Source organism: Caretta caretta, chromosome 5 (assembly GCF_965140235.1).
Source record: "Caretta caretta isolate rCarCar2 chromosome 5, rCarCar1.hap1, whole genome shotgun sequence".
NCBI lineage: Eukaryota > Metazoa > Chordata > Testudines > Cheloniidae > Caretta > Caretta caretta.
Window position 1 is genome coordinate 79,225,147 of NC_134210.1, and position 121,896 is coordinate 79,347,042.

General features: G+C 40.6%; 1 protein-coding gene across 5 annotated transcripts; it reads right to left on the reverse strand.

Moving 5' to 3' along the window:
* Nucleotides 1–43,358: 43,358 nt before the first annotated feature.
* On the reverse strand, nt 43,359–121,503 carry CEP120 (centrosomal protein 120). Of its 5 annotated transcripts, none has more exons than XM_048849380.2 (20): nt 121,089–121,503; nt 117,543–117,699; nt 115,395–115,509; nt 111,767–111,908; nt 108,256–108,380; nt 103,896–104,093; nt 101,962–102,189; nt 101,489–101,705; nt 95,957–96,134; nt 94,533–94,682; nt 93,412–93,594; nt 84,614–84,710; nt 84,376–84,525; nt 82,230–82,319; nt 81,731–81,823; nt 76,955–77,116; nt 63,602–63,724; nt 59,974–60,072; nt 46,513–46,658; nt 43,359–45,851 (listed from the first exon to the last, which is right to left on the reverse strand). In XM_048849380.2, the coding sequence occupies exons 1-20, from the start codon at nt 121,135–121,137 to the stop codon at nt 45,614–45,616; spliced, it is 2,940 nt and encodes a 979-aa protein (XP_048705337.1). In that variant the 5' UTR covers nt 121,138–121,503; the 3' UTR covers nt 43,359–45,613. The 5 variants fall into 5 exon arrangements, with proteins under 5 accessions (XP_048705337.1, XP_048705336.1, XP_048705339.1 ...); XM_048849379.2 differs by having other exon boundaries at nt 108,256–108,404; XM_048849383.2 differs by lacking the exon at nt 43,359–45,851 and adding an exon at nt 59,352–59,434 and having other exon boundaries at nt 46,534–46,658; nt 108,256–108,404.
* Nucleotides 121,504–121,896: the final 393 nt, after the last annotated feature.

Sequence of the window (121,896 nt, forward strand, 5' to 3'; positions counted from 1 at the left end):
TTTGGCCAGCATGTCAAGCTGCAGGTGAGTGCAGAGCTCATCAGCAGAGGTGACCATGATGGAGGCCCAGAATCACAAAAGAGCTCCAGCATGGACCGAATGGGAGCTTTGGGATCTGATCGCTGTTTGGGGAGAGGAATCCATGCTATCAGAACTCCGTTCCACTTTTTGAAAAGTCAAAACATTTGTCAAAATCTCCCAGAGCATGAAGGACAGAGGCCATAACAGGGACCCGAAGCAGTGCCACGTGAAACTTACGGCACTGAGGCAAGCCTACCAGAAAACCAGAGAGGCAAACGGCCGCTCCCGGTCAGAGCCCCAAACATGCCGCTTCTATGATGAGCTGCATGCCATTTTAGGGGGTTCAGCCACCACTACCCGAGCCGTGTTGTTTGACTCCTTCAATGGAGATGGAGGCAACATGGAAGCAGGTTTTGGGGACGAAGAAGATGATGATGAAGTTGTAGATAGCTCAGAGCAAGCAAGTGGAGAAACCGGTTTTCCCGACAGCCAGGAACTGTTTCTCACCCTGGACCTGGAGCCAGTACCCCCCGAACCCACCCAAGGCTGCCTCCCGGACCCGCCAGGCAGAGAAGGGACCTCTGGTGAGTGTACCTTTTAAAATAGTATACATGGTTTAAAAGCAAGCGTGTTTAATGATTAATTTGCCCTGGCATTCGCAGCTCTCCTGGATGTACTCCCAAAGCCTTTGCAAAAGGTTTCTGGGGAGGGCAGCCTTATTCCATCCACCATGGTAAGACACTCTACCACTCCAGGCCAGTAGCACACAGTCAGGAATCATTGCAGAACAAAGCACTGCAGTGTATGTTTGCTGGCATTCAAACAACATCTGTTCTTTATCTATCTGTATTATCCTCAGGAGAGTGATATCATTCATAGTCACCTGGTTGAAATAGGGTGCTTTTCTTAAGGGGACATTCAGAGGTGCCCGTTTCTGCTGGGCTGTTTGCCTGTGGCTGAACAGAAATGTTTCCCGCTGTTAGCCATGGGGAGGGGGGAGGAGAAAGGAGGGGTTAGCCACGCGGTGGGGGGAGGCAAAATGCGACCTTGTAACGAATGCACATGTGCTATGTATGTAATGTTAACAGCAAGGTTTACCGTGAAAAAGTGTACCCATTGTTCTATAAAATCTGTCTTTTTAAATACCACTGTCCCTTTTTTTTTCTCTCCACCAGCTGCATGTGTTTCAAGGATCGCAGGATCTTCTCCTTCCCAGAGGCTAGTGAAGATTAGAAGGAGAAAAAAATGCACTCGCGATGAAATGTTCTGAGCTCATGCTGTCCTCCCACACTGACAGAGCACAGATGAATGCGTGGAGGCAGACAATGTCAGAGTGCAGGAAAGCACAAAATAACCAGGAGGAGAGGTGGTGGGCTGAAGAGGGGGCTGAAGCTGAAAGGTGGCAGCAGCGTGATGAGAGGAGGCAGGATTCAATGCTGAGGCTGCTGGAGGATCAAACTAATATGCTGCAGCATATGGTTGAGCTGCAGGAAAGGCATCAGGAGCACAGACCGCCGCTACAGCCCCTGTGTAACCAACCGCCGTCCTCCCCAAATTCCATAGCCTCCTCACCCAGACACCCAAGAACGCGGTGGGGGGGCCTCCGGCCACCCAGCCACTCCACTCCAGAGGATTGCCCAAGCAACAGAAGGCTGACAATAAGTTTTAAACTTTTAAAGTGCTGTGTGGCATTTTCCTTCCCTCCTCCACCACCCCTCCTGGGTACCTTAGCAGTTATCCCCCTATTTGTGTGATGAATTAATAAAGAATGCATGAATGTGAAGCAACAATGACTTTATTGCCTCTGCAAGTGGTGACTGAAGGGAGGACGGAGAGGGTGGTTAGCTTACAGGGAAGTAGAGTGAACCAAGGCGGGGGTGTTCATCAAGAAGAAAGAAACAGAACTTTCGCACCGTAGCCTGTCCAGTCATGAAACTAGTTTTCAGAGCTTCTCTGATGCACACCACGCCCTCCTGTGCTATTCTAACTGCCCTGGTGTCTGGCTGCGCATAACCAGCGGCCAGGTGATTTGCCTCAACCTCCCACCCTGCCATAAATGTCTTCCCCTTACTCTCACAGATATTGTGGAGCGCACAGCAAGCAGTAATAACAGTGGGAATATTGGTTTCGCTGAGGTCTAACCGAGTCAGTAAACTGCACCAGCATGCTTTTAAACATCCAAATGCACATTCTACCACCATTCTGCACTTGCTCAGCCTATAGTTGAACAGCTCCTGACTACTGTCCAGGCTGCCTGTGTATGGCTTTATGAGCCATGGAATTAAGGGGTAGGCTGGGTCCCCAAGGATACATATAGGCATTTCAACATCCCCAACGGTTATTTTCTGGTCTGGGAATAAAGTCCCTTCCTGCAGCTTTTGAAACAGACCAGAGTTCCTGAAGATGCTAGCATCATGTACCTTTCCCGGCCATCCCACGTTGATGTTGGTGAAATATCCCTTGGATCCACTAGTGCTTGCAGCACTATTGAAAAGTACCCCTTGCAGTTTATGTACTCGCTGGCTTGGTGCTCCGGTGCCAAGATAGGGATATGGGTTCCGTCTATGGCCCCAACACAGTTAGGGAATCCCATTGCAGCAAAGCCATCCACTATGACCTGCACATTTCCCAGGGTCACTGTCATAAATGTAAAGGGAAGGGTAAACCCCTTTAAAATCCCTCCTGGCCAGAGGAAAAATCCTCTCACCTGTAAAGAGTTAAGAAGCTAAAGGTAACCTCACTGGCACCTGACCAAAATGACCAATGAGGAGACAAGATCCTTTCAAAAGCTGGGAGGAGGGAGAGAAACAAAGGGTCTGTGGGTCTGTCTATATGCTGGTTTCTGCCGGGGATAGACCAGGAATGGAGTCTTAGAACTTTTAGTAAGTAATCTAGCTAGGTATGTGTTAGATTATGATTTCTTTAAATGGCTGAGAAAAGAACTGTGCTGAATAGAATGACTATTTCTGTCTGTGTGTCTTTTTTGTAACTTAAGGTTTTGCCTAGAGGGATTCTCTATGTTTTGAATCTAATTACCCTGTAAGGTACCTACCATCCTGATTTTACAGGGGTGATTCCTTTACTCCTATTTACTTCTATTTCTATAAAAAGTCTTCTTGTAAGAAAACTGAATGCTTTTTCATTGTTCTCAGATCCAAGGGTTTGAGTCTGTGGTCACCTATGCAAATTGGTGAGGATTTTTTACCAAACCTTTCCCAGGAAGTGAGGTGCAAGGGTTGGGAGGATTTTGGGGGGAAAGACGTGTCCAAACTACATTTCCCAGTAAACCCAGTTAGCGTTTGGTGGTGGCAGTGGTTATTCCAAGGACAAAGGATAAAATTAATTTGTACCTTGGGGAAGTTTTAACCTAAGCTGGTAAAAGTAAGCTTAGGAGGTTTTCATGCAGGTCCCCACATCTGTACCCTAGAGTCAGAGTGGGGGAGGAACCTTGACCATCACTACCCTTGATGTCAGCAGATCTTTGATTGCATTGGCTACTTGCATCACAGCAGCCCCCACAGTAGATTTGCCCACTCCAAATTGATTCCCGACTGACCAGTAGCTGTCTGGCATTGCAAGCTTCCACAGGGCTATTGCCACTCGCTTGTGAACTGTGAGGGCTGCTCTCATCTTGCACCTCAGGGCAGGGGAAAGCAAGTCACAAAGTTCCATGAAAGTGACATTATGCAAGCGAAAGTTTCGCAGCCACTGGGAATCATCCCAGACCTGCAACACTGTGTGGTCCCACCAGTCTGTGCTTGTTTCCCGGGCCCAGAATCTGCGTTCCACTGCATGAACCTGCCCCATTAGCACCATGATGCCCACATTGCCAGGTCCGTGCTTTGAGAGAAGTCTGTGTCCATGTCCTCATCACTCTCGTCACCGTGCTGACGTCACCTACTCGCCCAGTTTGGCTTTGCCAGGTTCTGGTGCTGCATATACTGCTGGATAATGTGCATGGTGTTTAATGTGCTCCTAATTGCCAAAGTGATCTGAGCAGGCTCCATGCTTGCCATGGTATGGCATCCGCACAGAAAAAAGGCACGGAACAATTGTCTGCCATTGCTCTGATGGAGGGAGGGGTGAATCATAGAATATCAGGGTTGGAAAGGACCCCTGAAGGTCATCTAGTCCAACCCCCTGCTCGAAGCAGGACCAATTCCCAGTTAAATCATCCCAGCCAGGGCTTTGTCAAGCCTGACCTTAAAAACCTCTAAGGAAGGAGATTCTACCACCTCCCTAGGTAACGCATTCCAGTGTTTCACCACCCTCTTAGTGAAAAAGTTTTTCCTAATATCCAATCTAAACCTCTCCTACTGCAACTTGAGACCATTACTCCTCGTTCTGTCATCTGCTACCATTGAGAACAGTCTAGAGCCATCCTCTTTGGAACCCCCTTTCAGGTAGTTGAAAGCAGCTATCAAATCCCCCCTCATTCTTCTCTTCTGCAGGCTAAACAATCCCAGCTCCCTCAGCCTCTCCTCATAAGTCATGTGTTCTAGACCCCTAATCATTTTTGTTGCCCTTCGCTGGACTCTCTCCAATTTATCCACATCCTTCTTGTAGTGTGGGGCCCAAAACTGGACACAGTACTCCAGATGAGGCCTCACCAATGTCGAATAGAGGGGAACGATCACGTCCCTCGATCTGCTCGCTATGCCCCTACTTATACATCCCAAAATGCCATTGGCCTTCTTGGCAACAAGGGCACACTGCTGACTCATATCCAGCTTCTCGTCCACTGTCACCCCTAGGTCCTTTTCCGCAGAACTGCTGCCTAGCCATTCGGTCCCTAGTCTGTAGCCGTGCATTGGGTTCTTCCGTCTTAAGTGCAGGACCCTGCACTTATCCTTATTGAACCTCATCAGATTTCTTTTGGCCCAATCCTCCAATTTGTCTAGGTCCTTCTGTATCCTATCCCTCCCCTCCAGCGTATCTACCACTCCTCCCAGTTTAGTATCATCCGCAAATTTGCTGAGAGTGCAATCCACACCATCCTCCAGATCATTTATGAAGATATTGAACAAAACCGGCCCCAGGACCGACCCTTGGGGCACTCCACTTGATACCGGCTGCCAACTAGACATGGAGCCATTGATCACTACCCGTTGAGCCCGACAATCTAGCCATCTTTCTACCCACCTTATAGTGCATTCATCCAGCCCATACTTCCTTAACTTGCTGACAAGAATACTGTGGGAGACCGTGTCAAAAGCTTTGCTAAAGTCAAGAAACAATACATCCACTGCTTTCCCTTCATCCACAGAACCAGTAATCTCATCATAAAAGGCAATTAGATTAGTCAGGCATGACCTTCCCTTGGTGAATCCATGCTGGCTGTTCCTGATCACTTTCCTCTCATGCAAGTGCATCAGGATTGATTCTTTGAGGACCTGCTCCATGATTTTTCCAGGGACTCAGGTGAGGCTGACTGGCCTGTAGTTCCCTGGATCCTCCTTCTTCCCTTTTTTAAAGATTGGCACTACATTAGCCTTTTTCCAGTCATCCGGGACTTCCCCCGTTCGCCACGAGTTTTCAAAGATAATGGCCAATGGCTCTGCAATCACAGCCGCCAATTCCTTCAGCACTCTCGGATGCAACTCGTCCGGCCCCATGGACTTGTGCACGTCCAGCTTTTCTAAATAGTCCCTAACCACCTCTATCTCCACAGAGGGCTGGCCATCTCTTCCCCATTTTGTGATGCCCAGCGCAGCAGTCTGGGAGCTGACCTTGTTAGTGAAAACAGAGGCAAAAAAGCATTGAGTACATTAGCTTTTTCCACATCCTCTGTCACTAGGTTGCCTCCCTCATTCATTAAGGGGCCCACACTTTCCTTGGCTTTCTTCTTGTTGCCAACATACCTGAAGAAACCTTTCTGGTTACTCTTGACATCTCTTGCTAGCTGCAGCTCCAGGTGCGATTTGGCCCTCCTGATATCATTCTTACATGCCCGAGCAATATTTTTATACTCTTCCCTGGTCATATGTCCAACCATCCACTTCTTGTAAGCTTCTTTTTTATGTTTAAGATCCGCTAGGATTTCACCATTAAGCCAAGCTGGTCGCCTGCCATATTTACTATTCTTTCGACTCATCGGGATGGTTTGTCCCTGTAACCTCAACAGGGGTTCCAGGGATTCCCTGTAACCTCAACAGGGATTCCAAGTGACTGAAGACATGGCTTACAGGGTTGGCTTACAGGCAATTAAAATCAACAAAGGGGGGCTTTACATCAAGGAGAAACAAAAACAACTCTCACACAGAATGGCCCCCTCAAGGATTGAACTCAAATATAATAATAAAATCCTAAAGATGTATCACCTTTTGACAGAGAGGGGCTGATCTTGCCCTTCTCTGTCTGTTCATGTAGAACAGCACTACAGTGATGTCCATGAGAACTTGTAAAGTCTCTCCCCTGGTGTGAGGGAGCAAAGCCTGAGAGGCCAGATGAATTGACCTCAACTCTTGCATGTTTATTGGGAGAACTAAATCCTGATAATGCTACAGACCTTGAGCTTGTAAATTTCCTAGGTAATTCCCCCAACCTAGAGAAGTCGCATCTGTAACCAGAGTCAATATGGGTAAGGGAGAAGTGAAGGAAACTCCCATACACATATTGGCAGGATCAGCTACCAATCCATGGAGACTAGTACTCCTGCAGGTACTCAAACCAGCATGTCCAGTGGGTGACAAGCTGGGGACTACACTGATATTAAACAGCTCTGTAACTTTCTGAAATGAACCACATGTGTGCGGGAGGCCAACGGTCTGAAATAGTTTCTTATTGTTGTGATTGGATGGGCCTTGAGATCTGTGGAAATGTGTAGCATTGTCTGGAATCTGGCTTGAGGTAAGAATGCCCTGGCTATGATAGAATCCAGGTTCACCCTATAAATTATGTTCTCTGAACTAGGTAGAAGACTGACTTGTCCTCGTTGATTAACAGACCCAGAACATTGAAGAGGCATCAGATCCTGGATAGACTGATCTCCTCTTGGAGCATGGATGAACTTTGTACCAGACAATCATCCAGGTATGCAAATATTTGAACACCTGATTTCCTTAGGACTTCAGCCACACCTGCTTTGCATTTTGTAAATACTCACAGGGCAGCAGTCTGGCCAAAGGGTAGGGCTGTAAACTGATAATGGGTGTTCAGACCAGAAATCTTAGGAATCATCTAAGATGGACAGTCGCATGAAAATATATATTCTTCAAATTGAGGGCAGAGTACCAGTCACTGGGATCCAGGGAGGGGATAATGGAGGCCAGAGTGACCATGTGAAATCTTATTTTCTTTACACATTTGTTCAAATTTCACAAGTCTAGGATGAGTCTGAGATCTCCTTTTGCTTTTGGAATCAGGAAGTAACATGAATAGAAATCATTCCCTCAGTGGAAAAGGGGAACCTCTTCTATAGCACCCAAATGGAGAAGTGACTTCATTTCTTGGAGGACATCCTCATGACGGTGGTCCCTGAAGAGAAAGACAGGGAAGGGGGTTGGGAGGGATGGATGGAAATAAACGGCAGAATGTATCCCTAACTCCACAGTAACTTAGAACCCACCAATCTGTGGTAATGTGGTACCATACACATAGTAACTGGAACAATCTGTTGGAAAAAATAGGGGAGAGAAACCTGTACATCACAATGTGTTGCTCTGTCTTCAATAAGGCAGTCAGACAGACTGTTTGGGATTTCCTGACTGTCTTGAAGAACCCACCTAGGAAGAAAATTGAGGAGGAGTTGGTCTTCTATGGTTTGTCCTTCATTTTCTGAATTGGTCAGGCTGCTTAAATGGGAAAGATGGGTATTTGTGGATAGACTTTGGGTGGGGAGACCTTCAAAGGGGAAATCCTGGATCATCTGCAAGACCTCTTGTGGGAGACCCAGGGACTGAAGCCATAAATATCTGTGCATAGTTATGCAGATGATATGACTCTGGCTGCTGAATCTCTCCCATCCAAGGATGCTTTCAGAGAGATCTGAGCCATTAGTTTGCCCTTGTGCAACATGGCTTGGAATTTCTGTCTGGCATCCTTTGGCAACTTGTCTGAGGAATTCCCCATATTGTCCCAGAGAGAGAACCCATGTCTTAACAAAAGGTTTTGTGGTTAGCAATGCACAATTGTAGACCAGATGTGGAATACATTTTTTTGCTGAAAAAATGTAATTTCATTGTGTCTATGTACTGTAGGGCAGAAGGTCATCCTTGATGTGCTCTTTTATTTACTGCTGAAATAACTGAGGAACACAGCAAAGGATGGGTATAAAAATGTTCATAGCCATGGGAAGGGACATGGTATGTTCTCTCAGTTCTCTGAGATGTCAGAGTCAGAGAAGATGATCACCACGATGATTTTGTAGGCTCTAATATGGAATCATTGACAGATAGAACCCCTCTAGCAGGCCCTGCTGAAACCAAAATGTGCACCAGCCTGTGAGAACTCTCCTGGACCACCTAACAGGAACATCAAGAGAGGTATCTACTCTCCTTAAAAGATCTTGATAAGCTATCTAATCATTGTGGACAGGTGAGGAATTCCAGGGAAGTACAGTCTCATCAGGTGATGAGGAAGAATGTGAAGGAATTGTAGGCTGATCCTCCAGAAGTGCAGTGGGCTGAGGTTCTGAAGCCTGAGTCAGGCTTTGAGGGTCTTGCTTGGTACGGACAATAATACCCTGTTCATGTGAGCTAGCCTGTTGTCTGCTAGGAGATCTGAAAGGCTGAGGAACCAGAGAAGATCTGGAAGTGGGAGGCATGCCCTACGGCCATGAGAACAGCATAGGACCTCAGCTATGACTGCTGCAAGCATCCCTTTCCTTGGACTGTCTCTAGACATCCAGTGGGCACCAGTCATGGAATTCCCTTGATGAAAGTGAAGGGGAGTTCTGTCATCTAGCCCAGGCTGAGGGGCATAAGAACTTACTGTTGTATTAATTTAGATGGAATGTAACCCTTCTGCCCGTCAGAGTTGGCAGCAACAAGGGCCGGGTTCAATATCTAGGGGATCCATTCCAATAACACAATGCAAACTGGCTTGAGCCCCCACCCAGTGACCTGGGACAAATATATACCACCCCCGCTGGGCGCCTCCAAGAGGCAATACTTCCCCTCTCACAAGCACATAGTCTGAGTGTAGCAAAAAGCCTTTTAATAACAGAGAGAAACAATGTGGCATTATGTTGGGGAAACACCACCAACAGGATTCATAACACAACCCATGAGCAAAAAACCCACCCCAAGCAAATTGGGGCATGCCCCTTTCCCTTTGGTTCTTGAGTCCAGCAACCCCAAATCACCCAAAGTCCCAAAAGCCCAATGACCCAAAAGTCTCTGTCCCTGGTCAGGGCAGCCCCAGAGTTCGAAAGTTTATCTGTGGAGCTTTACTCCCAACCTGGGTGGAGATGGGACGGGGGTAAGAGGCACCTTACATGATCTGAAGCTGACCGCCCCACAGCTCCATAGGCCTCCGCTCCGCTCCGCCAGCCACCCCACTAACTCCTTCGCTTAGCTCCGCTCCGCGGCCCACAAGCAGCTCCCGCCGTCCCACGAACTGCTCCGCGTCCCACCAGCAGCTCCCACTGTCCTACGAACTGCTCCACCAGCCTGTCCACAAGGCACTCCAGCCATCCCGCAAACTGCTCCACAATATATCTTCAGGCTCCCCCACTACTTAACACAACGCTCAGTGATTTCAGCTCTTAGTCAGTTTTCAGCTCTTTGGTGAATTCAGCTTGTAGTAGGGGAGCCTCAGTGCTGGTGCACTATTAGCCCAAAGCGAGCTCAGCAGCCTGTAACTAGACTCCTAATGGAATCAAAGTTAGCTCTGATATTCCACAGTGGAGAGAGGAGGAAGTGCAATTAGCATGTAAGGCCCTCACCAAGGGGCCCATGCCACCAAGTATTAATACTTGTCCCCAGCCTCTCTTCCTTCACAGAGTTTTAAAACCCATGACCCTTGCCTAGCGAGTGCTACTTAGTTGATGGTGAGTCCCTCCATCATAACAAAAGGCCAAGTACAGTTCCAAGCACAGTTCCCATAATCAGCGTAACAACAATTTATTCTTCCTGCCCCAATAACAGAGACGCTGGGGATCCCACAGCAGCCAAAGTGACCATTTGGGCAGCTATGGCCTCATTCTAGGCGGGGTGAGTGTGCCTATGCAAATGAGATCAGCCCCTGCAGTTCTTTTCCACAACTTGCCACACCTCACCACCAGATGTCAGGGTGGAGCTCATCCTGACACTACTTACAGGAATATAGGGGCCAAAAGATGTTAACACAATCCAGTCACTGTCCAACATTAAACAGTGTTAAACAAAGTTTAGGGGTTGGCATACAGACACTTCAGCCTGCTTTAGTCCCATGGCAAATGCACCCTTAAAAATTCTCTTAACCTTTTATTAAAAATACAGAAAAGAAGGAAAAACAGTTAAAGCTTTTGAAATGTAAAGGAAAGCTTCAATTTTAATAACATATTTTTGAAGGAAAAACCCCTTGTTTGACAGTATCTTAGATGGTATCAAAGGAGTTAATAACCATCCTTTTGGGGAAAAGAAAAAAGTTGAGATGGACTGAAGCTGTTGCTGCTGCTGCTTGTAAAGTCCAATCCCATTTCATCTCAGGTACTATTTGGGATTCAGTTAGAGCTGGTAGCAGTGGTGATGTCATCTGGATCCCTCTCTTTGGCCCAGTCAAGTCAGGATATCTCTCAGGGTCAGGATGACAAAGACCCAGGGTCTCAGAAAATGGTTGGGGGTGTTAGCCATCATGGTGCAGCTCGCTCCAGTAACCTCCATCTGGTTCCTCCATTTTCCAGCCCTTCTCCCCCGACAAAAGTCTCTTCTTTCAGGGAATAGCCCATCCCCTCATTATTTTGTTCACCAATTAGGCCTCGTTTTTGGCTCAATTTTGGTTTACTAATTTCTGGTTCCACATCTTTTGTTTTTACTAGGAAGGATTTTAACATAGGCCTACTCAAGCACTTTTTGATTACAGTAATTTAGTTTGTCTCCTTTTTGTACATTTTCCTGTTCACATTTGTTATTATAGGGTATTTTGACATTTTATCAATTTTTACATACTTTTCACAGCTGAGCTTACAATTAGTGTAAATTTGTAGGCCCAGTTATTAAAAAAAAAGAAAAAGAGGGATTATGTTGTATGAACCAATTCCACCTAGGACTGGACATCTGTTTAAGAACCCACAATTACAAACAGAAACCTTATTTTAGTTTAAGCGTTTAGAAGAAGGAAAAGGAAAGATATTTGGTTATATTTTAAGGTTTGCAATTTGTGTATACAGTACCAAAATTGGGCGATATATTCCATATTACTTGAGTAGATGTTACAAAAATTACAATTAAACCCTCCAAATATTAACAAAGGTAAGAACTTACAACTTACTTTATTTGTAGCTAAAACAAAACTTGAAACTGTTGCTGTTGCTTGTTTGTAAGATGTTAAGAAACAAACTAGCTCTTATCGCCTCTTTGGCTGCTTGCCCAGAATGAGTAAAGATGGTGAAAAACTCCCTTCCCCATTTTGCTACTAACATAGTTTATGCTGTATATTTGCACAAATGATGAACATTTTATGCATTAGTGGTTAAGCTTGTTCACTGGGCGAAGAACTTCAGCCTTGATGGCATTTTTACCCAAGGGTGTTGACTCCTTTAAAAAGATGCAACAAAATGATGTTCTTTTGGAACCAGTTTTGCATTCATGAGCTGTTTGAAACACCCAACAGAAAGGGGGAAAACACTGGAAAAAAAACAAAAAAATTGCACAAACAAGAAAAATTTTAAAAACAAAAACAATTAGAAAAGTCACCCAAAAGTTTGATGTTACTTGCAAGAGCCTTTGGTTTTAGTGGTTTGAAATTTAATTTTTAGTCAGTGCAGCAGCATTCCTGAATTCAGCTGGCATTGGTTAACAAGGAGGGCTACCCAATATGTTATTTTAGTAAAAATCTGCTTTAGCAACTTCGCCTTCAACAATTTAAAACACTTTGGTTATGCTTTTTTTTTTTAATAGCTTAGTTAAACCTTTAAAATTATTACTAATCAAAGAAAATACAAACCTTAAAATAAAAAATTGAAACAAAACATTTGTTAACATATTTTACAAAAATAATAACTTTAAAATTAACCCTCTCTTTTTTAAAAAAGCAAAAACATTAATGGATTGCTTTGTGTGCTTATTTTAAACAAGCTTAAAACATAAGAATTTTAAAACAAACTATTGTTTTAAACTAACTTTGAAAACCATTTTTTCTAAGTCATCACCTTTTGAATATGTATTAATCCTTTAGGTCCCATATGTGCCAAAAATGTTGTATTAATATAGAGGAATGTAGGAATATAGGGGCCCAAAGATGTTAACATAGCCCAGGCACTGTCCAACACTAAACAGTGTTAAACAAGGCTTGGGGTTTGGTATACAGAGATCTCAGCCATGGCAAACACACCACTAAAAATCCTTTTAATCTTTTATTAAAGGTACAGAAAAGATGGGAAAACAGTTAAAGCCTTTGAAATGTAATGTGTTAAGAAAGCTTTTCATTTTAACAAAAACATTTTTTCCACTTCCCTTCAGCTGGAGTTTTAGAAGGAAAAAAAACCTTGTTGGAGAGTCTCCTAGATGGTATCAAAGATGTTAATAAACTATCCTTTGAGGAAAAGAGAAGAAGTTAGTTGAGATGGGCTGGAGCTGCTGCTGCCATTAAAGTCCAATCCTGTTTTCATCTCAGGTGGTTTTGGGATTCATCTGGAGCTAGTAGGGGTGGCGATGTCATCTGGACCCCTCCTTCTGGCACAGTCTGATCTAGACACCTCTCCGGATCTCGATGACAAAGGTCCAGAATCCCAGGAAACAGTGGGGATTCCATACTTTTACATGCTTTTTATAGTTGAGCTTACAATTAGAGTAAATTTGTAGGTCCAGTTATTACAACACTACTTCAGACTCTGAGGAGGACCCTGAGTCACCTGACCACAGTGGTGCTGTGCCAGGTGATACCGAAGTCCAGAGGTGTCTTTCCAGAAATATCGGCCCCAGGGACAGCATGCTGGGTGTACCTCTGGACTGCACCAGTCAAGAGAGCACTGGACATTCTGAAGATCTAGGCCCCCATGGTCCTGAGAGCTTAATCACAACTCTGAGGTGAGTCCGTAGCCAGGGCCTGATGATCCACTAGTACTGCCTGGCTTGTTTCCTGGACCATCAGAGAGTCTAATACCAAGAGGGAAAGTAGGTATCATGCTATTGCATGGGCCTCCAATTTCATTTGTACTGAGAGACTTTCCTGGTGCTGTTATTCCACCGAAGGAGTTGGCACCTTAGTGGGGGTTGGTGTTAACAGCCTGGGCACTGGTACCAGAATTGATAACACCAGACAAGAAGAGGCTAGTACTGGGGAACATCTCTTTCCAGAAGATGGTCTATCTTGTCCTCTTGATTGTTTACTGGTGGATGGAAATTGGGACTATATCCCCTAGCAGGGCCAAATCTTGGCTCCTTCAGTCAGGGGTCTGATCTTTTGTGCTTCTTTGTCAGCATTGGAGAAGGGGATTAGTGCCAAAGTTCACTCCTTACCAATGCCAAAGAAGGTTCAGAAGGCAGATGCAGGACAGCCTCCACGAAGGTGTGGAACAGTTGCATCTCTGTTCCTTTTGTCTGGGGTTTGAAGTCACTGTAAATCTGGCAGTGATCTCAGATGTGACCTTCACAAGACACTTCAGGCAGATGGAATGATGTCATTCACTGCCATAGATTTTTTTACAGCTGTCACAAGGCTTAAAATACAGAGACTGATGCATACCCTGGTATGGGGCACGAATAAGAGGGAACCCACACTCCAAGAAAAATAACAAAGACGACCTACACTAATCTAATAGTAATGAATATCACTATCTTAACTATTTACAGAAAGGAGATAATTTCCCTGCAAAGGGAGAAACTTCCAGTAGCAACTCGATGCAGTTTGACTGCCAATCACGGGTGGTGAGAAGGAAGTGAGGGGGGTTAGGGCAGCTCCACCCTTTATACTATTGTGCAGCAACATGAAGTGGCTGATGGCACAAGTGCTGTCCTGGTGTACCACTAAGGGAAAATATCAAGAACTGTGGTGACCTGGACATGCACACACCTGAAGTGGAATGGACACAGGCAACTGCCCAAAGAAGAATACATGGGATCAGGATGTTTAAAAAGAATTGTTACTGAATAACAAGAAGCAAAAGGAAAATGGTTCTGGATCTGGTATACTTTGTCCTAGCAAAATATTTCAGGTCGGGGGCGGGGTGAGGGGCCAGAAGGGACAGACAACTTAGGGGAAAAAACCCAGCCCTTTAAAGGTGTGATAGCCATTGAAACAGCCATGTTAGAAATGGATAGCAGTTTAATTGATCAAAGTAAACTAAACTAGACACAATTAGGGCTTATCTGTCCCCACTCTTACTCAATTCAGAGCTCCCAAGTTTGGCTATTAAGGCTATGATTCTGCAAGGTACTTAAGCACCTGCACAACTTCAAGCACTAAAATAAGTGGGGTAAAGAAGAAGGGTACCATGTAGGAGATGGCAAATCCTGAAGGCTTCCATTTGTGTTTGGGGTGCAGAATGGCCTTAAACTTGGCTTAGCTCCTGATCAAAGGCCCTCTTCTCATGGACTTTAACAGATTTTGCGTCAGACTATTAAAGGTTATGTGTAAGATAATTCCCTACACCTCAGTGATCCAGAGTTACCCCATAGGGCTGTGGGCAGTCAGTGTAATGTAGAGCAGCCTTTAGGCTATATTAAGCTGAGGGAAACAGCACTGGTAAGCTTTGTACTTTGTCAAGCTTGTTATAGTAGACATACATCTTTAAACAGAGGTGTTTTAATGAGCATGTGCTACATGAGAACTATGGCAGAGGACCTTGGATAGAGCCTGCCAGCCAAAACATAGACTGGTCGAGATCAAATAAAGCTGCTCTGTAGCACCTTGAACCATACAATTCATTAAAAAAAAAACTTTATTGAAGTAAGTTTACAAAAAGTGTAATAGAGATTCCGGTTACATCTAGCAAGTCTTAGTTTTTAGCAACAAAGGACTTCACTGGAGCCTTTTAAGCCTTGTGTTAGGAGTACCACAGAACCATCAACCCCATTTGGGGCACAAGCAGTCATTCTGTTTCAGGGAGACAGTATGCCTCATCCCAGAGCTCCTTGTCAAGGGGAGGGATCACTGTCGTATGGGACACCCTCTTATGGGATGGAGCTTATACTGTCTTGCTCTGTGAACCTGTGCAGAGGAGGGTCAGAGTCATGGCCCTGCCTGATATTTGCCTTGTTTGGGGTAACCTGTAGCCTTGGGAGAATATTCAAGGAGCAGTCCCTGCACTCCCCTCCATGCACAGGCTACATTCTGCCTGGCCCTCTACATGCACAGTGCATAGAGCAGGGGGAAGCTCTTTGTTGTAGCCCTTCCCATACTGTGTTCCTGCATAAAGGCCAGTTATGATCTAGCCCATTGGGAGAGCAATTCAAGGAACAGGCTATACTAGTCAAGAATTGCAAAGTTTTCAAGAGGGCTTTTTATTACTTCTCACCCTATAAACCAGTTTTCATTTTGATGCTGGAAGAAAGGTGCTGATTAAAGATTCTTCAATGTGTGAGTTGATAAGGTAAGAGCCTCAGGTAAAGGAGCAATACTAATGCTCTTTCAAACTTGGCTTGGGTCACTTCCCAGCCTCCCAATATCATCTCCATTTCAATTGGGAAAAAATGAGTTTGGAGTAGCCAAACACATAAAATGTTTTTATTTCCTTTTTTTCCCCTCCAAACCTTAAATTCTTTTGTCTTGTTCAAGCTCCCTAGTGTTTTGTGTGAGAATTCAGAAGTCTGGTTCTCTGGAAACAATTGTTATGTCAGCTGATATTAACACAGCAAGCACTTTAACTATTTTTCCACCATATCCGTCAAAGGCAATGGCTAAAGCATTCTCATTACTCTTCAACAAAGTTTCTCATTTTCCTCTAATTCTGTCACTAGACAGCCTCTGTGCAGGCTCATATTTACAAAGCTATCAAGTAATTTAACTGAAATGACTTTAGGAAACTTTTTTGGTAGTCATGTATGACAAATTTGAATTCTTTAGGTCATAAGATATTTGTGAGTTAGTTATAGTGCAGTAATTATATTTAATTGCAACAACCTTTTGATATAAATACATATAATAAACAATATTCCAGCTAATTTTCCCCTGTACTTCCTTGAATAATGTTCGTTGGAAAAACTTGGAACTGATATCTCTAAAATTGTTGTTGTTTAATTGTGCACACTATGAACATCTCATTATCACGGGCAGCAATAGCACATATGCACAGCCTAATTTACATGAGTAATCTATAATTGTCTATCACTATAACTAACTCACAAATTGGGGAAGTGGAGATGATTTTTCTCCCCCCACAATCACCTAAAAACAGAGGTAAGAGATCTGCTACTAAAACTTGGAAAGATCTAGTTGCTATTGCTGCCCGTGATAATGAGATGTTCATAGTGTGCACAATTAAACAACAACAATTTTAGAGATGTCAGTTCCAAGTTTTTCCAACGAACATTATTCAAGGAAGTACAGGGGAAAATTAGCTGGAATATTGTTTATTATATGTATTTATATCAAAAGGTTGTTGCAATTAAAGGCTTGATGTAGGAGAGAATCAGGCCCTCAGTGTTTACTAGCAATTCTACAGCAAGGTATCTAAGTTACAACAGTTTCTGCCTACGAAAATGGCATCTCATACTTTTTACATGAAGCAAATAACCCTGACACCCCAAGCTGCATTTCAGTTTTAAATACTAGCTCAAGAATTTCCATGAGAACTACTATTAAGAGAAGTAAGTCTCTTTGGAACATGTTATTGGATTGTGTGAACAGAAGAATCATATCAGAATAACTTGATGCACTCAGCACTTATGTGCAAAAACTCCCACTAGCATTAACATGGGTTACCACAGGTAATTTGCCTTGTAATCAAGAGGAGAATAGATCCTAGAACAAACAGAACTACATACACTCTGAGTGATAATATTTTGAGGAATTTATTATCATCTCAATGAGGCAGAAAGAATTTGAACATGAAAATCCTAGCAGAGTTATTAATGGAATTACCCATTTCAATTTCTTGCACAGCAGTAAGGGCATGGGGGAAAATACATACAAAAATTTCCATGTAGATGAATCCATACTCATCCATACACAGGTTCTCAGACTAAGGTCTACGGAGCACTGTCTAGTGCTATCTATCTATCTATCAATCTAGTGGTCCAGGAAGACCAGCATAAAGGGCACAAATCCCAACCATATACTATCCAAAATTGCATTACCTTTTTTTCTGCCACAACATGCGACAAACTCGCATCTAATTTTGCATGTCTAATGTTCTGTCCACTGTGACGCCCAGATCTCTTACCAGCTTCCCATGGATTTTCCCTCCTATTGAGCAGATTATTAGTAATTCAGTTTTACATCCTGATAATGAAAGGTATGCATGTAAACCACTGTTGAACCTGTTCTCAGAAAACTACAAACTATTTGAAACAGAATATTCTGAAGAGCAATTCAGTGGTAGAAAACAGATAACACTAAAATGAAAATCTTTAAACTCTTGTAAAGGGTTCGTTTGAGCTAGTATGTTCCAGAAATACAAGATGACTTGAAAAACACCTTGCAAACTGCAGATAATCCTTAATACTCATAAATGTTTTGTAGAGAAAGACATTGTATTATCTAGAAAAAGGCCTCTAGAGTAAAACTCCATATCTCTAGGTATTTCTTTTAAAGGGGAGCAATTTAATAAAAACAACAAAGACAGAAACCAAGAACATTAACTTTCAGTTTCCCTAGTTACATGCTAGTATTCTTGCTGTAATTATAACACAGAGGTCATTCCATAGGAATTACCAGCCTTGAAATGATATGAGACAATTATTCTCAAGGGAGTCAAACAAATTTGTAATACAAATACAGTTGAAATTTCAGACATCAATCTCTTTTTTACCATAGCATGGGAACAAAGGAGCTGTGAGATGTAATTTTACCCTAAGGCCCAACAAACGATCACATTAAAATGATTTTTCCCTCCCAAAAAACCTTGACATGTAAATATATCCTAGAAAATGAATATAGTGTTCAGCTTTTATAATACAGTTTCCTGTGGGTAATAGCATTTGAAAAGAACCAAGAAACAGTTCTGAGAGTCTTTATGGATCTAGATATAAATTCATTAAACACAACTAGTATGTAAAGACTAAACAGACACTCATTAGAAATCAGACTAAGCATCAATATCCAGATCTGGAGCTGAACTTTCTCAAAGTTTCATACGTCTGAATCTAGGGTAAGGATATAGCCCATTATAGGGATTTGGCTCCAAACTTCCACAAAGTTCAGATCAAGGGTTTTGATTTGGACTTCATTTTAGTGCCTTCAGTGGGGACCCTTAAATTGCCGCTTACTGACGTTAGTGGTATTCCTTATACTTAGGGAATTACCACAAATGCACGTTTTTAAGAGCACTCACCATCGTGAACTAGAAGCAGCTTAATTCTTTTATGAAAATTTACAAAAAGTGAATTTCCAGGCCAGACAAGAATGCCAGTGCTTCATTTCAGCCCAAAGTAATAAGAAATGGGTGAATTAAAAAAAAAACAAAAACACACACACAACCCACAACCCTTCACAAATGGGAATTATAACAGGAACATCAACAGCTCACGAAAGCTCATGCTCAAATAAATTAGTTAGTCTCTAAAGTGCCACAAGCACTCCTTTTCTTTTTGCGAATACAGACTAACACGGCTGTTATTCTGAAACCAGACTTTTAATTGTAGCTGCTCCTGGGTACTGCTCTCATTAACAAGACACCTTCTTTTCCCTGGGGACAGGAAAAAATAGGAGATGGTGAATGTAGCCTCTTATGCTTCAGTGAATGAGCTTTATATCACCACATCATAATAATAATGGAAAATTTAGGGGACTTTCACCAAGGAGAATTCTATTCTCATGAGCCAGTTATACCAGTGCTTGGAAAAAATGGATAAAATTAGTTTGAAGTGCTTGTTATCCACTAATATAGCATTTGTGTGTGCGCACCACTGTTATTGTGGGTATGATACTGTGAATTTTAGTGTATACAGGTGGGGAAATTCTGCTGTCCTTACTCAGGTGGGTGTCTATTCATCTGTCTGTCTGAGTTATTTACACAGTGTCAATCGTAGTAGTATTGATTTAAACAACAGGGTTTAGCTCAGCGTGTGTGTTTGTATGCATTAAAGTGGTGAAGTTGGAATGGATATAGGGGAACTGGTTTTGGCTAATGTTTGATTTACAGAAATCTATAACACACTCTCTTCAGATAAGTGCATTTCTTCAAATGCCATTACTCAAAAAACAGGCTTCTTAGAAATCTTTACAGCTGACAAGTTACAATGTGACTTTTGACAACTTAGAAATACAGCTCTTTATGGTTTTTATTGTATTTAAATAATATACCTCTTTTTAGTCATATGTAGAATTTAGGGTTAGTCTTTATGAAATATAATCATTTCTTTAGATTCTCTTAGGCATTGCTTAATTTGTGCATGTGTACCCATCTATCTACAGAGAGAGAGGATGGGTATGTTTATGTGCACACACAAATTTTCTCTCGTATCCATTTTTATGATGCATTCTTGTCTTCAGTGACATATACTGTCAGCAGCTGACCTCAGGATTGCATTAGGTATAGCCAGTGAAAATATTTAGGTTTACCTACTGACTTTCGTTGATTACACAAGAATGCTTCCCAAATGGAAGCTGACAAATTAATGAGACATGCAAACACCTTCTGGTGCAAATGACTGCAAAACAAAGTTGTGCCTGTCTGATTGATGAGGATGATTGACTTAGGAAGCCTGTGCAGTGACCTCCCTAGATACTTGGGATGAGGATAGTGGTTGAAATGTCATGTTTCTACTTACCAGATCGAATAATCCCATCTCCCCCTTAACATCTCCATAGTGCTTCTAAGGTACTGTAGCTTTCCCAAGAGATCTTGAAGAGATAGAAAAATTGGAAAAATCTATGTGAAGAGTGGCAGACATCTTGAAGCTGCCTTGAAGTGTTTTCTAGCAATACACCCACATCTAACCGGTGGTGGGAACCATCTTAGAGCCATATAATGCCCCAGCAAATTCCCAGCAGTACAAAAATTATGAGTTCCTGGTGTCACATAGTTTCCTAAATTAGTTGTAAACTAATGTGTTGTTACATTGCTAAACTGAGGGAGGGGGAGATAGGGAATGTCCAGAACAGCAACAAGCAGAACAGTTAAATACACATGGATTTTTTTAAAATATAATTTCTTATCCATTTTCATTTTTATCTGACTTAAGCAAGTCTCAGATCATGGCAGTGGCTGGTTCTCTGATCATTAGGATACTGTACCCACTTGAAGTTCTATTTACTGAATTTGGGGTCAGTACATTAAGCAACCTGGGGGCATTTTGTTTCAATGGAGCAAGCTGAGGGCTTCAGTAGGACAACATTTTTGGTCTGAAATAAGCCCAAAAGAAAAGGTTAATCAGTTATTGCTTTCATGTCAACTCATGGTAGCAACTGAAATCTTAGTGCCAGGAACCTAGGGAGACTTGCTTGTGGGAAGAAATCATGTCATGTCCAGCAATGACTAAACTAAATTATGAAAAGGACTTGTATATAAAATTCTCAAAGAAAATCAAATTAAAGTTAATGCTGAATCCAACAGTCATGTTAATTTCAAACAAAATGCTTGCAGATGGTTTTAAAAAGCTGTTTAATTTGCCTAAGCAGCCCAAGCTCTACATCTCTCCTGTGTGTTAAAGGAGTCATTGACACTGATTCCCTCTAAATGCTCACTTGTAACGACTCAGTCCAAAAGTAGCATATTCACCTAATTTATTTTATATATTCCTATTCCTGTACAAGTATTGTGTATTGTGAATATATTAGTTTGATGTCATCTTAGCTTCACTCACATGAATTCTCTACTATCCCATCACGCGCATTAAATGTTTGTGATGTGAGACCAGTAAAGAAAGTCGTATAGAAAAGTAACTTAATTTTCCAGATCTTTCAATGCATTTCTAGAGGAATCAGAATTACATATGTCCAGAGGAACTCATGAACATGGGAAAAAAGGAACAGTTTAAAAGTAACTATTTTTCTTCCTGTTTTTAGTGAAAAGGATTATAAGAATCACATAGAACCTTTGACATAGTATTTTTTTTTCTTGTAAACCACTATTATCATCATCTTACGGTTATAAGTAGTGCCTCTATTATCTCCCTGTTGGCCTCAATCTTGCAGATTTTCAGAGGATGCCCAGGAAAACTGACTACTTCTACAAATCAGACAGTAGAATTTAAGACTGAGGCCAGACAAATGAACATTAGCTCTGGTTGCAGTTCTGGTAGCTGGGATTGGCTCATCATGCTTAGCCAACTCAGCAATTTAACTTTTAAAACAAATATTTTCGTTTCTTTGCTATGAATCTGGAAAAGGAATCCAAACAAGGCCAGATCCTCCACTGGGGAAAACAGATGAAGTTCCAGTGAAGTCAATAGAACAGTGGTGGGCAACTTGTGGCCCATCAGAGTAATCTGATCGTGGGCTGCGAGATATTTTGCTGACGTCGACCATCTGCAGGCAAAGCACATCTACATCCCTGTGGCCCGCCGCTTCCCGCAGCTCCCAGTGGCTGGGAATGGTGAACCACAGCCACTGGGAGCTGCAGAGAGCCTTGCCTGTGGATAGTCAACATCAGCAAAACGTCTCGCGGCCCGCAATCAGATTACTCTGATGGGCCGCAGGTTGCCCACCGCTGCAATAGAAGGTCCATAGAGCTGAATTATACAATACCCATGGTTACAAAATGTGTTAAAATTATTTTATCCTTTTTGTTGGCTTGCTCAGAACATGAATTTGTCTAAGGAGCCAAGCAGAGCTCTTCCACTCCACTGATTCTGAGGTAACAGTGGTAAATCTGAATGAACACACACACTCAATAAATCAATAAATCAAACAAGAAGCCTGGCTGCCTTTCTGGAAGATATGCTTCAGTCAAACAAGTTATTGGGCTCAATACAGGGTAACCTGGTGAAATTTAATGGCTTGAGATATACAGGAAGTCATACTCTAAACGATCCAATGGTCCCTTCTGGTTTTAAACTCTATGAATCCATGACTGTATTGTTTTAAAATGTTTTCTTTTTCTTTTTGCCTCAGCATCAGCCTTAGCATGAGCTGGTACAGCACAGGTCCTGCAGTGAAATGTAAACAGAAGTAAACTTGCTCCTATGGGAGAATGAGCAGTGAATTTCACTCGGAGCAGGTTTTTATTCAATTTCTCAGCTTTGTTCTGCAACTGATATTCATTTAAACAGATTTCACAGGGCCCCACAGGACCTGTGCAAATCAACAGGCAGTAGTAGATTTATGCTCTTAAACAGCCTTGTTGTGCCCTTGCCCCGGGCAGTTTACACCAGGACTCACAGAGGGGAGACACTGGTTATGGCAGTGCCTCTGTTTTAGGAAAGTTCTGAAAATGGGCTGCTACTGCTGAATGTATGGTTCCTGTTTGCTTCAGAGGAGAATAAAAAAGATGTGCAGTAGATAAACCAGATGATCTCATAACGTTCTTGGTTAAACACTGGTTTAGATAGAATTCCCTCTACTGAAAACCTCATTCATGAAGAGAGGCAACTACACTAGCCTTGTGTGGCTCATAATAGTTTCTGTTCTGCAGTCATTGCAGATATTTTGTCCATCTAGTCAGAGCTGGAATCACTTCCCTCTCTCATTTTCTGTTTTTGTTATCTACTTCGAGTCATTAAACTCATGTGCTATTTTAAACAGGGGGTGTATGCTCTGTGTTACCTAACCCTCCCCTTCAACATGAACCCTGAGTTTTGTGCTATAACTAGAGCATACGTGGAATGCCAAAGGTGGGGGATGGGACACACAACAGATCTTGTAAGTAGCAAAGCACCCTTCTGAGGCATGGATATAGTAAGAGTCCCAAATACTTGTGACAGAGATTCATAGGTCATATCCAGGATCTTGCTGCAGAGAAAATAAGCTTTCTAACAGGGATCATTCAAATAATTGTTGGGTCTTCTGTAAAGTCATTCAGTTAAGGCCCTTCAGTTGGAATACTCAAGATACAATGGATGTAGGGTTGCCAACTGTCTAATCATACAAACCCAAAAACCTTTGCCCCACGGCCTCCCTAAGGCCCTGCCTCACTCACTCCATCGCCCCTCCCTCCATTGCTCACTCTTGCCCACCCTCGCTCACTTTCACCAGGTTGGGGCAGGGAGTTGGGGTGTGGGAGAGGGTGCGGGCTCTGGACTGAGGGCCAAGGGGTTTGGAGTGTGGGAGGGGGCTCTGGGATGAGTCTGGGGCAGCGGGTGGAGGCTATGTGAGGGAGCTTGGGTGCGGGAGGGGGCTCAGGATTGGGACAGGGGACTAGGGTGCAGGAGGGGGTCAGGGGTGCGGGCTCCTGCTGGGTGGTGCTTACCTCGGGTGGCAGCATAGTGGGACTAAGAAAGGCAGCCTGCCTGCCTTGGCCCCGTGCCATTCCCAGAAGAGGCTGGCACATCCTTGCAGCCCCTCTGTGCACAGTCCCTGCCTGCAGGCACTGCCCCCACACCTCCCATTGGCCGCAGTTTCTGGCCCATGGGAGTTGAGGAGTCGGTGCTTGGGGTGGGGACAGTGCGCGGAGACCCCCTCCTTTCCTGGGGCCTCTGGGATGTGCCAGCCGCTTCCGGGAGCAGCACGGGGCCAGGGCAGGCAGGAAGCCTGCCTTAGCCCTGCTGCTCCGCCTGACTTTTAGCAGGCTAAAATCTCCCGGTTTAACTTCAGTAGCCTCCGAGGGATAGAACATGATTTTGAGAGACTCCAAGCAAAACTGGAAGGATTGGCAACCCTAAATGGATGTCCTACCCCAAACTGCTTGGCCATAGCCTGTTTCAGCGGGAGGGGACAATGTGTGTTTATGGAGGGAGTTAAATGAATGGCATGTGTTAGATTGAAGGGGGTATGTCCTGTGACATGCTTCAATCAGAAGCTCTCTGCCAGCATGAAGCTGCTCATACTCCAAGCTATGTAGCACAGGATATGAGCAATAAATATCACATGCTACTAGGGTCTCACCACAACCCAGGCTCCCCGTAGCTGCAGTGCTAGGAGCACCACTGGAATGGGGTTTGCCTTCTAGTGATAGGAGTTGAAGAGCAGGAAACCTAATAATCTCGGAAAAGTTTGGGTCTGCCTATTGAAACATATATTCAAAATCCTACAAGAACACAAAAGATTCTGCATAACTGCAGGATATCCTGCTTATTTATGCAGTTATTCAGAAAAATTATGAAAACAGAGGCAGATACTCAGCTGGTGTAAATTATCAGAGCTTCCCTAGCTGAAGTCAGTGGAGCTATGCCTATTGATATCATCTGAAGATCTGGCCTCAGGAATTTTGAATTCTAAATTACTCTTGAACATCTTGAACACACCTACTACAGATTGGCAGGAAGGAATTAACAGCAAGAGTTATTTCCTATGACTTGCTTTTCTTCTCTATTTTTCAGTCTGCTATTCCTACTCATCACTTTTTAAAACACATATGCATTTCCCATAATTTGAGGTCCTAGGCAACAATTTTTCATGAGAATTAAAACCAGGGGACCTAGCAGAGCTAACTGTAATGTCATACGATTTCTAATTTTTCCTGTTTTAAAATTTAATTTAGTGCTTGTGAAAGGTGCCAGATGGTTAGCCATGAAAACTGAAGTCATCTATTAATTCTCAGAATAGGGTGAGTATAGTAAGAGGCAGTACACGCACATCCCTGCCAGTTGACTTAACAGGCATTAAAGGAACAGTCTCTAGAGGGTGAGAAGTTAGCTTCCATGTATATTCAGTCCCAGGCCACTGTGTTACAATTGTCAGACTAACAGCCAAACAGAGAGGAGGTTTTGTGATATGGATATATGCCTACTTGGAGCTAGATTTAAAGAATCAACTCATTACATATAAGCCACTGAACACCTGGCATAGGACTCACCACTACCAATCTTGACTGAGTTAAAGACCTGGACTGGTGTGAAAGACACTGAATATTATCAAAAAGAAAAGGAGTACTTGTGGCACCTTAGAGACTAACCAATTTATTTGAGCATGAGCTTTCGTGAGCTACAGATGCTCACGAAATACATGCTCAAATAAATTGGTTAGTCTCTAAGGTGCCACAAGCACTCCTTTTCTTTTTGCGAATACAGACTAACACGGCTGTTACTCTGAAAACTGAATATTATATTTCATGCCCAATTTTTTTGAGCAATGTAGTCCTCCCATCTGATGTGGTTTTCATTCAGAAATAGATACAAAAAGTATTTACCTCTTCTCACCACTTCTCTGAAATATTACAGAAAGCATGTTCTAGCAGTCCTAGCAGAAGACTGGGAGCCAGGATTGGGAGCTTGGTCATACCTCAGTGCAGCGGGCTGGACTAGATGGCCTTTCAAGTTACTTTCCAGCCCTCACTTTCTACCATTCTAGAATACCAATGTTCCAGTCTTAGTACTGACTGATTCCTTTTGTAGCCTTTAACAAGTCATTTAGCTTATTTACTTCTACTTCTTCATGATGAAATACTTACTACCTCAGAGGGGTGTGGTGAAAACATAACGAAGATTGAAAGTACGATATAAGTCTAAACAATAGTAGCATACTCTTGAAACCCAAAATTAAGCATACTAGAAATGTTAAATGGCCCAGAATACCAGCGATCATTCAATGTCATTCAAAGGAGGCTCACTCCAGGAAAATTTTGGTACTGCTAAAGCAGACCACTGGCCTTCTTGTTAGTATACTGTACGTGAACCAAGCAATAAGAGTGATCTCTCTCTCTCTCTCTCTGGCTTTGAGATGTGCAAGTTTTATTAAAAGGAATATACAAAGCAGTCACAACAGTTTGCTCTCTTTTGCCAAACTGTTTCTTGCCAAAGGGGGACCCTGAAAGATCAGAGCAAAATTTCAAGTGAATAATAAACACCAAGTGCCAGACAGCCTACTGAAGCCTAAACCTTTTAACCTGCTGAAGAATTAATGGGACATCCCCCACTAACACTACACATGCTTAAAGCTAAGTATGCACATAACTGCTTTCCTGAATGGGGTGGGTGGGTCTTAAAGATGACTGAGGTAGTGAGAAGCGGAAAAAGAACTACTGCACTATACTCTGCAAGTACATCTATTTTCTCCTTGAGCAAAAGACATCTGATATTAAACTGATATTATGCTTGAGCTTAAACAGGCCAATCTGCTGTCCTCTGTTTTGCTTTGAAAACATGGTGTGTATTTACCTGCAACCACCAGTTTTTAATTGATTTTTTTCTAAAGGTATTTCTCTCTCCCCCACCCCCTTCTTTCACTCTGATTAACAATCATATCATGACCTCATCAGGCCCAGACAAGTATTGATGGGTTATAGTATCATGAGGCTAATAAAGAGTGTTATCCAGTATTTTCTCCTGACACATAAAAACTCCCTTATGAAAGATACAGGAGACAGAGTATAACATAAATGCCATTCCAGTAACAGTGGTATTACAGAGTACATATAGCCAGACATTAGTGCATTCATTAATGGACTTAAACAGGGTTAGAAGTGTATGTGTGTGTTTGGGGAAGGGGGGACTAAGGGGAGGTAGAGGAATGGAGTAGTCTCCAACACAGTGAGCTTTCCAAAAGTGCAGCTGTTATGATTGGGGTGAAGTCAGACAGGTCCTGGTGCACTTCAGAGGAAAATAAATCCTCTGTGTGCTCAGTCTGAAACACTAGCTTAGGACCTGATCCAAAACCCTTCCAGTCAGTGGAAAGACTTCCATTGACTTCAATGGGCTAAAAAACTGGCCTATGGAATACTACAAGAATGCTTTGTCTTTTGTGTTCATGTCTTTCTTTCATTATTTACATATTGCTATATTAATATAAAGCCAGTACCCTGGCTATATTCCTGTAGCCCTGGCTGTGTTAGACCTCTGCCTGTTTAAAAATAAATAAAATGTTCACTGGAATAGAGTTCTGTTTCACACCATTTGGGGAGGTAAATGTAAACAGGAGGGATTTTGATTCAACAAATACCTCTACACCTCTTAATAAACCTGAAAACAGTACCCAAAATAATAATAAACAATCAAATATCTTACATTTATGTAACACTTTCAATCACAGAGCATTTTAAAAGTAAGAGCCCAAAATACAAACAATTCATGGATTTTGTCATCTCCCACTCCTCTGGAGTGAAAGGCGGCAAATGGAGCATCCAGCAACAATGAACAGTAGTTTAGGACAGGACAGTTTAGGTAGCCAGAAAAATCAGATCTTAAGCTCAATTTTTTTTACAGCTTTCCATTGGCATAAACCAGGAATAGATGTTTTTGAGCAAGGTTAGATGACATTGTGATAAAAATGCTTGTGTTTGGTCTACACTAGAACTTGCACTATTGATAGCACCAATGCAACTGCACTCGTGCTTGAAAATTGGTACAAATTTGGCTTAAGTTTTCAGAAGTATTTGGTGATTTGGGGTGCCTCAATTTAGACACATAAGAGGGGCCTGGTATTCAGGAAATGCTAAAAATCAGCCCTCTGTAAAGTATCTAAAGTTTGGCACAGAAAAATGGAGGCACCCATTTCCTAGTGTAGATGGACACTGCATGTTTACACAAATACCACGATTCAGCACCACAGCTAATATTTGCTCAATATCCTAGGGCAGGACTGCAAGTTTGAGGTGCTTTGGCACAAATATGTGGTATTGTATATTGCCTGCCCACTGTATACCTGGTCCAGACCAAAGTTATTAAGCCTTCACTCTAAAAAAGGAATTATGTTCATGATATATTAAAAAACAAACAAAAAAAACTGGATTCCCACATTGATCCAGACATATCAAAACCATATATGTACCCCCACCTGCAGCATGTTTGCATGCGTTACATCCTTCACCACAGCATATGTGTACGTAGCCTATGTTGTCACTCAACACAGTACACATGCACAGATTATTGCTTGTAGGACACACAAAAAGCTAGGGCTGTTTTTCTTAAGCTATTTTACTGCTGCACTTATTAGTTTTTATAAAGAAAAGGGAAATTCTGACATCTGTGAGGGAGAAAAAAATCTTTCTTGAATTAAGTAATTTTAGAGGCTTGATGAGGATGGGGCCAGTCACTTCATGAAAACCCAACAACAAAAGAAAATCCCTCTTGTGTGTGTCATCCCCCCCCCCCACCCCCAACCTTTGGAAATAACTCCACTCCCACCAAGTTGAATATAAACTTTGCTCAGCACACTCAGGGTAATCTTTTCACATCATAAAACGTATAATCCTCCTAAAGTGGTTTCTTAGGGTTTGAGGTATGATGCACTTATCAAATAACTGGAACAAATAAATCAGCTTATTTAGGCTGTGGTGTGAGTGTGTGTGTGACCGTGTGTGTGTGTGGAGGGAGGGAGGAGGCCATGCCATACCAACATTTGTATACATTAGCAACAAAGCTGTCTGTGACAAGCTGTCCTGTGCATAACTAAACATTTAGTTGTATATTATAAGTAACTTCTGAAGCGATTAAAATGAGTTAGAGTGTGCTTTTCGTTTATACTGCACTGGACGCAATGTGGGAAACCTCACTAGTATGTAATTATAGGCAGCATGGCAGTGGTGATTACATGTGTATGGGGGATAACTTTTAGCACAGTAACTTCAAGCTGAAATACAAAAAGAGAGGTTACTTACTATTCTCTGCTGCTGTTGCCACTGCATATTCGTGCTGTTGGGAAAAGCAGCCATTGAGTTCCAGAACCTTCTAGCAAAGTTGTGCCTATTGGAGACCACTTCAACACTGCCTAGTAGTGCTGAATGTTCAGTTACTGAAGTTTTATGAGGGAGAAGCGGTCCCAGTCACTTCAGTTCTTTTGCCCCGGCTACACAGGAAGACAGGCAAGGTGCAGTGGATGTGGTTTAATTAAGCAGCAACTTTATTCACTTAACATATCTGGGAATACCTGGCAATGAATTGTACAGTGCAGGTCATTGTTCTTTCCTTCATCATTTCCACCCATTTCGGAAGGCTGCCATCAGCCCTCCCCATTCCCTCCCCATTCCAGCCATGAGTTGGCTGTGACCCCCCTTTCCTCCCTGTGTTGTATGAGCATTAATGGGGATTGGGGGTTTCCCCACTGTAGCGAATGGCAGAAGTCCCAATTCCTTTTTTCCAGTTTCCTTAGAGGATTCCTCCCCCAGATCCATTTTCAGATCCTGCTACAGGCTCCCTGATAAACAAGTACCTACACTGGACGCCTTGGCAAGGAGGCACCAGCAATTACGTGGGATGCCTCCTCCACAGCCAGTTTTCACGTACTTTACAGTTCTTTCCCTAACATCAGCCAAAAATGACTGATTAGAGCGCCTTCTGGACTGCAGGGGGTATAAACACCTCATTCTCTCCCCTCCTCCGCCTGCTGTGCACATGGTGGGTCAATGCCCCCATCTGATCCAGTCACTTCCTGTTCTCCTCCTTTATTCTGCTCAGATAAGCCTACCCTCCTTTCCCCTCCCTCATACCCCAAATGCAACAGGGACCTTTAAACGAGCCTCATCCACTTTTTAATGCCAGTCAAAGACCCACCACATTCAGCTGAGGTGAGCACTTCTCTTTACAGTCACCAGTAGGTGGAACCACCTTTTCTCTGCATGGAGGCTGTTTTCAACAAGACCAGTCTCTCTCTCTCTTTTTTTTTTTTTTTTTTGGGGCATGGGTGAAATTTAAAATGAATCTAGTTAATTGTGTTTTTTAAAAAATCATATCTACATATTTTGCACTGACTTGTAAAGATTACTGTAACCCTGTAGTTCTGTTGTGATGGTATGGGGATCCTGAGGAAAGAATGTGTGGTACTTACAGAGAAGGATGCAAAGAACTGATGTTATTCTTTGGTACAAACTTTACTAAAATAAAGTGCTTGGGTTTTTTTGTTTTGAAAGAAAAACTTAAATTTGAAATTTTATTCAGGCAAAAAATGCTAACAGTATAAGTGAGCTGTAGCTCACGAAAGCTCATGCTCAAATAAATTGGTTAGTCTCTAAGGTGCCACAAGTACTCCTTTTCTTTTTGAGTATCAGTAACAGTCATTATGGCAACTTGGGGGCGCAGGAGTTCAGTCATGTGGATCCTCTTCTAGTATCTGGCCCAGCGTTTGTGGTGTTCTACTGCGAGAAAAAGGTTTCAGCCACAATTTGCCTACTTTGAACAAGGACACTGAACAGACAAGTTGAACAATTTTCAAGAATCTGAATCTCTTTTCCCAAAAGATTCATACCATGGAACAAGACAGGATCTCACACAGCTTTGAATCCCACTGTTACTGGCCATATTTTAGCATTCATTGAAGCCTCCCAGACACTATTGTAAGTGCTCTGATAACCATGTGCCTACACTAAACTTGTCTCCACCAGCAGATGCCACCTCTAAGATTTTATATGTTCTCCATTCCTATTTTAAACTGTGGTTCTTGCCTCTAGTCCCTACTGGGAAATGATTAAAGCCATGCTGGTCACACAACTGTCATTGTGTTAGTTAAGGGACCGTATCAGTTTTTCCACAGACCATGCCATATCCCAGTACATTACAGTTACTGTATTCTGCAGTCTAACAAGGTATATACCAATACCAGCAATGTGGAGTATTTCTCCATTTTAAAGATGTAAATACAAACAAAAAACAGCCAACATCAGAATGGTTTCAATTACAAAAATAAAATGAGTTCTATCATCTAGTTTACTGCATGCTCTGTTTTAACAGCTTGGACAAACATTTTAAAGATTGTACCAACACCCATTGTTGTGTAAGAGATTTTGTTATATACATTGGGAGTTCTGTGGATGGAGTCATAGGATTTTTTTTAAAATGTTTGTATGTTACTGGGGGTAAATAATAAAATTTAAATGAATAAACAGTTGCTAGAAAGTAATTTCAGTCTGCCAAGGAAATAATCTACATTTTAAATTATCTAAAGTAAATATGTATACACATGCTAGTTCATAACAGCTCTGGAAATATTGAATAATGGATATATATTTTAATTATTGACATAGTAAATATATTTCCTTGAAAATATATGTAGTTGCATAGTCAGAACTATTTATGCATTCATGTAGTTTATAGCACTAATACTTCTGTTTTAAAGGGACATTGTCAAAATGGTAATACAGGGGAAAATATGATTTACCTGTTGTGTTTTTGAACATGGGTTTACAATACTTCCCTAACCCCACCTGTTTTGTGGCAGTAAAGCAAAACTGAAATCAAGAGACAATTACTGTGGTTGGATTTTAAAAGAATAGGCTAACTTTATGATCATTGAGAACATCTGCAGGTCTGCAAGCAACAATGATGATTCTGCTTATATAAAAGTACCTTATGCTTTAAGTCTTCAGTTGATCAGCTGTGCAGGTCATAAAAGAATTAACTACCACAGGGTCTAAACCAGTTGTCACTGAAGAGAGTAGGAGACTTGCCATGGCTTCAGTGAGTCCACATACATACAGCATTCCACAATGGGCTAGGTGTGATAGTAGGACGGGGTTCATGTGCCACTGCCAAACACTTAATTTCAAGGACATAGAAAAGTCCTACATTTCTATATAACAGGACTCCCATCAATTTCATTTTACTGCCAGGATAAAATAAAATGGGGGAAACATTACATGTGAGTGTATGCCCACACGCGTGGAAAAAGAACCCTTGAACTACTCTGGCAACATAGAGCTGAAAGTTTGAAACCAATAGATCAAATTAAAAAAAAAAAAAAAGTCAAGTCAACATTGCAGCCCTCTTTTAATACCACCATCACTACCCCACCACCCAAACACGGAGTTTCTGAACAGCATACAAGGCCTAGTGCTGCAATGTACTAAGAACCCTTCCCGGACAACATAGGAGTGAAGGTCTCTCTCAGACACTTGCGGGATCTGGACCATCGTGGGCCAGTTTCTGCCATGTCATATTAAATGGTACCTTATTCCTCAAGCAGGCCCACTTTTTTCTGCTTGGGACTATCCATGCAGTAAAGTGCTACTCAGTGTGAGTAGCAGTCACAGAATCCGGTCCTGTGAACAGATGAAAGCTTCACTTGTTGGTTTGCGATAAAAGCTACATTACATTTATTGTAGTAGGTCATATTTTTAGTCTCAAGTGTAAATACTAATTGCTGGCTTCCTAATCTCCCATGAATAACACATTTTTAAAAGTTAATAATTACTGGTGACATTTTCATGATAATCTCTATAGTTTGTAAGTATTGTTACAGATGAGAGTAAACAGCAGCACAATTGAATGAGTTTTCCCCCCTGGAATGCATGTTATCATGAAGTCCTGCCCTGTGTTTTTTTTTTAAATCTTAATTTTTATGGAGAAACATCATACTTCAGACAATGACAACAAATCAGCTCTTATTCAAGTGTGAAAATTAAGGTATAACTTGATTTCCTCTTAGCTGTCCCATTACAAGAAATGTGATATTTTGAAGAGAAACAGGAAAAAAATCTATCAAAGTTTTTGTTATTATTGCACTATTCTCCTGCTTGATCTACCAGCTATAGATACTCCAGGCCTGCTTAAGTGCTTTTCATTTTTCCCATAAGCAAATTCTGGCTGAAGACCATATATCTTTTTTCTCTTGTTCACTGCTAGCCTCAGAGCCTCATTACAGCAGAGCACTTTTTGAGACTGAGCTACAGCCCAGATAAATGATTGCATAAAGTTTTAAATAAACATACAACATTTATGTTATGTTGTTGCACTGGGATGATTTATAGTCATTTTCTTCTTCCAGTTCTGAGCTCTGGACATAAAAGACACTGAGCTCTCTGCTGTTTATCCAAGCTAAATCCTCTGTTTGTTCTGCATAAGCGTTCTTGATTCTTTAATATATTGCAGGCTTTAGTTTCAGGTTTATTCCCTTCGGGAATGGTGGAATTAGATACATTAACTGACAAAGATAAGGTACGGACGTTGTAGCTTAATAGCCATTAAAACAGATACTATGATAACAAAAATGGAACTAGAAAAAGCAGTTTAGATTGTGATATTTTAAAAACATGTATTATGAGGATGCATGTAAATGTAGGATTTTAAATCTTCCATTAAGAAACCTCCAAAAGCTTGTGTTAAAAAAGGTGACAGAAACAAGAACAAAAGTTAGTATTAGAAGGAATTCCAGCTCATGAAAGCCTCGTTCTTGATATTACCTTTAACCCCCTCCCCAATGATACTTTTAATCCCCAATGGGAGTAATATCCATTTTTATAAGAAAATTACTACAATATTTGATGTTGGTGCCCCCACCTCTGTGATGCTGCCCCATAAAAAGGAGGAAAAAAATACATAGCAATATTTTCTATCTTGAAGATGTCTAACTATAATGCCTATCAACTCTGCATTCTACCATTCAGGAGCTCATTTTGAAAGAAATCTTGTATAGTGTTGTTCTACACTTATTCCATACTTCTATCCCTTCATAAGTGGATCTTGTTCCTCTTCTCTGTAAAGCAAACATTTGCAAAGGGCTGCAGCAACTTCTACTGCTAATGAAAATGGAATAAATCTCTAGTTAAACCTCTGATTAAAATAGATATCCCTTATTATAATAGAAAAGAAATCAGTTAAGCTAAGACTTCAGGGACCACTAATGGAGGTTTTCTTTTCAATAATAATAATAAAAAAGTAAGTCAGTATTAACTAGTATATAAGTAACAGTCTGGTGCTTTCACTGCCAAAAATTATCTAACTAAAAGTTTGAATCCAGCAATATAAACAGCAGACCTGCCTGTACTCACAAAAGCTTGTTATTTTGTGGTACACAAGTTACTATGTTGTTCATTCTCTGTAATAGATTGCATTCCTTACAGCATGAAATGTGTTTTTATCTGAAACTTGAGTGGTAAAATAAGCAGCAGCAAAATGAAGATATGGACAGCCATTTATTTTTTAATTCTAGATGTGTTTGTTATGGCTAAGGTACATTATTTCCATTTTTAGCAGAATATTTCCATTAGAACTGGAATTTTGTGAATAATTTATTTGATGACTGGTGGGAAATAAAAGACTGCCAAATTATTTCCCAACCACTATTTGTGCATCTATACATGCAAGTTAAAAAATTAAACACTCAAAAAGAATTTTTTGGGAAAACACTTTTCAGATTATTATTATTATTTTAGCAACAGATACTCTGATCTAGTCTAATTTTGAGGTAAACACTTAAAAACATGCAGCTTCTATTTGCATTTACCCACCATGTGTTCATTCACACCTTTCATTAGTAACAATTTTACTAACATCAATTTCTGTTTGTAAGAGGAACCTGCCTCACTCCCAGTGTGTACACTCCAAAAAGAAAAGGAAAAAAAAGCTCCCTTGTGGAGTGCGATCTATCAGTTTTTTATCACCAGTTTAGAATGAATAGACTCTTCACTCTAATCTAAGCTCTACAGCACTAGCCAAGGAGTAAGTGGCAAAACAAAGAGCTGACTGCCACAGGGACTCTGCAGCAGCCCTTAGTCCTGGCCTACACAAAGTGTCTCTCTCTCCCCCATCCCCCTACTACCACCCCCTTAGAGGTCAGATATTTTTCACCATTACAAGAATGCTGGTAACTAGTTGATATATAGGGAGATTTTTAGGTTTTGTGATTCAGCAGCTGATAGTGAGCATTCTCTGCAATAGACAATCAGCCAGAGCTAAGCAACTGCTTTCTCTGCCTCTCGCTCTCTCTCTGTGGTCCAGCATCCCCTCAGAGTGTTTATGCTAAACTCCAGGCCAGTTTAGAGAATTTATAGCTTTATCATTGGAATTAAATTCACTGGTGAGGTATATGTGTGGCTTTGTGAGGGAGACATTTGGCTTCACACGGGCTGAAGGTTATTGTATTAATGCTTCCCTGCAGCCCCTTTAAGTTTCACTTTGAACATTATTTGACATGTTTCTTAGGATAATAAGGATTCACTTTTATTAGTATTCCAATACTAATAAGTCAGGAAATGATTTTCCTATAAAAGAATTTGCTAAAACTCTCTCAATTACATATTCACTCAACATAAAGGATATGATAATAAACAATACCATGCCTTAAATGTTTTCAAAGCACCATACAAACATTAACTAGTTGATCCTCAACACCCTTGTTGGGATGCATCATCCGCATTTTACAGATTGGGAAACAAAGGCAGAGAGGAACTGCCTAGAGGCCACACAGTAAATCAGTAGCAGAGCCACAACTCGACTCAGAAGACTATAGCAGACCGGGCGCTGTGCTATACATCCATTTCTTTTTCTCTAGGAAAAGAGCAGCCTGCCCAAGGTTCTCCTGAGACGTTATGGTACTGGAAAAACCACATTCAATTTTAGAAATTAAAAATAAAAAAAAATCATGTGAAAGGATTAAAATCCTCTCTTTAAGAGGCTCTTTACACTTAATTAAATTGCTAACCAAGCTAGGAAGTAATAGTTAGTAGATTTTCCTGTATCAAAAGGAACTGTAACCTAGGCAACTTCTATTGACTTGCTCGAGAAAGAGAGTTCCAGTAGGGGCTAATCGTTCTCTCCTTCATTCATTTTTGTGTATTAATAATGAGATAATAACTCAGCTCTGATGTATTGCTTTTCATCTGCAGGCCTCCAAGTGCTTTACAAAAGGAGGTCAGTCATTAGTTCCATTTTACATATGGGAAAACTCAGACACAAGAAAATGAAATGACTTGCTCAAAGTCACTCAGCAGATCCAGTCCTGTGCGCTATCTACTACATTCCCTTAGTAAGTAATCTTAGGAAACATTACCTCACATTGTACGTACCACTGTAATATTAGTATTAGGAGAGGTCAGCTTTGTTAACTGAAGCAATTAAAATGGTCATTCCACATTGTGATTGTTGTATGGATGTTCCTTTTGTTGATTTCTCCTACTAACCCTATCTGTCTGTTTTCTGTTATGCTTCACCCATACCTCTGGTAACCTGTGAAAATTAAATAAATTTTTAAAAAGATCAACCTTACAAGAATCTTTACTCTTTTTAAAGGTTTAGAACCCTTTTATTTTTGTGTAGAACTGTACCTGAACCAGATGCTGAAACTTTAGGTTTAGATGCCTGAAATCATTGTCTTGACTAGACTTTCAGACAGCATGAACAACCACTAAAGCTCCTTGGCAATAGAGATAGCAGTTGAAGATGTAATTCTTTAGACTCACTAAATCCTTGGCAAGGTAAACCAGAGACTCCACTGCTAATGGAATATTTTAGCATTGATTTAATTAATTTGAAGGCTGGTTCTAATCTAAAAAGGGACTCTAAAAACTACCTCTTTATTAGATAATTGAGCCAATCTGATCTGGAGTCATTTGAAACAGTGTGTATGGAACCCCACAATGCTATTTTAAAGCTACCATTCTGTACAACCTCAATCTGGCATCTAAAAATAGAGATGTATTCATTCTGGCACATGTATCACTAACTGGGGGAGGGGTGGGGGAAAAAAAAAAAAAGATTCTGCACTCCAAATTCTCCCATCAGTTACACAAGTGCAACCTCATTGACTTCAAATGAGAACCAATGGTGGCCCTGCACTTAAAGAGTTTCATTTTTGCTGATGATGCCTAGTCCAGAATATAACCCAGCTCACTCTACTAGTTATGTTGGTTCAGAACAGCTAAAACAGAAATAAATGGTAACAAGCTACTTATTTCTAAAATCAGCAGATGTGACTCTGAATACAAGTATAATTCTGATCTGCTGAGTAAGAAGGATTGTTTCATTTCTGAGCTATTCTGACATCACCTCCTCTCTGAGGGGACAAAAGCTGTGACTGTGAGCTAATCACCATTACTACAATCCTTTGGATTTTGAAAGGAGCACACCAAGAGTAGCTCTTCACCAGCCCTGTCCCCAATCTCTCATCTCCTACCCCTTAAACCTGAAAAGGAGCTTCTGCAGGCTTCTAAGGGGAGAAGTGTGCAGCTTCCATTACTATCTGTACCAACCTACCCACCTCAGCACATGGTTTGCTACTTTAGTCAGATAATCAGATTCCTTTTTATCCACTCTACATTGCATATACACACACACTTTTAGCCCTACAACGTGGGCTTAATATTGTGGTTGGGGGAGACTCTAAACACTCTCCAAATTCGACTAACTTTAGATAATTTTAGAAATATTATGGGGGACCAATGATTTCTTTTGTATGCAGTAGGAAGATACAATCCTGGAGCCATAAAATTTCACTTGTCCTGAAGGGACTGTGTGTGCGTTTCCCGCCCAAGGATCACAATGTTATTCAATGGCATTCACAGAGCAGGAGGACAAGTGTATATATTTGGATATAGTCTCAGGACTCACATGATGCAAGATGACTTTTCATGATAAGGCGGTACAATGAAATCTACAAGTGGGTCAAAAGCAGATGGAAAAATGGTGGTGGAACTGGTATGAAACAAAGCAAAGTCATTCAGGAAAGAAGGATGGGTAAAAACTCCCCCCTTTAGAGACTGGATGTACAGGGTGACATACATGCAAGCTTTCCTAAGTGGTAGCTTCCCCTCACTTGTAGGGAGGCACAGCTTTGGTACAGATAGATTATGGTGTGTGTGGTAAGCCATCCTGTGCTCTTGCTGACATCCTGTGAATTTGCTTCAGATTATTCTGGGTTACTAACTCACCATTTCTTCAGAGGAAATGTTTGGGTTATGGTTATCCCATAAACATCTCCAGAGAGAGATGAAATAAAAAAATAGATGTTTCAAGCAATATCATAATCAGCTATGCTTCGGAAAACCATAAATAAGAAAAAAAAAGTATGTTAGCTAAGTGAATACATTATAGAAGTTATACAACCTGATTAAAAAACAAAGTTCATGTTTATGTCAAGGTATGTTAACCCTTTTCTCCACACAAAGTTTAAAAGGGTTCTCAGAGAAGTAGCCCAAACCCAGCTCTCTACACTCACAGGTGTGTGACTGCTCATAAAAATAAGGGATTAAAAGCATTAATTTAAATCACTGTACATAAAAAATAAAGCTAATAAGCTGTATAAACTTTAAGCTCTTTGGGGGTGAGAACTGTTTTCTTATGCGTATACAGTGCCTAACACAATGGGACACTGCTCTTTGATAGGGGCCTCTAGGTATTACTGTAATATAAATAAATATGATGCCTGTTTCCAGTCACAGCCCTGCCAATACACCTCAGTCCTGATCTGTAACACGTGGTCTGCTCAAGTCCTGGGCTTCTCTTTCACAAACACAGCCAATTGCATTGAACACATTAAAAGGTTCTCTGTTGTCATAAATATAAAGGGAAGGGTAAACCCCTTTGAAATCCCTCCTGGCAGGGGAAAGCTCCTCTCACCTGTAAAGGGTTAAGAAGCTAAAGGTAACCTCGCTGGCACCTGACCAAAATGACCAATGAGGAGACAAGATACTTTCAAAAGCTGGGAGGAGGGAGAGAAACAAAGGGTCTGTGTCTGTCTGTATGCTGGTCTTTGCCAGGGACAGAACAGGAATGGAGTCTTAGAAATTTTAGTAAGTAATCTAGCTAGGTATGTGTTAGATTATGATTTCTTTAAATGGCTGAGAAAAGAATTGTGCTGAATAGAATAATTATTTCTGTCTGTGCATCTTTTTTGTAACTTAAGGTTTTGCCTAGAGGGGTTCTCTATGTTTTTGAATCTAATTACCCTGTAAGATATCTACCATCCTGATTTTACAGGGGGGATTTCTTTATTTCTATTTACTTCTATTTTTTATTAAAAGTCTTCTTGTAAAAAACTGAATGCTTTTTCATTGTTCTCAGATCCAAGGGTTTGGGTCTGTGGTCACCTATGCAAATTGGTGAGGCTTTTTATCCAACATTTCCCAGGAGAGGGGGGGTGCAAGTGTTGGGAGGATTGTTCATTGTTCTTAAGATCCAAGGGTCTGGGTCTGTAGTCACCTAGACAAATTGGTGAGGCTTTTTACCAAACCTTGTCCAGGAAGTGGGGTGCAAGGTTTTGGGAAGTATTTTGGGGAGAAAGATGCGTCCAAACAGCTCTTCCCCAGTAACCAGTATTAGTTTGGTGGTGGTAGCGGCCATTCCAAGGATAACGGGTGTAATATTTTGTACCTTGGGGAAGTTTTGACCTAAGCTGGTAAAGATAAGCTTAGGAGGTTTTTCATGCAGGTCCCCACATCTGTACCCTAGAGTTCAGAGTGGGGAGGAACCTTGACATCTGTGTTGAGTAAACTTCCACTAGAATTTAAGGTGTGACCAACAAGCTCATTTTCCCATTGGTGACCTACAGAATTATGTCCTGAATTAAAATACTAGTGCATTAGCCATCTGTACCGCCTAGCATCAAATCAGCAGCTTGGTATAAAATACGTGTTGAACTATTTACCAACTAAATGCTTTGCTCAGCTGCAGCGTCATTATGACTTGATGTACTTTATTTAGCGTTTTATGCAATAAAAAACATTCTTAAACATATGACTTTTAGTGATGACACTTCTGTGAAAATAATTTTAACAGTTTCCTCTTACAGTAAAACCAAACTCCAGACTGGTTAGAAACAGGATGGAGCACCCCAGTGTGATCATTTGACTTATCAGATCTTGTTCTTCTAGAATCCTAAAACATGAACCTAACTTAAAGTCTTCATATATGTTCTGAATGTTTATCATGAATTATTTTGTCAGTGCAAATGTGCCTTCATCAATATACCCACACATGCACTAAAACCATCTAATCAAACATTCAGCATACCTCTGTACTACTACACTGGTATATTGTGTGTACAGTTGTGAGGCAAAACTTTTCTCCGTAACACACAAGATTCTCAAAATGCTGTCAAACTGCAAGTATTTTTCTTTAAAAAAAACAAAAACAAAAAACCAACCCCCCACAAAACTGGCCTACAAATTAGTAGGTGCAACTTTTCCAAGAGCATTATTAATGGGCACTAATTTAGTCTGCTATGATGAAGAATGTCAGATGTGGGAGGATTTTAAATTAAGAATAGAAAACAATTTCTGTACTTGCGAGAATTCAATTCCTCTATCTTAAAGCCTCCATGGGGTTACTGTACATTTATACTTGGAAAGTCAGTAAATTATTTTTCCATAAAATTAGTCTTTCAGAACTGACTTCCCCCTACCCCTTTCTTTCTATCCTGGATGCCAAACTCCTGACTGCTTCTCCACCACAGAGACTTCATATCTGGAGAGCCAACATCTGTAAAAACATTTCTAATGAAAACACTACTAATACAACCCCCCGGAGAAGCAAATGAAATGAGATCTAAGTATACAGCCGCCTTTCTGCAGTTCTGTCTTTAACAATAGCAGAGCTAGTGCTTCCTCTTTGAGATTTGACACAGGTCATGATCATTTAAGCACAGTAGTAGCAAAATAAATAATTGAGTAAATATGTATTAACTAGTATAGACATAATTCAGTAGCACTTAACAGATGTGATAGAGAACTTCCATCCTTGATCATTGCGTCATGGGCTTGGGGTATCTCAGTGGATGGAAAGGAGAAGCATCTTAATTCCAGTGAAGAAGGGTAAGGGTGGAATACATGAAACTTTGGTGTCAGACATAAAATTACCATTGTAGAAAAGGTGCAGATCTTGAAAGTGGATTACAAATTGTCAAACAACTTAAACAATTATTGAAATGAAGTACAATTGCCGTAACTCCACACAAAAAGCCATATACAGGAAAATAAACTATGCAACTCTATTTTAAAAATCTAGTTCCAAAGCACAACACTGCTGTTTTCTTTTATATAATTCATCTGGCAAATTTCTTTATCTATTGAATTCCATTGCACTGCAGTTATGAACTTTTTTAAAGCCAAGATTTTTCAGATAAGCATTCTAGTAATTAATAAAGAAACGTGTTCAATTTGTTTGTACAAGTCTCAAAACCTTTATCAAAGTTCCACTGTCAGTTGTGAAGGTATAAAAACGTTACAGGTCTACCCTTCTATCTTTAACCAATAGCGCTATATAGTTATTTCAGGTAACACTTCTAGTAGTGAAGTTGTGTCGTGCCAAGCAAGTCAGCATTGCTGACATATAAATATTCAATAATTAATGTGCCTAAGAGAGAAGAGAAAATGGCTATCACATATAAGTAATGCATTTACAGATGCCCTTATTTTTGGAGGTACCAATGACCCATCTCCAGTTAAACAACTGAATTTGGACAAAAATGGGCCCAGGTCCTGCAACTGATTCCATGCAGGAGTCTGCCCATGCAGAGTCAGTTGCAGGGTCTGGGCCGGTTATCCCGTAGATTAAGGCAAATTTAATTAATCTACAACAGACTACAAAATAAGAACACAACAAACAACTCTCTGGAGATCTATGACTCTTTGTAGCTTTCCCTGAAACTATGGGTCAAGACCCTGGGGTGGGAGTAGAGGGTTGTGAAAGGGTACCTAGGGAGTTGAGACATGTTGGGGGGAAAAAAGTGGGTGGGGGAGAATTACAAATGCAAGAAAGCATTTGCTAAGCGAGAAAAAGATAAACCCCAACTGTGGCACATTACAACCAACTGTAAGCTGGCACCCACACACATATAGGTGCAGCGCATCAATCAGCACGTCACACAAGCGCTGGGAACACCTTCAGAGTGGCACCTGGGTCCTCAATCTGCCGACATGGCAGCTGAAGCTCCTGCTTCTCTAGGTGCTGAGAGCCAGAGGCTTGCTAGGGAACAAAAGTGGGGACTCTCTCAAGGGGGTCAGACATGGATGTAGGGGCTCATGGGGAGGAGGCAGGGGCTCTTGTGTCCACATGGTGTCAGAAGGGCTCCCCCTCCCTTGAGGGAGGGGAGGGGTAATGGGACAGGTGGATGCCTGAGAGGAGGTTAGGAGGGTGAGGGGGGCATGCTCCATGGCCAGTGGTCAGTTTTTCTGCCCCTCAGAGGTGCCAGCCCTATTTATAAATTATTATAAAATTGGGATCATACTATTGCCATTTTTTGGAGGAACTAGATGGTCTAGAAATGTTTTTTCATGCTTTTAAATTTTCAACCCCTGAACCTCTCAGACCCCCGAGGGTCACGTTAACAGAGGTGAGCTCAAACGGGGTTGCAACATGAAGAATGTTGGGAACCACTTAAAGCTATTTCAATCTAAGGACCTAACACTTGCAGATATGAATCCCATTTACTTCACTGGTGAAATCCTGAGCTATTGAAATTAACAGGATTTTTGCTACTGACTCCGATAGGACCAGGATTTTAACCATGTGCATAAGTAAGTGTTTGCTGGAGCTGGTGCATATGAATTTCTTACGAACTTGACTGTTTCAGTTATTGGATAAACTCAAATAAACCCAAGTATCTTGTGTTTCTGTGTGTATCGGGGGGGGGGGTGCTCTTTTTCCTGCCTCACTGAAACATTTTAGGGGTGAATTAAAGTGAGATTTGGTCTCACTGGATTACTAGTGTGCTGGAACAAGACCAGATCTTGAGTTAATTCAATGCATTTAAAAGTAGCTCTGGAACACAACGCGCACACACACAAATACATAACAAATCTCTAGAAAAATTTATTTGTACCAGATATAATATAAACAGCTATTTTAGCTAGAAAAGTCTTCGGGCAAGTTATGTTTGAAAAAAATTAAATCTACTCTGCATATAAGTAGAGAGCCTAAAATTCCATCCACATCCTTTTCAATCATGATCAAAATACAATCTATTGTCAATAGGTACGAACAAAAATATACAGAAAAGCTTTTATCTAGAGGGTCACAGAATATGTTTCCCATTCTTGTAATGCTGTTTTTAAATGTAAATGGACATGAACATCTAGGTAGCATGCCTAGAAACAGGTTTAAAAAAAATGAAGTGTCCTTATCTTGTGTATTACTAAAAATATTTTAGCTGATTAAAGTGAAAAATGTTCACGGTAATGAATGCTTAAAAAAAAAATCTTGCACCACCGCCACCTTTATTTTTGCTGTAAAAGTAGCCAATGAATTAGAAACAAATGAGTTTTCAAATTAAACTTGCCAGCATTTTCATGGATTGAATATACAATTATGTGCAAAGCACCTCACACACCAATAGATTTTTTGGTAACAATAAATTGAAGTAAAATGTTTTCCCCAAATATACAATTTGAAAATAAAAATCACTCAGCCCTCTGCAAAATGTGAAGTTGTTTAAATTCAGATTTTATTTGTTAAATAACAAAAACATGAAAATCACAAAATTTAAAATATAATAATTTTAAAGATGAGAATCTTTACATTCACCTAAAGCCAAAGTAAACCACACTTCAGTATTTTAAGATTGCCTTAAAGTTGCCTTTTTTTAGTCTAAGGCCCCCTCTAGTGTTTGAAAAAATTATAATCCTGGCAAAGGAATAAACTTTGAGAAAGATGACTCAAAGAACTCTGAATGGGTCTTCCATTTTAGATAATAAAACATCCCATATTTGACTATATTTGCATATAATCATATCAGTGATACAGAATATGTAGCCATAGTTAAATATCTACAATTCTCCATGGATTTATAATGGTTACCTAAGCATTCATTATTCCCATTGCCAGTGGAGGTTTTTTTTGCTGTTTTTTTTCTTTTAAACTACCATCTTTAAACCCATTAACATATTACAATAAACATTTTTTTAAACTGACAAGTTTACTAGGTATTACTTGTTTTTGTTATGAAATGTATTTATTGATAAATGACCATTCCTCATGAAAAAAATGTTATGTTCACTTTTGCCCCCACAAAGTAAGTGTTTTAAAAAGTTTGTTTTCTTCCAAAAAAGTGACCTAAACAAACCGTCCATTAAATAAATTACTGACCTGTGGTAGAATAAAGAAATACTGTCCTCTTTATCAACAATATATCAGAAGTAAACGCAGAACCAATACAAAATCTGTGTTCCATGAAAGCAAAGCTCCAAAAGAAGAATATGGCACTTATATGGCCCGGGCACCATAAAAGTCCAGTGATTACTTTAAATAAAAAAAAAAAGTTTTCTGCATTGTCTTCATTCATGTTTGAAGTGAAACTGAATTGTTGGGGTTTGTTTTCAGTACTATGAGATTTGCATCAGTCACTAACATTTGTGCGAACAGGCGATATATCAAAACCCCAGCATTCATTGATGGGAAAAGAGATTAAGTCTAAACTTTCAGCCCTGCCCATACTACAAATTTTAACTGCTGAAACAGAGTAAAGGGCTTATAATGCAGAATGGCCCTTACTCAACTCTGGCAGTCACAAAAACAAAAAAACCACCACCCTATTCTTCGTGCTCTTCTCTTATGGCAATTAACAAATATAACATTTTATTTTTTTAACTTCTTTATATCTCAATTTCACACAAAATTTAAAGCTGAAAGCCACAGATGGTTGAAAAAACTTTGTAACCATTGCCATTAGACTTTCATTCAGGAAAGCATCTCTGTTTACAAAAGCACTAATTGTAATTGTATTGGCATTAAGCACATACTTACATTTAAGATGTGCTTACATTCCATTGAACCAGTGTTTTCCTGAATAAGGATGGACTTAAGCACATGCCTAAGTGTTTTTCTGAATTAGGACCTTAACCTCCTCATGGGCAACTAATACCTGTAGTCCCTTTGCATGCAAAACTCCCATTGATAGCAAAGAGATTTCCATGCTAAGAATGGTTACAAGATCAGACGTGGAGTTACTTAATTTGTGCAGTTTCAGTTTGGTAAAATATTCCTCTGGTTTTATCTTCAAAAGTGTGTCATCTGCAACTGTTACATGTTTAAAAAAGGTGTTTTGCTAAAAGAATACTCAGCTACAGAATTGATGATTAAATTATTTTAACTGTGGTCACAGAAATAGTTTAAAAATTAAAAAACTAAACATATTTGCAAATGTAACAGGATATGACATTTGTAGAAGTGCAGCACTTGTTTTGCCTAAGAATTTACAAAACTCATATCACTGGGAATTACTGCACTCGCATTTTACTCATACAATTTTATTGAAAAACCTATTTTGAAAGAAATCCATAAAACAAGTTATGAAAAATACTGAAGAGAAGCTTAGAATAGATATTTTTAAAAATGCTATTATAAATAAATCCAGCCAGGGTAATGGGGAGAGGTAGAAGATATTTAAACAGAAAATACAAAAAATATGTAAGTATATTTACATATAAATATATTTGAACATAAAAAATTGTCAAAAAAAACAACACCTAATGCTCTGATCCTGCATAAACATACACACCTGTTTAACTTCACGTCCTGTGAACATTTACATTGACTTCAAAAGGTCTACTAAGTGTGTAAAATATATCATGTGTCTAAGCCTCTTCAGAATCAGGGCCTTAGTTTGTAAAATTAAACATCCTATTGTGCTAAAACGTAAGATATCTGACTTAAATTTACAAAAATATTTTCCAAATATACTATTTACTGCTGCTTCTTTTTGCGAGCGCCTCTCTGATTTGGCGATCCAATTCACTTACTATATGGTCTTCATGGTTATACACACCTGTTCTCAACAATGTATCTCTCTCTTCTATCAGGCGAGTGAGATAATCATCCAAGCTTTCATTTAATTGTCTAGTATGAACACTACCCGCTCGCTCAACTGAAATATCTCTGGAATCTTGTGATTGTTTTTTGTCTTCTTGTTGCTTTAGCCTGACAATAAAAAAAGCACATCATACAAGTAGAGGACACATGGAAATTCTGTCTTGTATTAATGTTCTAAATGGATTTTTACTGAAATTTCTTACTGAAGTAGTGGAAATCACGGATTTTTTTTTTTTTAAGTAACACAAACTAACCCTTGGCTTGATTAAATTTAAAGGAAGCCTTTTGAATCTAAGAATACCTTAGATCACTTGTGTACATATTACCATGATTTCATCAAGGTTTTTGCATTGATAATACAGTTTAAAAACCCACATAAGTGACCAAGCTCAGATTTCAAAATTAGTGGAAGCATAATAATAATGGAGCATAACATTAGATATACTTAAAATATAAAGATGTGGGCCAAGAGGAGAGTTGAAAGAATCACCATTAGTGTAGCTTTTTATGAAGCAGTCCTGCTTAGAGTTGAGAGTAAAAAAGACTTGCTGCAGTATAAGCACAATCATGACAAAAACTGGTGATAGTGGCCTTTGGCATAGATTTTCTATAATACAAGACTGTTACATTTTATAAATGAGCGATTTTTTACCTCAGGGACACTAAACTGTGTTCTTTTACTGGATTGACAACCAATTAAAATTTGATTCAACTGAACCTTCCCCTATATTTTGAGGCAGAGGGAAAAATCCTACAAATGCTATAATACCTGTTCAGTTCATTTCTGATATCCTCCAGCTCTTTTCGCTCTGTTTTTCCCACTTCTTTCTCCTCTGCTGCCAAATAGCGCAGTCTCATGTGCTCCAGCTCTTGTTGCTGCTTTTTAAGGCGGGCCATAGCATTCTCTTGCTCACGCTAAGGGGAAAAAAATAATTTGACATTAAATATTACTGATTAAAAGTGCTAATTGTAACAAAGCTTACAGTGTTTCAGAATCCACAAGTAATAATATAGAAACAGTAACTAAGTAGCACAATGAGTCAATACAAAATATTTAGTGTATATATGAGATTAATTCTGATGTCAGTCACTGATGAAATAAGATTGAGGCAAAAGACTGCCTCAGTGAAGATCACACTAACCATTTGTCCGGAACAGACTGCAACCAAATCGGAGGCCAAAAGTACTAGCTCAAATAGTAGTAGAATATCCAAGGGGTATATTTTAGAGCTGATGTGCACGGGTCTGAAGTTTTTGCTTAAACTGAAAAACACAGACTACAGTCTTGAATACTGCTCAAGTAACTACAATAATGGGGGTTATATAAATACCTAGAAAGATAATTATAAGCACAAAAATTCAATACAGTGAGAAGTAAAATTTGAAAACTCTAAGTAGTTGTATGCGACTCTCTCTCCCTACTAGCTCTGCTATTCATAGCACCACAAAGTTTTGTTTGGCAGAGGTAATTTTATAGTGTGAAAAGATCTACTTTCTAAACTGGTGTCCAGTCTTAGGGCATGTCTACATGAACGTTTAGTTCGCTGCAAGCTGGGATGTGAATCTACCCCGCAACAGCCCGTCATACACTGTCATTATGGACCCTGTTGATGCACAAACAGATAGTGTGCTTTAATCTACTCCCATTTCAAAGCGGGTAGATCAAACCACATGAATGAACTGGACAGTTAAGGTGCTGGAGGCTAGTGTGGGATAGATTCACATGCCAGTTTGCCGCAAATTAAAGGTGCAAGCAGACAAGCACTTAGAAAGTCAGGCGTGAAAATCTAAAAATAGACCTAGATTTCTTCTTACATTTATTTAATTTTCAAACCCTGAATAAAAGCCCAGAGGGTCCAAAACAGAACAAAAATTAAACCTATACACAGTTTGTAAAAACTTGGTTCAATTCCTAAATGCATTTTTCAAATTCCCATAATGTAAAACATAGTGACTTGCCGAGCATCAAAGATTACATTTTATAGCAGCATCAGGGACAAAACCCAGTTCTTCTTGGTGATATTCAATTGCCTTAACAAGGACTATCCTTTCTTTTCCTGTTGTCTTCTGACTAATGCTCTACATAACCCTGCTTCATTCACTGCACACAGTCCATTCCGTGCACTGAAAGAGGCAGGGGTCCTGTAGGAAAAAACAGCATATGATCAGGTCATTAAATACTACATGTCATACTGCATGGTCCCCCTTAATTCTGGAATATCTTAACTTGTGCTTGCTTGACTTTGCAACATTTTACGTTTTTTTGCATCCGTTTTACTCTCCACTGTCTGACTTCATTAATAAAATCTATTTGCGCAGTATATGTAATTCACCAGTCCTGGCACCACTAGCAAACAGAAAAGAAGAGAAGAATTAGGAAAGGACAGGAACCTGTAGGAGCCAGCCACTGAAGAGAGTGTCCAAAAAGGAAAGAACAGATTTTGTAATGATTAGTAAATGAAGGAAGCAGCTACCGCAAATTTCCTCATGAAAGGGCTATGGCTTTCTTCCCATGAGCCAGCCGCTGACTTACAGGCTAGATGAATGTGAGCTTACTAAAGCAGAAGTAGTTTCCCTATTGACTTTCAGACTGGAGCAAAGGACAGTAAGTCTATTTTACTATATGGGCTTTGGACACAGTGAAAAATCCTGCCCCTACTGAAGTCAATGGGGCATTTATTAAATTAAATGGGGCAAAGACATCAGCCTATGGCCTCTTTTAAAATATCACACTACGAAACAGAGCACACGATCTGTAGAAGGGAACAGTACTTATAAGTCTCAGCATCCACATAATAAAGGCAAACTTCAGTAGAACAGAATAGGCAAAAAGGAGGAAGAGTAACGTCCTAATTAATGTGAAAGGCTCAGTTCAGTTGGGACAAAACTTCCAGAGTTGTTCAAAATCCTACTTTTGTCCAGAAGAACTGTAGGAAAGGTTCTCCTTAATGGTTAACGCTCCAAACTCATTTAATCTGCAGAAAGAGGTAAATGCATAAGAAAAAGTTACTTCAGTGGTAAGAACAAACAATGAGCATATCATCATGGGCTCAAATGGAGACTGGTACAAAGTCAGAAAGACCAGATTAAATTTGCATCTACGTAAGAAGGCAAAAGGCCAGTCTGATCATCTTGATTGCATACAAGTTTAGAAATACAGAGAGGAGGATCCAGTGTTTCTCCATATATCCTCAAACTCCTGGTGCTCCCACTTGAACCTGCAAGCAGCTTAGCTTTTGTGAAAAGAAGAGATAAAGAGAAAATAAAGTCAGTCTCCAATTAAGGCAGCGTTAAGATTAATACTCAAAGGAGGAAATAAGGCTGCATACAGAGACAGTGTTAAACCTTGGTTGTACAGTTTTGATTGGATTTCAGGAGATTATCCACCATCTGAATAGAATAAATCCAGAAGTTTCAGCCTCTCAGTCTCTAGAGTCTAGGGAAGTTCAAATAGCTGACCAGGTAGTCTTTCAGAAGACCCTCAACAACAGGAAATCTGAAGAGGTTTGATAGACAACTCCTTGAAACAGGTGTCTGGAATGCCCAACCACCTGATTTTCCTGTTGACACTACCTTAACAATGATAAAAGAGGTATAGAAGAACCTCACTTGACCATGGCAGTGAGAAGATTTGAGCTGCTAAACTATCTTTACTCAGTGTCTGGGAACAGGACTATTTTTGAGACTGCAGGGTACAGCCGTGTCTACCTTTGGAGTCTCCTTGAAGGCCAAGATCCTGGAGAGAACCTGTTGGTTTAAATCCTATTCCTTTGGCTTGAGAACTAGCCCAGATGTTGAAAGTTTCTTGTATACAGGAGATGACATTATGATGTTCTTTCAGCCCAGATCAGAATTCTGAACATCTCTGAAGAAGAAAAGAGCTCTAAGGGCCTCTCTCTTCTCTTTCAACCTGTATCGCAATACAAGTTTCCCCGTCGTTCTGTTCCAAAGGATTGTTATGGATTCTGGGGAAGGAGTAAATTTCTATAAGAAATATCCTATGGTCCTCAGGTCCAGCTATCTGATGCTTCAACTAAACTCCTTCTTTACTGCTGCTCCTGTCACATAAAAGGAACTCAGGTGGGTACTCCAGCCCCTCAATCTTGTTTCTCTCAAGATTCAGATTGTGCATGATTCTGGGGGAAACTTCACTTGAAGTAGATTATTGGGAAAAGTCCACCATCTCAGTAAACAAACAAGCTGGAAAGGTGGTATATAGAGTTAAGGTCTCTTCTTGGTAGTCCCCTCACAAGAGCAAAAAGGTCTGAAGGAGTTAGGAGTGAAGCCTGTCCATGCACAATATTATCCGTATTACCACAGAATATCATGAGGCACGGACGGTGAAGAAAGCATCAGATGGCTGTGAATGGAGTGAACAGAAGTATTCTGATTGTGTCCTTCAGTTTATGGAATGTGTCACCGAGGAGAATCACCTGCTTGAGGAGAGAACAAGATCTGGCATTTAGGTGGTCCAGGCTCCTCAAAAGGCAAGTATGAGCTTTTGCTGAGGTTCGGCATAAAGCTACGGTTTTGGAGAATTGAAAGAATCATGTTGGGGCCCTAGGAAGCACCCTGAAAAGAAGAAACATTATACAGAGATTATCTAAATAATGCAATACACTGATATCTTACCATTTAAGGCTGGCGAATACAATGACCAGGAGTTTCAGTGTCTTTGGAACAAAGACAGGATGAAAGGCAAGACAACATGCTAGCAGTATCATTTTGACAGCAAACAAAGAAAACTCAAGTGAGCTAGAAAGTGAAAGTACACATTTTTGATGTTGATGAACCAGAGACATCTTTGGCTGGGTGGAGACAAACTAGGGACAGGCTAGAAACCTCTAGATTCTTTTTTAGTCGAAAGTCTGGAGGTCCTCTTTTATGCTGGAATGCGCTAACAGCCCCCATGTCTAGAAGTTTCTTGATACAGAAAATCATGACTGCCAGTTTATAAGGGCCACAAATGAGGGACAAACAGAACAGCAGTCACAAATGGGGTCTGTGGAGGCCACTGTGAGGGAGACCTTGTGGAGAAATAAGGCCTACATGACACTCTCTTTGTCCTGCATTGGTCATTTCATACTGGCAGAGCAGGTTGCATCAGGCCTTCCAGCCTTGCAAGCAGGCTGAAGCAAAGCTTCACTGGAAGTGGAAGCAGGGCTGATATACATGTGGTGATTGTACAAAGCAATTTTCTCTGATTGGGCAGAGAACTGAGAGTGTGAGCTGCTACAATGTGGCTCTGGAGAGAGTTTAGTTTGAGTGTGCTGAAGTGCCTCCTGTCCATATAAACTGAGAATTGGTCTCCAAGAATCTTTTCTCCAATGACAGCTGTGGACAGTACTTCCCAGCAATGTCAAGATTAGTAAATTGGGTACAGTATAATTTCTGTGTAACACATTTCTGATCTAAGCAGATAAGCAAATTTTAACTAAACGTATTGCAATACAATCGTTCCGCTCAGTAGAAGACCAAGTCTGGCATATTTACTGCAAAGTCATTCTGTATTTCATTACTTTTGTGGGTTTATATTAGATACTTATCATAAAAACCATAAAAAATAAGCATCTTCATACCTTAAGAGGGTCAAACAAAACAATAATGTGAATTACCTGACTAGATATGTGACTGGAAGATGTACTTATGTTTTTAGCATTGTCCTTTTCTCCTTTTTCAACACTACTTTATCACAAATATCTAAGACCAACTTCCCCTAAAAAAATCCATAAAAGTACATGGGAAGTGATCCCATAGACTACAATGACAATTTATGGTGCATAATATAATTATGTAGTTTAAAATGCAAACCCACATTCTAAACTACATAATATTATTTACCCAACATAGCTATTTTTAATCCTTTGCAGTCTGTCATAATCTGTATGCTGAACATTATTATATGGAGATATACCTAACTCATAGAACTGGAAGGGACCTTGAAAGGTCATTGAGTCCAGTCCCCTGCCTTCACAGCAGGACCAAGTACCGTCCCTTATTTTTGCCCTAGATCCCTAAATGGCCCCCTCAAGGATTGAACTCACAACCCTGGGTTTAGCAGGCTGGTGCTCAAACCCCTGAGCTATCCCTCTCCCCCAAAAAACATTAATAAACCAACGTGATTTATGTAACATTCTGAACAAACAAAGTAGCTCCCCATATAATCCTTCAATAAAGGAAAAAGATGTCAAAGAACATAGATTATTTGTTTGATATGGATAGGAGAATTAGTATACAGTATGTGAAAATCATACTATGTATGATGCAATTCAAAGCTAAGACTTAGTATTAGATCAGATCAGAGGTCACAAAAATAATGGATCCTTTGTAAAACTCAGATTTTGGGGAGAGAGGGTGAAGGAAAGATTCTTTATCCATATTTGGTAATGAAAATTGCTGACCTTTATCAAAGGCTCTTTCAGATATCAAAACCACTTCTTCCAAATCACACTTTCCAATACCACATTATGCAGCAAGCTCCCTAATCATTGGTGCTAAAAGTAGTCTATTGTGTAGGCTCAATTTTAATGGAGTTTAGTGAAAAACATCTTCTGAAACCGGAAGATATTTAAATGATTCAGCATTCTCACCTTCATTTACAGTATCTATATTATGTACTATTCACACTTAATTGACAAAACAATATCAAAGTTAAATTTTTGCAGTTTCTATAATGTTAAATATTTTCAGTATAAATCTTCTACATATTAATATGAAATAGGAAAAAAGGTCTCAATTTTACATTGCCGAAATCATGACACTTGAACTGCCGCTGCAAAAATGTATACTGCCACTGATACTTTGAGGTAACACACTACTGCAAAGATTAATCCAAATATTAAATATCCTCTACCAGGGCTGCTGAACAAATTATATAGTGGGGGTGCTGAAAGCCATTGTAAACTCTGTATATAATGGAAATCTGAAGCCAGGGGACTTCCAGCACCCATAGTTCCAGCACCTATGTTCTCTACCAATTTATCTTAATTGGTAAAGCATGGTTAATACATTTAAAAAATGTATTTGAGCATTTCATTTGTAATACTCCTAACCTGAGGACAAATGGAAGAGTATTTTCAGGTCTGAAACTGCACTCATTGCTTACTGAGCTGTTGCTCTCCTCATGTGGCAAGATGTATGCTTTAGACAGATACTTTGCCTGGATGGGTAATTTTTATATTACATAATCAAATTTTGAAGTTTAAAATCTGAAGATTGTTACTGAGCACTGGAGCAGTCTAACTGGTTTCTCTAAATGGTTGGAAAAAATGTGAAACATTCCTGAAACGTATTTCCTCAGATGAATATCTGCTCCTCAGAGCAGAGAGCTACAGCTGCTGCAGGAACTGCAGAAAAGCCAGAGGAGCAGTAGTGTGGTAGGAGACAAAGGCTGATAGTGCCTCTGAACTGAAGGTACTCCTGGTCAGGTACGCCAGGCCACCAAATATTAACAGTCCCCAGTGCAACAGTGTGATAAGGTAACCTCAAAAAACCCAGATGCCCATGATGTCAGCAAACTACTTTTTTATGTTCACTGGTTATCTGGTCCAGCACCGTTCTATCACTCTCTTCACATCGACAGTCTCACTCTCCCTGCCTTTCATGCTGTTCTCTGTCCTTCCCTTCATTTTTCCTTCCTCTCCATCAATATTTATTTATTCCTTTTTCATGTTCCTATTCTCAGGTTAAACTCTGCACTCGTGATATTCCTCCTTACCCTACCAATGACCCCATATCACCACCAAGAAACCTCCCACCCCCCCAAATATGTATAGTTAACAAGAGGTGTGCCAATTGTCTGCGATTATTTACGCCTAGTATATTCTTCCCCCCGCATCCTTCATTTCTTTGTGTGTCTTGAGATTGCAAGCTCTTTGGGGCAGGAATGATATCTTCTTAATATTTGCACAGTACCTTTCACAATGGGGCTCTAAATAATGATTTTGGGCCTTTGGTACTACAGTAATTTAAACATTAATTAAATAATCAGTAATAAAGAAAAATAATCAGACTGTAAAAGACTCCCTTCATGCCGCCAGGTGCTCTAGTTAAGAGGCTCTTCAATCAAAAGAGTACAATCTTTATTTTGCCATAGCTGCCTATAAATCCAAAGGGGAGATGTAAACATACATACACTAGACTAAACAATGGCTAAATAGCAGCCACTATTCACTCTCCCACTCACACATACCATGCAAGTCTGTGGGAAAAAAATTACGATTGAAGCTAAGGAACTCAAGTAAAGTTTTCTGAAAATAACCCAGAGCTGACATGTCAGTAGGAGGGCCTGGATGGTTTCAAGACACAGTTTTTAACCAAGACTTGGACCTCCAACTGTTTTTTTTTTTAAAAACAAAGATTTACATCCCATCTTTGGCTAAATTACTTATAAATTAATCAAATTAATTACTCTGAGTGGATAAGCAGGAGGCTGGACAAGATAGAGTCGATGTCAGCCAATAAGGTCTGTGTTGTTTTAAACAAATCCATCAGTTCTGCTTTGAACAAATCCATAGAGTACAAATATGGTAAGAGACTTACATTGTACAATAAAACCTCTTATCACAAAATGTACATAATTCTAATTTAAACAAACATTGTTTTTGTTAATTTTCCAGATCAGAAAAGGGAGATTATCAGTCTTCAAAACTGACATAACACCGTTGTTAGTTACAGCTGCAATGGTAATATGTTGCATTATTTTTAAAGAATGATTTCTTGCATCACTCAAACATTTGTTAAATTTTACATCTCAAGCCTGCAAAGTCTTAAGCATGTGTGTAACTCAACACATGAATAGTTCCACTGACCTTAATGGCTCTACTTCCATGAGTAAAATTACACATGCCTAAATCTTTGCAGGATCTGGGTCTTAGTTGGTAAATTTTAAAGGCCAAGATTTTAAAACTTTGAGTTATAGAGAAAAAAATGCAAATGTGCACATTTTTTAATTTTTGGTCTTATTTGAGAGTAAAACATTTTGTTAAACAGTACAAATAAAAACTTACAGTACATATCTTCATGGAAAAAAGGGAACGGGCATGAGGGAGAAAGATCTGGGTGTCCTAGTGATAGAGTCTGGATTTTCAGACTTATTTTTTTAAAAACTTTACACACCAAGATCAAATCCATTAAAATGTATAATTTTGTAGTTTTCACACTTAGAGATGAGCCCATGTCACCAACGTCAGGGTGTGCTTCAGGTCTTTCTCTAGTTATAACTGGTATTATGTTTTATTATCCAAAAATTCCAGATAGAGAGAAATTAACAATTTCTTCCTTTTAATGTTCACACAAAATTTTCAAAGTTACGATTCACAAACTTCATTTTCTACAGAATATAAAGCCATCACAGCACTGTTCTAACATGACTAGTTCCCAAAGAAAAAGAAAATGCTATAATTAAGGAAACATTGACTTTTAAAATTGAAAATCAGAAGAAAAGAACATTTTGCTAAATACTCAGCTAGTTAATTTATGAAATAAAGAAGCATAATCGACTGTACTAGGTCACCTTTGAGTAATGGAAAGCTCTGTTTAAACAGTTCTTTGGCAATGGGCACAAAGCATTAGATCTCATTTCCAAGACTTACCAGCTGGGTTTTGTCATTAACATTTATTAACAATCTAAGATATGGCTTTCAACGTCTAATCCTCACTACACAAATGTTTTGTATAGTCCTCCAGAGGGCTTTGGTGTGACAAATTACTGGCACAGATTACAACCCTGTGGCTATTCACCCAAGGCAATACAAAATTAATATGGTACTAATCCAATTTAAACAAGAAATTGGATGAACTATTGCAATTGCACAAATCATCTGAACTAAAGCTGATGTGGAATTCCTGAAGCAACTAAATTTGCAAATTTATATTCAGGCACAGTACATGGGTTCCTGATCAGTTTTGCTTTTTTAATTTTTAACTGAATTTAAAGTGCCAGATTGACTAAGTACAGCATTAACAATAGTAGCATAAGCCTTACCACATTATTTCCCACAAAAAAGCCTCCATCTAATTTTAAGTGGACTACTTTCAGGGATAAAGTTTTAGGGGAGTATAATTTGGTCTTGCTGTCCACTCATTTAAATGGTTCAGATGTCTAACAAGGGTTTCTGTTGGTCCTGGATTGGAACTATTACTTTAAAGTTACCAAACTTATCAGCTAGTGATGGTTTTTGTCACTACCCATCTGGCATGACTTGAACCAGGGAACTAAAGGTGAAATGCATCTAACAGGAATCTAAAAAGCCTTTAAGGGAAAACAAACAAAAAGGCAGGACATTTTGGTGCTTCCTTTGGGAAAATCCAGTTTCTGGTGTGAAAAGATTAGAGAGGCGAATGATCACCCTTTTGTGCATAGGTATTTCAGAAATATTATGGGCCAAGTTCTGACACCTACAATAATTACATGAAAAGGAACAATCTGAGGATAGCACATAAAACTGAACCTTTGATTTTCTAGCGATCATCAAATATACATGGTGTTAATTTATTTGATTTTTCTGTAAGTTATAAATAAAGAGCATTGAGAATTTGGGTTCTCAAATTCATTGAGTTCATATTTCGGCACTGCTTATCCAAAGGTTTTGATGATGACCCTGCCTTAGGCTCCATATCCCTCCTTGATTAGCACACAAACGTCTCCTCTCCTCCCAAAAAGACCATGTGATTCTCCCTGAAGCTTCAATTATCCATTAGATTGTGTTTTTTCTTCATGGGGGAAAGGAGAGATAGAGAAGTAGCAGCATCCTGCTTATCCAGAAACAGGGTTTCCTTTTGAGCACATATCCAGATAGCTCGCTCCTCCTCCCCAGTCCCGTAGACTTTCCTTTCCCATCCACAGACGTAATTTTCTAAGAGCAACTGGTTGGCCTATTCTTCAGTAATGTCTCCGCTAGATCCTGCTAAGTTACCCCTTTATGCACCAGAAATGCACCAGAGAGATCTTTAGTCTTGCAGGAAAGAGTGAATTAGCCCTGCATTCTTGCTTTTCCTCATAACTGGGTTAGAGGTCCTTTCATTCCACTGCAAATCTTACAGAAATACTGTGAAGGCAGTTTTTATGTTGCAACCTGGAGCACACACTTTAAAACCTTGAAATGGAAAAGCAGGGGAACATAATCCAAAGAGTTATTGGGTCCTGCTGAATCAGATTTGGATTCAGGGAGCTGAGGTGCTCACTTACCCGAATGCTTGAGTGAATTAGAAGCGCCTCTCCTTGAAAAGTAGCCCTTCCATAAAGCAAAAAAAAAGATGGGAAACAGGGGTGAAGATGGAGTATGAAAACATGAATTCCCTTGTCTGTCCCCTCAATCTTTAAATGTGTTAGGCTTTGTTTCGATCTACGGATTGGTAAAATTCTTGCTTTTTCTAGTGTGTTTGACCGTACCGAACGGAAGTGCCTACAGAATCTTAAATTATTGCAAGCACAAATCATACCATATTTATAGAAGGCAGTAGGTAAAGGAAAAAATAATATACTGGCATGTATATGCATTACTGAGTGTAGTGGGGTAGTCACCCTGCTCTGGCTGTGAAGGGGTTAAAACAGCCCTGGGAGAGGGCTGCCCTGGGGAGCCAACTCAAAGCAGCCCTGGAGAGGGCTGTGGCTGGAAAAAGGAGTGAAAGCAGCTGAGGGAATAGCTGACCACAGGTGTGGCCAGCTCAGTCAGGACCCAGCTGGCCTTTATAAAAGGGCTGTAAGCCAGGAGTCTCTCTGTAGCTCTGGAGAGAGACGGGTACCTGAGGTAGAGTAGTGCTGGAGAAAGGCAAGAGGAGCTGGGGAGATCCAGCCTGATAACTCCCCAGGCTGAAGGCCTATCAAAAGTATGAGGGCTGTAGAAGGGCAGCCTGGAAATAGGCAGAGGCAGCTGGTCCTAACCCCTTGCCAATGATGAGTGGCTATTACACTGCAGTCTTCCGCAGTGAGCGGGATCTAGATGATGACTGGCCATAGCCACTGAGGCAAGGTGGGTTTAGAGGGTTGGGGGTTCCCGTGGGACGGGAGACCCAGAGTAAGTGGGTTACTGCTGGGGGCAGAACCCTGAGGAAAATGGGCACCGGGGTCCAGGAGCGTCACAGGTCCAGCGGCAGGCAAGACACCGGCCTACAGAGGGCGCTCCAAAGGCTGGAAAGAGCTAATTCCCGAGATGACCAGCAGGAGGCTCCACACTGGTGAGTCATCGCCTCGCTACACTGAGGATGAAGGAACTGCTGCTACATGCTGGCCTCAGAGAGATTTTAAATGCCTCACTGACATACACACAGAAAAATCCACAAAAACAAACCAACCAAAAATCCTTTATTGGCATCACAGATGGGAAAATTCAGAGACAGGAAAAAATTGTGTAACCTGTAACCTTCAGGGGGTTGGACTAGATGACCTTCTGGGGTCCCTTCCAACCCTGATATTCTATGATTTCCAGATCTCTCTAAGTTTGCTGTATTCCGCAATATTCTACAAATTCTATCATTTTTTAAAAGCTAAGACCCAGATTTTTAAAGGTATATAGGTGTTGCAGTACACTGCACTGAAATACCTAACTGATTTAGGAGCATTAATTTCATTTTGTAAAGGCGATTTAGTCATTTAGGAGCCAAAATACTGTTGACAGTGGGATTTTTGGCTCTGAAGTGCCTAAATCCCTTCTGCAAATGAAATTTAGGCTCCTAGATACCTTTAAAAATGTGGGCCTAAGTATACTTTATGACCATATTGCTATCATAGTATAAACTGACGTACTGATGCCTGTTAAGTCAGTTTTGCAAAAAACAAAATAAACAAAAACAAACTTGTCTCTTAACCAACAGCAGCAAAGATGGGCACTTACCCGTACCCTTTCCTCAAGAAATCACAGTCAGGATGTAGACTTTGTAAGATTAAAGTTTTTAAAAAAGTACTTAAACATACAAGCAGTTTTTACCCTCAGTCACTTTTCTCTTGGAAAACACAGAAAATTAAGACACTAAAACCAGAGACTAATGCAACAGGTTTAATTCAGTTAATACTGCCAAACATGAATCTACAGTGGATCCTCAGACACCCGGGTGCCTCATCCCCACCAGGAACAGATTAAAATGCAAATGCGTTTATTGCTCATGTTCCAGTGCTACAGGATATGCTGTACAAACTTTATACTGACAGTGCTATGCCATCATAACCTGAGACACCTGGAAAATAAGATATTCAACTGAAATAGAATTCTAGCTAAGATATGTTGTAGGTAGCCACTTCCTGTTTAGCAGGAAATCTCCATTCACGATTACAAAAGTCTACTTCCCAACGACATGGTACTTCTGGACACATGATTTATACCTCTACCCTTCCATTTGACATTATAAAGGAATTTGGGGCAAATTCCATAAGAGGTTGGGCAGCAGAGAAGTTTTCTGAGTAATTCTTTTGATTTTGCAGCTAGCGGCGATGGCGCAGGTTCAGAATGAATGCTCTGTTTCTCCCTATTTCTCACTATTGAATGACTTTGCATAGGACATGCTAGATTTTCTTCAAGTAGTCCTGAATGCAACGTTAAGGTTGCACAATTAAAGTTAGGGTGTAAAAGAGAAGAAATGCCAGTTTAGATTCTAACAGCGACTTTAACTCACCTGCATTGTTCATGCACAGCATTTTTCATTCTTGTTTTTCTGGTTCAGTGTTGAATATGGTTAAATGTTAAATATTGAAGTTTCTGGCGTAAAATATAAAACAACAGGATGTGCACCATGGCCAAGATAAACCACTGTAACTTATTTTTTTGACTTTTTCTAGCAGATGCTTACTGAGCATCCCCAGAAGTGACCTTTTTTTAAATCACCCCAGTTCCAAGCCAAGCAAAGGCCCTGGTCTATAATGAGAATTATGTCCAAGTTTAAGTTTCAAGCTTTAGCCAGTTGTTCTGTATCCTTGTTATTTTAAAAATAAGTGTAGCCAGAATTTTTTTTAACTTTGGGAAATAGATATTTTTCCATTTTTCCAAACTAAAAAATAGATAGAGATTTTGCCAAAAGTCACTATCAGACAAAGCCCAGTTGCAAAAAATTCCAGCCCAAAGCTGACTGTTTAGGAAAGTTTTGACCATTTTAAATGTATACTGGCAGTTATAATAGAAATCAATAGCAACAATAGAAGGCATGACTAGCCCATAATATTAACAGACTTGATCATAGGAACAAAAAGAAAAAGACTATTACATCCTTACTGTGCATGTGCTCTATCCTATTTACATACCTGTTTTAGTCTTGCAAGTTCTTTCAAAGCCCTGGCCCACTGTTGCTTGTAGTGCAGCTTTGATTTGGTAGCTGATTCCAACTTTCTTTCAAGTTCAACCTGATGGTGATTAAAATCATATCAGCTGAAACACTATACTGGTGGTAACAATCACTGAAAGATTATATACACACAGTGTCCGTTTAAGAAAAGTGCTTATGCAATATAACATACAACATCATCTAAAGCTGTTATGTAATTTAATGTAAATATTATGGCACATGAACATTTTCTTGTTTAAAATATAGCCTTATTTTTATTGTCTAGCAGTCTATACAAAAAGGAACTAGATTAGTCTTAGCCCCAAGACAGCTAATGTAAACTTTTTTAAAGAGCCTCTAAGCGGTGAAAAACGCATTTGTTGTTCTATAAGCAGCTCTAATTGTTAGCATTCCAGTTTAAGGGGCACTGTAAACTCTTAGGGCCAAGTCCTGCCTTTAGAGGTCTAGGCAGCTCTTACTAAAGCAAATATGTGTCTCAGAGGGCAGAATTTGGACCTTTGATTGGGAGAGAGGGAGAAAATCTTCAAAGATGGCCTAGGTTTCATGGTTGTCCTCTATACACAGGCAAATTTGCTCTAGAACGCTGCAAGATATTTTGTTGCTTAACTTACCATTGATAAAGATATAAAACCAACGAAACAAACATTTGAAGATTACATTAGAATGGTAAAACATGGTAAGAGGGAACTACAATTATAGGCAATACTTTCTCAGGCTATATTTAAAATATATGAAGGCAACTAGGCACCAGTGGTCATATATCAAAAATATTTATTTTTACATGCACTAAGCAATCTGTTTTACCTGCATTAAAGCCAGCTTGGCTAATTTTCAGGAATGCACTGTCTCAATGTCTCAAATTAAGAACCAAGTTAATTATTGTGGCCAATACAGAGTTTGGAGTTTTATTAAGTGATAATGGAAAATCTGTCCATGTTTCAATATAAATTCTTCAATTCTCATCTTATCTGACAAGCTGTGATACAAACAGAATGGCTGAGTTTATCATTTCTGAATTGTGGATGATTTCGTAAAACTCTATCATAATTATTGGGTCATGGAAAGCCTACGTATGTGATTCCACCATGGGTTAGCACAGTTGTGTAATCTCTCTGCTAGGCCAGAACCAATCGTGAGTAATGCGCACCCAATCATCTGTTCAACGTAAAACATCTTGGAACAATGGGTTAGCTCTAGCTGAGAGAGATATGTCCTCCTCTTCTCTGAAAAGGGAGATGTCGGTGGTGTTTGAGAGAAATGCAAAGTTGCCTGGAGAACTAAAAGCAGCAGATAAACACCATCAGCAACCCATAAAGGGACTCTGCTGGTGGAACTGGAGAGAAAGCCTTTTTGCACCAGATTAAGATGAGGAAGGCTGGTGCTGGGTCAGCATAGGCAAGGGGGGCGGGGGCGGGGGCAGGGGAGGAGGCCCTTGCCAGTCTGCTTGCCTGACAGAACACAGATGGATCCCCCAAAGACTCCCAAGAGAATAGTGTGCTGGTGAGGGACACGGTGTTTAAAATTTTTTTATTGTTTTGTATGAGCTGTGCTTTATCTGCTAAGTAAAAAGAGCATAAAGACGTAAGATGAGGCAATGGGTGTGTGTGTTGACAGCTTCACAACTTCTGCATGCCCTGACAGAGTTAAACTGTAAGCCAGAAGCTTCACATCTGTTGGGGTGGAGTCCTGGGAGGGGTTGTGTTTAAGTACTAGGAAGTCTGGGGCCAGTGCTGAATGCAAAGGGGCTTGGCGCTTGGACAGCAGCTTCCAACACTCAGAGGGAGGTGACAGACAGAAGGTCTGAACCTTGAGAATGTGCATAAGAACCTCAAGATTGCGGCAGTGCTGCACTGTGTTCAGGCTCCAGGAGCTTGAAACACCCCAGGGATCCATAGCAGTAGAGGTCTGGATTCCCCTCAGAGAAGTCCTAGTGGGTGGCCAGGAAGGAGTGCTCTCTACAATCTGTGATAAGACATGGTTCAAATATAAAATAGTTCAATCTTTTTCCTGACTATTCCTATTCTAGGCATGGAATACAACTCAAAACAAAGAAAATGAAAGGTAAATGTGAAATGCCACTGCTTTAGAATTATGAATCATCTACATTATCACAGAAGTTTATCATGATATACAGAAGTATTAAAGCTTTCAGAGTAGCAGCCGTGTTAGTCTGTATCCGCAAAAAGAACAGGAGTACTTGTGGCACCTTAGAGACTAACACATTTATTAGAGCACAAGCTTTTGTGGGCTACAGCCCACTTCATTGGATGCATAGAATGGAACATATAGTAAGATATATCTATATACACAAACAGAGAAGGTGGAAGTTTCCAGGCAAACTGTAAGAGGCTAATTAATTAAGATGAGCTCTTATCAGCAGAAGAAAAACTTTTGCAGTGATAATCAAGATGGCCCTTAGACAGTTGACAAGAAGGTGTGTGGATACTTAACATAGGGAAATAGATTCAATATGTCTAATGACCCAGCCACTCCCAGTCTCTATTCAAACCCAAGTTAATGGTATCTAGTTTGCATATTAATTCAAGCTCAGCAGTTTCTTGTTGGAGTCTGTTTTTAAGCTTTTCTATTGCAAAATTGCCACCTTAAATCTTTTACTGAGTGGCCAGAGAGGTTGAAATGTTCTCCTACTGGTTTTTGAATGTTCTGATTCCTGATGTCAGATTTGTGTCCATTTATTCTTTTGCGTAGAGACTGTCCGGTTTGGCCAATGTACATGCCCCTCTGCCATGAGTTGATAACAGAATATCTGGGGCTGGATGGTTCAGTGGATTAGCAAGGATATGGTCACTGCTTCTTAGAAACCAGCTCAAGTCAGTAGTAAAATAAAGTAGTCACTACATGACCGCTGTTCAGTGACCCATTTAAAATAAGTTGATGGCTTGAGTTAAAATCTCTGTAAACAAGTGTCCAGATGGGAAATGAACACTCTCACTGGTAGTCAAGCAAGAATGCAAAGAACCAAACACACACAGACTAAACTACCCTCTCACTCCTAGTTCTGGTGCCATTCTATCTAGTGTTGAAACTCATTGAAGGAGTTGAATGGGGTAGTTTTCATTGCTAATACAAATGTGGTTTCTGTTCTGTAAACAAACAAAGGGACTTCTTTCTGGAGCACTCTTTAAAAAGTAATAGTGGAATGTCCATCTTAAACTTACCTTAAAAAAAGCTAGGAAATTCAAAACCCTCAATTCTTTTTCTCCCCAGGTTTTGCTCTTCAGAGTCCCCCAATTCTAACTACAGTGGTAGCCATTAAAACATAAGCATTTTCCAAGTGGTATATAAGTTTCTAGTTTCCCCTGTACTTAGAAGTGGATATAAATGTGTTAATTGTTGTCAAATGTTGACTAATAGTCAAAAACTGTCCAAAAAAGTTATATAAAACTATTCCACAAGATCATTTTCACCTACAAATAGGTTCTAAATATTTATTTAGTGACTGAAGAAATTGTTGGAAGAGAGAAAAAAATGGAGATTAACCCACTTCATCTTGGAAGCAGATTATTCTTTCATCTTCATCAATAATGAAAACATAGTTATGGAAGATCAGTAAAGTCTAAAGGTACCTTTTCTAAAGTGAGTAGATTTATTTCTGATTGTAACCGGATTTCTGGTTTGCTGCATTGCTGTTCCTTGTACTGCTGGAACTCCTTTTCCAAAATCTTATACTTGTTTTCTGCATCATAAAACTACATTAAAAACACCCAGATATAAAATCCATTAGAATACATTAATTTAACAATAAGACACATTCACAGGGGATGGAATGAGCGTCAGAACCTAAATTAGCCTCTGGACCTAACATTTTATTTCAGTCAAGTAACTGATATGAAACAGACACTGAAAGCTTCACATTCATAAATAATGAATTCTTGATTATGGGATATACAGAGAGCATAACAGAAATAATGTTTAAGGAAAGTTTTGGTTACACAGGAAAGAAAGTTCTATTTCCTTCTGATATAAAGACTAACATGTAATATAGCTGTTCACCAAATTTTTCAAGTGAAACTTTGTAATTCTATGGAATTACAACCAACAGTGCAGTTTTATCAAGTTTGTACTCATGGCGGCTTTTTTTTTTTTAAGTCGAATATATTCGTATTGTCTATATGAAGTTTTTACTATTGACTCAACCTCACCAGTATAGCTTGTCCAGGAATGTCTGGAAGAGGAAATAAATAATATTTTGGTTAGCCAAATAATGATTTAAAAGGCTGAAGCAGCAAGACTTCAGTGACAAATGACTGAAATGTTAGGCACCTTTGCCCTCACAATATACTTGCAGAGTTGCAGGAAGACAGGATTTTTGCTGTCTAGATAAAAATGGATAATTTCAAAGATGCTGTTTTAACCAACGTATGACCATATCACGCCATCAAAAGAACTATGCAAGTCATATCTTTAAGTAACTAGCACTTTCAATATACCGGAGTGGCAATGTTAAAAAAAATGCCTGGCAAAAGAGTTTTAATTACCTACTGGGAATAGGAGTACATAAAGTAATGATATAAGTTAGTCAGTCAGTGAACTAAGAAAATTATTCAATTAGATTACTTCAAAAACACAGTTCACTTCATTAATGGAAATGAAGCATTTCTAACTGTCAGATTTTGATTCACTTTTAACATGTAAATATAACTCTCTCCATGGGTTCTCTTTTTAGCTTAGCAGTTTAGGACCAAATATTGGGGAACTTATTCATTTTGGTTAAAAGCATGAAATTGTTGCATTAATACATCTATTTATGTGGGTCCACTTGCTCAACACGTTTTGGTATCCAACATTTAAAATTTTGTTTATTGTTTTGTATAGAAATATTATAAGAAGACAGTAGTGCTTCAAAAAAAAAAAAAAAACCACACACCTACGAGGAGACAGCTAGCTTCCAGTCATTTTCATTTACGTCATTTGATAACAATTCATCATACTTATACTGTAGAAGTTCTTTATAGCAAAGCCCACCTCATGCAATCGGAGTTCAACTATAGATTTTCCCTTCCAGAAATAGGTGTATCCTCCTTTCCCCTCCCTCACCTGTCCTTCATTAGCTCTTCTAGTTTCAGAAAAGCAGCTAATGAATTGAGTCGATGTTAAACCGACTCAATTCACGAGCAATAATGGCTGTATGTCGCTCTGGTCAGTTGCTGTTTGTGTTGTCTATCAGGGTACGTATGTTCCAAGTTCCAAAGTTGAAGAATTTCTTACATTTTCGACCACTGAGGTGGTTATCCTGCTGGATGTGGCTATCCTGCCAGGAAAAACAGAGGCAAGACTATTTTTAGGGTACTTTTTTAACCCCCTCCCCATGTGGGGTGAGCAGAGTGGATCCTAAAAAGGACTGCTCAGTCATGGGTGCAGCTGCTGAGATGTTCGACCTGCTTCAATCCTCGAGCAAGACGACTATCACACCCACCGCCTGTGTGTAGGTCTGTAACTAGGAACTTCTGGATTTCACTGTCCTGTTCCCGTTACCACTCGCCAATCGCCACCAGACTTTTGACATGTGCAATGTTGTTTTTCCCAAAACCCGGAAAATGCCTGTGTGGAACTTCTTTTAAAGGGGGGAAACTGGCGCACAACAGTCACCACACTATCCTTGACACACAGAGGACTTGAAACCAGTGGCATGGGCACCATGATGATTGGAGATCCTCTATTTGCTGCAGCCGACATCCACATTCACAGCCGTTCACTGAATCAGAATCATAGAATACCAGCGTTGGAAGGGACCTCAGGAGGTCATCTAGTCCAATCCCCTGCTCAAAGCAGGACCAATCTCCAATTTTTGCCCCCGATCCCTAAATGGCCCCCTCAAGGATTGAACTCACAACCCTGGCTTTAGCAGGCCAAACTACTAAGCTATCTTTCCCCCCTTCGCCCCCGTTGTAACATTACAGAACAGTTTCACCTCCACTGCACAATTATCCTCTGTCTGTTCTACTATTAAGTCTCTGAGGTACCAAATGGCATCAATGGATGGTTTATGACACTCCGATTGAGACACACCAACAAAGGATGCAGATAAGAATGTAAAGGAAGATTTTTATTCTCAGTTGGCAACCATTTTATCGGAGACTCCTACAGAAGACAAGATCATCCTTCTTGGGGATTTCAATACACGTGTGGGATGAGACTCAGATCTGTGGAAGGGAATAATCGGGAAAGAAGGAGTTGGCAAAAGCAATTCAAATGGAATTCTGCTCCTGACCAAGTGTGCTGAACATGAAATTATTACGAATACTCTCTTCGGTCAAAAAGAAAAGTTCAAAACATCTTGGAGACACCCACGGTCAAAGCACTGGCATCTCCTCGACTATGTTATAGTTTGTGCCCAAGACCATAGTGACGTACTTCCCACAAGAGAAATGACAAGTGCTGATGACTGTTGGACTGATCATTGCCTTATTCGATCCACAATGAAAATTAAGATCGCTCCCAAATGGAGGCTGCAAAAGAAGCAGGTCAGGCACAAGCTGAAGATTCAAGATTTGAAAGACCCTATTAAGTGTGACCACTTCCAAGCAGTCTTAGAAGAAAAGCTCCCATCAGAGTTTCCAGAAGAAATTGAGGAACACTGGAGCCAGTTGAAAGCAGTAATAATCAATGCCTGTGAGGAAACCACAGGCTACCAAACCAGAAATCATCAGAACTGGTTGATGAGAATGATGCTGAAATTGAGCAGCTCATTAATGAGAAGAGAATGGCATTTCGTGCTTATCAGAATGACAAATTGTAATATAAAGAGAGAAGCCCATGCCAACATGAGGGCAGAAGTCCAACTTAAAACCAGAGAACTCAAGAAGAAATGGTGGACTGAGAAAGCGCAAGAACTCCAACATCTCTCACATATCCACAATACATGCGGTTTCTTTTAGTGCCACCAAGACTGTTTATGGGCCTATTTGTCATGGTAGGAATCCTCTTTGCTCTAAGGATGGAACCACACTTCTGAAGGACAACAAAGCCATCAATTCTCACTGGAAAGAACATTTTGAAGATCACCTTAACCATAATTCTATGGTTTCAGATGAAATCCTTGAGCAAATCCCTCAACGACCATTGAGGGATGAGCTCCAAGACCCTCCTAATTTGTATGAGGTACACAATGCCAACAAAGCAGATGAACAACAACAAGTCAGCAGGTCTAGATGGGATCCCTGCTGAAATCTTTGAAGACGGTGGACCAGAGCTAATTCAGCAGCTTTACCTGCTTATCCTTAAAATCTGGAGATACCCAGTGAAATAAGGGATGCCCTGATTGTTACCACGATAATTTCCACAATCCGCTTTATCCCCTTTCTTGAAGAGGGTATCTCCCTCCTAGCCATTGCAGGCAAAGTTCTGGCACGGATCCTTGCAACTCGCCTTCTGCCCCGTCAGAAGAAATTTTACCGGAGTCACAGAGTGGTTTCTGACCATGTCGTGGAACTGTAGATATGATCTTCACAGCACAGCAGCTGCAAGAAAAGTGTTGGGAGCAAAACCAACCACTGTACATGGCTTTTATTGATTTAACTAAAGCCATTGATTCAGTGAATCGCCATGCCCTCTGGATTGGACTCTCTAAGATTGGATGTCCTGATGAAGCAATTTTAGGACACTGATGTATTTATAACATGAAAGTGACCGGAGCAGTACTGGCTCCCAGAGTGAAACTTTCAAAGTACAAAGAGGAGTAAAACAGGGCTGTATCATCATTCCAACCATGTTTGCGGTTTTGATCGCCGTCATTCTTTACCTAGTTGCTGGGAAGTTTACAGCTGGCATTGAAATAATTTACAGAATGGATGGAAAGCTGTTCAGGCTTAGCAGGCTGAAAGCCAAGAGTAAGATCTCCACATCATCTATTGGCAAACTTCAGTATGCTGAGGACAACACAATCTTTGCCCACTCTAAGATCTTCAAACTATCTTGAATGTGTTTTGCCGATGCTTACAGATGTCTTGATCTCACTTTTAATATCAAGACGACTAACGTGCTCTATCAGCCCTCTCCAGATGAGGTACCAGATGCCCCATCTATCAAAATCGATAGAGTGGCACTGGAGAATGTCGATCATTTCCTCAACCTTGGAAGTCATCTTTCATCCAAGGCAGATATTGATGCAGAAACTCAACATCGCCTGAGCTGTGCCAGTGTAGCTTTTTCTCGTTTACAGCACAGGGTTTTTGAAGATCACGACATTCAAACAGACACCAAGCTGCTTGCTTATCAAACCATTATTCTCCCAACTTGGGTCTGAAACTTGGACAACCTATAGACACCACTTGAAAGTCCTTGAGAGGCACCATCAATGCTGCCTTCGTAAGATTCTGAAGATAAAATGGGAAGACAGGTGCATCAATATTAGTGTCCTGGAAGAGGCAAAGACCCACTATCAAGGCAATGATCATCCGTCAGCAATTCCACTGGACTGGTCACGTTGTCCGAATGCCAGACCATTGCCTCCCAAAACAGGTCCTGTTCTCTCAGCTGAAAGAAGGGTACCATAATGTGGGTGGACAACAGAACAACCTAAACAAGTGTAATATTGACACTTGCCCAGGATTGCTTAAAATGGAGTTAAGTCCTACATGATGGTCCCCTGCATTTTGAACTTGCTTGCTGACAAGCTGAAAAGGACAAAAGGCATAGAAGGAAGGAGAGACTGGCTTCTAGTCATGGTCAACAGCCTCCTGCTGAGTCTGAAAACATCTGCCCTCACTGCAATAGAACTTACGGTTCTAGGATTGGCCTTATTATCCACCTGAGGACCCATAATTCCCATGGAAGATCATCATACTCAGTAACGAGTGATCGCCCATTATCATAAGAGTAAGACAGCTAACATACCATCTCTGTTTTTATTCCTACTAATTCCTTTGTAAATATGGCATATATACATTGACCATCCACAAGGCAACTAACTGGCTCGGTTGTGAGGAAATGCCTGTAATGCTAAAAACATTTGCACCAAATGTCTAATTCCTTGCTTGTTTTTGAAGACCTGAGAACCACTTCCAGGAGAAGTGTGGACATCTCTTGTAACCCAACTCAGAATAGATGCCTATGCTGTGCAAACAGTCAACGAGACTCTGCCATGTGTTACAAAACAATATACTTAGGTGTCAAACAGGATTCCGTTATTCAGTAGGTCTCAAATAGAACAGTTCAAAGACGACAACCCAAATATCCATTCTTGAAAATGATTGGGCTCACCTTCATCCACAATACACTGCATGACAGTCATTTAAAATGGCATTTTGAAAGAATTCTTCAAGCATGAAAAATCAAGAATTTGAACAACTATCTTAAATGGGCACATGTATGACGACACAAAGAAAGGCCTTTTAATAGGTCAGAAAAATGAAGCAGCCCACCCTAGTGGATATGAAGATCCTGCATGGGGTTACAGCTGTCCAGATTCAGTTAGCTAGCACTAAACAAAGACACTATGGGCCAGACCTCTCATCTCCTATTCGCTGCAACATTATCATAGAATCACAGAATATCAGGGTTGGAAGGGACCTCAGGAGGTCATCTAGTCCAACCCTGTGCTCAAAGCAGGACCAATCCCCAATTTTTGCCCCCTGATCCCAAATGGCCCCCTCAAGGATTGAACTCACAACCCTGGGTTTAGCAGGCCAATGCTCCAACCACTGAGCTATCCTATTAGGCAAAGAAAAGGCAAAAGCTTTCTTAGTTTTTCATGCTTTAGGTTACATTTATTAGAAGAGCCATAAAAATATCTGGGAAGCACAGAAGGTCTACCCTGAATGTAGCGAAGCATTTCTTGGGGTGTCATTCTTTAATTACTAAAATCAGTGATACTTATCTGAAGGAAACTGAGTAGCATGTTCCTTTATACCAACACTAGGCCACTGGCAGTGTCACTGGGGCAAGACAGCACTTGGTCCTCAAGCAATCAATGCATCCAGGCAAATTTGCACCAGCACAACTTGAAAGCAATGCACTAGGTTGAGCAAATTTGGGGACACACTGCTGTAACAAAACCAGAATTTCAAGATCCAGCAAGTGGGGTGGAAGAGGAATCCAGCTGGTGTAAACGTGCGTGAGTGCCAGCAGGATGCAATAAGCTTGTCCACTGTGAATTTCAGGGGGACTGATAGGTATGATGTATGTGGTATAAGGACAATGGCAGGTGGTCAGCACTATGCTACTCTGCTGAGGAAAAAATACACGGGACATTCAGAGTGGCAACTAATATTTTACTAATTATTGTGTCTTCTGGTTCATCACGGTGGCAGGGCAGGGGTAAAACCCCTTGAATACCCTGCTAAAATGCTGGCTAAGCCCTGCTTTCCGGCAGAGGGGCCAGACACAGTGGCTCAAAGCAGTCAGCAGGGAGCCCAGCTGCGGGCCCTGATGAGTGCTGGCTCACTGCAATAGGCTGAGCTAAGCAGCAACGGCTAGGCTGAAGACTGGGAGGGCTATAAAAGTCCTGAATAAAACTCAGTTGGGAGGCTAGCCTGGGAGGGGACAGGAGGCTACAGCTCTGCCTCCTCACCACAGAAAGGGAGCCTCACGGGCCAGGAGACCCTGGAACGGATTAGAAAGGGGATAACTGTTGAGGGATAAAAAGAAAAGGAGTACTTGTGGCACCTTAGAGACTAACCAATTTATTTGAGCATGAGCTTTCGTGAGCTACAGCTCACTTCATCAGATGTATACCGTGGAAACTGCAGCAGACTTTATATACACACAGAGAATATGAAACAATACCTCCTCCCACCCCACTGTCCTGCTGGTAATAGCTTATCTAAAGTGATCAACAGGTGGGCCATTTCCAGCACAAATCCAGGTTTTCTCACCCTCCACCCCCCCACACAAATTCACTCTCCTGCTGGTGCTAGCCCATCCAAAGTGACAACTCTTTACATAATCAAGTCGGGCTATTTCCTGCATAGATCCAGGTTCTCTCACATCCCCCCCACCCCCATGCACACACAAACTCACTCTCCTGCTGGTAATAGCTCATCTAAACTGACCATTCTCCAAGTTTAAATCCAAGTTAAACCAGAACATCTGGGGGGGGGGGGGGGGGGGTAGGAAAAAACAAGAGGAAACAGGCTACCTTGCATAATGACTTAGCCACTCCCAGTCTCTATTTAAGCCTAAATTAATAGTATCCAATTTGCAAATGAATTCCAATTCAGCAGTTTCTCGCTGGAGTCTGGATTTGAAGTTTTTTTGTTTTAAGATAGCGACCTTCATGTCTGTGATTGCGTGACCAGAGAGATTGAAGTGTTCTCCGACTGGTTTATGAATGTTATAATTCTTGACATCTGATTTGTGTCCATTTATTCTTTTACGTAGAGACTGTCCAGTTTGACCAATGTACATGGCAGAGGGGCATTGCTGGCACATGATGGCATATATCACATTGGTGGATGTGCAGGTGAACGAGCCTCTGATAGTGTGGCTGATGTTATTAGGCCCTGTGATGGTGTCCCCTGAATAGATATGGGGGCACAATTGGCAACGGGCTTTGTTGCAAGGATAAGTTCCTGGGTTAGTGGTTCTGTTGTGTGGTATGTGGTTGTTGGTGAGTATTTGCTTCAGGTTGCGGGGCTGTCTGTAGGCAAGGACTGGCCTGTCTCCCAAGACTTGTGAGAGTGTTGGGTCATCCTTTAGGATAGGTTGTAGATCCTTAATAATGCGTTGGAGGGGTTTTAGTTGGGGGCTGAAGGTGACCGCTAGTGGCGTTCTGTTATTTTCTTTGTTAGGCCTGTCCTGTAGTAGGTAACTTCTGGGAACTCTTCTGGCTCTATCAATCTGTTTCTTTACTTCTGCAGGTGGGTATTGTAGTTGTAAGAAAGCTTGACAGAGATCTTGTAGGTGTTTGTCTCTGTCTGAGGGGTTGGAGCAAATGCGGTTGTATCGCAGAGCTTGGCTGTAGACGATGGATCGTGTGGTGTGGTCAGGGTGAAAGCTGGAGGCATGCAGGTAGGAATAGCGGTCAGTAGGTTTCCGGTATAAGGTGGTGTTTATGTGGCCATTGTTTATTAGCACTGTAGTGTCCAGGAAGTGGATCTCTTGTGTGGACTGGACCAGGCTGAGGTTGGTGGTGGGATGGAAATTGTTGAAATCATGGTGGAATTCCTCAAGGGCTTCTTTTCCATGGGTCCAGATGATGAAGATGTCATCAATATAGCGCAAGTAGAGTAGGGGCTTTAGGGGACGAGAGCTGAGGAAGCGTTGTTCTAAATCAGCCATAAAAATGTTGGCATACTGTGGGGCCATGCGGGTACCCATAGCAGTGCCGCTGATCTGAAGGTATACATTGTCCCCAAATGTGAAATAGTTATGGGTAAGGAAAAAGTCACAAAGTTCAGCCACCAGGTTAGCCGTGACATTATCGGGGATAGTGTTCTTGACGGCTTGTAGTCCATCTTTGTGTGGAATGTTGGTGTAGAGGGCTTCTACATCCATAGTAGCCAGGATGGTGTTATCAGGAAGATCACCGATGGATTGAAGTTTCCTCAGGAAGTCAGTGGTGTCTCGAAGGTAGCTGGGAGTGCTGGTAGCGTAGGGCCTGAGGAGGGAGTCTACATAGCCAGACAATCCTGCTGTCAGGGTGCCAATGCCTGAGATGATGGGGCGCCCAGGATTTCCAGGTTTATGGATCTTGGGTAGTAGATAGAATATCCCAGGTCGGGGTTCCAGGGGTGTGTCTGTGCGGATTTGATCTTGTGCTTTTTCAGGAAGTTTCTTGAGCAAATGCTGTAGTTGCTTTTGGTAACTCTCAGTGGGATCAGAGGGTAATGGCTTGTAGAAACTCGTGTTGGAGAGCTGCCGAGCAGCCTCTTGTTCATATTCCGACCTATTCATGATGACAACAGCACCTCCTTTGTCAGCCTTTTTGATTATGATGTCAGAGTTGTTTCTGAGGCTGTGGATGGCATTGCGTTCCGCATGGCTGATGCCCCATAACCTCAGCCATGCGGAACGCAATGCCATCCACAGCCTCAGAAACAACTCTGACATCATAATCAAAAAGGCTGACAAAGGAGGTGCTGTTGTCATCATGAATAGGTCGGAATATGAACAAGAGGCTGCTCGGCAGCTCTCCAACACGAGTTTCTACAAGCCATTACCCTCTGATCCCACTGAGAGTTACCAAAAGCAACTACAGCATTTGCTCAAGAAACTTCCTGAAAAAGCACAAGATCAAATCCGCACAGACACACCCCTGGAACCCCGACCTGGGATATTCTATCTACTACCCAAGATCCATAAACCTGGAAATCCTGGGCGCCCCATCATCTCAGGCATTGGCACCCTGACAGCAGGATTGTCTGGCTATGTAGACTCCCTCCTCAGGCCCTACGCTACCAGCACTCCCAGCTACCTTCGAGACACCACTGACTTCCTGAGGAAACTTCAATCCATCGGTGATCTTCCTGATAACACCATCCTGGCTACTATGGATGTAGAACCTACACCAACATTCCACACAAAGATGGACTACAAGCCGTCAAGAACACTATCCCCGATAATGTCACGGCTAACCTGGTGGCTGAACTTTGTGACTTTTTCCTTACCCATAACTATTTCACATTTGGGGACAATGTATACCTTCAGATCAGCGGCACTGCTATGGGTACCCGCATGGCCCCACAGTATGCCAACATTTTTATGGCTGATTTAGAACAACGCTTCCTCAGCTCTCGTCCCCTAAAGCCCCTACTCTACTTGCGCTATATTGATGACATCTTCATCATCTGGACCCATGGAAAAGAAGCCCTTGAGGAATTCCACCATGATTTCAACAATTTCCATCCCACCACCAACCTCAGCCTGGTCCAGTCCACACAAGAGATCCACTTCCTGGACACTACAGTGCTAATAAACAATGGCCACATAAACACCACCTTATACCGGAAACCTACTGACCGCTATTCCTACCTGCATGCCTCCAGCTTTCACCCTGACCACACCACACGATCCATCGTCTACAGCCAAGCTCTGCGATACAACCGCATTTGCTCCAACCCCTCAGACAGAGACAAACACCTACAAGATCTCTGTCAAGCTTTCTTACAACTACAATACCCACCTGCAGAAGTAAAGAAACAGATTGATAGAGCCAGAAGAGTTCCCAGAAGTTACCTACTACAGGACAGGCCTAACAAAGAAAATAACAGAACGCCACTAGCGGTCACCTTCAGCCCCCAACTAAAACCCCTCCAACGCATTATTAAGGATCTACAACCTATCCTAAAGGATGACCCAACACTCTCACAAGTCTTGGGAGACAGGCCAGTCCTTGCCTACAGACAGCCCCGCAACCTGAAGCAAATACTCACCAACAACCACATACCACACAACAGAACCACTAACCCAGGAACTTATCCTTGCAACAAAGCCCGTTGCCAATTGTGCCCCCATATCTATTCAGGGGACACCATCACAGGGCCTAATAACATCAGCCACACTATCAGAGGCTCGTTCACCTGCACATCCACCAATGTGATATATGCCATCATGTGCCAGCAATGCCCCTCTGCCATGTACATTGGTCAAACTGGACAGTCTCTACGTAAAAGAATAAATGGACACAAATCAGATGTCAAGAATTATAACATTCATAAACCAGTCGGAGAACACTTCAATCTCTCTGGTCACGCAATCACAGACATGAAGGTCGCTATCTTAAAACAAAAAAACTTCAAATCCAGACTCCAGCGAGAAACTGCTGAATTGGAATTCATTTGCAAATTGGATACTATTAATTTAGGCTTAAATAGAGACTGGGAGTGGCTAAGTCATTATGCAAGGTAGCCTGTTTCCTCTTGTTTTTTCCTACCCCCCCCCCAGATGTTCTGGTTTAACTTGGATTTAAACTTGGAGAATGGTCAGTTTAGATGAGCTATTACCAGCAGGAGAGTGAGTTTGTGTGTGCATGGGGGTGGGGGGGATGTGAGAGAACCTGGATCTATGCAGGAAATAGCCCGACTTGATTATGTAAAGAGTTGTCACTTTGGATGGGCTAGCACCAGCAGGAGAGTGAATTTGTGTGGGGGGGTGGAGGGTGAGAAAACCTGGATTTGTGCTGGAAATGGCCCACCTGTTGATCACTTTAGATAAGCTATTACCAGCAGGACAGTGGGGTGGGAGGAGGTATTGTTTCATATTCTCTGTGTGTATATAAAGTCTGCTGCAGTTTCCACGGTATACATCTGATGAAGTGAGCTGTAGCTCACGAAAGCTCATGCTCAAATAAATTGGTTAGTCTCTAAGGTGCCACAAGTATTCCTTTTCTTTTTGTGAATACAGACTAACACGGCTGTTCCTCTGAAACCTGTTGAGGGATAAAGGGGACTACACTGTGGCACTGCAAATAAAAGCACAAGGGTGAAACATCTGAAGGCGGCGTTATTTTGCCAGCCTAAGCACAGGGGAGAGAAGGAGGAAACCTGTGCAGACCCTGTGACACTCATATTTACTAATATTAATGAATTTTAGGGCTAAATTTAAGGATCATCAGATCTTAGCTTTGTACACTAACGGACAGATTCAGATGTGGTATCAGTGGAGTTGAACTTGCTCATATCATGTCTGAATATGGCCCTCAGTGTCCCAAACTATGGCTTGATTTGGCCTCTGATTGTGAACTAATATATTAACTTAGGATATGAACAGAGGTGTGGCATGACCAGGTCCCATAACTGTACAAAAGTATTTCATGCTCTGAATATTGCAAAAATAGTTTAAATAGTCTAAATAAAAATAGTTAATATGATTTATGGGAAAATTGAAACGTATGCTCATGAGATAGATCCATAATTTAAAATGCTGGCTGAATGCAACAGAACAAGTTTTGAATGTGGGCTTAATTTTTAAATGATCAAATATGAATGCAACAGATGTCATACCTGTAATCAAAAGTCAATGATTTGACTCAACAGCTGGGCTATTTCTAGGTTGTCAACATCTCTTCAACACCACAATGGAAAATTTACATTAAATCTTGATACAGTGGATACTACTTTTCACATTAATTTCATATGAAAAAAATCTTAAAACCAAGATAATGTAAATGAAAATTAAAGACATACTGAAAAGGACAAAATTGTAAAAAATCCAGCTGTTTCTTATACAAAGGATTCCTCTAGCAAGATACAGAGAGATCTCTTCATTAGTTAGTGCTACTGTGGGATTACCAATGCATAACTCTAATGTTAAGAAATGAAAAACACTAAAGAAAAAAAAAACATTCAAATGAGCTAAACACACTGAAAAATATTTAAGCAATATTCTGCAGTGTATTTCCAGTGACAATAATTAAGAGAGAGCTGTAAAATGGCTAAACATGAACTGTTAGGAATAATGCTACTAAAATTAAAAAGAAAACATGCTTTATTTTTCTGTTACCAACATCCTTTAGAACAGTCAACAAGTTTGCTACCCTATTCACATGATAGAAAGATAATTATGCTGAGTGAAAAGAATAATGTATTCTCAAAATTTTATTTTCCATTTTCAAATATTTAACACTGAAGTAGCATTGCTTTACAATTGGGCTGTAAAATGAAGTGAACAGTCAAGATAGTTAGAGATGTCATTAATAAATTCTAATTGCTTCAGCAAAATTTTGGAAATATACACTACACTTCAGCAGCATCACTCCCAAATACAATACACCTTCATAATTTCAATTTGGTTTTCAGCCTCAAAAAGCACATAATGCTAAAACACCTAAATGATAAAACAAAGGCCCTGCTCCTGCAATAAGCTTCTTATAGGTGGACCTCTATGCTTGAGTCAAGCTCATTGAATGATTGGGACCAAAGTGTTGACTTCCAAGTTGCCAGAACGTGCTTGTGTCTAAATACACAACTTTTTAATGTTATTTGTATATTTATTTCCATTCAACACAGCAGGAAGGAAGGTAATTTAATTTCTTTACTTACATGCTGTTGCAGGCGGACCTTGTCCTCTTCCAGCTGTTTGATCTTTGACCTCTCCAGTTCAACTTGATGTGCACATTCTTCTTTGACTCGCCGCAGAGAATCCTGCAGTTCTTGAAAGTTTCGTTCGTGCTGTGCTTGCAACTCCCTCTTTACTCTTTGGAGCTTAAAATTAAAACATCTTTGAATGCAGTAATAGATAGGTTTATGATCTTTAGTTGGAAGTCTTCATTACAACCGTTAGTACTAGTTTTAATAAATTCTCATTACATTTGGATCCACTCTTTATGGCTCATATCTATGAAGTATTACTTTCACTTCCTTGATTTCTATATTTCCAATATGGACTTTCGTCATCCACCACTTTAAATAATGACTTTCACATTACTACATACTGGCCACAGATCTAACTCTTCTCTAATTCACCTGCCTGTTATGGACCAGAGATATCAACATCTTACTGTCCAAGCATAGTCCACAGATAATGCACTTCCTCAATCCATCATAAGCTGAAGAACTGAGTTTATCCCATCTAACCTATTATGGTGGAGCAATAACAGTGAGATGAGATTTAAGGTGGAATCGAAATGTTTAGTTCAACAGGTCTCAATCTTCACATCCAGAACTAAACATGGAATATGATCTTTCTTGGATACTTGAATTTTCCAAAAAGGTATGAAGAGCAGTATCAGAGTATCAGGGGTGGAAGCGACCTCAGGAGGTCATCTAGTCCAACCCCCTGCTCAAAGTAGGGTCAATCCCCAATTTTTGCCTTAGATACCTAAATGGCCCCCTCAAGAACTGAACTCCCAACCCTGGGTTTAGCAGGCCAATGCTCAAATCACTTAGCTATCCCTCCCCCCAAGTTGCTACAGGCGGAATAAAACTCTCTCAAAAAACCTCTTTCTGAAATTATGTATGTGCTAAAGACTTTTTTTAAAAAACCATGTTGCATAGATACTGTTGAACACAACAGCTTCATAGGTTTCAGAGTAGCAGCCGTGTTAATCTGTATCCGCAAAAAAAACAGGAGTACTTGTGGCACCTTAGAGACTAACACATTTATTAGAGCATAAGCTTTCGGGGGCTACAGCTCACTTCATCGGATGCATAGAATGGAACATATAGTAAGAAGATTTTGAGTGTGTATACACACGCACACACAAAAAGAGAGAGAGAGAAGGTGGAAGTTGCCATACAAACTGTAAGAGGCTAATTAATTAAGATGAGTTACTATCAGCAGGAGAAAAAAAACTTTTGTAGTGATAATCAAGATGGCCCGGTTAGACAGTTGACAAGAAGGTGCGAGGATACTTAACATAGGGAAATAGATTCAATATGTCTAATGACCCAGCCACTCCCAGTCTCTTCAAACCCAAGTTAATTGTATCTAGTTTGTATATTAATTCAAGCTCAGCAGTTTCTCGTTGGAGTCTGTTTTTGAAGCTTTTCTGTTGCAAAATTGCCACCGTTAAATCTTGTACTGAGTGACCAGAGAGGTTGAAATGTTCTCCTACCGGTTTTTGAATGTTCTGATTCCTGATGTCAGATTTGTGTCCATTTATTCTTTTGTGTAGAGACTGTCCGGTTTGGCCAATGTACATGGCAGAGGGGCACTGCTGGCACATGATGGCATATACAACATTGGTAAGTGTGCAGGTGAATGAGCCCCTGATGGCGTGGCTAATGTGATTAGGTCCTATGATGGTGTCACTTGAATAAATATGTGGACAGAGTTGGCAACCGGCTTTGTTTGCTCCTGGGTTAGTGTTCTTGTTGCGTGGTGTGTGGTTGCTGGAGAGTGTTTGCTTCAGGTTGGGGGGCTGTCCGTAAGCGAGGACTGGTCTGTCTCCCAAGATCTGTGAGAGTGAGGGATCATTTTTCAGGATAGGCTGTAAATCTTTGATGCGCTGGTTTTAGTTGGGGGCTGAAGGGGACAGCTAGTGGTGTTCTGTTATTTTCTTTGTTGGGCCTGTCCTGTAGTAGGGGACTTCTGGGTATTCTTCTAGCTCTGTCAATCTGTTTCTTCACTTCAGCAGGTGGGTATTGTAGTTTTAAGAATGCGTGATATAGATCTTGGAGGTGTTTGTCTCTATCTCAAGGATTGGCACAAATGCGGTTATATCTTAGAGCTTGGGTGTGGACAATGGATCGTGTGATGTGTCCTGGATGGAAGCTGGAGGCATGTAGGTAAGTATAGCGGTCAGAAGGTTTCTGGTATAAGGTGGTGTTTATGTGACCATCGCTTATTAGCACAGTAGTGTCCAGGAAATGGACCGCTTGTGTGGACTGGTCTAGACTGAGGTTGATGGTGGGATGGAAATTGTTGAAATCATGCTGGAATTCCACAAGGGCTTCTTTTCCATGGGTCCAGATGATGAAGATGTCATCAATGTAGTGCAAGTAGAGTAGGGGTGTTAGGGGACGAGAGCTAAGGCAGTGTTGTTCTAAGTCAGCCATAAAAATGTTGGCATACTGTGGGGCCATGCGGGTACCCATAGCAGTGCCGCTGGTTTGAAGGTATATATTGTCCCCAAATGTGAAATAGTTATGGGTGAGGACAAAGTCACAAAGGTCAGCCGCCACGTTTGCTATGACATTATCGGGGATACTGTTCCTGATAGCTTGTAGTCCATCTTTGTGTGAAACGTTGGTGTAGAGGGCTTCTACATCCATAGTGGCCAGGATGATGTTTTCAGGAAGATCACCAATAGATTGTAGTTTCCTCAGGAAGTCAGTGGTGTCTCAAAGATAGCTGGGAGTGCTGGTAGCGTAGGGCCTGAGGAGAGAGTCCACATAGCCAGACAATCCTGCTGTTAGGGTGCCAATGTCTGAGATGATGGGGCGTGCAGGATTTCCAGGTTTATGGATTTTGGGTAGCAAACAGAATACCCCTGGTCAGGGTTCTAGGCATGTGTCTGCACAGATCTGTTCCTGTGCTTTTTCAGGGAGTTTCTTGAGCAGATGGTGTAATTTCTTTTGGTAATCCTCAGTGGGATCAGAAGATAATGGCCTGAGCTAAAAATATTTGTAATTCAAAATTAATAAAAATACCTTCCTCAAGACTGAAATGACCATGGCCAAACTGTAGTCACTGGGTATTTGAATGAAAGCAGAAGGAAATTTGTCAGATATATGACTATTTACACAGCAAGTTACATCTTGGGTATGCAGGGAATCTCAACGCAAGGCAGGGCGTGGACAGAGCCAGGATAACTCCTGCTTGGAGCCCTCTTATCTCTGTCCACAAACCTCAAAAGAAGTTGATGAAATGGAATGATATTCATATTGGGGGTGATAAATCCCCATATCCACCTACACTGCTAAGAAAATGTCCAGAAAGGGGGCAATAGGGAAGCCTTCCCCACCCCCATATCCACAATTAGCTTTCTCCTCCCCTAATGTAGAAGATCCACCTGGACCCAGCAGCATTGTTATGTGCTGCTGCTACTCTTTCTCCCTTGTTCTTGGGGCTGCCACCCTAGAAAATATACAGCACACACATTTTAACTGGTTGCCAGAATTTGGACAATTCAGCCCATCCAGTCCCTGCTTAGCACTCTTGTATGTTGGAGTGGGAACAGGGAGGAGGCGGGGGAGTCTCTTTCTGAAGCTGTTAGAATAGGGGAGTAGGGTTCCTCTCTAAGCAACTTCTCCACCCAGCAACCTTCTGCTCACTTGCCAGCAGACAAACACATCTGGTTGCCCTGATGAGACTGCTCAGACAACAAAAGGAGCTCTGAGGCGGAAGCAGGAATCTCTGTAAAAGGGGCAAGAATTAGAGCTGGGGGAAGGTAGAATGCCCTTGCGTGCAGATTAATGCCCTCGTCCCCAACTCAGAGCCACTTGTACTAGGATGGGAAGGTAACACTTTGGGGTGGTGCCAGTACTGGGTAATGATGATGATGCATACAAAAATGCAGCCCTTATAAGGGGAGGCTGACAAGGGGAGCTATTTGTGGATGTGAGGTCTTGGAGAACTCCTCCCCACATTAGACCACTACTACAGCCACTGCACAAAAGACACTTAATACCTGTCTCTTTCTGCCTTTTGTCAAGTCTACCCCACATCCATACTCCACACACACCCTCCTTCCCAACTGTTGGGTCCTTAAACAAACAAACAAAAAAAGGCCACCCAGGAAAACAGCAAACAGAGACTTTGTTAAAGTCAGTTTAGGCACATCTAGGGCATAACCCGCCCACTCACAAAACCTAAAAAGCAAGAAAATTGAAAATCAATAGAGAAACTTTTTCCTGTACCTTTTCACCCATGCATCAAATCACACAGTCAATGAGAGTGTGGTCCCCCACAGAAAAGTGATATCCTTTTCTAACAGATGCAGGTATGTAAATACACTCACCAAATTCATTTGACTTGCACTGTAATGCAAAACATTAACTATGACCTCAATCTTTCCCCAAGAATATTTCCAGTGTCATCTACAGCCTAGCCAGATATCTTCTCTGCACACATACTACTGTTGCGGATGTCACACAATTCAGATTTCCCATCACCGCAAATGAACAAGTGAATTAGGTGAAAGCAGAGTGTTGCCAAACAGATACCAGAAATAAAACTGCACTCTTATCTCTGTCCACAAACTTCAAAAGAAGCTGATGAAATGGAATGATATTCATGTTGGGAGTGATAAGTCCTCATAACCACCCATACTGCTAGGAGAGTCCAGAATGGGGGCCAGAGGAAAGCTCAAGAAAAAGTACATATACATGCAGGATTTAAACATTCTCTTTGACATATTGTTAAGTATTTTTTACCTCTGATTCTGCACTGACAAGCTGTCGTTCACGCTTCTCTAAATCTGTCAAGGTTTTCTGAAGTTGTTCTTCCAAATTTGTATATTCTGCGACCTAAAAAACAAGCACCGATTTCTTGATTTTTTTCTTGTAATAAAATCCCAATTTTAGATAAGCCCAGAGCTCCAGATATATATACTCCAATATTTATATAACAGAACAGTAATGAAACTTAAAACATGCATGTATTAGGATCAGAAATTAGAGATGAACTTCTATACTATATACAAGGCAAGTCAAATCTCCACATATTAAAGCTAGCTAATACAGAAATTACATGGCATGGCAGAGATCCTTTTTCTCTTTTTAATACACTACCTCAGTACCGTGATTGGTAGCACAGTGGCCTTTGTTCTAGATGTAGTTTGAAAGAAGGACTTTGTCTGCCGCACATCCCCAGCTATGGTCTTGTTTGCAGTTATCATATTGCAAAAGAATTTGTACGGGTCACTTTCCTTACCTTTTTCTTTACTAATGCTTCTCTTTCTTTATCCCTTTTTTTCCACTCCTCTGCAAGTGCCTGCATGTGAGCCAACTCCTTCTTTTTTAGCTAACAAAAACAAAAAACCACAAACAAAAATACACTTCACCTTTGAAAGTCAATAACAAAGGCTACAGAAAAAATTAAAATGCACAGCTAGCCAGCTGTGAAGTATTTATTTAGGAGAGTCTTCCTGAAGAATGAGAACAAAATTCTGTTCTCAGATCCACATAGCAGATTTTAGTTAAAATATTCTGATTTTACACAAGCAGAACTCCTAGGGAAATCTGACCTGTAGAGAGAGCAGGATACTGAACATGCAGGGCTTTTAGTAGAAAGATGCCATGAACAATACTTTTTAAAACTATTTAATACATTGAGCCACTCTGCATCTGCTTTAATAGTGTAACACATATAGTGATATTGAAATATCTTTGTACTTTAATAGCATTTAGCAGTACAACATACACACAGTATGATATGCAATAATTATCTTTTTATATATTTAGTAGGATAAAAAAATTCCTACTTAAATGTAGGGTCCTTTTTTTTCTTTTAATTCTTTTAAAAGCAACATGTCATCATTTATAAGAATGATTACCACTATTCTTGAAACAATGCCTATGATATAAATATAATGACTTCATGAACTGAAGGACAGCAATGGACAAGAAATCCTAAGCAGTAGATTTTAACAGAGAATAAAAAATACGCAGGTTGAATAACGGAGAAAGTTAGACGATAATACCTAACAGTGGTCATCTTTTCAACTCGAGGGCTTACAGTATTTCATAAAGTTTAAAAACTCAAGAATCTATACGTTTTAGTATATCTTTTAGAAATATTCTCAGGGATATATTTGAGGTCAGTGGTTCCCAAACTTTTTCCTCCAATGACCTCCTCGGGGATCACCTCTATTAACATGGCCCCCAGGAATCTACAAGGTAGGCAGTTTGAAAATTAGAAGCACAAAAAGTCATGTTTAGACCACCAAAGTGATAGGAGGGGGAGCAAGCAGAGCTACTGAGACTCAGCAGTCGGAGCGGGTGCTGGGTGCCCAATGCCCTTTCCTCCGCCCCTCCGCAGCTAGCACCCAGTGCACCTACCTCCTCAGTGGCTGGCACCAGTGTCCCCTGCCCAGCTGCCTGTGCCCTGTCCTTCCTGCCCCCAGTGGCTGGTTACATGCTCTGAATCTTCCCTGGGCCAGGTGTCTCCACCAGGTGCTACCTACCCAACCCAGGTAGAGCCCAATCTTATGCACCATATCAGCCACTCCCCCCACCCATGTTGAGAAATGGTCTGAAGTAAATATGATGAAATTCAGTAAGGACAAATGCAAAGTACTCCACTTAGGAATGAACAATCAGTTGCACACACGCAAAATGGGGAATGACTGCCTAGGAAGAAATGCTGTGGAAAGGGATCTGGGGGTCATAGTGGACCACAAGCTAAAATGAGTCAACAGAGTAACATTATGGCCAAAAAAAAAAGAACCAAACAAACCTGGAATAAATTGCCTAGGGAGGTTGTGGAATCTCCATTACTGAAGATTTTTAAGAGCAGGTTAGACAAACGCCTGTCAGGGATGGTCTAGAGAATACTTAGTCTGCCATGAATGCAGGGGACTGGACCAGATGATCTCTCGAGGTCCCTTCCAGTCCTATGATTCTATGTGCATGGGAAAGGAAACAAAGCCAGGGCCCACTCTCGCCTCCAGAGATATTGTAGCATAAAAAAAACATTGGAGGGTGGAAACATACATCAGCCCCCTCTCTCCAATACCTTCCTTCTCCCTCCCCCAACATCCCACAAACCCCCTGGTACTCTTTGGGGGGGGGGGGTCGTGACCCATAGTTTGTGAAACGCTGTTTTAGCTCATAGGATCATAAAAACCTACTTCAGTCTATTGCTAGGTGATCAAGAAGTAACCTACTACTGACCAGTAAGAAAAGCTCTGTCACATGATCCTGTATCAGCCAACTGAATTGTTTGGGTTTTTTTTTAAACTACGAGTAAAGTAAAATAAAAAAAAGTATGTGTTTAATGATTTTTCCCCATTTTGTTAAATGTCGACTAAAGCAGAGATGCAGTCTGAATTTTGTTATAAAAATATAGGTAAAGGAACCTGGTTCTCAAAAATGTCCTCTTGCATTTCCTTCCACATTTCTAACTCAAGTGCTGCTTTGTATTCAAGAGTTTCTCGTGGCTCTGGCTCCGTTTCTGGGACATGATGAGGCTGAGGCGGAGGGACCTGCTGCTGCCCAGCACCTAAACACTGATTATGAAAATAATGCAATTTTACTTATTTCATTAACTTTAATTGAAACTTTAAAGAAAAAGGATTAGGTTAATGTATAATTTACCTGAGAAGAATCCGATACCAGAACTTCATGCATTTTCACAAGCCCATAATCTTCCAGAGTCACAGTGTAAGAAAGTTCTGCTATCCTATTGTTTGTCCTAAAAATTACATAAGAATGATTATTTTTTAATTTTTGTTGGAAGTTGCCAAAAAAACTTATTGTAGTTCATTTACGGCAAAGTGGTGTAGAACAGCAAGGCTAAAAGGTTGAACGTTCAAGTTTATAGTGTAGTCTGTTTGAATCTCTTCCAAAGCATAGCATGCTGTATGTGAGTGCTAAAACACTATTAATTTACAGAACTTACAGTAATAAGTACACAATCTATCACTGTTTCAAGAACAGTTAAGACTGTTTGTTGCTCCTTAGAAAAAAAAATCACGGAAAAAAAGAAAACTTATTATACATAACACTACAAAAAGACTTAATCCTTCAACTGGGGCTACAATCTTAAATCTCCAAACTGAAAAATATACTTGATCGAAGTATTCTGCAACTGAATTTACTACATGAACCCTATATTCAATTGTATGCCTAACTTTTTAAAAATCAATTATAAAAAGTTAACATAACCGGTATACTACTTAGCACAGGGGTGAGCAAACTTTTTGGCCTGAGGGCCACATCGGGTTTCTGAAATTGTATGGAGGGCTGGTTAGAGGAGGCTGTGCCCCCTATCCGACCCCCCGCTTCTTGCCCCTTGATGGTCCCCTGGGAACCCTTGCCCATCCAACCCCCTAGGAACCCCTGCTCCATCCATCCATCCTCCCCTGCTTCCTGTCCCCTGATGGCCCCCGGGAACCCCACCCCTGACTTCCCCCTGTCACCCCATCCAACCTCCCCCTCCTTCCTGACTGCCCCCCTGGACCTCCGACTGCCCCAACCCATATCCACACCCCAAACTCACCTGCCCTCTATCCACCCCCCACCCCTGTTCCCGGCTGGCGGCGTTACAGCTGTGCCACTCAGAGCACCAGGACAGGCAGCTGTGCTGCCCAGTTGGAGCCAGCCATGCCACTGCACAGCACAGAGCACCAGATCAGGCTGCGGCTCTGCAGCTGCGCTGCTGCCCAGAGCATTGTGCTGGCAGCGTAGTGAGCGAAGGCTGCGGGGAAGGTGGAACAGCAGGGGAGGGGCCGGAGGCTATTCTCCCGGGCCAGGAGCTCAGGGACCAGGCAGGAGGGTCCCGTGGCCCAAATGTGGTCTGCAGGACGTAGTTTGCCCACCTCTGACTTAGCAACATGCCTGAATACTATTCTTTTAATCAATACACCTGCCCATTGAATTTAACAATCTTTTCTACTTTCAACTCTTGACATTTTAACTCAACCATTTTCTCACTAACTGTCCTCTTGTTTCATCAGAGCAGCTACCTCCTCTGAGATAGTGAGAACTATTCCTTCCAAAGCCCCAGTCTCAAATATGTTTTATACAGAATGTATTCACAAGTGAGAAGTTTGCAGGTTCCTAATGCTCACTTTAGAATGGGGAATTATTTCTTCCCACATCCTATAAAGAAAATCTAAACCCCATCTAGGGAGTCTCATGACAATGCATATCAGTTTCAGTACAATAACAAAGTGTCTTCAATAAGAGATTTACTATTCTAGAAATAAAAAAAGGCACTTTTTACAATTTGTGAGTACACAGAGAATAAATGATGCCCACTAAACCAAGGAGAAAATTTTGCCTGCTCCATCCCTCTGGGTGTGGAAGGCAGTGGAACCAGTGTTTTTTTTACATGAGAAGAGGATGTTTAGATAAGAAAAGCATGCATATAGACACCGTGGACATGAAGGCAACAACCATTAACATCAAGGGCTGTTTTAGTACAGTGTGTGTTTGTGGCCAACAATGCTGATTTACCATTTGAATCCTCCAGGAAAAGGTGGCATATAAAAAGTTATAGAGTCTGCTGAAGGCCTGAATATGTAGTAGTGGTCATGGAGTAACTTGCAAGGGAAGGTTAGAAGAATTTTCCTGACCCTGCATCCTCACAGAATCTCTCTGCTCCCCCACCATGTACAAATGGATCAAATGTTCTGATCCAAGTCCTTCTTTATTCAGCATTGTTTAAAAAAAGAGATACTGAAATATTTTTAAAAGGTTTTAAACAGCTATATTCCTTAGGCGTAGTTTGGGGAGGGCAGGGGGCATGTTGCCCCTCTCCCATCCCACCTCTGGCAAACTGCAAGCCTTGGGCAGGTGCAGAATTCCCCCTCGCTCCCCACTGACCTTATCTGGAGCTGCCCCCGAAAATATAAAGGTCAAACTACACCTATGTTATATTCTATTTTCCAAGGGAAAAAGTTAACTACATTTGAGAGTGGAGTAAGTAAGCATATATTAAATTAATTTCTCAGAATTGTCTAAACTTCTGATTTTCTGAAAACAAATTCAAAAATATTTTTATTTTGCTAGGTTATATTAAATGTAAGTAGTTTACATAAAAAGATGAGATGTTAAGGTAAATTCTCTCTTTGAACATGATCAAATTAACATGTAGTACTAATAATGAACACTTTATGTCAAATGAGAGTGTATCTAAAATTCACTGCACAGTAAAAATACATGCTAATTACAATTTTGAAAGTGTCATCTATTAGTGATTAAGTTTTGTACAATATTGCCATGTGTTTCATTTTGAACAGAAATTTTCACTCTTGTGGAAAAGTCCATTTGATTCTATAAAGGAAGTCATAATTTAGACCATGATCCTGCAAAGAGCTACACATACGGTTACATTTACAAACGAGGGGTGAAATCCTTGCCTTATTGAAGTTAATGGCAAAACTCCCATTGATTTCACTGAGACTTTATATAATGTGTAAAGGTTGAGGCCCCTAAATGTGAGAATTTCTAATAAGTTATTGTACTATTAGAAAGTCCTCTAAAGGACACTGTCTAACGAACTCCTGCTGAGTTTCTTATAGATCACAATACTGATTTAGGACACCTAAATGAAACCTCATGCACTCTGATTCAGGAAAGCACTCAAGCATATAGCTAATTTGCATTGAAGTCAATGGGATTTAAGCACATATTTAAAGTTAAGCATAGGCTTAAGTGCTTTCCTGAATGAAGGCCTTAATGAATGGATTTTACTTTACTACTCCTTCTCTGTAGTCACCCAAGATTACAAACATATAAAGGTTTGTAAGCTTTGATCATAATAACTCTGAAGTTTCATACTGAGGAAGTGACATTCATTTTGGGCAGGCAGCCTCAAGCCGGGAAGTTTTAAAAGAATAATATGTTCCAAAATGAAAAGAGCAATCCAAGATGTATTTATCCTAATTTAAAAAACAAACAAACAAACAAACAAAAAAAGTAGGGACAGAGAAAAAAGCCAACAACAATTACAGCCTATGTTTTGTCAGCTAAGAACAGACCCAGACCTAATAACTTGCATGGAAGGAGGATGCAGCTGTGTTTACAGCTGGATCTGAAAAAACTACATCCAGCTATAGGCTACATTATTTCCAGGAGGTAAAAGCCACAACATTTTTAAAACATAACTTGTCCAAACAAATAATTAGTGGGAATTTTCAGCTCTGTCACTCTCTTAATGGTGCCTGAAGTTACTGTTGTCCAACTGCCTGTTTCCCAGGCAAAAGAAAAATGTGACTTAATGCAATATTGAGAAACTGTCCATGATTCTCAATATATTTATAGTCTACAGATATTAATAGGGACACTGTCCTAAAATATTTTTATTTTTCAAAATATCCTCACATGTTACTAACACCACTTCAGATTATTAAAAAAAGATAAATCTAAATTTACTTTTCACTATTTGTTCTGATTATCTTTGCATTTCTTAACTTGGAAAATGACAGTTAGTCAATTTAAGTTTCAGTTTCTCATACTCTAGTACTATCATTTGTACAGCACCAGAAGGGAACGTTTATTTACATACAAATTACAAGAAATATTTATATTGGCTTTCCAATCAGTTTTGTGAAGTCTTGGGGTATGTGAAATCTTGGGGTATGAAATTAGGTTGAATTTATAGAAGTCGATTTTTAGAAAGCAATTTTATACAGTCGATTGTGTGGGTTCCCACTAAGCGCATTAAGTCGGCGGAGTGCATCCACAGTACCGAGGCTAGCGTCTACTTTTGGAGCGTTGCACTGTGGATAGTTATCCCACAGTTCCCGCAGTCTCCACTGCCCATTGGAATTCTGGGTTAAGCTCCCAATGCCTGCTGGGGCAAAAACATTGTTGCAGGTGATTTTGGGTACATGTCGTCAGTCGCCCCTCCCTCTGTGAAAAGAACAGCAGACAATCGTTTTGCGCCTTTTTTTCATGTGGGCGCCACACTGCTTTCAGCAGACAGTGCAGTAGCACTGTTAACTGTTGTCATTGAACCACCGCTTCTGCTACCACTCTCCTGCTCTTGTCTCAATTACGAATTTCTCCATATTGTCTCTCATGGGCTCCCGCTTCAACTCTGCTCTTCTACTCTCATGAATCCACCTCCCAGGTCGTCAGCCACTGCTTCCACTGCCACTCTGCTCTCCTGCTGGTCTCGCAGGGCCGCTTCCGCTGCAACACTGCTCAGCTGCTCTTGTCTCCCCAGAACACGGCAAGCATGCAGCCCACGCAACTGTTGGGTCCTGGCAGCAGACGGTGCAGTAGATCTGCAAACCATTGTCACTGAACGACTGCTTATGCTGCCACTCTGCACTCCTGCAGATGCCATACCACAGCAAGGATGGAGCCCGATCAGATCACCACGGCAGTTATGAGCATTGTAAACACCTCGCACATTATCATGCAGTATATGCAGAATCAGAACCTGCAAAAGCAGGTGGCGATGGCAGCGCGGTGACGAGAGTGATGAAGACAATGGACACAGACTTCTCTCAAAGCACGGGCCCCAACAAATTGGACATCCTGGTGGCAATGGGACAGGCTCGTGCCATGGAACGCAGATTCTGGGCCCGTGAAACAAGCACAGACTGGTGTGACTGCATAGTGTTGCGGGTCTGGGATGATTCCCAGTGGCTGCGAAACTTTCACATGCATAAAGGCACTTTCATGGAACTTTGTGACTCGCTTTCCCCTGCCCTGAAGCGCAATACCACCAAGCTGAGAGCAGCCCTCACAGTTGACAAGCGAGTGGTGATAGCCTTCTGGAAGCTTGCAACGCCAGACAGCTACCGGTCAGCCGGGAATCAATTTGGAGTGGGCAAATCTACTGTGGGGGTTCCCGTTATCCAAGTAGCCAATGCAATCACTGAGCTGCTGCTATCATGGGTAGTGATTCTGGAAAATGTGCAGTTCATAGTGGATGGCTTTGCTGCAATGGGATTCCCTAACTGTGGTGGGGCCATAGATGGAACCCATATCCCCATCTTGGGACCGGACCACCAAGTCAGCCAGTACATAAAGCAAAAGGGTGCTTTTCAACGGTGCTGCAAGCACTGGTGGATCACAAGGGACGTTTCACCAACATCAACGTAGGATGGCTGGGAAAGGTACATGATGTTTGCAACTTCAGGAACTCTGGTCTGTATGAACAGCTGCAGCAATGGACTTACTTTCCAGACCAGAAAATAACTGTTGGGGGATGTTGAAATGCCTATAGTTATCCTTGGGGAACCAACCTACCCCTTAATGCCATGGCTCATGAAGCCATACACAGGCAGCCTGGACAGTAGTCACGAGCTGTTCAACTATAGGCTGAGCAAGTGCAGAATGGTGGTAGAATGTGCATTTGGACGTTTAAAAGCTGGCGCAGTTTACTGACCCGGTTAGACCTCAGTGAAACCAATATTCCCATTGTTATTACTGCTTGCTGTGTGCTCCACAATATCTGTGAGAGTAAGGGGAGACGTTTATGGCAGGGTGGGAAGTTGAGGCAAATCTCCTGGCAGCAGATTACATGCAGCCAGACACCAGCGCGGTTACAAGAGCACAGCAGGGCATGCTGCACATCAGAGAAGCTTTGAAAGCCAGTTTCATGGCTGACCAGGCTATGGTGTGACAGTTCTGTTTCTTTCTCCTTGATGAAAACCCGCTCCCCTGGTTCACTCTACTTCCCTGTAAGCCAACCGCCCGCCCCTGCTTTGATCACCACTTGCAGAGGCAATTAAGTCATTGTTGTTTCAAATTCGTGCATTCTTCATTAATTCGTCACACAAATAGGGGGATAACTGCCAAGGTAGCCTGGGAGGGGTGGTGGAGGAGGGAAGGACAAGGCCACTCTGCACTTCAAAACTTATTGAATGCCAGCCTTCAGTTGCTTGGGCAGTCCTCTGGGGTGGAGTGATTGGGTGCCCAGAGACTCTCCCGCCCCCCACATTCTTGGGCATCTGGGTGAGGAGACTACGGAACTTGGGGAGGAGGGCGGTTGATTACACAGGGGCTGCAGTGGCAGTCTGTGCCTTTCCTGCAGCTCCACCATACACTGGAGCAAATCAGTTTGATCCTCCAGTAGCCTCAGCATTGCATCCTGCCTCCTTTCATCACGCTGCCGCCACCTCTCCTGTTGCTCCAGCCATCTGCCCTTGCGTTCATTTTGTGCTTTCCTGGACTCTGCCATTGTCTGCCTCCACACATTCTGCTGGGCTCTGTCAGTTTGAGTGGACTGCATGAGCTCAAAGAACATTTCATCGCGAGTGTGTTTTTTCGTCTTCTTATCTGCGCTAGCCTCTGGGACGGAGATGCTAGTCACAGCGCTGAAACATTTGCAGCTGTGGGAGGGAAAAAAAGGGAGAGTAAAACTGAAAATTGACACATTGGCCATTTAAAAAAGGAGGGGCTGATGTTTTTGGGTTAACATGCAGCACAAACCCAACTAACCCCCCTCCCGTGCGCACACACACTTACACTTCTCTGGGATGATCGCTTCACCCCTCCCCCCACCACATGGCTAACACTGGGGATAATTTCTTTTCAGCCACAGGCAAACAGCCCAGCAGGAACAGCCACCTCTGATGTCCCCTGAATAAAATTCCCCTATTTCAACCAGGTGACCATGAGGGATATCACTCTCCTGAGGATAACAAAGAGAGATAAAGAACAGATGTTGCTTGAATGCCAGCAAACACCTGGACCACATGCTGCCATGCTTTCTTATGCAATGATTCCAGACTACAAGCTACTGGCCTGCTGTGGTAAAAAGCGTCCTACCATTGAGGACGCAATAAGGCTGCCCTCCCCAGAAACCTTTTGCAAAAGCTTTGGGAGTACCTCAAGGACAGCTTCATTGAGATGTCCCTGGAGAAATTCCGCCCCATCCCCAGACATGCTAACAGATTTTTCCAGTAGCTGTACTGGCCGCGAATGCATCCCAAGTCTTCAGGGCAAAGTAATCATTAAACACGCTTGCTTTTAAACAGTGTATTACATTTACAAAGGTACACTCACCAGAGCTGCCTTCTCAGTCTTCAAGGTCCGGGAGCCCGGCTTGGGAGGGTATTGGATCCAGGGTGATAAACAGTTCCTGGCCGTTGGGGAGAACGGTTTCTCCACTTGCCTGGTGTGCGCTATCATCTTCCTCATCCCCAAAATCCTCATCCCTGTTGGCGTCAGACTTCCCCCCTTGCAGGAGTCCACATACAGGGGTGGGGCAGTGGTAGGGGCACCCCCTGGAATTGCAGGCAGCTCATCACAGAAGCGGCATGACTGGGGCTCTGACCCCGAGCGGGCGTTTGCCTCTTGGGTTTTTTGGTAGGCATGCCAAAGCTCCTTAAGTTTCATGGGGCACTGCTGCGGGTCCCTGTGATAGCCTCTGTCCTTCATACCCTTGGAGATTTTTTCAAATATTTTGGCATTTCATCTTTTGGAATGGAGTTCTGATAGCACAGATTCGTCTCCCCATACAGCGATCAGATCCAGGAGCTTCCGTTCGGTCCATGCTGGAGCTCTTTTGCAATTCTGGGTCTCCATGGTCACCTCTGCTGATGATGTCTGCACAGTCACTTGTGCAGATCAGCTTGCCACACTGGCCAAACAGGAAATGAAATTCAAAAGTTTGCAGGGCTTTTCCTGTCTATCTGGCCCGTGCAGCCAAGTTGAGAGCGCTGTCCACAGTGGTCACAATGGAGCACTCTGAGATAGCTCCCGGAGGCCAATACCGTTGAATTACGTTCACACTAACCCAAATTCGACCTGGCGATGTAGATTTCAGTGCTAATCCCCTCATTGGGGAGGAGTACAGATGTGGATTTTAAGAGCCCATTAAGTCGACAAAAATGGCTTCGTTGTGTGGATGGGTGCAGGGTTAAATCTGGTTCAACGCTGCTAAATTCCACCTAAACTTGTAGTGTAGACCAGGGCTTGGTTTTACAAAAATTTAAGTTGGGGGCCCAATCTGACCTACAAGGATGATAGAATCCCTTCAAAGAGCAGCTCAACTGAATATTTCTTTGGACTGTCATACATTTCTTACCTATTTTCAAATTTTACCAGAAATTTCAGCAATACTTTAAGTTTCTACAGCACTTTGAATATCAAGTTATAATAGGTACATTTTTCTATATAGAAATTCTGTAAAGTTGTTAAAACATGGAAAAAAAAAATCAACCCAATACCATGACAGTATGTATTACAGTTATTCATAAAATTCAATGAATGTAAAGTTCTCTCTCTTTCAAGCATCTGACCTAATGATTTAAATGTAAGTTAAGAGTAAAAGGTTTTCAAAGTAGGATAAGGGGTAAATAGAGGGAGGAAGGAAATCTTTTATCAGAAGAAAATATTAAACAAATAAAATTAAAAAGGTAAGACATGCTGTAATGCAAACTATATATATATATATTTTTTTTTTTTTTTTTAAAAAAAGGTTTTACCCTTGTGCTGCCATAACACCAACTGTTTCACTACAGGTCTGACGCCAACACTGTTCACCATTAGTACCCAAGAATCGGGTTTTTTCCAAGCCCAAAACATTTGAAAGCTGCAGCCTGGCAACTCCCAGAAGTATGTCTTTAGTCATTTTATCTTTGTGCCACAATTCAACCAGCAGTGGTAACCTGAAATACAGAAGAGTATTTTAGTATCAGTAGGCCAGACAAAAAGATAACATTCACCTACATGGAAAAGCAAGAAATAACTTCCCAAACCAATCTAGCTCATTCTTACTACAGCATAAATATACCCTTGATACCTTTCATTCCCACAGGAAAAAGGCTGACTCACAACTCTGCATCTTCTCCTTCATTCCGTCACTTTGGCTAGATCGCTACCCTGTTCCAGTTTCTATACAGAGAACAATCCTGCACTGACATGGTGATGGATTGGATGATCTTATAGGCCTTTTCCATTTCTGAAAATACCAATCATGATTTATTTACTGCATCTACAAAACCTCTCTCCTCTACCCTTCATTCCAAAATGCCACTTTGTTTTAGGCTTTATGGTGGGAGTATGTATGAAAGCTATTCTCCACCTTATTCACATGCCTACAGAAAGGGAGCAATGTAGTGGGGAAACATTCCACTACAAACAATTTCATTTTTCTAATCCTTACAGCAACTATGTTTCACAGGTTATGGCTAGTTTGATTGCCAGACTCCAAGTCCAGCTAGCGTAGGTTACACACCTAGAAAACTTACTATGATTCTGCGAAAGCAAAACTGTTTTTTTTCCAGGCTACATCATGTAGCCTTTACTTTGATAAGAATTTACCCAAACAGATGCTCCAATTGATATCACCACATTTCCTGTTTAAGTAAATGTTCACAAATATGAGTAAAGTTTGCACAATCTGATCCTTATATGCTAGACTATACAGCCTCAAATGGCAAGAAAAATAATATCTTAGGTATTCTTGGTTACTAACTGCTGGATTTCTCTTTTACACAAATTATTCTAAGACACTAAATTAAAAAGCTTAGGATTTACAAATATTTTCTATATTAAAAACAGTTAAATAATGCTTCGTGTAATAAAATAAAAATACAAGTGCTACCTGAAGAAGGTGTCCTGAAGCTGATGAGGCATAGTTGCAAAATCAAATGCACAATAGGACTGGGGTAGAAAAACTTCCATGTTTTTTCTCACTTCTACAGGAGGGTTTGTCATAATAGGTGCTGCACTACCAAAAAATGGATACGAGTACCTAATGAGAAAATAGAAAAGGCAAATTGAACTCGTCATATTCTTGTAGGCAAGAAAGTCAAGGAAAATCATCATCATCAGTTGATGACGCGAGAAGGTTAGGACCAAATTCTACTTTTGGAATATACATGTACAGATGTCAGTTGTACAAGCATATCCAACATCAGAATTTGGTCCTTGATGGTCAGCAGCTCCCATTTATGTTAACAGCAGAGTCAGAGCCAAAGTTTATTGTCATTTGAACACAAGTGCCCTTTATAGTTATTGCTAATCTTCAGGACTATGAAAGTTATATTTAACATTTTAGCCTTCTATAGCATCTAGTTTCTGTAAGGGTGTGGGGGAAAAGGAATTTTCATATCTGACTTAGATTGCAGATATCAACAAGTATTTAAATTGGATGTTACCTACAAACAATTACATTCAAACCCTGAAAACAATAAGCCCTTAAACAAAACAAAAAAAACCCCACAAGCCAATAAGAAATTTAGATTTCTACTCCATTCCAGATCTGTATTTGAAAAAGCTGCTTAAGCTCCTGCTGCTGATAAAAGTCCAACTTTCTCTGGTTGTGTACGTAAATACTGCTGTTTAAAAAGTTAGTTTAGACCTTCACTGAAAACGTAACTGATGATGCATATCAACTTGTTAGTTAGAATATTTGTTTGCTCTTTGGGTCTTTGAAGAAAAATCATCTCTGTCATCAGCACAATTATTTTGGAATATACTAAATAGGAAAAAAATATTCTGTCTTAACTACTAAAAGAAATGCTCACATGTGATGCACGATGACAATTTGAGATCTGCTGTACTGGAGTGCATTTTCTCTACCTCTTCTTCCATTTAGAAATTAGGTGGGAGGGTGTGTTCCCTTACAATCCAGAAGATCCCACTCGAGACTAAAAATGACTTGAACCTAAGAAACAAACAATCTTCCTTTCTTTTCTTAGGGTTGAGTGACAGTCTATATCACATGGTCTGAAATTTTCAAGTGATAGGCACAATCGGAAAATCCAATATAAGTACATACTATGTTTTATACACTACTAGAACTCTCTCAACTTTCATTTGTTATGAGCAACCCTAACTCTTCAAAGTGTTTTGCCCACCACTGAAAGGCTGCTACTTGAGAAGGCATCAGGTTGCCTGTGCTACCAATATTCCAAACCGTGTGTAGTTTTTTAAAATGGGGGTGGAAGAGGGACAAAAACAAAAAACAAAACAAAACCCAATACCCTTTCTTACGGTAAGGTCATCAGCTAAAATATATCATACCTTAAAATGCAATTGACTGGAAACCCAGCCTCTAGATTGTGAATACTCTGTAAATCTATTGAAAAGCAAAAATGATGCGATGCTGCTGGAACTGCAATTTTTTGCCCCGAAGCAGACTCAGAAGCATTGGACGCAGCTCCGGGGTGGGACTGAGAAACAGGTGCTAGAGCATTCAAGGCTGAAAATACAAAATACAAGGTGTTTTATCCTCCATTTTGTCCAAAATAACATTATTTATACATGATACAATGACATGCCTGGCACTTTAAATGGGAACAGACAGGTTGCCACTCTGAAACACTCTACAATCTAAATTACATTAGATGTGAGAAATGGCATTCCAATTTTTAAGTTACTACTTTTCAAGTAGAGAAAATCATTTGGAAAGATAAAATCCCATATGATCATAGCTTTACAGTGTGTATGAGAAGATATATCAAATGGGAGGCTACTTTACCATCCACTTTAAAATGGGCATTCATTACTTATAGCACTGGTAAGTATATTCAATTTGACAAAACAGGTAAAGAAGAGGGTCTTTTGGCACTAATTTTAGATTTTAGGGAGCATCAAAACTTGTAAAAAAAACACCTATTAAGAGTTTAGTAAGTATGTACAATAAAATAGCATGTTAGCCACTTGCAAATTACCAAGGAAAATAGATGGACAGATTGTAAAAGCTTTCCTTGAAGGGATGAAGTATCAGATAAATAGTCTGGGTAGATCCTTTGCTTGGAAAGAAGCAAACTCTCAGGCTTGCCCTGGGTGTGAAATGAAAGTTCTTAGATTAAGTAATAATGCCTCTCTCTTATATAGAGCTTTTCATCCTCAGATCTCAAAGCACTTCAGAGAAGTTTTATTTCCATTTTACAGGTGGGAAAACTGAGGCACAGAAAGATTGGGCGTCTTGCCCAAGATCCAGCAGCCGGCCAGCCAGGCCTCCTGAGTTCCAGTCCATGCCCTACCATCTACATGCTACCTTTCCAAATGCTTCTCCAGGGAGCTGACAGCAGGTCAAGTTGTGGGTTTGATGAATGAGACTATCAAGGCATGGCTTCTTCAAATCTCAAAAGATATGTTTATTCACTCCTCAACCTATTTTATGATCTAAGATAGTGACAGGGTTATCTTTTATAATTGAAACTACTTTTGTTACTACAGCATATCCTTAAACACTGGTTCTTCTGCTTTTGGTCTTTCAAATCTGGTGCAATTTTCTGTCATATTTTTGAAGATGGGTCTCATACTAATAAAGAGGTAAAATAAAGAAAAACTCATCCATCTTCTGCTAGCTGGTGTTTTGTAGCATTAAAAGTAGCAATATAAAAAAGGTACAGGAGAAAGCTAAATATGATGGCTTTCAAAGTACGCTATTCAATATATAGAGGGATCCACTGAAAACAGTTTGAGGGCAGTTAAAAAAATCTAGTATTTTACCCTTTATTGAAAAGATTCATTAATTGCACTATGTAGCCAAAATGACCGGACAGGAATCAGAGGTCATGACACACATTACAAATCTGTAGCAACTTACAATTTTAAAGAATGAATCTAAGCAAAAAAGTTGACATTTTCAGGGGTATATGGAAACAAATACGTCTATTTTCAGTTTTTAAACAGAGTTGCATTGATTAGAGTTCTCTGTGACTGAACATTAGTGAGCATTACATGAATTTTGCAGCTCTGACTGTAAAGGTGACTTTGCTCTGCTCTGAGATTTGAAAACTGCTAGCCCTTCACTCGTTTGTTAACTTCTTTGCAAGATTCAACCATCAGCTCTGAAAGATAATTGTGAAATGACTTAGGAATAAACTACTTCCACCCTTGCAAAAATGTATATTATAAAAAACAAAAAAAACCACCAGCCAGCAAATACAACCCTGCAGTTTCCCTCATAACTATAGATTGACTCCTGTGCTCATGATTTTTTCCCTTTTTATGTTTCACATTAAGGGCCCAATCCTGCTGACTTTTCTTACAGAAACTCTATTAACGATTAAAGGACTATTGCCTGAATAAAGGGAGCAGAATCGAGACCCAGAGTTTCCCCCCTGTAGTATGGTATAGGACCATTCCCAGAAAGCCAAGAAACAAGAAGCCATTTAGCAAATAAACTTGAGTCCTTGTTGATTCCACTGTCTTGGGATGTTTCGCCAATCATATTGCTTGACTAATATGCCTCTTTGGACTCTTTGAGAACTCTTGAGTAATAGTCAACAGACAGTGTCACTGTCTCTTCTGGGCTTTGTTCTTTGATTTTTATTTTATTAAATACAAATATCCCTGTTGGATCACCCCACCCACACCCTTGTTGGGACTCCTTTGTCTGTTTTTATGCTATCGCTGAATGTTTGGGCAATATCAAAAATGCTTTATGTTTGTGGTACTTGGTATTGTCCAGGTAATCTACAGACGAATTAATGTACATTTATAGTCATAGATGTGTTCTCAGACACCAAGTGGCCTACAATTGGGAAAGTAATTACTCACTGAGCTGGTCAAAAAAAGTCATGAACATTGTGTTTCCATTTTTGTCCAAATTTCAAAGAACTCCAGCCAGCTTTAGAACACGTATAAAAGCAAATGTTCATATTGTTTTGTTACAATAAGGTCTTATTATTTTGCACCAGGGACTGGGGAAAAGTGATGTGAGTAAGTGAGTGAGAAAATAAAAATCAAGAACCGTACCTATTAAAAAAATGTATTTTTCCCCCCTTCATTTGTTTTGTCCGATGTAGTTTAGGTTATTTTATTTAGTAAAATAACTCAATTCATTCTGGTTGATTCCCTGATAAAAACTATGTAAACCCAGAGTTAAGGATGAGTACACATCAGTAACTTAAGAGTAAAACAAATTGCAGAGATGTTGAATTACCTCAAAATCAAGCATTGCAAACCCAGGTAATTCAGAGTTAAGATTAACTCAAAAGAAATCTAGATATATTCAAGTATAGAAATACATAATTAAGGCACCCAATCCACCTTCATTCTACCCTGCAGTGACTGGATGCAATAACCACACAGTTATGATTAGTGTACAATAATGACTGTAGTTACTGATGACAAGAAAACTGATTTTTAAAAGGCAATAGGTTTTTCTTCTTCTTCCTACTCCCTCCACACACAGTAGAAAATGGGAAAATTCAACTCAAGTAACCAAGACTGGGGCTTCCATAATGGTCAATATTTAGTAAAAATCAATTAAATCTAATCCCTCTTAATAGAACTTCAGGGTTAAATATCCTACGCTCCTCCTCTCCTTCCCCATTTAAAGTATTTTTTCACGTCAGACCTTTTCACCTACTCTTCAAACAAATTCAAGAAAGTATCTTAAAAGATTTTTATCTAAAATCTCTAACCCACCAATTCCCAAATTCAGAGAAAGGTCTTTAGACATTCGTGGCATTGCTGGTCTAACTGCTGTCCATGGACCACTAGTGGTCTACAGTGCACTGGTTACTTGGGGCTGGCTCTTCTACTTATTTTCAGCTGCTAACACACATTAAAAAGGCAGCTAGAATACATTAACTAATATTTTTTTCCACATAAGCAATTCTTATTTGCCACAAGGATATAGAATCATAGAATATTAGGGTTGGAAGAGACCTCAGAAGGTCATCTCGTCTAATTCCCTGCTCAAAGCAGAGCCAACACTAACTAAATCATCCCAGCCAGGGGTTTGTCAAGCCAGGCCTTAAAAACCTCTAAGGATGGAGATTCCACCACTTCCTTAGGTAACCCATTCCAGTGCTTCACCACCCTCCTAGTGAAACAGTGTTTTTTAATATCCAACCTAGACCTCCCCCACTGCAACTTGAGACCATTGCTTCTTGTTCTGTCATCTGCCACCACTGAGAAAAAGCCTAGCTCCATTCTCTTTGGAATCCCCGTTCAGTTAGTTGAAGGCTGCTATCAAATCCCCCCTCACTCTTCTCTTCTACAGTTTAAATAACCCCAGTTCCCTCAGCCTCTCCTTGTAAGTCATGTGCCCCAGCCCACTAATCATTTTCATTGCCCTCCACTGGGCTCTCTCCAATTTGTCCACATCCCTTCTGTAGTGGGGGGCCCAAAACTGGACACAATACTCCAGGTGTGGCCTCACCAGTGCCGAATACAGGGGAATAGTCATTTCCCTTGATCTGCTAGCAATGCTCCTATTAATACAGCCCAATATGCCGTTGGCCTTCTTGGCAACAAGAGCACACTGTTGACTCATATCCAGCTTCTCGTCCACTGTACTCCCCAGGTCCTTTTCTGCAGAACTGCTGCTTAACCACTCGGTCCCTAGTCTGTAGCAGTGCATTGGATTCTTCCTTCCTAAGTGAAGGACTCTGCACTTGTCCTTGTTGAACCTCATCAGATTTCTTTTGGCCCAATCCCTACCCTCCAGCATATCTACCTCTCCCCCATCTCCCCAGCTTAGTGTCATCTGCAAACTTGGTGAGGGTGCAATTCATCCCATCATCCAGATCATTAACAAAGATGTTGAACAAAACCTGCCCCAGGACCAACCCCTGGGGCACTCAGCTTGATACCGGCTGCCAACTAGACATCAAGCCATTGATCACTACCCATTGAGCCTGACAATCTAGCCAGCTTTCTATCCACCTTATAGTCCATTCATCCAATCCATACTTCTTTAACTTGCTAGCAAGAATACTGTGGGAGACCGTACCAAAAGCTTTGCTAAAGTCAAGATGTATCACATCCACCACTTCTCCCATATCCACAGAGCCAGTTATCTCATCATAGAAGGCAATCAGGTTGGTCAGGCATGACTTGCCCTTGGTGAATCCATGTTGACTGTTCCTGATCCACCTTCCTCTCCTCCAGAATCGATTCCTTGAGGACCTGCTCCATGATTTTTCCAGGGACTGACGTGAGGCTCACTGGTCTGCAGTTCCCTGGGTTCTCTTTCTTCAATATGGGCACTATATTTGCCTTTTTCCAATTGTCTGGGACCTCCCCTGATCACCACGAATTTTCAAAGATAATGGCCAATGGCTCTGCAATCACATCAGCCAACTCCCTAAGCACCCTTGGATGCTTTAGATCTGGACCCATGGACTTGTGCATGTCCAGCTTTTCTAAACAGTCCTTAACCTGTTCTTTCACCACCGAGGGCTGCTCACCGCCTCCTCATACTGTGTTGCCCAGTGCAGAAGTCTGGGAGCTGACCTTGTCTGTGAAGGCCGAGGCAAAAAAAAGCTTTGAGTACTTCCACTTTTTCTACATCATCTGTCACTATGTTGCCTCCCTCATTCAGTAAGGGTCCCACACTTCCCCTGACCTTCTTCTTGTTGCTAACATACCTGTAGAAACCCTTCTTGTTACCCTTCACATCCCTTGCTAGCTGCAACTCCAATCGTGCCTTGGCCTTCCTGATTACACCCCGGTATGCTCTAACAATATTTTTATACGATCACAAATGGGAGAGGATGAGTCCAGGAGGTAATCTGCGTGTTGTGCTATGAAAACATTTAAGAATAGTTGGTTTATGCCGATCAATATTCGTAATTATAAATCACCTACCTTTTTTGTTTAGTTTTGCGCCCCTGTCATATTGAAGACTTTCTACTTCGCTCTCTGTTGCTTCATCTTTTGTGGGAGGAGAATGGCCATTCTGAAGTGGGGCAGAAGGGGCGCTCTGAGATCTTTGCTCTGAGCTCTTTGTTTTATCCCGTGTGGGAGACAAAACTCTTTTATGCGAGTGTTCTGGCTCAGTCTGAAGGTCTAAGTGGATCAATGACTGAACAAAATACAAATTTTCTTATTAATCATAGTTCGCACTGAAAAACTCTGTACTATATTTACAGAATTTAAGATTACTCTTATGGCATGGAAAACAGAGATAGAGCTGTAAAAAGAGTAAAAAATATACTGTAGCTTGTTCTTTCAGGCTTTTCTTTTCATGATTTAAAATGTAAAATCTGATTCAACAAAGTCACTTATTTTTTATCTTTTAGAACAGTAGCTGAATCACAATCTAAATGAGTGGATTGTACCTGGGTATTTATGCCTTCCTTTTGTAGGGTTACTGATACCCCAACAGTAGGAGCCATATCTAAGGCCAATGGTGGCAATTTTTGCTTGGCTCTATTTGGTGGGACAAGGTTGAATGCCCCTTCAACTGCCACAGGGTGCTGATCAATCTCCACATTTCCTTTCTTCAGCAATCCAGTTAGTGGTATTTCAGTGCTTCCAAGAGACTGGTCCCCACAGCAAAGATGGATCTATTGTAAAAAGAAGTGCTCAGAAAAGAACTTTGAGATATAAATACATATCTCCCACTGCCAATGTCTGAAACTGAACCTCTTTCTAAAAAGGAGTGAAGAAAAAAAAAGATTAAGAGTGAGATCCAGCCCCCTCCAGTCTCTTTACGCTGAGTAAAGGGCTGGAGTGGTGTAAATAGACCCTAAAATCTCTGTATCAACCTAGGCAAGGGTTCTCTCAGAGCAGGTACTGTAGTAGATAGCCAAGATACACAATTATCTACACCACAGTGCCATAGCCTATGTCCACACTGGCAAGTGAAAGATTAAAAAAAAAATAAATAAATAAAACCCCACACCCCCGAAAGACAAAAGGTTTGCCGATGACAAGCGCCAGCGTGAACAGCGTTTTGTCGGCAGGAGTTGGAGGTGGAAGTTTTTTGTTGGCAGGAGAGCCAACGAACAGTGGCTACAGTGTGCGCCTTTTAGCGGCACGGCTGTAGCAGCACAGCTGTGTCACTAAAAGCTGCGTTGTGTAGACAGCCATATACAAAGGCAAAAAGGTATGTTGAAGTATGTGGATTATCCTAACAATAAAGACTTTATGAACTACCAGGGGAAGTCTAGAGCTCTTTAATTCCTGGCTTAGGGTTATTATTCTGTGCTCAAATATGTGCACACAACTCTTGTTGATTTCAAGAAGAATTTGCTGCTTTGCACACCCGGAGTAAAGTCTGGTCCTAAGAAGTGCACTTAAGCATATCTAGTCTCATAACATGAGCTCCTTTTTAATGTATATACCAAACAAAAGTTTCCCTGGAGAAAAACAGCAGCTATTCTTTCTTGTCTTTGTTAAACCCTATCAATAAATCTGATCTTCCTTAACAATAAATATGCCTTTGTAGCAAATGATGAAGGCCTTGAATGGTGCAAAGCACTCTGACATCCATTCAGCAAAGCAAGCAAGTATGTGCTTAACTTTAAGCAGATGAATTGTTCCATTCATACCAATGGAATGACACCAATACAGACCAGATGAGGATCCAGGCTTCTATGCTTATTTCAAAGTTTTTACAATACGCATTAGTTCTTTTAAAATGATAAAGAAAAAAGAAAAAAAAGCCAGACATACAAAATACTCTGTATCAAGGCAGGACGTCATCAAGGTTAAATTCTAATATGCCAGCTCAGCACAGTCTTATCTACAGAAATATAAATTTAAAGACTCTTTGTAAACAAATACTATTCAATTGTGAAATGCAACAATCCGAAATAATTTTAGGTACAGAGTAATATTATTTAAAACCAATTAAAATGGTTTAAAATATAAAATTAAAAAAAAATACTGTATAGTCCAGTAGAGAAGATGTACAACAGGAAAAAACCTATAAAATCAACTCTATGCTTCACATTTAAAGAACAGACTAATAAAAAGGACAAAATGTGTTATGTCTGCTATGTGACTCTCTAATCAATTGTCTCACTTAGGACCACTCCTACTTCCATTTGCCAATTTTTCTATTGACTTCGACAGGAGCAGAATAAGCTCTAAGAGGGGTTTTTAAATATTACGCAATAAGCTTAAACATGACAAGACAAAAGATTAGCAATCTATATAACATTATTGATTTTGAAGTCTACTTCATTTAAGTTCTAGACTGGCAAGTTTAGATCTGAATAGAATTATACGTAATATAGGTTACCGTAGGCGAGAAGAAACTATTTACCTGTATTTTTGGCTGTGCAGAAAAATAAACTTGAAGGACTTCAACAGTACTGCGTATTCGAACGGATGCTCTCTCTGGCTCAAAGTTTGGATTGATTAAATCAGTGAAGGGTTCATTTGTTACATCATTTCCCAGTAACGAATAATAAAAGAAAAACTCAGGCTGTCGTTCTGGAAGTTTCATTGTACTAGGAATTAACTAAGTGTGGGGAAGAAAAGTCAATTAATATATATATATATATATATATTTTTTAAACACAAATAATTACAGCTGCCTTCAAGCATCTGGTTAGAGTTATAAATACTGTAGCTAAAACTGTCTCAAACTCCAGAAGACCAAACTAACCTAAATCCCCGATTGCAAAAATGTTTTAAAATATATGTATACATGGAGAGTCAGTATTTCCATATTAATGGCCAGATTCTGCCACTCTTCCTCATGCTAAGTGGTACTTTACTCCAGATGCAATCTGAAAGACTTCAATGGGACTACTTGTGGGGTAGCTTTAATTTGTATTGGGGCTGTCAATTAATCACAGTTAACTCACGCGATTAGCTCAAAAAATAGTGATTAACTGCATAAGTAAATCACACTGTTAGTATAATATCAATTGAAATTTTTAAAATATTTTTGGATATTTTTCTACATTTTAAAATATATTTATTTCAATACAGAATACAAAGTGTACAGTGCTCACTTTATATTTTTTACAAATATTTGCATTGTAAAAACAATTAACAAAAGAAACAGTATTTTTCAGTTCACCTCATACAAGTACTGTAATGCAATCTCTTCACTGTGAAAGAGAAACTTACAAATGTAGATTTTTTGTTACATAACTGCACTCAAACATAAAACAATACAAAACTATAAATCCACTCAGTCCTACTTCTCGTTCAGCCAATCGCTAAGACAAAGAAGTTTGTTTACATTTACAAGAGATAATGCTGCCCTCTTCTTATTTACAATGTCACCAGAAAGTGAGAACAGGAGTTTGCATAGAACTTTTGTAGCCGACATTGCAAGGTATTTACGTGCCACACGCGCTAAAGATTTATATGCTCCTTCATGCTTCAGCCACCATTCCAAATGACATGGTTCCATGCTGATGAAGCTTATTAAAAAAAAAAATAATGCATTCATTAAAATTTGTGACTGAACTCCTTGGGGGAGAATTGCGTTTCTCCCATATATTTCATGTTATAGTAGTCTCGAATGATGATTCAGCACACGTTCATTTTAAGAACACTACAGATTTGACAAAACGTAAAGAAGGTGTGTAAGATTTCTACAGATCGCTACAACACTCGACCCAAGAGTTAAGAATCTGAAGTGCCTTCCAATATCTGAGAGGGATGAGGTGTGGAGCATGCTTTCAGAAGTCTTAAAAGAGCAACACTCTGATGTGGAAAACTACCAAAAAAGAAAAATCAACCTTCTCTGGTGGCATCTGACTCAGATGATGAAAATGAACATGCATCAGTCTGCACTGCTTTGGATTGCTATCGAGCAGAACCTGTCTTAAGTATGGATGCACGTCCTCTAGAATGGTGGTTGAAGCATTAACATACAAATCTTTAGCACATCTGGCACGTAAATATCTTGCGATGCTGGCTACAGTAGTGCTGTGTGAACACCTGTTCTCACTGGAGGTGACATTGTGAACAAGAAGCTGGCAGCATTATCTCCTGCAATTGTAAACAAACTTGTTTGTCTGAGTGACTGGCTGAAGAAATAGGACTGAGTGGATTTGTAGGCTCTAAAGTTCTACATTGTTTTAGTTTTGAATGCAGGTTTTTTTACATAAATTCTACATTTGTAAGTTCAACTTTTATGATAAAGAGAATCCACTACAGTACTTGCATATTAGGTGAATTGAGAAATGCTATTTCTTTTGTTTTTTACAGTGCAAATATTTGTAATAGAAAATATAAAATGAACACTGTACACTTTGTATTCTGTGTTATAACTGAAATTAGTATATTTGAAAATGTAGAAAACATCAAAAAATACTTAAACAAATGGTATTCTATTATTGTTTAACAGAGCAATGAATCGTGATTAATTTTTTTAATCACTTGACAGTCCTAATTTGTATTACACATTCGTGCCTAGAGGACCCAACTTAAATCAAGGCCCCAAACACAATAGAAACTGTACAAACACACAGTAAGAGAGTCTAGATTCTCAGCACTTTGGAAACAATCAAACAAGGGAGGTCAGAAAGACAGATGTGTAATGACTTGCCCAAAGTCACACAAGTCAATGGTAGAGATGGAAATAGAACCTAGGTCTCCTGATTCCCATTTCAGTGCCCCAGCGACTAGATCATACTGTAGTACTAGGATTTTATGGTTGTATTTTGTATCATTTAGAATGAAAGATAAAGAATAATAATGTAGCATGTATTAAATGTATTGATGTAGGATACGATTTGATGGTATTCTGCCAGCCATCCTTTCTGAAAGCAGAAAGGAATGGCCTCATGTGCCACTGGTAAAGATGCATCTGCCAGAACCTTGTGTCTGAAGCGGATTTCAAGGCAGTAATGGACCTTTAGAGTTACCACTTTGTTGTAGGTTTAAAATTAGTATTTTGAAATAAGTAAAAGAATGCAATGATTGTTTTCTCCTGCATTGCAATTTGATGTTCCTGTTCAAATGTTCTCTGTAAATCAATCCTGCTTTGTGTGTGAATGAGGAACATGTGTATTAGAAGGTAAGTGTGATGACCATCACCAGACCAGATGTTCTGGGGAGGACAGATGTAAAGGCGCCAGAAGATTGCAACATGCCCCTATTGAGATGTCAAAGGAGGGCAGATTGAGGACTCTAAAAATGAGGCAAGCACTTATCAGAACAAGATAGCTGTGATCAAAACCAGCATGGGGTATCTCCCCAAGAGACTAATGAAGTAATAAAGAAAGAAGAAGAACAATTTAAGAAAACAAGCACTCATCAAAGGGCAATTGATTGCAGCATGACTGTGAAAAACTCATTGGTCCCAATGAAGGAAGATCACTATATAAACAGGGTGCTTTGCCATGAAATTTTGGGTTCGTCCTGCCAAGACTTCCCTGGAGCATCATGTCGCAACCAACAGAACCCGGCTCCTCCCTACCAGCGATCAACCTAGCTGGCTACTTGGTTGCTCCAGACTGGTAACTATAACATCGACTGGTGGGACAGAGAGACAGAGTATGTGTGCGCGTGCACGCTAATTGTTGCATCTCCAATAAACAGCGTGTTGCCTTTTCCCCTGAAATAGTTCCCGTATGCTTCTTATAAAGTATAACGATACCACCTTCAAATAAGGTACTCAATGTAAAAGTAGCAAAATCTGGTCCTATGATTGCAACTAGTTTCCACTATAAAGCTCTAATTTTGTTTCCCTATGATTTTGGCATGGAAAATTGCCAAATTTACTTAAGGAAAGAAGAATATTTCTGTAAGGTTTGAAGAAAGTTCAAATAATGTGAGTTACAGGTGATTTTAAAAACTATGCTGACTTTGAAAGTATTACTTATGTTTAGCAATTATTTGTATCCTTGTAATTCAAAAAGCAGCTTGTTGTGAACCCTCCACATTTTCCATTTGTTAAATCTCTCTAAATTTATTTATGTCTATATTTGAAGAAATAGGTTGCATTTAAAGTTATTGTTTGGATAGTTTTGAGCCCATTTACTGTGTTAAAGAGAGCATGTTATCCTTTCTGGGCTGGTTGCATCTTAGAAAGAACTCAGGGGTATTTCTACAGAAAACAGAGCTTCCTTAAGCTCAAATGGCAGAGATCTGCGTTTTTGAAGATGAAGGACCAAAAGTTTTCAAGCTTCAGCTAAGTAAGTATGTAACATTTTATTAGGGAGAATTTCTCCACATTTAAACTTGCAACTACAGTTCCATGATTAGGTTGATTTGATTGCTTGTAATTCTAAATTTAATTACACAAAGAAAAAAATTTAAAAACCCAACAACTTGGCAATTTCCAAATAAAAAACCAAAACCCACTATTTTAGAAATCAGTTAAGGTTGCTGAGTGACGACAATGTACTTTTAATGTACCTATCTCACCACTAACAAACCCAAATGCTTGAAGACAATAAGTGAATGGTTTGACATCCTAAATCTTACACTGTCCACATAATAAAATTGTTACCAAGTATAAAGTAATGCATAATTTTTCAAAATAAACTTTAAATCTAGCCCAAAATGAATACTATTCTTTCACCAGAAGAAGATAAAGATTTAAAAGATAAACACAGGAAATACAAGAAATGGGAAAACAATAGCAAAACCATTACTTTTTTACATATTATAAAAGCTTTATTGGCATAATGGTCTTAAAGGTGAATAATCATTACCTGTTCCAGCTGCGTGGCAAATGCTATAGTCACAGACAAAACAAAGTATTCTCTGCAATATTCTGCTGGTCCAATTTGATGATAGCCTTCTTCCTCATTCAGGACTGCTAAAATATTTTTAGGATCTAGCCCAGAAAGCAGAGCAGGCACTTTAAGAGAATTGAATTTATATTGTTATGTTCTTCTAGATTTCCAGATTTGTGTATTTCATCTGTTTTTAAAAAAAAAAAAAAACACAAAACAAAACAAAAAAACCCCACACAACTGAAAAACACCCCTCCCCAAAATTACATCATGGAGCATCAGACTGCTATCCACCTGGGCCACCAGCAGAGTTGGAACCTTTAGATCCATACACAGACACCGATTGCTTGAGCTAACAACGTAACTAATCGTGTATCAGACTGGCATCTTCTATGCGGACCAGAATATTTAACCAGTGGGTAAAGCAATTGAGAGACTCAGATGACTTGGGAATCCCAGGCTCTGGAGGGGAGTGTGCTCTAGCAGACACCTATTCACATGCCCATTCCCCACTCCCAAGCATGACTCCTTCTGCCATCTCCTCCAAATTGTCCCTGTCTCCACCCCATCTCCTTCCTGTTCCTGGCTCTTCCAGACCACTCCCATTCCCTCACCTAGCTAGTCTGTCTCCACTCCAAGTTCCTCATTTGAATTCTAGTCTTCTTCTCCAAGCAAACCCTAGTCTCACCCCTCTACATACACAGCCTCCAGTTGCCCCCCCCGCACACCCACTATATTCTCCATCTTCATTGATATCCAGTGCCCACTTCCCTCCTGGCTCCTAGTCAGAGTCTCCTTCCCCAGCTACTCCAGGTTCTCCTCCTGCACCACAGTTCCTCTTTAGATCCGTAGCCCTTCACCCCACTGTGGTCTTGAGAGGAGAGAGAAGGACTGGGCCCTTCTATTGTTTCCCAGTGCCTCCACCCAGAACACAAGTGGAGGTCATGCCTGGACAGGGTGGTGCGGGGAAGAGGAATAAAACGGGGTTTCTCCATCTCTCCTTGCTGCCCAACTGGCTTTGAAGGAAAAGAGAAATGATTCTTTCATTGTGTCACCTCTTTTCTATATTTAAAGATCTCAAGGACAAGCAGCAGCCATTCTGCTGAGGTAAATGCCCCATCCTCCCAATTTGACTGGTGATTCCAAGATCTGTAGTCTGATCAGATCACTGTTTTTTGGGGTCAGGAAGGAAAATTTTCCTTTGGGGAAATAAGAGCAGGATGTCCGGTAGTTTTTCCATCTTCCTCACAGCACCATGGAGGCCCGATTTTAAGTTAATAAGGAGTGAAGAATTAAAAGATGAAATTTTCATCTTAAGTAAAGCCCATAATTTGTCACAATTTGTGGGTGAGAGCTCAATATCCCAGAGACAAACTTGAGTAGGAGACGTAGGAGATACCTGGTGGTGCCTATTAGCCTACAGGAAACAGGGAAGACCTTGAGTCTTTACAAACTTAGGTAACCTTTCACATATGCCCTTATTCCTCCTTCCAGGGAAGGGTGAAAGAATTTAGAGGAGTGAGTTAGGCTGAAGGGAGCCAACCCTGAATATAGGTTATTTAACGTGATGCCATTTAACACTGCATTGAACTGTCTTGTTGTGACAGTTCTCAGGGAACCCAGGACTGACAGTCACCTTGTTACCCCTGCCTTCAGAAGAGGGAGTCTCATGTGGTAGCTGAGGGTCAGCTCCCTAACACCACATTTCAGCCACTCAGGCACTCTGGTCTGGGCTATGCCAGCCCTAGCTTTGCCTTTCAGATTAACAATAGGTGTATCCCAATTCCTGAATCATTCCCCTGTGATATCCAGCCCCTGGCTACTCACAGATATCCCAGACCCTCTGCACCCAAAGACGCACCCCAGTTTTATCTTAAACCACTGCTCCTGTAAACCACAGAGCTTGTGAGCACTTATAATAAAACAAAAGTAGTTTTCAAACAATAAAGATCGAACTAGAAATAAAAAAAAAAGTGGTGAAAAAAATGGTTACAATTTAAAAAAAAAAAAAAAAGAAATGAAGCATGAACCTGGATCTACACTTATCAATAGATACCTTTCTTATCTAAGAAAGTCGATTTTCCTCCCCTCCCACCAAAACTCAGTCTGTTGCAGAACTGGCTGGTTTCTCTAGAACCAGGATCCAAATGTTTATGAGGGGTTTCCTCAGTGAATGGATGCAGTGTCCTTCCCCACACTATATTATCCTGAAAAGTATGTTTGGTTTCTATTCACAGACAGGGCGAAACCCTGCCTAGCTGTAAAGTTTCTTTTTTACCTTTAAGTGGTTTTAATTGTTTCTTGTTGCCTCTCCTGGTTTCCCATTCAAAAGTTTTAGGCTATGTCTACACTGGCAATTGAACGACAAAAAAACACCCAAACAAACAAAAAAAAACCTAAAAGACAAATGTTTTGCTGCAACAAGTGCCAGTGTGAACAGCATTGCCAGCAGGAGCGCTCGCCTGCCAACAACATGAACACCACTCATTGGGGGCAGAAGTCTTCTTTTGTCGGCAGGAGAGCCGACAAACAGCAGCTACACTGCACAACTTTTAGTGGCATGGCTGTGGCGATACAGCCATGTTGCTAAAAACTGTGTAGTGTAGAGGTAGCCTTCATATTATGCAGGGCTAAACAACCTAGCCCTTCTACTGCATCATTGGCCAATCAAGGCAGAGTGACAACTCCCCTTTGCCCATATGGGCCATCACCAAGACATTGTCTTCTTGTGACCAATTTCTACTCCAAGTCCATCAAGCATACTTTCAGTATATTATTCCTTAAACATTACCCATGCATATATTTCACAATGACTATGACTCTTGACAAGTTATAAGTGTTTGGAGATACATTACATGTTACTCTCTCTAGATAACTAGTGAGTTTGTCAGATCTGGTGCAAGAGATATTTACAAAGAAAGAGGATCCTTTGCCAAGGGGTCTGTGTGTCACACTGGTTTTGGAGCAGGAGAACAGCTCTCTCCCGTCAAACTAAACATTAATAAAGTTTGCACTTTCTGCTTTAAAAATCCATCCCTGTACCTGTATTTTATTTTCCTGCGTGCCCCGATCAACTCTTACCCCTGTTTTTACTACCTCTTTTCCGGACTACTCGATTTCAGTACTTAAGATCATAAAGTACAAAGTATCAAAACTACATTCTGTCAAGGAAATAAGCAGCTTGTTTGTTTTTAAATGACAGAAACCTCACACCCATCCTATTACAATAAGCAAACAAGCACACCTGCTTTATTGGATCCTGATATGATTAGATAGCCATTATAAAATAACCCTTGCACTCAATGCTTACATTTATATGTACTATATGCACTGTAATAGGTTGTAAATATTTTGTATAAAAATGCTATTAAAGTAAAATGCACTTGTGTCCCAAAACAATCATTTGCAATCAACTGTATGCTCTTCAGACAGAAAAACACAGCTTTTCTGAATAAAATGTAACTAAAATGTTTATTATGCTACTAACCTTTCCCTTCTCTAGGGGGTGCTTCTTTTGCTTTAAAGCCATCCACTGGTGCTTTTGTATCAGTTTCCAACACTAGACTTATCTGTATCTCAGATTTAAATTTAGTATATTTGTTGCTGAGCAAAGGATACCATTTTGGTGCCTGCAGAATTAAAAAAAAAAAAAAAAAAAATTATATATATAAAGTATGTTCCAAAAAGAAGAAAGAAGAGAATGGCAAAGGCATATAATGTGGTTACAGGATGAAATAACTCTGCTACAGTCTGCCAAAAGATGTAAGATGTGCTTCAGTGCTTATTTTCAAAATATCAGACTGATTCTCTGTCACTTTCTACCATAATAGCAGAAATTTTGTTATACCAAATTTCTTAGGTAGATTGACGTGGACCAAACCTTTCTGCCTAACAATCAAGATGTCTAACAACAATGCCCTGATAGCCTTTGGAAGTGCATGGGAAGCAGCCTAAGATGGAGCGAAACCACAAATTACAGCAAGATCACAGAGTTTTAGGGGACCCCGGGGCAAAATCTGAAACTGAACCTCTCCCTCACCACCTGAGATCTGGGGTAGGATGGCAGGGAGCTAGCTTGTCCCACTCACTCTGCAGAGGCGCCTCCTGTCCCACAAGGCTGGGCATGGTTCCCTGCTCTATATGTTGTGACCTGGCACATGGGATCACTGCTCACTCAAATTTTCCCCAACGACCCTTCCATCATGACAGAGGAGTAGCCAGGCCAAACCTAAGTGGCACTATGACCCTGTGCGCCAGGTCACAATGCTATGTGCTCAAATTCCACTGGTTTGGGAGCCCTCTCAAGCAGGGCGCCTGGGGTGAACTGCCCCTTTTGCACATGCCCCATCCCAAGCATTCTTGAGCAAGGTTTACTCAGAAGTGCCTGCCATTCACCAATAAAATAGCTCTCTAAAACCTGCCATACATCAGCCTTTTGCTTTATTTTTTCCTTTTTAACATTTTTCTCTTGGTCTCCTCTGAAGTAGGCAACTGTGGCTTAATGACTGCAGCAGAGGGAGAAGGAGTCAAGATATCTGCAGTCTATTCCCAGTTTTTCCCTAGTTACCTGCATAACCTTGTGCAAATCATTATCTCTCTTTGTATAATAGATGGCACCCTAACTCACAGCTGTTTTGTGAGACTCATAAGTCCTGTCTTGATACACAAAGAAGGTGTGTTTTTTCCAATCCAATTAGCTTAATATAACTAAAAAACTGGATCAAGACATAGACTGACATATTTGAAGACATATTAATTAGCTGGCCATATTTTAGGCTAGACTCCTAAAGGAAAAAACTGCACATATTCCTTCCAATGCCTGGGCATACTCAACAAGATAACAGGCTAAAACCACCATAGAATCTTTAATCAGAATAGAGAAAAATCTTATTTTTCTAAGATCTCATCTAACAGACCCTCACATGGTAAAATTGTATGGAACACAAGCTATCTTGAGAAGAGTGAGTTTTTTCAACCCTGCGAAAATGGCTCTAGGGAATCCAGGCTATTGTATGACCAGCCATGGTGTAGTTTATACATAGAGTTTAAGGCCAGTAAGGACCATTAGATCATCTAGCCTGACCACCTGTATATCATGGACATTAAAATTTCATTGTATTGAGCACTGTATTTTACACATTTGGCTAAAGCATAATTTCCAAAAATGCATCCAGGACTGATTTGAAGATATCAAGAGATGGAGAATCTGCTACTTCCCTTGGTAGTTTGTTCCAATTCTACACTGTTAAAAATGTACTTATTTCTGTCAGAGTTATTGTATTGGTCCCAGGATAGTAGAGAGACCAGCTGGGTGACATAACATCTTTTGTTGGATCAACTTCTGTTGCTGAGAGAGACAGCTTCAGGGTTGCCTTGAAGAGCTCTGTAAAAGCATGTCTCTCTCAGCAACAGAAGTTGGGCCAACAAAAGATATTACCTCACCCACTTTGTGTATCTTATGTCTAGTTAAAACTTACTGGCTAGCCATTGGTTCTTGTTACACGTTTATCCTTTAGTACCCAATATTTTCTCCCTGAGAAGGTACTTTAACACTGTAATCACGTCACCTCTCACTCATCATTTTGATAAACTAAACAGATTCAGCTCTCAGTCTGTCAAGGTTCCTCCCCCACTCTGAACTCTAGGGTACAGATGTGGGGACCTGCATGAAAAACCTCCTAAGCTTATCTTTACCAGCTTAGGTCAAAACTTCCCCAAGGTACAAAATATTACACCCGTTATCCTTGGACTGGCCGCTACCACCACCAAACTAATACTGGTTACTGGGGAAGAGCTGTTTGGACGCGTCTTTCCCCCCAAAATACTTCCCAAAACCTTGCACCCCACTTCCTGGACAAGGTTTGGTAAAAAGCCTCACCAATTTGCCTAGGTGACTACAGACCCAGACCCTTGGATCTTAAGAACAATGAACAATCCTCCCAACACTTGCACCCCACCTTTCCTGGGAAATGTTGGATAAAAAGCCTCACCAATTTGCATAGGTGACCACAGACCCAAACCCTTGGATCTGAGAACAATGAAAAAGCATTCAGTTTTTTACAAGAAGACTTTTAATAAAAAATAGAAGTAAATAGAAATAAAGAAATCCCCCCTGTAAAATCAGGATGGTAGATATCTTACAGGGTAATTAGATTCAAAAACATAGAGAACCCCTCTAGGCAAAACCTTAAGTTACAAAAAAGATACATAGACAGAAATAGTTATTCTATTCAGCACAATTCTTTTCTCAGCCATTTAAAGAAATCATAATCTAACACATGCCTAGCTAGATTACTTACTAAAAGTTCTAAAACTCCATTCCTGTTCTGTCCCTGGCAAAAGCAGCATACAGACAGACACAGACCCTTTGTTTCTCTCCCTCCTCCCAGCTTTTGAAAGTATCTTGTCTCCTCATTGGTCATTTTGGTCAGGTGCCAGCGAGGTTACCTTTAGCTTCTTAACCCTTTACAGGTGAGAGGAGCTTTCCCCTGGCCAGGAGGGATTTCAAAGGGGTTTACCCTTCCCTTTATATTTATGACACAGTCTCTCACTCATTTTAATCATTCTTTGAGAGTTTCACCCTGTACTATTACTTCATCGCCATAATCTGAGGGATTTTTATTTTTTTAAATAAAGAATGCAAATTTGGTTGTTTCAGCAAAGAACTACTCAATTACAGCCAGAAATAAAAATCCAAAATTAGTCTGATTATTAAAGACAGCTTACAGAGAATTATTTCATATGAAATACAAATACATCAATGTCAATATTGCTATTCTCAAAATCTTTAAAATTCAGGAAGGCAAAAGAACCTTCACACATGCTTGGCCATATCACAGTAATCTCCAATGACCAATTTAAAAATAAGTCAGATGCATTTTACATTTCATCATGTCAATAAAATGTATACAAAATATTTGTGCTTCACACATGCTATTAAAATCTCCTTTGAAAAGGTTTTGAACTACATGTTCTGATGAGTCAACATTCCTTCAAATAGGATTGGAGACCTCTGCAAGTTCCTTTTGAGAACTACTTCAGAACCTACAAAAATGGAAAATATAAGTACTATCCAACTGTCAGTTATTAACATCTCCTCATAACAAATAACATACCTGTTTCTTTTCTTGAGCAGCTCTTAAATCAAGTACAATATAGCCTATATTCTCCTTAGTTGAAGATATAGGATCCAAAGCAAAACACTGGAGTTTGATAGGTGTACGCTGTAGCCTGGAAGAATACCACAATGAAATCCAATTTGTACCAACAATCCCTGTAATCAGACTTAACGGATGAAAAATGTCACAGCACGGAAAGATGACAGTATAAACAAATCTGAAAATATAGCAACTTGTTAACTGGTTCACATCAGTACAAACTGAATATACTGTTAAACGTCTACAATCAAACACTGTTATAAATGATAAGGAGGTAAGTAAACCCATTTTTAAAAAATTCGTTCACTAGACCCTCCTAAAGTCCAAGCAATCATGGAAAAGATATAGTAGTATTACATGAAACTGTTCCTCACCAGAAAGAGAGGCAGGTTTAGATTCTACTCTCAGACATGTAACATTCATCACCATGTATTTTTAAATTTTATGCTAACAGTTGGACGTATAGTATTAAACTGACACACAAAATAAGCAGCACCACTTATTTCAATCGGAATTTCACTTCAGTGTTAATTCAGTGATTAAAAAGGTATAAAATAAAAACAGACTGTTGCGTTCACTACTTGATTACATCCTTTGAACTATTTTCAAGTATGTCTTCAGAATGTAAATTTAGCTACATCATTAAAAACAATGGCCTCAAAACATTTGAAATTATTCCCCCCATATACAACCATCAAAATAAAGATGGCTGTGTCTGCATAGATAATGCCCCCTAGTGGTTTGTGCATCAATATATTTGGGCAGGGATGGTCATGCACTTGTCAGTAGCAAGCGTGAAAAAATTTCTCTGATGATGGTGGTACCACTATTGAAAATGCAAAGTAACTAAGTGTGGTGAGTCTGTTACATTGAGCATTAATATTAAGGCATAAAGTTGACGCCAGATACGATATTATATATGCTAAATTAGGCTAAGTGATAGTTGCTGCAGAAACCATAACTCAGAACTGTAATAGGGTTTTTTTTGCATTTAATATGGTGTAGGATTAAGTTTTCTAGTAATATATTCCACTGTATACAGGATAATTTGAGTCCACTGTAGGTATTGTAGCATAATGCTCTTCTACTGTAAGATTTTTTTTAAAATAAAACTCATACATGAGTTTTAGACTCCTTCAATGTCACTCACACTACCATTTATCATTTGTGCTGTAGCAGCAAAGCCATGGTGGAAAACTTTCAATATATACTGTAATTATATATAGCAGATTGCACTACAAAGGGTGGATAAAAATCAATTATTTTTAAAAAAGTAAAATAAACCAGATTTTTTGATAGATTCTTTTCCCTTAAAAAGCAGTTTATCTAAAGATAAAGATATCTTTGTGCTATAATGTATCTCATCATAGAATAGGGATTATAAATTCTAATTCTATAGTATAAGACAATATATTCACGTAATGTTTAAGAAAAGTTTTGTAAATGAGTTTCAAGAGTTCATGGATTAGGGACCCAATCTTATGGGGTTTCAGGGGCTTCTGTGTAGATTATTTAGGCTAATCTTTCTATCTACCCACCCAATGGGACTCAGTGCTCAGTCTAGAAGATACCATCGGAGTTGCTTAGTTTTGCAGATCTCAAACTGTGGATATGTGTCTCCAGAGATAACACGCTTGTTAATAGCAAAAATGTTTTTAAATAAATATATAGAGGTGAGAAATAACTGACCTCAACCCTATTGTCCCTGTGTACACAATTTTGCACACAGAGTCAATCCCTTACCTCTCTCTAAAAGTGCAAAGTTTCAAAAAGTTCAATGAACAGAAGATTTTGGGGGGTGGAATAGATCTGGACAAAGAGAAGTCTGGATATAAATGTGAGAAGGGATGGACAGGTAGTAGAAACAAAAGTGAAACTGTTGGAGCAGCATATTCCAGAAGTCTTGAGGTCTTTCTGAGTGTAGCCTTCATTGATTTGAGATCTATCATACCATTCTCTCACTAGAAGGGAAAATCTATAATGGGAGCAGGCCATAAAAGAGACCCAGTACTACTGTCATCTAAAATTTTTAGAAGCCAAAACACACAGCTTTCACTGGGTGTAAAGATAAAAATAATGACAACATTGACAATTTTATAATGTAACCTGTGCTGGTGAAGGGCTTTCCTATCAAGCTCCCAAGCCAATTCGGTGGCAAACCCTGGCTGGTCTGAATGATCCACAGGATCCGTAGCTAGCTGTTCACCATCAAACTTCGCTTCTACCACAAGCATATGCTTTGCACGTTTGGGAAAATGGCGTCCTGGAAAAAATACAAAGGCACAACTATCAGGCAGCTCTGCTAGAAACACAGAAGAACTTGTGTTTTTGTCAAAAAACAGAAACTGTACAAATAAATTTCCTTATCATTCTTCTTGAAGTTGTTCTAAAACATATAAATATACTTTCCACATCTTAATTTTAAAAAAGTATCATTCCTTTCAAAGAAGTGGAGGGTGGACTTCAACACATAAAAGGTAGGAAAGTGTCCTCAGTAAATATACATGATAAATAATTTTCTATTAGGTCCCAATTTTGCAAACATGTATGTCAGTAACTTTACTAGTGAGTAGTTTTATTGAATATAATGGAACTACTCACATGAGTAACTTTACTCTCGCATGTGTATGGGATCACGCACTTACTATGATATTTTGATTTTTTTCCTTTAGTTCTGGAAGTTCATTGGGTTGTTTAAATGGGTATAATATGCAATGTTTCCTAACTTTATCTCAAGAGCCAGGGCTGAATTTTCATATTATTTGTTGTACACCAGCATCCTAGTACTGTCGTAAGCAAGAATAATTCACTGCCTGCCATAAAGAGCTTGCAATCAAAGCTGGACAGACAGTCAGATACATAGCAGGTATATTGCTGGTGCAGATTTTTAAGTGGTTCATTACAAGCTGTCATTAAGCTTTTCACTAACCTGGTGTGAGGTTATTATTTTTTTAAAACAATGAGGAGTAGAGGAAATGAAGATAGAGTCCTGTGATAGTTTGTTAATTTTGTGATTTAGGTGCTCATAACAGCACGGTATTAAAAACACTCAGCCAGACAGGCATTGTGCAATCCCCCCACCCCCAAAAAAATTTTCACAATACTTGATTTAGGAATTTGACTAGCATCTATCTGAATTTGGTATGCCAATTTTCAGCCCAGAAGCATTACCTCTAAAAAACGTTTGAGTTGTATTTTTGGAATGTAAAAATCTAGAAGAACCTCCAAAAGTACATATAAGCTGAATTTTGAAAGCTATTGGTCCATAAAGAGTAATCAGTCTAACCAAATTTTAATATATACCTGGAGAAGGAACATTATTAATATCTCAAATATTTATACACATCCTAAAATTCTGAACACTTCATAAAAAGCAGCCTACATTTTCAAATGTGACAAGTTATTTTGAAAGTACTACTTAGGACTCTTAAACAGGTGGATACTCAGCACTTTATGGAAAGTAGGCTTCCTGAAGGTGTCTCAAATTGGGTACCACCAATCATCCTTTTTTGAAAATTTAGACCAGCATGCCTCTCTTGCCTCCCTTAATTAGTTACTACATAGCATGACTCCTGAGACAAGAGAGATAAGAAAGCAGTCTGAATCAACATTCTTCTGGCCTAATGGATTTCTCATTTTAAAGAAACAATACAGAGTTTTTCTCCTTATGACTGTGAATGTAAAACAACATGTATTTTGTATTTACTGTAGTTATGTCTCAAAAATTTGAGATCAATTCTTTCAAATTATAATCTGTAGTGCTGGGCACTCTAGAAATAACATTCAGAACTATTTCTGGAAAAAGATCTTCCCAAAGTCATTCATTGAGAATCTAATGCTGAAAACACCGAAAGACACATAGAAGTGTCTGGAAATACAGAAATAATCAGATATTTTCAGATACAGCACAGAAACATTCATTTAGGACAATCTGCAACTGAAGAATGAAAAACCCCAAGTTATTTATTTAACCATCCTTTCCCCACCTACCAAAATTTCTGAAAGTTAACAGAAGACTGTAAATTACATTTACAAAGTGTATGTCCAAACTGAGACGATTTTCAGAAGAAATCTCTCTCCCGAGTAAAGTCATTTTGTGTAGATAAATGAGGTGTGGATCCAACTGTAAGGAACATGAGTGCAACAGGGTGGTGTACTAGGCCCCAAACCTGTAATGAGGTCTGCACAGAATTTATTACAACACCTAAACTTTGCAGCTTCTTTCACATGGTTAAGAAGAAATACAACCCCTTCAATAAGAGGGGTATAACTGCTGATAGCTTTTGTCTTTATATTTTTAAGAAATTGTGTTTCTATAGGCTTTGGTCAGTCCAGATATCAAACCTTATTTGATTATGATTGTGTTAAAAAAATTAAAATATAGATCATTAGGCTATGGCAAAGGGGCATAGAAACTTTTTAAAAAGCTGACTAGAGTTGAGTGCCACGAGTATATCAAGCGTTTCAGGAATTATACCTGTCTGAGTCACATCTGAGTCACAAAACTTTGCAGTCACCCTGTTTGGGTTTCTCTCCCCGCTCCTTCTTTTGTTTTAAAAAGTCCCCTTCTCCATTCCCTGTTTATTTATATGTGCAAGCATTGTGCAAACAGAACCGTTAAACTGATCATACACAAACTGCTATCAAATGTTATAACAACATTGAAAATTACTTCCTCCTCACCCAATTTCTGTTAAAGTAATCATACAAACAGTAGCTACAACACTGAAAATGTTATATCCCTTTTACTGTTTCAATTCTAACTTATACGTAGCCAAAAACTCACTTTCCCTCAAGTAAACCAGAATCAGGGATTAATCTAACACCCTAGAATTGATTTTTACACCGTCTATTCTCATGGTATTACATGAATGAATGTTTTCTTTCAATATTTTCTGCCATTTAAAATTGGAGAAAGAAAGACCACCACCATAAAACAAATGAGACACACAAAAGCTGAATACTTCTACTCTCCGATACCTTAGAAGGAGTACCGTTATTTGCATATACCCTGAATTAGATACAACATCCAGGACAAGCAAGCAGGAAAAAAAAAGGGGAGGGGGGAGAAGACTGCACAGTTGTTACTCCAGCCCCTACTTCACCTTCCCAGTGGAAGGTAGTGGCTAGGGGACTCCTTAAGATATATAGGCCCTACATCTTGCCAATAATGTCAGTCAGCTGCTCACTCAATGCTCACTTAAATCAGAGCTGAATTTGGTCCACAGAGCTTTCAACAAAACTAATCAAAGTTTGCTCATTCATTTAGATTTTAAGTGATTCTGATTTTAGTAAGATGGAGACTGTGCCTTTAAGGAGTAATGCAACTTCAGTTCTCAAACTCTTCTTGTATATTCCTTATGAAGTACTCTGCTGCTGGCAATAACGAGAAAAAAATCAGACAAAAAATACATCAGTTGTAAGGCAAGCCCACAGAAGTTACTTAAAGGTAATTCTGTCCCACATCCTGGCATGTTCTTTGCAGGGATTACTAAATCCATCATCATGATATTTTAGCAAAATTTACATAGTCCAAAAAAAAAAAAAAAACCAGAAAGGGGAAATGAAAAAGTGCAAAGATGTTAATGCCATCGTGCACGGAGCAAGAGCCAGCTCTGCGCTCAGAGGACAGTGGCGGGCTCAATACTTTACCTTCCAGGATGGAGACAACGATCAGAAGCTGGTCCGATCTGGAGACCATTTCTGCTTTGGGGCTGTACGGGAAATCGGGGATCCGGGCTACGGCTGGCAGCCTGGGGGGTCCCTGGCCCTGCTGGGGGAACGGAATCTGAGGCAGGGGCGAGCGGTGTCCCGGTCCGGGCTGACAGGGGGTTACGGGGAGTGGAGTTTCGGGCCCTGGCGGGGGGGAGGGGTCCCCATATGAAGCGTCTCAACCTCTGCAGGAACAGAGCAGAAAGCCGCCGCTGGAGAGCAGGATCTGCCGCGCCCAGCTCCGCTCGCGGTGCCGCCACCCGCAGCCCTTTGCCGCCACGGACGCTCTTTAAACCAAACCGCTGCCTCCGCCGCTCCACTTCCGCCTAGCAACCAAGCGGCACCGGGCAGCCTGGCGGACAAAGAAACACAGAGACTGTGGAAGAGGAGAGAGCGCCGCTTCCGGACTGGGATCACTGCCGGCCAACCTGCAGCGCAGCGTTCGCAGCGGCGTTTGGGGTGGGAGGAAGTGGAGTGTGTGGACCAGCGCCACCTGTGGCTGAGGCGGGAGAACGACACCCCAGCGCTCTAGATGGGGGCGTGCAAAAGCAAGAGAAATCAGGGATCGTGCTGTTATGTTCTCCATCCTCCCAGCGGTGCCACAGGGCTGGGCTGCGAGGGAAATGTCCAGAGAGGGGGTTTGCAGGCAGTGTTATCGGCAGCCTCATTTGCATACAAATCTAACCCAGCTACCACAATCCTGGGCCTGTTACGTTGCACTGAAGGTGGTGTAAACTGAAGCAGGGAA

What these genes read in the sequence shown, in the direction of transcription:
- CEP120 (XM_048849379.2), bottom strand. Translation starts at nt 121,137, where the DNA reads ATGGTCTCCAGATCGGACCAGCTTCTGATCGTTGTCTCCATCCTGGAA. An exon ending in CTGCACAGCCAAAAATACAG is followed by an intron (nt 102,190 to 103,895) that starts GTAAATAGTTTC and finishes TTTTTACAATAG; the next exon opens with ATCCATCTTTGCTGTGGGGA. An exon ending in TTGTCAGTGCAGAATCAGAG is followed by an intron (nt 77,117 to 81,730) that starts GTAAAAAATACT and finishes TTTAATTTTAAG; the next exon opens with CTCCAAAGAGTAAAGAGGGA.